The 144,179-nt window shown below is 37.5% G+C and overlaps 3 protein-coding genes and 1 long non-coding RNA gene across 10 annotated transcripts; 2 read left to right on the forward strand and 2 right to left on the reverse strand.

The window, feature by feature from the left end:
• Positions 1 to 10,393: 10,393 nt before the first annotated feature.
• Positions 10,394 to 71,655, reverse strand: rbm33a (RNA binding motif protein 33a). 6 transcript variants are annotated; one of them, XR_015940981.1, is made up of 20 exons: positions 71,490 to 71,655; positions 65,059 to 65,137; positions 57,628 to 57,676; positions 57,048 to 57,121; positions 56,185 to 56,491; positions 54,408 to 54,530; positions 52,196 to 52,364; positions 50,962 to 51,185; positions 46,901 to 47,189; positions 45,662 to 45,720; positions 42,056 to 42,176; positions 41,220 to 41,533; positions 40,165 to 40,437; positions 38,106 to 38,462; positions 35,954 to 36,646; positions 31,317 to 31,559; positions 29,654 to 29,836; positions 19,507 to 19,595; positions 16,719 to 19,350; positions 10,394 to 16,675 (listed from the first exon to the last, which is right to left on the reverse strand). XR_015940981.1 is itself a non-coding variant. In XM_088643855.1 (19 exons), the coding sequence occupies exons 1-19, from the start codon at positions 71,506 to 71,508 to the stop codon at positions 19,302 to 19,304; spliced, it is 3,711 nt and encodes a 1,236-aa protein (XP_088499981.1). In that variant the 5' UTR covers positions 71,509 to 71,655; the 3' UTR covers positions 10,394 to 19,301. The 6 variants fall into 6 exon arrangements, 5 of the variants coding, with proteins under 5 accessions (XP_088499981.1, XP_088499982.1, XP_088499984.1 ...); XM_088643855.1 differs by having other exon boundaries at positions 10,394 to 19,350; positions 46,901 to 47,186; XM_088643856.1 differs by having other exon boundaries at positions 10,394 to 19,350; positions 41,232 to 41,533.
• A 15,294-nt stretch (positions 71,656 to 86,949) lies between these two features.
• On the forward strand, positions 86,950 to 109,703 carry cnpy1 (canopy FGF signaling regulator 1). 2 transcript variants are annotated; one of them, XM_088643860.1, is made up of 7 exons: positions 86,950 to 87,161; positions 87,515 to 87,659; positions 90,482 to 90,590; positions 101,332 to 101,447; positions 106,602 to 106,814; positions 108,091 to 108,187; positions 109,507 to 109,703. In XM_088643860.1, exons 3-7 carry the CDS (start codon positions 90,491 to 90,493, stop codon positions 109,545 to 109,547), a joined length of 567 nt encoding a protein of 188 aa, XP_088499986.1. In that variant the 5' UTR covers positions 86,950 to 87,161; positions 87,515 to 87,659; positions 90,482 to 90,490; the 3' UTR covers positions 109,548 to 109,703. The 2 variants fall into 2 exon arrangements, with proteins under 2 accessions (XP_088499986.1, XP_088499985.1); XM_088643859.1 differs by lacking the exon at positions 87,515 to 87,659 and having other exon boundaries at positions 86,953 to 87,161.
• Positions 109,704 to 112,480: 2,777 nt separating this feature from the next.
• LOC148657497 (uncharacterized) lies at positions 112,481 to 118,374 on the forward strand. The gene is made up of 2 exons (XR_015940982.1): positions 112,481 to 112,619; positions 118,066 to 118,374. It is a non-coding gene; the product is annotated as an uncharacterized LOC148657497 (long non-coding RNA).
• LOC148657498 (homeobox protein engrailed-2b-like) lies at positions 118,375 to 124,415 on the reverse strand. Its single transcript, XM_088643861.1, has 2 exons — positions 123,468 to 124,415; positions 118,375 to 120,784 (listed from the first exon to the last, which is right to left on the reverse strand). The coding sequence occupies exons 1-2, from the start codon at positions 123,943 to 123,945 to the stop codon at positions 120,468 to 120,470; spliced, it is 795 nt and encodes a 264-aa protein (XP_088499987.1). The 5' UTR covers positions 123,946 to 124,415; the 3' UTR covers positions 118,375 to 120,467.
• Positions 124,416 to 144,179: the final 19,764 nt, after the last annotated feature.

Below are 144,179 nucleotides of genomic sequence, written 5' to 3' on the forward strand. Positions count from 1 at the left end.
ACGAACAATTTGTAGTGAACGCAGTAAGCAAACACAAAAGTCATTTTATGCAGGAAAAGAGCTGTGTTTTTATGACAAATGATTATTTTTGTAGCCTTAGTAGACGTAGATTATTTACAACTCCAATCACTTCACTCCCCTTTGCAACTTGAAACCCGGTTTTAGTAAAAGCAGAAAAGTAGATGTCCACATAAAAGAAACCATTGTAATTCCACATTCATAAGTGCTGGATCAATATTCAGAGATTCAGTTCTAAATTTTGTGATGCTGTTGAAGAGGTGCTTAAACATACTAAAACGGGAAATTTAGCTCTGCAAGTCACGTAACAACTTGTTAAGTGTTTGATTTTTGTAACATATGTGCTATCCCATTCTCTTCAGACCATTTGTGACTCAATTATAATACGCAGTACACTCTCAAGCAATTTCTCAGTGCTGACTCATGGCCTGTGCTGAATTCAAATGCCTCAGTGAAACTGATTTTCTTCTCTTTACGACCTAATGAAGCCTATGTGTCAGATGTTACTTCAGATCATAGCTGAAATAGATCTAACATTACATTCCCACTTTTTAAAAATGGATATCACTAGGGAAACACCCCTAGCGGAAGTTGTCTGTGAGAAATAAAAGCATACTGGCCCTCGACTGACTGAACCAGCAAGAACTACCTGCTCAGAGTGTAGGCTGGACCCTACTGTCTAGACGCCACTGGTTTATTATCATTGCGTGGGTGTGATTTAGCCAGTGTCTTTGGCTTCCCGCACAGCAGTGACACCTGCCAGGTGCCTGCAAGATTACAGCACAGACTGTGGCACCGACAGTACATCCCTCCAGCTTACGACACCTGTGCTCTCTCACAGAGGGGGAAAAAAAGAAGACAGGGGACCTGATATTCCCGAAGATGCCCCCGGGTCTTCTTCATCTCTATTGGGCTGGTTAACATGGGAGGTGGAGCAGCATGCTGAATGGGTTAAGATTTTGCATTTCAACAGCGGTGGAGGAAAACGTTTAAAAAAAAAAACACAACAATTTAGGAGTAAAACTGTAGATACATAGTGACGAAATGCTGTTAATTCTCTTGTTCGTCCTGTGTGAAGATTTCACCCCAAGCACATTAACATTTGAATGTTTTCTTATTTCTTTTCATTCCAGTGAATTACTTAATTTAATCTTGCATAACGAACCCTAAATAGGAGCCCGTACTTCTCAGCATCACTGAACATGATTTCATGTGTCTTTGGCTCCTTCTTTTAAAACCAACATATGTGTATTTGGTGGCAGTTGGCCCAACAGATGCAAAGGAAGGACTGAATCTATACATCACATGATTAAATCAATAAGTTTGTAGTAGCCTTCCATTTTTTTTTTTGCGTTTTCCTAATCTCTTCCAGCAATGGTTGTTTCTCTCATAGAGTGTGACAAATCTGAGAACACCATTCAGGCTAGACAAAATGCTAAATTAAACATTAACAATGTTAAATTCATCAGAGGTTGGAAAGCATGTACAGTACATGCACATACTGATAAGGCATTAAAATGAGCTCCAACTTAATGTTGGAATTAAAAGCATAGCATGTGCTATATATTGAATGCTTACCTGTATATATACTGTACACATATATGCAAAGGAACAAGTAATAGGTTTATTCCATGCTGAAAAAAAGAAGAAAGAAAACACAACGTTTCGGCCGTGGAGCCTTCTTCAGGTGTGAATATACACATATATGATTACAATATGCTTTTTTAAAGTGGGTGAATGTAATTCAGGAATCGTTTAAGTATCCGCAGTCCTTGAAATCCCATTTAGTCTCCTATTCCTGCCCCATCTTCTGATGTTATTGAAATATAACAGAGGACATCAGAGAATGATTGGCAATTGTCTTCTGCATTTCTTTCCATTATATAACCAAAATTCTAAATCTTTTCATTTCCCAGTCACTGACCCACTTTTTATTTAATTGCAAAAAAAACTGCCTACAAAAAGGTCAGGGGTCACAGACATGACAGAAGTTGTCTCCGTTAATAAAGTGTGTAGCCCCTTTCATCTGTGTGTACAGTACAGTTGCTTCACACAATGTAATCTTGCGGTTGTATCAGAGTTTGGGGTATAGGACTCAATACTACCCCAATTTGAAATCTAAGCTGGATATTTACGCACAATTCACATGACAGTGAAAGTAAATAGCACATCAACTTTTGAGTTTTGTAAGACACAATATTGTGCTAAGACCCGGAATGATTTCTGATGCAAAGCCTGAAAAAAGAGTTGACCATAAAATTAATCTAAAAGCACCTATGGATTTAATTCAGTTCGGCATCTAATGAAACGAATCCTGCAACTTCTGTAAAGACAGCTACCGCGACCTAGTGTTTTCTCAGTCATTCACAAGAAAAAAAAAAACATTTATGTAAGGTAAGAAAAAGCTATTGGCCAGTGTTTTGAGCTACATATTAATGATAATGTATGGAGCTGGTTCAATCAAGTACTGCAACCTCTGTGATACGATTTTTACGAATACGAACCAGTATTGGGCCGATTAAGTATACAGAAAGGTTGAAGAATATCTGGAAAAAGAGTGATACTGGTGTCCACTCTCAAATCACAGTGGTTAAAAACCATCATCTGTGCCCTGCAAACATAAATGCCATTTAAAGACAAAATAAGATGTTCACGGATTTCATTTAATTTAAAATCTAGCCATTTGCTTCTCTGTCATTTCTGCTATTTTAGGCTTGTCTTCCTGTTACTTAACCTGCCAATATGAAAACAACTTTCTTTTGGGTCGATATATGAACAGACTTTATCTCTGCATTTAGCACTTTTCATCTCTGGGTCACTTAACTTTCAATCCTGTCTTGAAATGTTTACAACTACAAATAAATATATGTTGTATGCTGTAAAAAGTGATCAAAGCAGGCTTTGTATTTCAGAAACAACTGTAATGACAGCTGAGGTGGTGCCAAACACAAAACAAAGAAATCCAACCCTTATTTTAAATACTTTGAGCGCAGTGATTAAATATAAATTTACTGATTTTACAATAGTGGAAGAATGTGACTTTCTTTTGATACAACTAATAAAACTTTGAAGTCATTTTAAAAAGTGTTGCTCAAAATGACAATAATGAATTTAATGGCTTCTTATGAGACTAAAATCTCAAATTCCCTTTTTATAGTGTCACAATATAATTATATGGTTCCATGAGACTCAAGTGCGTTTGATTTGCCTGAAAAAATTAAGATATTTAAAAACACAAAAAAATTCCATGCCACTACTCTCTTGAACAAACATGATCAATGATCCCAACATCTTGGGATTCTAAAATAAAAAAGCTGATATTAAGAAAAACAGCAAAGTCATGTCACTTTCCCGGTTGGTATTTTTCCCTGAGAATACTGTGTGTGAAAACAAACCATATTTTCACTCTTTCCATCTCTCCTCTCACTCTTGGTTTTGTGTAAAAGTATTTATACTGTGATGACTGATCCACAAAAGGGGTAACTCCACACCTTCGCTCCCAAGCTGTTTATCCAACAAATCATCCTGACTGTGAACATAAGGACACACAATTTTCAATGATTAAAGAGAAACCATTGCCTAATGACTGGGGCATTCTTGGAGAGTGTTTATTCTCTCCCAAGGTGTGGAACATTCAAGCTTTTTTCTACCAACATACCCAATTTTAATTATTTAGAAATCACAACCTCTGTCTGAGTGTGCAGCCAGCAATCACAGTGAAACCATGGGGTGTCTGATCTTCCCTGCAAACTGCCCATCTAATTCATGTACTGAGGAGGAAACAGTCACAGGTAAATTATCACCCTATTTTACGCAATGCTGTCGCTAAAGCAAACCACAAATTTAACAACATATCTAAAACGGAATCCATTGTGAGATTATCAGATGTGTGATTTCAGTCAGACTTAGTTCATTTAAACATTTTCTACGGAATGTTAAAGGAAAAAAATATTTTGCTTGCAAGACTTTCCAAAGAATGTCTTTTGAACAATATGAAATGGATAGGATACCCGCACAATAAAACTGTTGTATTCAATGGCAAATTGCAGATCAAGGCTGTTTGTTACAACTTTTTACCTCTAAGGTAGAGCTGATGACTTCATGACTTCATCATTCTGGTTTTGGGAGACTCAAGGAAGTTATTATCTTATTATCTCTTAGTAAAAATGCCACACGAACCCTATACACAGACATTTAATAGAAATGTCAACTAGTTAAACTAGTAGTTATATATTTTAGATCAAGAATATAGATTAACTGTGTCACTGTGTGTCATTATCACACATTCTCACAAACAGTAAACAAAATAATGCAATACTGGAGGTTTAAGATTAAGCATCACAAATTCAAAACATGACCTGTTCAAGGCAGTTATCCAGCAAGACATTTGAACTCGATCATTTCACTCCAAAGGACACGTTGTTCTGAAAAAAAAATTAAGAAGTGGCGGAGACAGAGAGCAGCTACGTACACAACAAAGGCGCAGAGCTCTGTCTTGGAAGAGTGACACTAAAAGCAAACTTAAAAAGACACAGTGAAATGCAAAATAAAATAGGATGCAAAAATAAAATACAATAATTGCTGGAGTGGTAATAACCCCATGTCACTTATGTTTCCGATACATTCCTAGACTTCTCATCATGCAATGCCACTAATCCATGAGCTCATAAAACATACAAACATATAACAAACACGAACATAAAACAAAGGAGAATGACCAAATATTGATGGATCATCTGGCAGGCAGGTGTACACAAACAGTGGAATGCCAAATTGCAAGCCTAAAAAAAAATGTTTTCACAAACTGAGCAGAAATAAAACCCTTCAAAATTAAAGCAAAATACCTCTAACTACTTGATGGAAAAAGAAAGGTTCTGCTGTTTTTTTGTTTTTTTAAAAAACTGTTGCAACACGAATCAAAATTCCAGTCGCATTTTTGAGCGGACTACAATCTGTTGATATTGTAGTCCCTGGAACCTGAAGGAGACAAAGCACTAAAACTCAAGCATGGCTCTGACCTTGGACTATCAAAGATACAAAAGCACTGCAACAAGAGCATTCCTGGGGACCTGTAAAATAAACTTCTTAATCCCTTTGGGCCCCAGTGTCTGCTGGATTAGAAACCAGTTTCAACAAAATGTTGACATTAGCAAACACCAACAGTCTGCTGTTTCAAAGAACTTTTCAACCGGAGGCTGGCAAAAATACGCTCCCTGAAAACAATTAAAAAGGGGCTACTTTGAGACTAAAACTACGGCAAACACAGCTACAAATTAAAAATTCCCATCCCAAAATAAATCCTCCACTTTCTCCTCCGTTTAATGAGAGATTTTAAAATTTAAAAGCCTTTTTTTATCTCACTTTGTACAACACTTTGAAATTAAACTGACACATAGTGGCCCGTTTTATCTGTTGCTTCTTTCACACAAAGCCACTAGGTGTCACCTGAAAACCAGGAGATGTCTATGACTGACTATCAGAAAACATTTTATACTGTAGAGCAGGGGGTTTTGAACCTTTTTGACATGCGCCCCCCAACCCAAAACCCATTGAGAAAACAATGCAAACAGCCTCGTCACACTCACACAATATAATTGAGATTATGGATACATGCATGCATGCATTTCAGCGCCTTTCATTAATTTGCTTTAACAGTTTCACGTTCACCGCTGTTGTTAACCTCAGCAGCAAGCCACCGGTCCATCTTTAAGTTTGTAATCGTGGCATAATGCGAAGTCTCAATTCTGCCGAAGCCTTCGCCAACGAGAATAGACGGCAGGTAACCAGCCTGCTTAGCCAGGGAAACGAACCAGATTGCAACACCCCCCTCTAGTGGACGAATAATGAATTGCTATTAACGACTGAAACAACACGTTCGCTGCAGTTTTCATTCTTTTTCATTTTACTAGTTTACGTGTTTGCGCCTAAATGTCTCGTAATCGGAGGGCGCGCCCACAGGTTGAAAACCCCTGCTGTAGAGGACCTGTACACACATTGTATGGTATTCACCATGCCCCCCGTGGATTTTTATAAAATATCCTATATTACTCTGCTGTCAGCCTTGAAAGGTGACTGAAGTATGAAACCTTCTGTCTTATAAATACCTGGTTACATATCCATAATGAGTGTTCCCATTCTTAACTGAACATTGCTGCCTGGCTCACTGAATTTTTTTTACTTTTACTGCAGTATTTTTCAGGAGCATACAGTTGTTCAGTTCTTTTTCTTTCATTATTTTTTACAACAAAACAATTGTCCAACCCCATCCCACCCTCAACTAACAACAAACAGATATTTTCCAACTGAATTAGAAACCAAATATGGGTTCCCCAAGAATCTCACACTGCAAACCATCATAGATTTGTCCAACTTTAAGTTTTTTACAATATTTATACTGATGTTTAGCAAAATACTAATGCAAAGGCCTTTGATGATAACATTAGACCATTTTCACACACAGGCTTTAACACAGACTGAAAAATGCATGCATATCCAACTTTCTTTTGTTTTTGGAGAACAGAAATAACCATGGTCTTATTTGTTTTGTTTTTTAAAAAACTAACCCAGAATTTCAAAAAATCAACTCAAATTTCAGAAAGACATTCATGGCTCTCTACTGACTTGATCCTGTAACTCAGCTTTCGAGCTGTGGAAAAGTGCTAGTGTCTGTCTGTCCTGTTCATTTTGTATTCCAGGTAACCAGTACAAATCCATCTCCATCCTCACAGAAAGAAAAACGCTTTTGAATTTAGATTCGAACTCTATTGCCACCTAGTGGTACAATAATGGAATCACTGTAAGTTCAAAGTGAAGCTCAATTAAATTACCTAAATCATAAGGCTAAATTGCAAATGACCATATCCACACAGACCTTCTGAGATGTTTACTCATAATTAAGAATCATAGTAGAAGGGGTTATTTTGATTGCAAGGATATTATTGCACTTCAGTGTTGCAACCTTGAAAAAAGGCACAGTATCCCATATAACAAAGATCTGGATGTAACCCTGGGGGTTTGAAAGAGAAGACACTGAAAGTAAAGGAAGACTGCTGTCTGCCGGGCCTTTGTATCAAAACTACCAGAGTGTGGCACCAGATATGGCATCTCATCTACCTCTTGTCTTGGGGATGAATACTGGTCTGATGCTACTTCCTTTCTTATAGGAAGCAGCAGGTATTCCTTAGTCAGTCCACAACATTTACTGCATTTCAAGGAAACCAGGGCTACACCCACAAGCTAGACAGATCTACTAAGGGCAAGCACATCAGATACCTGAATCTATCGATTGTGCAGCTCGTACCCTGCGTCATCACAGCATGTATGTCTTACAAGGAAGCATCTCTACATGAGTGATGCAACCAAGTCTTATAGAGCAAGCTGTAACCTTGGCTGGGAGACCTGGGTCACTGTGATTACAACCCAATGAGAATCTCAAAGAGGGGCAGTCAGGTGCCAAGTGTGCATCCTATCTGTTTTACACGCAACGTCCTCAAGGAGCCAAGCATACAAATCCACCTATTGTCTTCAATAGAGAAGAGAGAGGGATGAAATGACTCCACGTCTCTTCACTGGCGCATGTGGAGAGGCAAAATGACTCTGGCAACAAATGGAATGGTTCTGTTAGCCATCAGCATGTATCCAGCCGAAATACCACCTTCATGGACAGAAATCATAGCCCTTTGGAAAGCCTCAAGTTAGGAGTTTTGGGAGGAGTCCCAATACCACATCCATCCACTATTCTGAAGGAGCCTCCTCTGGCGTGACAAAGCCTTGAGCTCCCAGAGACACACAATCCACTTCAATATAACAGACAGCGATTTCTGCAAAGCAAACCTTTAACATGAGACGCTTGTTCTTCTCCAGGACGTCTTATGAACCCTGCCTGGCACAGGTCAAGGGACCACGTTATAGCATCTTACCAGACTTCAGTACCGAAAGATTGTCAATTTACCCAGAGCTGACACTTCCTAGGATAACTAGTCCCAGCTGTGCTAAACTGTGTGCCACCATTTGGAAAATCCCACTTAGAATCATGTGTGAGGGACCCGTTCTTGAACTGCAACACTTTATAAACTTACATAGTTATGTATTTTACTCATCTGGATGGTCCACATACCAACTTAATTTTCATCAAAAGCAAGTTTCAGAAATTCATTTTACATTACTTATGTTCTGGACTGATAAATTATTCATGTGTCATCACATTGGTCATATTAACATGCATTAATGGTTTCAAAATTCAGCAGTGAGTATGTTTTAGTATCTAAACTTTATTTTTGTAAAAAGAGACAAATCCTCTCTTCTCTCACTAGCAAACGAGAAATGTTTCATATTTCATGGAGTGAAAGTAATAGAAAAAAAATTATATATGGAAAAAAGTAGGTTCTCTTTAGATTAATGATTATATCAGATTAAATTGTACAGAATGAATGCACTAACAAAAAGCTCCTCAACAAAATATCTGCAAGCTCAGAGTCAAAATTATATATCACCAGGTAACCCAATTCAAATATAACCACAATAAAAAGATCTATGATGAAATATACTTTCGTACAAGTTTTTATCATCCTCTCAAAAAGGTGACGTTTTACTACACTCTAAATAAAATCATTTCTTCCTCATGCAATATAGTATATACATAATATATGCAAGTGTGACAGATAACAGAACCCGTGAATTCAGTCACACAACTGCGGAACAGTTTATCTTCAGCTCAATCCTTACACCGCCCAAAACCTTATTACTTCAATTTCTCCATTCTCTACAGGAGTACAGTTCTACAGGAAGGTAGTTCTGCCAAAACAAGTTTTAATTTCTACTGTTTTGTTTTTTTCTAACACTTCAGTATCTTGGAGTTTACTTCAAGGAAGTCTGGACTTTCCATATAGACTTCAGGTCTCCTGCAGTCAGCAAGTCCCAGAACATATTTCCCACTTTCCAATTGTCCATTATCATAAACTAAAATTCGCCTTTCTCACCTTCACTTTGAAAAAATATTCACTCTCATAAATGAGGATGCTCTCCACTTGTTCTAGGATTTGCAATCTCAATACCTTGTTCTTGTATGTCTCCATTTTGCAGTGTGTGCCCATGGTGCCCCCTGGAGGGGATGAGGTAGTCAATACACCCAGCGCATAATCTGCTGGTTTTAAGCAGCAAACCAACTGTAATAATAAAAGTAATAACTGCTTATACTTATATAGCATTTTTCTGGAAACTCCCCTCAAAGCTCTTTACAGGTAATGGGGACTCCCCTCCACCACCACCAATGTGAAGCCCCACCTGGATGATGCAACGGCAGCCATAGTGCACCAGTACTCTCCCCACAGTGGGGAGGAGAGGAGAGAAAAGGAAGCAAATTCATAGATGGGGATTATAAGGAAGCCATGATTGGTAAGGGCCAATGGGAAATTTGGCAAGGACACCAGTGTTACACCCCTACTCTATTTGAGAAACACCCTGGGATTTTTAATGACCCCATCACTATACTGGGGCATTAGAACCCATATAGACCGCAAGTTTGAGCACCCCCTGCTGGCCCCACTAACAACTCTTCAAGCAGCAACCTTAGTTTTTCCCAGGTTTCCATCCAGGTACTGACCAGGCTCACACCTGAAATGGTTCAATAATGTCATTTTGAAAAAAATCTGTTTAGTTTCTCCACTGAATAATCAGCTCAATCAGTTTAATCTCTTACTTGAACAATGCTAATACTGTTACCTCTACAGCTAGTTTTCTAAATGAAGCAGTCTAGGTCTAGTTAGGCTGTAAAAAATTATCAGGATAAATAAAAAAACCCTTCACCTGTAAGTCACCTACCTGTGGTTATTTCACTACTGTGAAAACTGGAATTACTTTGAGCAAAACATTCTGATTTTATCATTTCCCTTGCTTATATACTGGCAAATCTTTAACGTTGTACTGTGAATAATGCACAGGACTGCAAGTAAGTAAAAAAAAAAGTAAAATATAATGATCACTTACCATAACTTTCTCAAACAAGTATATTCAATGGGAGAAACTGAATAAAAAGCCATAAGTTTTGTATAGTAGAATAAGGAACTCGATAGACAAATTAATAAAAAAACTCAAAGCTTTAAATGTACATCTTTTTGATCAAAACCAAGCACTGAAGAAAATGTAAGACATACAATTCATGATGAAATGCATTAGGTTAAATTTTAAAGCTTACAGAAATCAAATGCTTATGGAAAACTGTACAGTGCTGTATACATACAATTCTCACCTGGCTGTGAATTATTTGGATTAAGGTTCCAGTTAACCTTAAGTTTTGTAAGTTCTGCATGGTGTTTACATGTTACAGGTAGTGTATGTGTGTGCAGACAAATACACATATACAAAAAATGGCAACAAATTTAATATTTGAAAAAATACAAAGTCCTTTTATTTTTTACGTTTACACATTCACACAGGATGTGATACAGAATACAAATTGTTACAGAGATATTGTTTTGTACAAAAATAGATAAACAGTGCAATTATAATTCTAAATGATTCAGTCTTTGTTGAGATCTTTGAATGCTCTGTTCAATTGTCATAGGACCTGTTAACTCATATCATCCAACTGAAGACAAGTGCAGAGTCTTTTTCCATTCAAGTTTTTTTTTTCTTTAGAGTTCCAGATTCAGCGCATCAATCCACTTTGAATGCACTGGAAGAATGTTAAGGAGACTGAACAGCTGAGACTGAGAATGGGTCAGGGCTTTTCTACACCGGTGCAGTCTGTTAATGCAAACCTCCATGATTTGGTCTAACAAACAACGGAAATCCAGGCACCTATTTAACACACAATGGTTTAGTTTATTTACGGACAGCACAAATCTGTGGCAGTTCAGACACCCCAGGTGTGATCCCCCCCTCCCAACACAATTAGCTCTGGTTAAGAAGGACCACATCGGGAACATGAAGATCTGTACATAATCCACCTGTCAAGAAAAGCTTTGCAGTTTAATTCTTCTTTCTCCTGGTAGGAGGAAAGACCTGCAAAGAGATATCAGACAACATGACTAAGTCCACTTCCCTAGGGACACTATGACCTGTAAAAGAATGAGGTGAATTTACTCAGTATCCACAACGAAGTTGGGAGGTTGACGTTAAATGTCCCCTGCATAGCAGCGGAAGTTATTTTCTCAGAAAGAAAACACGTTAACAGCATGCTCTTCCTCCACTGAAACTAAAAAAAGAAACGCATAACCGATTAATCAAGTTCTGAAACGGGATTACAGGACCTCTTCCGTACTGCACTCCACCACCTGTAGAAGTTACAAAACAACCAGATCAATTATCAAATTACGGTGAACTGCCTGATCTTTTGCCTAAAAAGAGGAAAAAAAAGAATGGGCAGATTTTAGAGTAGGACAAGAGCTGCATGTCTTATATATATATGCCTAAAAAACAACTGTTTTCATGAAAGAAAAGGATATTTTCAGAAACACAAACCAAAATACAGATCAAGACCTTATACCATATTTTAGCCAAAACATATTTAAAAATGTTTTAGAACCTATGTCCACCATTAAGAAGGTCCTAGATATCACACAGCTCTATGAGAATGTCTATAATCCCTTGATAGTCTAAGAACATGCACACTTTTTAATATTAGAGCCCAACCCATCTTGCTGTTATATTCACAAGGCAAGCTAAATGTCTAAGACACTTCTGAAGACGTATTCATGCCTGCTGTTGACAATCCTGAGTATTTTCTATACCAAAAGAGAGAAAATGAACCTCAAATATAATTGGACTTCAGGAAAATCATTTAACACTTCAACTATTGCAAGCAATTTCTAGAAATCCAGAAGCAAACAAAATACCCATTTCTGTTTCTCAGATATTTCAGGCCCATAGTCCTGTATCATTCATCATTTTGCAACGAATGTTTCCCACATACATAAATAGTACAATAATACCAATTCTTCATAACTTAAATGTGCTAAGTTGCTTTAAAACCAGCTACAGAAAGATTCAATATGAACCTGTTATAGATAAGCACCAGCTTATAATAACCTTGCGCTGTAATGTAACATTAATGTAATGCAACATTACTGTGAGACCTTTTAAAATTTATGAATGACCTTGTTTAAATTCATAGAATTGAGATTATTTCCCCCAAATAACACAAAATGTGTTTTGGAAGGTACTCTGTTTTTGGAATTATGAATACCATAACCGATTTTCTTTTCCTCATTAAGATAGGGACTTTAGAAAATGACGAAGCAGAAATAACCCATCTAGAAAAGTAACTGAGCTTTACAGTTACCCAAAGATTTATAGCTTTAAGTAAACAACTGAAAATAAAACACATATGTAAAATAATGACACCTCATGGCTTATATACAGCACACAAAACCACAACATTACAGTTTAAATGGAAGACAATGTAGACACACTAAAACGGTTACTAGTGCTGAATTTAAAGGAATGCATGAACAAACATACCTTCTTGCCACTGACCTGAGAGTGTACCGGATGCATCTCTTAAACATAATGAAACACCTTATTTGAGGAGAAACAATGCTGATGTTGACTATACGGAAAAATGTGACAAAAAGATAAAATAACCGATTTAATCTGTATTACTTCCTTCTGAAATTCATACGGTTGAATGAAGACTTAAAAGGACTTTTCCTTTGGTCATCTTCTAGGAAACAGACTGAACTAATCAAATTACACTAAGAATTTGAACTGATAAAAATAACCCATTATTACAGTATGCACAATCTCAAAATCTTATCAAAACCTTACCAAATAGAAAACGTAAAGCTCACGAAGACTTATAAAAAAAAGTTAAAAATGTCCTTTCTATTTCTAAGATACTCTTAAAGATTAAGAAAACCCTTAATGTAAGTGTTCGTAAAATATCTTAAATCCAGAATTTGTTTCAACTCTGTTTTATCAGCCATGCTTTAAACTTGGAACTTTAAGATTTTAAGATGTTTTCCTATAAACTAAATTTATATCTTATTTCATGGGTAATATAATGTGACTTGCTTATTCAAAAACAGGAGTAAATAAAAATAGTGTTTATGAAATCAATGGTTAATGGACAGAAGTGTTCTTACTGTATAAAGGAAACAGTATGACCAAGCTAAGGCTTTAGTTATCCTTATCTTTTGGAAATCGGAAAGGTGTTGTTTCTGTACTATATACATAAAGACAGAGAAGGAAACAAATGAAATGCACAATCAATGCAACTGAAACAGGCTGATCAGAATGTACCCTTCAAAAAAAACCCAAAACCACACAAACAAAAGGAATTAAAAATATAAACTGGAAAACAAAATGATGTGCACTTTAAAAATGGGGTTATCGGGCTCCACATCTTGTGATTAAACGTATTTTAAAACCTCAATTTCAATACAAATAATACACAAATAACATTTACTTATAGACACAACCTTTATAAAATGTTTTTCTTGATACATACAAGTCTAAGAAGAACTGATCCAAAACTTTAAATGTACATTGAAGTCTACTGTAGTCCAAAACAATGATCAAGAAACAAAAATAAAAACCTAAACATTAAATGTAAATGAGATGCAATTTCTTGCACTTTAACTACATGATAAAGAACAAACTGATAATGGTTGCCCAACACCTTCCACAATAAATTTTACAGTGCGTGACATTTTCCCTCAACTAAGAACAGGAGGGAATAAAGTTAGTATTACATCCCCTGAAAACCTTACAGCCCTACTTGAAAAAGGTAAAAATCTTACCCTTTTGCATTGTGTAAAACAATGAGTTCTCAAAAAATGCATTTAAAAAAGACAGTATGCTTTCACAGGATAAAAAGAGAGGTTAAGAGCATTAAACCCCTAATGCAGCTTTCTTTGTGCATTTCACCTTCAATGAGAAACCCAAATCTAGAATATGACTGAAAACAACAGCATGACATTTAAGAGGTCTTTTAAGTCACTTACATTTTTTCTGGATCTTGATAAAAAGATCATCACACACCACCAAGAAAAGGTGAGCAAAAAAAACAACAGCCTTACAACACTCAGCGAGAAAAGACTGGGGTTTCTGAAAAGGCTAAATAATGTTACTTATCTTCAGCTTTATACAGATGTTTCCATTTGAGAGAAACTAAAGTGGCAGAAAGCACAACAGCAACTTATTTTAAGACAACTGTAGCCCTTCCTGCAGTGATACACAGATATCTTACAAGCAGAAGCGTAAGAAAATGTAATTTGCTGCACAATGTGACGACAGAATCACAGATCAGACAGTTCTTTTAAGACTTTTGAATTCTAGTTATTTTGGACAGAGATAGGCAACTTCACCTCTTCAAATATTCCCTTTGGTCCTTACATGCTCCTCCCTAATGGAGGTAAATAATGATTAACGATTACATGAAAAACATTGGATGTAATGGAATAGAAGAGTGAAGTATGCCTAACCCACATGTAATAACTGCTAAGGGCTACAGCTTTAAAATACTCAAGAAGAGCATGTCTGACTCTATAACTACCTACATTACTGATCGTTTTCTCTTATAAGGGAATCAAGATAGAGTTCTTTTTAAAGTGCATAGCACCTTCATACCTTAACCCTTGGTTAAGCAGAAAATACATTGAGGAAGCATCATACAACCCTCCTTTGTGGAACTGATCAGTTTGAAATGACAATTTTAGCAAAATGATATATGAAGTAATGTTACAACTGAGCATCTGAAAGATTAGTGAATCTATTTACTTGAGTGTCTTTTCTACATTACTAGAAATGCAAACTGACTACTGCAGTAAACATTGTTTTGAAACCAAGACCATTAAAGGAATTCAAAGTACAGTCATACCACTAATCCCCCCTAATCTGAACACAGGTATTTAAATTTAGCAATTCAAGAGAAATGGACACTTTATACTAGTATCCACATCTGATATAAACCTCCAAAGTAGGGTATAATCCCCTGAGTATTTAAACTTGAATTCTGGCATCGTTCTGCAAGGATTCTGTTACATTCTGTTCCAAAACTGTCATATATACTTGTGTGACAGCAGCAGGTCATATTTCTGCCTGGAGAAGATCTTAAATGAGTTATGAGAAGGCAGAAATATAATATTGCTTACTGGCATGCAATGCACCCTGGAAATTGTATATACTGGTACTGCAGTATGTTGTTCACGATAAGAATGCATTTAGAAACCCATTAGGGAATATATCCTGGCCTTGTTCTAAAAACGTTTTTGCCAGTGTAACCACACCTAACGGTCTTCAAACCTGTGCAATACAAAAAAAACAGTTTTCAAAATTCCTTTGAGCTTTCTGCATTTTATGCCCTACATGAACTCTGCAATCTACCAGAAATAAAAGCACGATAAATTATGTTATCAAGAACTGGAAAAACTGACATTCAAATTGTTTTTGAGAATGTTTCAGCTCTTTGCTGCTGTTAGATGTTCACCAGTCTATTACAAATTCTTACACAGAGGACACTGAACTGAGCACACAAACTGGTGCTTGTGTAAAAGTTACTGATTAAGTTACACATTCATCTTCCTTTGTTGCAAATTTGAAACTGTCTTAAATGTACAAATTATGCTATAAGTCAGAATGATCAGCATAGCCTGATAATGGTAATTATGATAATTATGTTTCTACACTAAATAAAAATCACCCATCTTCAGTATAAGCATACCTTAGACACTAAAATATCAACTGATAGCTGTCTGCTTATTATATAACGCTCTGATTGGCACATTTGTACCAAAGTAAACCTGTCTTTTAGCAACTGAGGAGCAAGCACTGCTTTCCTATTCATCTATGCATGTATATTAACAAAACGAGGACCTAAACTTAGACTACAAGGTAGATACATAATCAGATATTACCAGAATTTTGAATAAAGTGGTTCAGCCTTCAATAGTGGGGAAGACTTATTTTCCCCAATATCGTACATCGCAACACACCTGCCATTGTTTCACGAGCTTATGGGTATTTATCACTAAAGTTCCTATCTCTGAGAGTTTTGTGGCTGAACAGTGCAAGAACTGGACTGAAAGGTGGCAGTGTTAAGAATTCCAACCTAGATCTTCAATGCACTGCACTGTAGCCCTCATAGTAAGACAGAGTTCACACTGTCATCCTACAGAATGACACCTGTGACGACTGTCCCGTGACGCACTGTACACATTAGTGGTTACAGTTGAGTTTGCACAAATGCAGACTATGTTGCACTTATTTGTTCAAATTTCCACATTGGACTGAGCAGATATCACTCTTCTGGTTCCAGAATACTGTCATCGCTTTCCTGACAGCTGGATTCATCAGACTTTCATCACTTTGACCAAGTGAAGGAAGCTTTCCAAGGCTGAAACTTGTGATGTGAAGATAATTATAATCATCTAAGGCAGTACAGGAACGGGTATTGACAAAAAGATTGTTTTCACTTCATGGGCATCCATAAAAATGTGAGGTGGCAGCAAAAGTGTGGATGCAGAAGCAGTCAACGCTGACAAACAAGTCTTCACACATTGTATCTGGTAAATAATCCACTTTACTGAACACTCTCTCAAATATTTACACGCACATATAGGTGCATGCACATGTTGCCTGATCCTATTTGTTTTCTACAAAAATCACTAATTTCTTATAATCTGACATTACAAGTTGAATAAATTGTCAACCGTAACTCCTTCTTGGTACCAAAAGAGATGACAAATCTAAAAGGAATCAACCCCAGGAGATCCACAGAAGCAGCACAGTAAAGGTATTCAATGAAGAAACAGGTGGGAGTCCTATAATCAAGACGTCACTGACTCATGCCTGGGCCACGTCATGAACAGACCGTGACTGCGATTCCTCAAGATGTGGAACACCACTGCTTACGCGGTTGGTTAGTCAGCCTGCATCGCCTTGGATTTTGGTACAACAGGCTCTTGGGGGTCTGAAGAGAACCTGCAAGCACCCAGCGCAGTGTGGAGCGCATGGCATATCACATGTTGAATGGGTCCCAAGGGTCAGATTGTCACAGGAGTATGTCTACAGCTTTTCATTTTCCTTGTATGACACAAGGAAGCCAATTTCCAAACTGACTTTTCCAGATATGGGGGTTTAAAATAAAATCACAAAAATTTCATACACAATTTCCAGTTCCTATCACCAACAGAACTGAGAGCTCCAAAAATGCAATTACACTAACATTAACTGAACGACTAGAAGATTTCGAAAGAGGTATGCTCATGGAGAGATTGAGCGTCATGAGCACAGCAATTGCCTCTTGGGTATTGTGTACTGCTCTGAAAATGGTGATCCTATACAGATTCGTCACAGTTTTTTGTTTTTTTTCTCATTTGTCCATAGCAAATATTTAGAACTTCTGAAAAGGTGTTATGAAAAATATGATAAATTACATATTTTTGTAATATAGTATACAATATATTTATTCTTTATGAGTGGAAATGCTCTCTGGAGAGATCATTGGCCTTAATCAGTATATGACAATGTATGTGAAAACTTGCACGGTCCTCAAAACATTTTAAATTCACCCTGGGTAAGGGTATCCTGTATGCAAATAATGTGTTTGTTACAGGTAATGATTAGACATTATCTACACAAAATACAGTATTATTTTGCCTAGGTTGTATTAACTTACACAACTTGTTACTGTATATATGAATACATACTGTACATATAAACACTATTTATGCCAACAGAAAGACTGCCTGAATTAAGGTATTTGTTGAAAATAAACATTGTAATAGGCTGCAGGAAGGAAGGCGTTGGCAAAATATTTCCATGAAGCCTAAGAGCAACCACATTAATTAGGATTTTATCCTGCAAATGAAAAATGTAAAATGAATCTCTATATGGATGCAGAGATTAAAACCACCAACTTTATTTTGATTGAATTCTAAATTTGAACTTGTCAATCCTTACGAAGACCAGACTATAACTGAGGAACTATATTTGTTCTATAGAAAGAGATGATTTAAAAAAAAAAACATGAAAACTACATATGATAACTGAAATGCAATAGGGCGTCACAGAGTCAAAGTCATTTTCTACCGAAAATGCAGCTCAGACCATGGAACAGTAGAAATTTGGAAATTTAAGTAAAAATGTCAGACTGCTCTGTTGGGAAGCAAAGAATACCTTCTCATTACTTGCTATGAGCTTATCAACCTAGTTACAGTTAAGAGAATGCCAGATAAGATATGCAGCTCTCAATTATGAGCAACTCAAAACTAGACCTTCACCTATTATGTCAAGAGAAACTTTTCATACCTTTCTTGAGAGAACTTATGTTACGAAAGGCAAAAGTATAAGTTACATATACACAGAAAGCTTATCCTGAAACTCAGTTTAGCAGTAACCGAAACAAATAAATCCTCTGCTGAGAAGGCATACTGTCTTTTTTAAAACCACACTGTCTGTCTCATGTTTCAAATGAAACAAAAGCAATTAAACTTAGTCAAATTTTAAAATGTCAGGAGAGAAAATCCGTCATTGAACACGATGGCTTACATTCACCCATTTACGTCCACAAGGTGGCGATATTGACAAAACTAAGGGGGCTTTCATCTGGAACGGTCACATACTGCAAATCAAAATGCAGAAAGTGACCGCTTCGGTTTGATTTGTACTGTCAAATGCTGCCATCTAAAGCCTCTCTACGGCACTGCATGGAAGAGAAAATTTAAACGGGCAGGCCATATTGTCTTTCCAGAGTAACAGCAGCACCTACATAAAAATCAAAACTTGTTTCTTGTACAAACACAATTAAGCTGATCAATTATCCAGAAGAAACCACCTACAGAGAGATGTCCAAGCTTTCTGACCATGAATTTTCCAGATACGTAGACTGAGTTTATATGAGACTGAGCTGAGTTTCTGAGAAAAAGTGTTTTAAAGATGAGAACAACCATTATCAAGTGTTATTCACTACTAATGTCTTTCTTATGCACAGGAAAAGCAAATCTTCACCAGCTTCCCTTGTAAAGTCATCACTGGTAAAGCGAGCACGTGCTGTGATTCTACGTCTGGAGTGAGCATTCATGGATGACCAGAAAATAGTCACAAGTTGTGAGTTAAAGCACAAAATCCTCAGGTAGCAGTGCACATCTTCCTGTGTCGCTGGGCCCGTTTCATCCCGTGAGTCTGCAGATTCCACTGTTCCACAAGGCTGTGTCAGGACTTGAAGCTAGATTTGCCCGTGCGTCTGTGTGCGCTGACATGAGTCTCACGGCGACCTCCCCATCATTCCCCCTCCACCTCTACATCGTCATGTCACCTGGCGCTCAAAGCGAACACCCAGCATCTTAGTCAGCGATCAGTGACACATTTATATGTGACAAATCTATCATGTGCCTGCAGAACGTAAAAAGAAAAGGTTTAAATGAGTGAACATACCACTACTCGATTTCAGTTTTTTTTAAATTAAAGGGGAGTCTGTTTTTAGCTACACGGTGAAATGTTTAATTGCAAGGTAGATGGCAGTAGAAATTAATAAGCAAAAAGTTGTACCTGTGGAACCTCTGCTGAAAACTTGACGCATGCTGTGGATTACAAAATTTTGCAATGGCTTTCCTTTGTTCTGGCAGCATTTCAAACATCTGGAACAAAAAATTAAAAAAAACAATCAGACTACTAGGTGTGTGAAATGGGAAGCTGTGCTGAACACTGAGAAAAGATCAAAGTCAAAAGGATTTGCATATCAGAACCACAAAGTAATGCAATACCGCACCCAATCACATCTGGTTAACTATTTAAATGTCAGAAATAAAGCTCAGAAAACAGGGCAATACTCTCATGTCACAATTTCATCTAATTCTGGCCTATCTAAACACACTAAGATGGCAACACTTCTGTTTTCATTGTTGATTTATCAGAAAATTAAAATCAGAAAATATCAAACCTATACCTGCAATAATGTTGGGCAAACCTGGATTTTATCCAGAGAACATAAACCATTTTAGAGGTTACTCTAGAAGGTGCATGCCATGCTAAGAAAGCAAATAGCACAGTCACAAAGCAAAAGCTGATCCAATAGATTCCCCAATTTTATATTTTTCTCATTATATCTGATTTATCTTTAATTGATGTAAACAATAAAGAAAGACCACAGGTCAAAAGCTCACAACCTGTTTTAGACTACAGGGAATGAAAAGTTAGGCGAGATCTGGGAAAAAACAGGGATTCCACTTTTCATTCAGCATCCCTATGTAACCCACCTTCTTAAAAATATATCACCATGCAGGCAATCCGAAACTCCTACACTGTCAAGAGATTAATGTTAATTGCACCCACTGCAAGGTAAGGGTAGTGATTTTAATTTACATTAATTGCTTGTCAGTGTGGCTAATTGAAACTGAACACAACCTTAGTGTTAATTGGAAAGATTAACAGCAATTAATTGCCACGAATTACTTCTTCAGACAATGACCTGGTTGCAAATAGGGCCCCGAATGGATTGAAACTGAAAGTTGCATTTGGCAGGTAGTAGAAGTTTTAATTAAATCCAGGCCAAGGTCTTTATATTTCTTAAACAGGTCTGAGATCAAGTATATGATCTGGACAGAAGAGAGCGGTACTCTATTTGGCAGGAGCTAAATATAGATCACATTGTGCCTGTTGACCTAAGACACTTCAAAAAATGTTCTTTAATTTAGGTTACAATAAATGACAGGACAGTTACAAAATAAACTTGACATACTACAAGTGGGTCATAAATCTGCAGGCACTGAAAATAAGAGACTGTACACGTGAAGGAGGGAAAGAATCTCTCTCTAACACGGCCACTGACAAATAGAGGTGTCACATTTATCATTTATAACGAAGGTTACAAAACCTGATATTCTGGTCATAAATAGCATCTCCTTAAGGATTTTATAGTTAGTACTTCCCATTTTCAAAGGCATTTTCATTTGAATAAAAAAACAAAGGTTAAAAAATAAGCAAAGACCACTCAACATGTATAGCTCATTTAATTGCCAACATTAATCCTAGGATTATATCCAGTCTTTTCTTGAAAAAAGGCAGGCCACCAAAATCTTCAACAAGGCTATCTGGGTAGTATCCCTGCTACGCCCATGACTCGTGAAACAAAATGCTCACTATTACTTTGTAAAAGAACTTCTCTGTAGTTTCCACTTGCTCCCTGTAGTTTTTCTTTCAATGCCGATTTGGAAAGTCCACTGGGTTGGCTTTACTTTCGCATTTCGATTTTCTATTTTGTCTGAATAATATGACATTTTAATTTAATATTGGGCACTAAAGTCGCTTCTCCAAAGTATGCTAAAGGATATGACATGAAAAATTAAAGCAGCAGTTTGCTACTTCACCCTTAAGATCAGTAACTTCAGTCATTCAGGAAGAGAAAAATCACCATATGAACATGTATTCCCATGAGAATTACCCAAGGTAATTATTCTGAGCTCCTCCGCCTTTTTACAGAATATTTCAAAAACTGAAATTCCCCGTCTCTTTTATAGCATGCAAATTGTTTGTTAGACGTGACTATATCTGTGATTTCTATCATGAAGACACTACTCAGAACAAGGTAAAATTCGGAACAGATGCTTTGAAATGCAATTTAAAAATACAACAAAAGCCGTGTGACATCCTGACACACCTTAATTCTAACACTGCCTGCTTTTCACCTTAGTTTTTTGGCTTTTGAGGTTGTCTGTCTTTATGTTTTGTACCCTTCTGGGATCCTAGGTCTGCCACGATGTTCCCCTTGTGGGGAACAATGTGCTGTCCTCTTCCTCTTGGACTGGACATCAATATGGACACCTTCTGAAGTAAGGAACCTATATCTTTACCCCTTAATGGTACACTGCCCTATAAGTACAGGAAATACTTTATGAATTATGAATTACAATAATACTTAGCATTAAAAGTAACTTGTAACTGCCACAAATATACAAGGTTATTAATGGGAAAATAACCTTTTACGAAGCAGGTGCACTATATTATATTCTCTTGAGCAGCCATAAAGGTAAATTAATTACGGCGATTAAAATTTGTCATAAACAGGGGTCATCAACAAGGACAATTGAAAGTCACAGGCATATGTAGCCAACATTAGAAGAAAACCCAGCATGATTTACAATATGTTAATATGTTAAAGATGCTGTCTTGTGGGATTCTGTCCCATTCCTTTTGTGCAACCTGAACAGGCACGTGCCTGTTTACTGGTCTCTGACTTCTAAAGGCCACACACTATTGCAACATGTTCCACAATTTTTCAGCAGGTCTGAGTAAGGAGTTCAAAGCATAACTACCCCTTTCTCACCTCACAAGAATGCCGCTGTTATACAGGCAACAATGCTGTCATCTCATGATGTGCCCACAGATAGTGCAGCTTTAGCACTTGACTAATGTTGTGCTTTTGAGTGACAATTACTCCAAGAGGAGTTCTATAATACACACTGCTGCCTGCCTGATGCACACCTAGACTTGCCCATTGATTGGTCAACAATTAGTGTATATTTCTGCATGTCTGCACTAAACTCATGGATGTGCATCAGAGTGATGCACAGTATATCTTCATTCACTGCTAAAGAGAACCTGTCTCCAGTGATGGTGACTTCACCCAAGATTGAGTTTTTTCACGACATTCTGTTACAATGGTGAACTGTTGAGCCCTGTGAGGTTATCGGCCCTGAAAACGCCTTCTCACAACTGAACATCTAATGTACAAGTGTTTCTTTTGCAGTTGAACTGGCTGCAGGAAAATTACAAATCTAGAGCTTGAAATTAAACAGGTTAAATAACTATCATATGTAAATAATCAACCCTCTCTCCAATGAAGTGATTTAGTGCTTCTACAACAAAGTCAGTGCAGCGTATCACCATGAGTCGAGAATGACTGATGCCAAATGTCACGTTTTGTAACATGCTTTTTTTGGAATGGGACGGTATAGGAATAATACAGAGAGGACAGGGAAAGACAAAAACGGTTCTCTCTCGGTAATAACAGGACACTTGCTTCCAATAGTAGAGGTAAACAGACTTTTAGCAAAAAGTGTTGAAAAAGCTGGTCTTAGAGTAACTTATATATTGCTGCAGTGTAAAAGCAATGTTCAGGCAGTCTTTTGTAGGTGCAAAGGAAACAGTATGCTGCATGCAGCACATATAAGTCTGTACTTAAATTTCAACCCAGGATGGGACCAAATGGCCTTAAGAGGTATAAATGCTGTACACTGACAAGCAGAAACAAAAGCAAACTAAGATCACATCCTAAGATCTGACGTACAATTAACATTTTGAAAATGTATCCCTGTATACATTTCGAATCATACAGCTTCTTATCATTTATAGAAATCATTGATTAAATGAAATTATCTATCATTTGTCTTGCGTATCTTATTGCATGAGGCAGTGGACACTGCTTGCTGAACATGAAGGCAGAACATGGTGATTTACCTTTCAACCTCAATATTTAGAGCACACTGCTCAAGCACCAAAAACAAAAGCTAAAGAAAGATGTACTTCATTAATGAGATCAAGGGTTGTGATTCCTAAATGATTTAGGCCAGATAATCTTTACTTAGATAATGTGTGTTTCAAATGAGACACTACAGTGAACTATAAGTTAGATTTTAGTATTTCTCAAAAATTTATTTTTCAAAAATTCACACAGGAGTGAGGTAGCCAAACATTTGATATCAACTTATAAAGCAAGAATAACAGCAGAAATGTACAACTTATGTGGTGGGATTGCAATTCAAGTTCATTAACAAAATGTTAAATAAAAGCTCTTGAAAATGCTTGCCTTCTAGAGATCATAAAAAGAAGAATATACACTATAAATGACCCTTATCTTTCACCTTACCAATGAAAGGCAAGTGCAATGACCTACAAACCTGGTATAATGCCAGTTTAAGGCTACAGGCAGCAACATGTATCAATAAGCAAAAGAAAAAATAACTACCCCTGCTGTAATCCATCTCTTTACAGAACCCTTTTTATGCAACAAACAAAATGCACAGGCCACCACTAAACATAAATGGAATCATCTTCATTAAGTACAATTTGCTCCTCTAAGAACTCTATTAGAAAACAAAAGCCAGTTTCTAAGAAAATTAAGTACATTCATTTTAAGTACCAGGAGGGAAAAAATAATACCCATTAGAAACTTGTGATTCTATGGACTGAAATAATGATAAATAATTTAAAGAAAATAACTTTTAGCATTAAAGTGCAATTTGGAAAAAGATATCTCCAAAAGGGGGAGATCTTTCAGATGGGATTATGTGCTTTAGATTTTCGAAGGCAACAGAGGTAAGTGAAACTCAGAAGGCTAACTAGAAAACAGAACAAAGGATGTGGTTCAGGGTCTCATGGCCTAACAAATAACACAATATGTTCAAATTGGAGCTTCTCTGGCACTCTTCCTTTTAATTAAAAAAGGCACATTGTCACAACTAACACAAGCAGAAAAACTCAGAAATTAAATTTCGAGACCACGGAACTTGCACAAACCCCCCTTTTTAAATTAGACCTAGAAACAGAAGGCGTCAAATTTTAAAAATGCCAAGTAATGTTAATATATGCCTGCATCGTTCTCAGAGGTGAACCGAATGTTTGCACACCTCACTTCAGACAAAAAGTCTAGTACTAGCATTAAATTTATCCTAAAACGCACAGCACAACTGATATGATACCCTTGTGAAACACTCCCTGGTGTAATACCACAGCTGAACGTTCTTACAGCACAGCTTGGGCACATAATCTGCATGGACCCAAAGTTACAGCAGTAGCTCACAGACATGGCAAGGAACAGGATTCGGTGACAAGAGAAATAAATCAGAGAAAGGTGATAATGGAACAAGGTGTATCTGATCTTCACATTGTCTTCATCTTTTGGAAAGTTATCACAATGAAGAACATACTGCACAGAGCCTATCATGCCAGGGTTCAAAAAGAGGAGAGCTGGCTGCTACTTTTCTACTGTGACAATCTTCACCGCTTGGGGTTAATAATTGATCCTCACAACAAGGTCAGGCTTCCACCTCTCAACTAGGCCAGGGGACTCTCTCCAGGTCAAAGATTCCCGACTCCTGTCACGGCCAATTCAAAAAGACTCGTTTTAGACGCGACGCAGTACCACACAAAAAGAATATGCTTATACAGTGCCTTGCAAATACTTTCACCTCCAGCCCACATCATAAAAACTTGTATTTTCACAAATGTTTATTCAAAACTGCATCAAGCTCAACAGTTACATATGAAGTAGGTTAAACCAGCAAATATTCAACCTGAATTGTGAAAGTGAATTGAATATTAAAATCACAATCGCTGACTGAATAAGTATTCAGTCCCAATGTTCAGTAGTTAGTGATTTTGGGATCAATAAGGGCTGAGTCTTTTTCAGTAGGTCTCCACGTGTTTTGCACAGCGGGAAGGTGCAATTTTTTGTCTAATGTTCCTGGGAAAATAGTGTTCGGTTAAAATGTGAATCTTTCTCTTTTAGATTCTTGGCCGACTCAAGCAAGTTTTCCTCTAGGATCCACTTATTCTCAGCACCACCTATTTTCCCCTCAACACTGACAAGCTTCCTAGTCCCTGATGACGAGGGGCATTCCCAATACATGCCATTTCCACACCACTGTAGTCTGACAGCTAGAATGGTACTGAATGGGAAATGTGCTGCATTGATCTTACTCTGCATATGACATTGTCTTTAGATGAAAATGTTCAATGCCCATCTCCTCTGAACACGCAATCGTTTATAACGTCTGTGTCATTCTTTAATTTGTCAAATATTTCAAATAATGGCATCTTTATTGCCACTCACCAATATGCATCTGTAGATGTAGAGATAACGTGGATATCATCCAGGATATGATGACTTCAGTCTCAGACACGGAACTTAGTAAACTTGGCCTCACGGTGGCACCTCTAACCAGTTTCCTGCTAGTCAGGCTGGAAAGGCGTTCTGATGCAGGTTGTGACAGGATAGTATGATGGATATTCCACTTCTTAAAGATTGTCTATGACTTTAAAATTCAGCAAAAGAAGTTCTTCTCTGCTACTTTATCCCCGATTTTTTCCAAAATAGCTTTGATCTTCGTGGTTGGTTTGTCATCTCACTATGTGAGTTGTGGCTTAATGGTCAATACCTAACAACAGGCTAGATGTGCTGAATGGCTTCTTTTTAATCTGGAATCTCTTATGTTCTTAAAAGGGGAACGAAGAGACAGATGCAATCTGAAGTCACCTTTGGTTACTCAAAGGGAGATAAATAATTTTGCGACCTTTTAAACTAATCTTTTGCACCTGAACCCAATGAAGGATTGCTATAACAGAGGGGTTCAATACAACTGAGAGACTTTGTAGTAATTTTCTACAAAATTCCGACTTCTATACATAATACATTTCTAAACAATCCGTTTGATACAGATTCACATTATAAAGTCCTATTTAAAAGTGTCCTTATAACAAGCTAAGAAGGAAATCAAATGTGGGAAAATGGGGTGAAAATTTCTGAAAGGCACTATATAGTGAACTATTTATGAACTTGCAAGATACCAAAATCAGTGATTAGAATGTATTCTCTTAATACAATTAAGTATTTCATGTAAATGTTTTGTTTCTAATAACCCATTTTATTCAAAGTTAAAGTAATTAGAGCTGCTTTATGCATCTCTCTCTTCCATTAATGAATGAATGAGAAAATCTCACTAAAATGCAAAAATACCATGAAATCTGGTGATCAACAAGGAGAACATAACATAAAAGCAGCGATCCCTTAGAGCAAAGATTCCCAAAACACCCATTCAAAACTCTGAACTGTAACAGTAACTATAGACAAGAAAAAATAACCCATAAGTGATTAGATCCCAGCGGTTTCGACAACTGTAGGCAATTTCATTGTCTCATACTGCACATCTGAATGAAATATGGGTCTTTGTACTGAAACAATTCAGAAGTTCAGGTTTTAAATCACTATTGATTTCGTATGCTAAGGTCCCCAACAGCCAGGAGGTAATCTTCCACAAAAAAGCAATAACAAAGCTTTTATCTTTGTCTTTTTAAATCTAATGTCTATGCTTTATACAAGACAGTGAGTCATTTTATGTGCCCTTAAACACTTACTTTATATGGATCTGTCCTTGCTCTCCAATAATATTGTGCTATGAGGGAAAGAGCAGACATACATGATATAGACCCCAATTTAGTCCAGAAAAAAAAACATTTAACCAAAGTATTTCTCTACCATGAACATTTCAACGCTTAAGAAATATTAGGACAGTGATTTTTATCAAGAACAAATGTGTTCACTTTTAATAAATGTGTCTGAAAAAATACATCTAGGAACTTTACCTCAATGCTTACAGAACTACGTTAAAAATTGATCATAATATTATACATTCCTAATAAAATTAATCTGTGACAAAAGGTCAGATAATTAATTCTTCAATACTATAATACTTTTCAGCAAATCTGAAAGTTTCTTTAATAATAATTTTCATTTGTATCAGTCCATTAGTCCTTTCCTGGGATGCATATCAGACTTATTAACTGACAAGACTAACTAGAATTGTATCTTTTCAATCATTTGCTGCCCACAAATTACTTTAATGAAATGATCACCTATTATTTTTTATGGGAGGGAGTCAATTGTTCCCATTTTCTGAAAATATTTAGGGGCTTATTCTCAAGAACATTTATCTATTGCCAAGACTAGGCTATACACACTTCTGACATGTTCTTGGTGTTTGCATGGATTACTGCTTGGTCTAGACAATCAGAAAAGAGACGTAAGTTTCTGAGGTACCTGCACATGAACAAGTTTCTCCTATTGGAAACTACTTACAGAAGAGCTGACATTGCTTGAAATGATCCTAGCATTTATAAGAATGTCTCCTCAGAAGCCGGTTTTTGAAAGCACGCATTTTGAAATTACACATCGTATTAGAAGTGGTTGGGCTTTTTGAATTTGCAGCTAAATTAATCAACAGTGCAGTTTTGCGGTCACTAGCTAGCTGCTATCAAAGTTTAAATTTCTTAAGATAACCTGTATTCTTTTTAAAGACTTAAGCCTTGGTTTAACCTCTGGCATCTAGGCAGCAGGTTGGTCTATGCTTCAAACATTCCAGAATAACTAAAATAGTCAAGATGTTCAGGATGCATAAGTATCTCCAAAACATGTACACATCACTGATCAGTACTTTCAGAAACAGAACATATCACCTATAAACGTCCTGAGAATGAAGTTGTTTGATAAAGTGCTTAGATGGTTTAGCTAAATTATAGGTTTCATATATACCAGATGAATTTTTAGAGCAATAAATAACAAATGCAAGGAAATTATTCACAATACAGAAAAACAATGATAATACCATTAAGCATTTGGAAATACTCGGGACCTTTTATTTGTATTTATTATTGGGATTAATTTAACACAGGGTTTTATTTTTTATTCAAATCCATTAAAATAGTTTTCTCTCTCAGGGATGATTTAAACATTCCATAATGAGAAATATGTTTGTCACACACAATCAGCAGAAATAGACAGAAAAACTATACTGCCTTTAAACCATGAAAATAAAAATATTAAGAGCCACATATACATAGAACATTACTATTAAGGCCAAACTTTTCTTTAGGTGATTCCAACAGCCCAGTCAAGATAGATCTCAATATCTATGAATTGATATGAATATATCAAGTATAATAAAAAGTACACATTTTTCATAGTTTCTGAAGCTCCTGAAGGTGCATGCTGTTCCTTATCCCCAAATCAAACAAACGGAAGTGACTATGAAACTGAAACCTCAGAATAGCAAAGATATTACCCTTCTCTTCCGTGCCACAATAATTTCAATAGTGACAATGAGCATTTAAGTTTTAACTATGAAAGTAAAGACTGAGTCCATCATTGTGGAAAGAAATGCTGTTTTATAACTCCAATACTTCTCATTTTTGAATGTGTTAATAAGGAATGTTTAGCTGAATAAACAAGTATTGGTGTTCTGATGCGCGGTTAAGGTTTTAAAGTGACTACCAATTTCAGCAAAACACGCAGCCCATGCATACTTCATAAAAACAAAAATGTTACGACCTCTCGCTTTATTTTATTTCCATCACAAAACATTCAAATATAAAACCTATGAACTTATTATTTATTTTATGGTGAAAGATTGTTTACCATAGTAAGCAAAACTGTTCCTTAGAGTTCAAGTGTGGATTAACAATGTGGTATACTGCTAATCCAAGAACTTTACTACACAATGGCCAATGCCATTCTTCCATTTCATTAAAATTGAATTTAATTTCCAATTAGCAAATTGTTGCTGAATGCAAATAGTCCTGCTTTACTAGTTTGCAACTGTGCAATACGTAAAACCATCAACCCTGTTATTTCAGATATTCAAAAAACCTCAAACATATTTGCTACTCAAGTAGCAAAGAATTAATACAACAGATCAAATGTCTTTACCCCTTCTCTGTCTCCTTACAAATGAAGCAGTTGTATAAACGTGAAGCCCAATCAGACTGCATGCACTTTCAAAAAGTTAATATTAGCAGCTCACGATGCTCATGATAAAGAGCTGCTAGAAAAGGGTTAATCAGTTTCACAGTAAATTGCACTGATAATATCAACCTTCGAGGGTGAAAAGACTTCTGACAGCGAAGAGCATAAAGAAGGGTGACCTACCTGAATGGGTCCTACTGACATCAGCAGGTTTTTCAGTTGGACATCAGTGGTTGACGAAGAAAGCCCTTCAATTGACACGATGCATGGCTGAGTCTCCACCACTCGCATGTTCTGTTTGTTTGGCATCAAGCGGCCCCGGCCCATCTGGCCTGCTCCCACTCTGCCTCGCCCCTGCATAACAACCTGCCGAGAGCACAAGGTGTGGAGTGAGCCAACCAATTTAGTTTGCCCTTCTGCCGCCTGCTGATGTTTTAATAGTTGGAATTAAAATTCAGGAAAAAATACAAAAATATCACTGTCTAAATCTACTGTTTGAGACATCTCATCCTTTCTCTAGCCATCATTCGTATTATGGCTGACACTTTAAATGCAGTATTATACTTGAGTATTATAGTTGTGATTTTGCTCTGTTTTTTTGCAAACCATTAAAATACACTTTATGACATGGATGCAGACGTAAGTTGTCTGAGACATCTGCACACACACGATTATAAAGAACTTCAACACCATCAGAGAAAGCAATCAATTAAATTAAGCAGGTGCCTTAAACTTCCAATTTTAAATATGTTCAAACACAAAAGATGCAAATACGAACATGTATGCTTAAATCTGCCCATGCGTAAACTGTAAACATCCCTTCTCACTCTTCCCGGTCTCATATAGTAAGTTCTAAGAAGCACATTTGTGTGTAATTTGTTACTTTGTTTTTAGTACAATACCAAAAACATACAAAATTCCACAGTAACCATCAGACACCATTCCAAAATGCGTCAAAATGGCAACATAAATGTTTTCCACACACCAAAAAACGAAAAATTATGAATGCAAAAAATGGTAAGAATTGCCAACTTTTAATTTATGCATCTGTCACTCTTTCAACGTCTCCATGTGATTCCTCTTCTAGGAAGCAAGTACAATACTGTAGGCCAAATGTAAGAAAGAAACTGCATGTGTCAACACCAACTAAAAAAGCCTCAGCAGCTGGGTCCAGAAACCAGTATTCACTGGCAACTTTTCATAGCTGCTTTACATGCTTATCTTTACAAGCGGATTTGTACTAAAAGAAAAATCGCTGTGGATCTTTGCTGAAACGGCAACGGACTCCAGTCTTCATCTCAAGGCTGAAACTGAATCCAACACACAAACTGCAAATCTAACAGAGTAACATTCCACATGTCTACTGAAACCAGAAACACATGAAACTCCCTAAATGTGGACCGTTGAAAGTTTTTTTGGTTTTACAAACACGCCACTTAAAATAGACAAACAAAATGTAGGTCATTTCTTCAAGCAGAACGCAAACAACTGCAAATGAGTCATGAACATCTAACCAAAACAGTCAAGTTTGAGGAATCAGATCTGTGGAGTTAAGCTGCTTTCTCCAACATCATGGAACGGGCCAAGTGGTGCTTGTCAAGTGTCCCTGCGTGGAGACCATCGCCATCTACTGTCTATGGCAAGAATCTTTATCCCCCCCCCCCGATCAAATAAAATTCACATTGTTATAAATAATTATGTGAAATAAACAGTTAAATTGTTACTTTCTTCATACACCCAGCATATATGTTCTTTTTTTAGAAAAGGTCTGATTTTCTCAGGACCCAACTAATGATCAGAGAAAGGACTACCGTACTGGGGGAGGGAGGCTGTGTGGGTAACTCACCCTGTTTTGAGACTGAATGCCAAAAGAGCCTCTCCCTCCCTGCAGGCCTGCTTGCTGCTGGTTCTGCTTTTGTTGCTGCAGGTGCTGGACTGGTGCCCTGCCCATGGTTACCTTCCGCAGAGGCACCTGCCTCTGCTGCTGCACTGGCTGCCTCTGTTGCTGAGGTGGAGGCTGGATCCTCTGTTGTTGCTGCTGCTGCTGCTGCTGCTGCACTGGATCAGTGTAGTCAGGTTCTTCTTCCCCCTGTAGATTAAACACCTTGGGACTTAACAGTCTTCCCTTGCTCTGTCATCTACCATCAGGACAATGGCACACGGTTAATTAATACAAGTCAAGAAGTAAAGCACAAAACCGTAATATCAAAGTATTAACCTCAAGTGATGATTCCTGTTGATGGAGAAACGTGTATGAATTTTGTTTTATTAATGTTAAGTACTATATTTCGTATTTGTGGTGCTTAGAAGCTTTTGCTTTGAGGCAATCAAAGTAGTCATGAAGCTATGATAACTCTCTGAATGAGTACTCTGAGTGCGATGATTTCTAAAGGTCAGAGAAGTTCAGGATTGCTTGCTTCTTCTTGGCCTGTGTAACAAGAGGTCACAAAATGCTCAGGAAAACAAGTTACACTTAGCTGATGTTCTATGGGGAGACTCTCATGGGAAGTGCTTATTAAAATCTGGACTGCGAGAACTTTAAAAATTATATTCTCTAGCACAAATGTACCCTGGTAAATACCTAGGTTACAAAACATGCAGCACCGAACCTCTAGATATACCCTTAACTTTATGCCAGTGAATTAACCTTTTTTGATTTACAACCATTTCTCTTTTTCTTTGAACGCCTATTGATAGCTCAGCAAACTATGTGAAAGTTTTGTCTACTACCTTTAAACCAGGAAAAGGTACAGTTTCACCAATCCCAGCTTAAAATATATAACACAAAATGCACCCAGATATCACTTCTTCCAGATGGAGAGAGAACATTGTTCCAATCTTGCTACTGCTACAAATATACTACTATGAATTCCACTCTGATGTATAAAATTTGTAAGATGTCTCTGTGCCTTAATTACTAAACAACAAAAAACACTGATTATTTTTTGTGCAACTTCAAACAAGTTTTAAAAGCTTTCTGATGCTAGTGGTAATGTGACTTTAAACAAAATAAATCTAAAATTGGATATACAATGGTTAAAACAGAGGAAAAATAGAGAGCTGTCATATTAAAAGACATACGTTCCAAAATATACAAACCGCCCATTTTCCAATTCGGAACAGCCAAGGTATAAATATCAACCTTCAACACGAAAATCAGGGTCATGGTTATGAATACTCAATCATGAGCTCTCTTATAGTAGTATTACCTAAGTGTTGAGACTGCTCATTTAAATATGCTAGGGCTCAGTACAGAATATAAAACAGCATTTCATTAGACCACTTGACCACTGAGAAAAACGATTGTGGCTAACCCAGCTACTCCATGTTACAGCACACTCCCTAGTTCAGATCTACACAAGACCTGCCCATAAAGTGTGCACTGATTTTTCTAATTATGTTGTGCTATTTTTGGTATGTTATTCTGAGTGCCTACTGATATTAAATGTGCAACAGCTACACTATCACTGACTAGCTGATTCTAGCACTGGAGAAGTCAGTAAACATGCTAAATGCAAGAAAGTTTTTGCTCAACATTTTTCTAGTTCTGCCAGGAATTATGTTCTCTTGATAATGAATCCAAATGCTGCACAACCTGCCTGGAAATAAAAATACTCTGAGCTGATTCCTCAATTAGGTTTTTATAATTGAGTGCAAATTCCTAAGACTTCAACAGAGCAATTTATTTATATTTTTAAACAGCCAACCAAATCTTTAATCCTACGATAACAGATAACTGTGAGGGAATCTGATTCAAAATGTTTATGACAGAATTATTGTTCAAGGTTTTTTGCAGTTTTGTGCAAAAGATGGAAGCATTTAATAAAATCAGTGAAAACTACTTTCTGCTGACACTGCTTCAAATCAAAGATGGGAAACCAAACCGAGGTATCAGTAAAAGTAAAAATCTAAATTTCTGTACTTTTACAACCAATATTCTTCAATTGCACCGTTCAGGGATCATGCCTGAAGTTAAAATGTTCCGAGAGTTTTGTAGTTGAACGAATGTAAATTCAATGTTTACAATAACTAACTATAGCAAAGGCAACAGGACATAAACTAATCAAGTTTAAATGACAGAAAATTGTTTACAGAATAGCTTATGAACACTGATCTCATCTTGTGTGTATTAAAGAAAAGCTGGGAAGCTCACCCTTAATCAAAAATAAACCAGAGCTGTTAGGATTCTAAAGCTTAATTTATAAAAAAACACCAAGAAATGTAAAATTATGTTTCTTATAGTCTTGTTTAAACCTCAACAGCAACACAAATCCACTATTTCCCAAGAAACACTGGAAACTTTTAGCAGTGCCATGCTCTCCTCGCAGTCTACCGCAACATGCTTCTGTCCTTGTGACCTTCCCAGGCTGCATATGGCCTCTCACCTTCCTACTGTGAAGCCTCCCACTGTAAAACCTTAATGAGAACCTTGTAAGCATAAACAACTTACAGGGCTCAGAATAACTAATATGATACTCCATAACAGCAGAACTATATCAACAGAGATGACAGCATAAAGGACAGGATGCTTAATTACGCTACAGGAATGGAAATTGAAGACTGCAACAATACTTTTCTAAACAATTTAGCTGTATTTCAATTACTATGATTATATATGTGGGATTCTGATGTGTTCCCTTTTGCACGGTGAAGTTTTTCTTTCTCAATAGAAGACTTCGAGTGTTAAATGAAAGCATCTGTCAGCGATACATTTTCATTTACAATTGCGTAGGAATTCATTTTGATGCCGTCTGAGAAAGAGTCTTCCCAAAGTCCTCTCGGAATCTGACAGATCAAATCTTATTTTCATTCTTCAGCCCCAGCAAGAAGCGCTATCACCAACCTGCATTCAGCAGAGTGCAAATTGATTAATCCCTCTCCATAGAAATCACAACCCTTGATTACACCTATCAAATGCTAAGCAGCATTATATTGGAGTGACAACACTTGACAAATTCCCCCATCCGTTTTCCCTCAGGCTTTGTGGTCCTGTTAGCCTGTATTATTCTTGATGAAAAATTAATTTCCCTTATCTATGGCTAAGCTCCAAAATCCAAATCCGCCAAACTGGCAACTCTTTCTTCACAGGTATTATAGAGTCTCCGTAAAAGATTAATTGCATGTCGTCGGATGACATTAATTTCTGTACACCTGAAAGATGTTTGATGCTCAAAACTGAAAGGAAAGATAACATTGTCAGGCTGCTGAGAAGGACAGCAGAACAACGTCCCAGGGCAGCATCCTGTGAATCTGCCTTTCAGCAGGGCTATTCCTCACTGTCAAAGGTGCTGCCACTGATTCCACTGCCTACAAATATTTCTGCGCAAGTTTCTATTACCACTGACACCAAGTTATCTTTATTGACAGCATAATTCTGGCTTTACAGCATTTGTGCAAGATGATTATAAAAAGGATTTTTATGACAAAAACGTATCACAATACCATCATTAAGTCTAAACAAAACTTGCCTACACCCGTCCCATTTTAATTACAAGAATTGAGGTTGTTAAAACATTCAGTACTCAAATTGCTCAATTCAATAAATCGCATTAGCATACAGGATTGTTTTCATCTCAACATGTGGATGTTCCCCGAGTTTAGCGTTTGAAGTACAGTAGATCAATCTGTGAACAGAGTGGATCTGCAATATCAAAATCTAGATTCCTGTCACCCTGCTCTTTTAAAGCAACACATGGCCTTGGCAAACAGAGACCAAGTTGAAATATACTTTTACATTTAACACAAAGTCCTACAGGTTTTCATTGAAAAGCTACATGCTTGAACCTTCAAAAAAGCACCGATTTTCAAAATTTCACCCTCCTGCTTCAGACGTGAAGAGAAGAACAGCAGCACATTATGTAATCACGAACATAAGCGTTAGAACAGACGGAAAAGTCCAATTTGCACCAGACCAAAACAAATTGAAAAAACACTCAAAGCCAAACTGATTTCACATGTCTTATGTTATTTTCTCATGTACTACAAGAATTCAAGGAAGCTTACACTGGAAAGTCTGATGAAGCATAGCACTAATCCTTCCTGCAAAATCAGCACTGTCTGAGCCACCCACCATTTTTCACACAGCTCACCTACACAACACACTGCAGGTGGAGGAACCATCAATTTGAGGACTTCCGCAGGTCCTGATACCACTGCTCTGTCACAGCAGTGACAGCAAGCCACAAGGGTCGCTATAGTGGGGAAACCCTGGCCGACTTCAGCCTACCCACACCGCTATGTGCCTGGCCCTGGCTATAAGCTTGTGGAATCTAAGCTGCCTAATTGCACAGCCCAGGTGGGCTCAGAACATTAGGGTAATAAATCAGGATTAAACACAAATTAAGATCCCAGGAGACCAGCGCATTTAACTATTCAAGTTACAAAAAAAGGCTGTACAACATCCCATGTTTTAAAATCCCTCAGCATATTACCGTTTCGAAACCTGAACACAGTGGCAACCACCTCAAATAAAAATGTACTTACCCCTCCTAATATCTTGACTACCCTGACTTTTGTGACACCATGTGGCCCATCTCTCCCCCCACTGTTGGATCTCTGCATTACAGTCCTTTTCACACCAGGCTTCAGCTCCTGCGGCCTGCCTTGTCCAAACGCCTCCCTCCCACCACTCTGCTGCTGCTGCCCGGGCACAGCTGACACGGCCGCAGGTTTGGGCTGAGCCTGCGGGGTCGGGAATTGGGGTCCTTGCCTGGCCTGATTGAACTGGTTCACATTTTTCCTGGTCGGCCACTGAGTCTGCAAGTTTAGCCCAGACTGCTGGGGCCTCACGTTCTGCTGGGGCACACCAGGCCACCCCTGTGCCGGGGGCTTTTTCAGCAGCAGGCGGTTCTTCACATTCTGTCGCGGCACGGCTCCGGGCTGGGGCGCCTGCTGAACGCCGTTAGAAGGGGGCAGCGGCGCGTTTTGGGTCTGAGATGGCTGCTGCTGTTGCAGCTGTACAGGGGGCTGAGGTTGCAGAGGTGGCTGTTGTTGCTGTTGTTGCTGCTGCTGCTGTGGCTGATACTGGCTCGTGATTCGTTCCAGCAGTTCTTTCTTTCTCATGCCAGCTTGCAGCTGCCTTCTCAGCTCTTTTTGTTTCAGGATCTCTTCTCTCAGACGCTTCTGCTCCTCTATTTTTAACCGATAGAGCCTGGTTTCTTCATCCTCGTCCGGAATCTACAATGATACGGAAAATGGATGAGACTGGAGGCCTAACAATGAGGCGAATTCAGTTCCCACTACCGGACGGTCAAAGCTCAGACTTTCATATCTGTTCCAATTCATAGTTCTATGTAAAATGAAATCTTTAATAACAGAACTGAATTTTGTTGGAAAAAAGTATAAGGTCTTCCAAACTCCTGCAATGGAAAAAAAAAATGAACAACTTCGGTATTTGACTACACCTGAATTACAGTTTGGACAGCTTATGCAATTTCAAATTTAAAACATTCACTGTAAGTATTATGATGATGTTTTGACATCATAGTTTGGCGTCTTTGTCTTCCTCGTTTCACTTTTTGATTAGAAAACCTACAGACACTCTACGTTACTTACTCTCTTAAGGCTCTGGGGGAAAGATGTATTTTAACCACTTCCTGTATTGCCTTGTAATATCTTTAGATTCCCATTTTCACATATTAGATTACTGAAAGTACATGTTCAATTATATCATTAAATATAAACTCTTCAGTTGCAGCAGTTTACCAAGGGTTAAAATTACAAAGTATAATGAACATGACAAAAAAAGACCTATTTTCATGCATACAGTGTCCACTAAATTAAAGATTTTCATATTATTGAAAGGTACAGTGGTAAACATTCATTGCAAAATGATTTTACGTTGAACAAAACGTAAATTTTCATAAATCAATATTTCAGTTATCTACACAAAAGTAGGACCACCTGCTTTAAAATGAAAAAGAAGAGATGCTTAAATGCAAATCCCATGAACATCAATGGTCCACAACAGCAGAGAAGAGAGAAACCTCTAAAAGAACTCTGACCAGAGGTATTGATTTTTCTAACTGCATTTTCAGAGATCCATCTCATTTGTGACCTAATAATTGGGTCTAATGAACAGCTCTCACTCAATCTACCTGACCTTGAACTTTATTTGTTGAGTGTAGGAGTCTCCATTACTGACAGTTAAAGAGGGTATTAAAATTCTAGAAAGACTACACTGGTAAATATCGTTCTTTTATCTTTAAGTCACCTCTATATATCCCCTATAAAACACACCCATTTCCCAAGGGATGGAACGTCTCACAAAGCTGCATTCAACAAAAAGGGAAAAATGGGCAACTGACATTTGTCATTATAAAGATTTAAAGGCTACAGGAATTTTTAAGTTGCTGCATGGACTGAACTGTAATACAAACGCATAGATGTACATAAATCATATAGTAAAAGATATACAATATTAGATGAAATTCAGTCATTTCAACAAGTGACTTACGGTATAAAATTGGACTTTTACAGTTTCTTATTCTTTACTGAATTCTGAATAAACAACCGTACACTTAATCTCAAATTAAAAATCACTTTCTAAGGCATTAACAATATGCGAGTTGCGCTTGTAACTAAAAGTACCTCCTTGTTTGCACAAACAATATAAAAGCGACAAAGCCACACTAACCTCTGCTTCACATTTCTGCGGAGGGGTAGGCTGCACAACCGGCGGCTCCTTTTTGACCTTCTGAACCGTGTTCTTCACCGCCGCTCTGAGAGCAGCCTCGGCCTTGACCGCGGGCTGGGGCCTGGCAGGGGGCTGGGGCCGGGCGGCGGGCGGCCCTCTGGCGTCGGGCTGGGGCCGGGCAGTCTGCGCCGGCCTGGCAACAGGCCTCACCTGCGCGGCAGGGGCCGACGTCGGGCGGCTGCTGTTGACGTTCACGTTGGCGGGTGCGACGGGGAGTTCGCGCAGGTTACTATTGCGCTGGGGAAGAACCTGTACTTGCTGGATAGGAGGCTTGATCACGTTTGGAGGTGGTGCATTCTGGGAAGAAAGGACAAAGATTCTTGATCTGGACAAGAGCGATCCTCAGGAGAACCTTTCCTATGACTTCACCAGTCATCAGTCATCCTGCCTAGTCTGGATGCGTATCGCCTCCAGAAGTCATTTCTTTTCGTAACACAATGAAACACTTGAAAACTTGTAAAGGTAAACCCAGACACAAGATTGAGATCAGACAGGACAAGATGAGGGTTCGGTTTTGGTTATGTGAAGAATCTAAAGTGATCCTGTGCAGTGAGATTGCCTTGGATGGCAATAAGTGCACTCCCAAAACTGCTCTAAATAGCCCAAAAGTTATGATGCACTATTACCCAGAAAGATGTTCCCTTACAGCAATTTCAACCAATATCTTAACGTCTCTCCTATAAACTCATGCGGAACCATACCACCGTTTGTCTACTTCTAGGGACTTGCCATAATACATATGACCAAAATAGCAGTGCAGCCCATGTTACTGGCTCATGATGACACAAATGTCACTATACAGCTCCAAGGAACTCAGGCATAAGAAAGTTTAACAGTACCCAACTGTGTTAACTTTACATGAGATTGACTAGGTGTAGTTTCAGGTATCCTACAAGTGAGTAGCACTACTCCTTGAGTCTAGCAATGGGGGGAAAAAAAACTGAAAGCCATGTTGCAACATAGCTGCATTAAAAAAATGAAGAATCTGTGTATTTGTGATGGATTCAAACATTACTTTTTGACATGTAAATTCAGTTCTAACTGAACTGTTAACACTATTTTATATGCAGGGGGTAAAATAGTGTAACAGTAAAACAGTTAAAAAAACTTAAAAATAAACAGAGTTTAACGACAGGAAATTGATTCCAGTTGTCAGATCACGTATACGCATACCTTAGCTTTGTGCAGCAACCTGAAACTTTCAGGTACCATAAATAATATTATTGCTAAACATATGCCATTCTAATCTGCAAGCGACCAGAATATAGAATACAAATTTTTGTATAAAAATGCATTAAGTCCTGTTCTACACCTGCATGCTTTGGAAGCACTGGCCTACCTGTATACAAAATACTTTTAAATCTAGCATTACCACACACATTATATATATATATAAAGTATTGATCTAGGATGGTAAAACAGATGAAACTTTGTGTTTGCTTTCTTCTCTTTTCAGCATGGAATAAACTTATTACTTGATCATTCTGTGCAGGCAAACCGATCACTCATGAAATTCTTACACAATTGCATAGCACTGCATAATTTAGAGTGACTTATGCATTGTGGTCCTGGAGTGTTTCTGTACATTTTCAGAATTCAGCTGAAGCTATGAAACCCAAAATAAGCAATATGATTGGTTGAACACGGTGTCTGCTGTCCAAACCATCGGGATCTAATGACAGCAGATGCCAAGATGTCTCGGAGATGCTCACAAATCTTACAACCCCTCATGTTTACAGCCACTCATGAAGTACCGAGGTCTAAATTAGACTATTTTATTAACGTGCTTCACATCGTGGTTTAATAGATTGATTGCTTCTGCTTACTTAACAGGGAACAACAATTGCTTTTCCCCATAGTGTTGCAGTATCTTTTGAAAAATTCAAGCAGTGTATCGTTAAAGTAAGGAAAAATGAAGCAAGGAGTAAAAAACAGGAGCAAACATTCAAATAACGTGCTATGCATAGTCAAGAGACCCATGGACCACCCTGCTACTTACCATTCTTGGTTTAATGGGCGCTGTACGTAACTGGGGATGTTGCATTCTGGGATTGATCTGGGGCTGTATATTGTGCATCTGTTGTCTGAAGGGAGGCTGCTGTCCGTGCAGCAGGGGGCGCTGTGCCACAGGGTGGTGCTGGGGCTGGTGCTGGTGCTGGTGCTGATGCTGGTGCTGGTGCTGATGCTGGTGCTGGAGAGACTGGTGCAGATGGTGCTGTGGCTGCTGCTCGTGGTGAGGAGGCTGGGAATGCAGTGGAGGATGCATCAACCCCTTTAATGGAAAAAGGAAGCAGAGCTGCATGACACGGGCGATTCAGTCACTCAGAAAACATCTCATTTAAAATGTACCACTTTTGATTTTGGACCCCCTGGTAAAAAGGGCTTTAATTATTAGCTTTGTTAGTATCTTCTATTCACATATCTATGATCAGAGCATGCTAAAATTCAACCAAGTAAGGATGGTAGTGATGTAAAACTGTCCAGAAAAACAGAATCCTTGAAACTCAAATACAGTAAATCACTTTGAGTCTTTGAATAAAGCAAAACAAAAAACTAAGAAGACTTCTCCATATTTTTGTAACTCTTTGAAGTTACTAATTATGCAAAATAAGCATCCATTTCAAAGATATGAGTGCTAAGAAGAGAGCTAAGAAATATTTAGAATGCTTTCGAAGACTACTTTTTAATCTGGGACAAGAACATAGTCCTCCTGTGTAAATCTGTTCTTGTGGCTTTAGGATGAATCTAATCTAAAGCAGCCTCAGCACAGTGAAACTGAAACTGACCTCTTTGGTAAATATTAAACACTAGAGGGCAGTCTAGGCTACCACTAGGTCACAAAACCTTCACAAATGAACAGAAGAAGAATATGACCTCTAGCCTTGACATACACCCCCACCAAATCTCATTGTGAATGGATTTCCGATAAAAGAAATAAGGGAAAAAACTACCAAAAAAATTCAACCGCAAATTGATTCTGAAGACAGATTAGGATAGTGGATTAAAAATACATTTAGTAACCATATTTCATAAAAAGCTAGCAGCTTCACTTACTCTCGGTCGTACCTGCATACCAAACTGATGTTGAAAAGGAGGCCCTGGTTGAGGAAACTGCTGTCGCTGAGGCATAAAAGGTCTAGGATTGGCAGGTCCAGGCTGATTTAGGTTGGACATGCCCAAGGGACCCTGAGGAAGGAGGTTTGGTCTCATGGGATCCCGCTGGAACATCGGTTGCTGTCCTTGTGGGTTAAACCCTGGCCCTGGCTGGTTGAAAGCCATGGGATTCTGGCCAGGAAGAGGGTGGTTATTATTCATGAGCGGAGCTGGGCTCTGTTGATCAAACATATGCTGTCCTGGGAACCTTGGCTCTGTGAACAAGGAAAAAAACAAAGAGGAGAATCAACGTGTGGTGCCATATTGCTGTGCATCCATTGATCAAATGTGACATCTCTACTTCTGTCACACCTTAAAACTGCAAAGCAATTTACAGTACCAGCACCTTGTACGGATCTGAACAAATGAGGTACAGAACATAACGGGTTTATTTGATTAAAAGGCTAAGAGAAGCCTGAAGAAATAAAAACATTTTCAAAGAAGTGTTTAACGGTTTTACATGTACACATTTTGAAAAGACTGAATTAACATGCACAGACGTTTATTATACATGGAGAAATGCGTAGTTTTGAAAATTTGAAAATGGATGGCAATTTCTGAAATGTGTTATAGAGTCTGATCAAATCTCCAAAATAAAAGCAAGCACAAGGCATAATTTATAGCTTAATTTCCTGTAATAATTGGATCCAAACATAACGTTCGACCAATAATTTAGTTACACAAACAATACAAGTAGAACGATGTTTCCTTGGATTTTCTTGGTTAGTCTAGCTTACCGCCAATGAAGAAAGGGTCTCTCTCCTGAGGAGGTGGGGGTCCTCTCCAGGGCTCAGGGTGGTGAGGCCTCGGAGGGTGGTTAAAATTTCCAGGGACATGCTGCTGAAACTCAGGTGGTCCCTGAGTAAAACAACAAATAAACCTCAGCTGACGTTCTGTCCCAACTGGTGGATCTTTAATTGTTACTGAATAACGGTCTTTATATATAAGAATAATTTATAAGAATAAGGAATGTTCTATGCTATTGCATCACAACATTTGACATGAAGAGGGTTACAAATCAGATGGTCTTTGATCTCATAAGGGGAGAACTTTACCAAATCATACCAAATCCGAACACAAGTACTGCAGGCCCCCTTAAATCTGAATTGCAAAATTCAGATACTGAAATTAAATTAGGAACCGAAAACATCTTAAAATCTTAAATCCAGAATCACACAGTTGTCCAATACTGTATATTTTAATTGGAAGACTACTAATAAACCACCCTTCCCTCATATTATTAAAAATCTTTAATTTTTAGAAAAGAATCTTGTGCTTTCATTATTTGTACCATTGTATGCTCTTATGATCAGATTTCTACATTACATTCACAGTTCAAAGTGTACACTCACAATCACACCTTCAAAGGTAGAAAAAGATACCTTATTCACAAATCCAGATTGAAATTTCCCCAAAAATCTAAAAATTAAGTTGAAGCAAAATAATTGGACTGCTTATTCCTGAGGGACCGACATCTACTGAATATTCCTACCCAGGCAACATTTAAAACAAACAGATGATCAGTTACCTAAAAGGACATTAAGTACATACAGCAAAGTACTTCAATACTAATGGAAACATTTTTGTAAATAGTAATGTACTCTGATGTGAAGCAGAGGTTTTTTTAGGTATAACTTTGTAAAGAGGAAATTTGTAAAGGAAGGAATTTGTAAGGAAAAAATAAAAAAATAGTTATGAACTGATCATGAATAAGAACATTTCTGCATATTTCTTTCTACAATTTAGAATGAACTGGTAAACAAAAAAAGACTGAGCATTACAGATCTACACAACGCACTCATTCTGAGGTACTTTTTTGTTTCACAGACATTTTCCTAACTTTTCCTGTGGAAGATGACAGAACATTATACTTTACAACCAAAAGACAACTGCATTTTTTGCTTCTGGCAATCGCTATTTGCTAATTTGATGCCTTACATGCATTCATTTTATAGCCTGAATGCCTTATTGGACATGATGTTCACATCCACAAGGAGCAATCCCATCTACCTCTCAAAGAAAAAAAAGATAACAATCCTCTAATCCTTTCATGGAATAAGAAGCCACTTTGCTTTCCTCTTTATCCTCTTAAATATCCCTCTCAGTTAAGAAATTAACCTTCCTTCACCATATGATCCTTACGCAAATGGTGCTCTTACTTCTTCTCACCTTTTGTTAATTACTTGATGTTATCAACCATAATCCACCTTTTCAAACAGAATTGATGACTCTTGCACAGCAATGAAATATATAGCTAAAACTTTACATAAGTTGCTTAACAGAAAGTTAATCAGCTACTTTATGTGCCAGACAAGTAAGAGGATCAAACCGCTATTGTGCATCTTATCATTCAATTCAAAAGGTCAGCTGCAATCATACAATAGACTTTAATTAAATACTACAACAATACCTCAGAAATGTTACAAATTTGATAACCAAGTCTGTCTTCTCATTACTAATCCTTCATAAAAGTAAAAATATTCAGAATGTATCTGACACTATAGCACACAAAGACGGCTCCAAGACTAAAGTCAAAAACATGGTTTCGAAGCTGGGGTTAGGGTTGGGTAATTATATACGTTTTTCAGGGGAGAAGAGAAAAACAATACGTTGACAGACTTGCTCATGTTGCTCTGTAATGACAGTAGTACATTACACAGCTGGAGAAAAGGATAGTACTTTTCTAAAGATAATGTGACCAAATATTTCCTTTCAAAGAAAAGTTGCCAGTTTAATAGCTCTAATTGTTCTGTCTCATTATTCCAGCCTCTTCTAAGCACTTTAAGAAAAAGTGGATATTATTCACACAGTAATTGATCTGGAAAAGTCTTTTAATGACCTCCTACATGCATTTATACTGATGTTGTGGATTACACCAAATGTGATTCAAGTTGGGGATAGTAGCAGATCATACAACTAATGTGTTTGTTTTTACAGGAACATGGTCTACATGTAAAATCTACCTGAGTTATGGTGTATGGGAAATGTTTTTCATAACATTAAAGCAAAGGCTCGTTTATAATGCAACAGAATCCTACAAAAGCACCGATGCTTTTAGACAAATCTGAATCCATTAGTGGACTACCAAAAAATGTAGCTGCCAAATTTCTTCTCTTCAGCACAGCAATATGTAGGGAACTATAAGTAGTACAGTTAATTTTGGTAGCTTCTATGACGACTGCAGTTGTAACACCAGTAGGACTCTGAAATTAAGCTTAAGATGATAGGTGGGATTAATATTTCAACACTTCTTCCAAGAAAATATTCACTACAGTCATACTGCAGATGGGAACCTCCTTATACGATTAAATTTGATAGTATGATAATGTATGATAATCATGATTAATCAGATGCCCACTGGCAAATGGAAGTTGCTGGGTATTTTGTCACCTGCATTTTAAATTGTATTCTCCCTATGCCAGCTTGACAGCATTTGACAGCTGGGGGATCTAATGCTACATCTGCTCTCCTCTGCCGAAAGATCTGATCAGAGAAAATGCCCGTCATTCCTTTGCTATCTGCTATCTGCAATAATTACTGGGCTTTGCAAACATGTTGTGAAAACAGAAAACATTCAAAAATGAAAGAGCAGTACTATGTACAAGGCTCAGGCTCATTTCTGCAAGGTCTATAACCTGAATAAAATGCAATTTGCTGCAGACTCCCCTTCTAACCTGATTTGCATAAATCACTATAAAAAGCTCTACCCAGGATGTGTCAATCAACACCACCTGATGCCTCGCATCATTAGCTAGTAAGAGCACTTGAAACGCATTCGGCAATCTATTTCCAATACAGTAATCACTTTACAGACCTAGTGTCACTGCAGTAATAGTTTCTCTCTCATCATTAAACTGCCATTCCTTCTAAGCCCTCCACTGATTTGTGATACTTTGCAATGAGAACTTCTATTTAATGCAATGTTCTGCCGAGAGAAAAAAGATAATTAGATGCTGCTGCAGATATTCTCTATGCTACGCCAGGGCTTAAAATTTTAAAAGCTTTTTTTTTGGCATTTGAAAGATACAATGAGAAACAAATAAGTAAAGCAAAATCTGATGTACGATATGCCCGTATTTCTTTGTTCTCCATGGTTGACTTTTTAGGTTGCTTTATGTGCCAGCCCATGACTTTAGATCCAAGCAGCAATACCTAAGCCAACCAAAACCCATCAGCGCCTAAAGCTCATATCAAACATTTCCAGTTGTGCAGGCGCATATCAATGTTTACAGATTCTCAAACAGTATTTAGCCAGGGCAGTCAATTAATTGCTATAATAATATTTCTCTACAAAGACACATGCAATCCATATCATTGTAGAAAACGAAGCAGCTGCTACTCACCGGGAATCTCTGGGGAACCACAGCAGGCCTGGGCTGGTTTTGCGCAGGCATCAAGGGCACTGCAATGAGACGAAACAGCCCATTAGATACCTTTCTGGGAAAGGGTTTTATACACACGGGGATCTTAAGTTTCACTTCACATAAATTGTTCAAGTTTAATGCAAAAGTGCAAAAGAAGGTTACTTATCCATTTAACCAGAAACACCAGCTCAGATTTCAATTATACCCGAGTATATGTTTTCAAATTAACTTGATGGGTATTTGCAGTTATAAAGAAAATGTATATTGTAAACGCTAAATGTGTAGATCAATTAAGCTATGATTTAATGCAGGATTTGTTTATTAAAACATGAACAGTGATTTTACTAAATGTAACTTATCCTGGATTTAGTTTTAAATTCATGCATGTAAGAAAAGGCCAAAGAAGATTAACCCCCCCCACCCCACTGCAAAAACAAAAAAATAAAAATTAAACCATTAATCGTGACTCGAGGCACAACGTTCTCACCATCCATAACGAGGCAGTGCCCCTCTCCCTGCCCTAAAGGGACCACCCACTCATCTCTCAGAGAGATGCATTTTCATTTCGACCTCAACAGGACACCCAAATGCACCTCCAAGCTAGTAACAAGCTCACAGAAAGAGTACAGTTCAATTTCACCTGGGCACCAGTTCTTTCAGCAATTCCTGCATTTGGTAAGCTAGGGTCTCTTAAGAAGGCAGACTAGACAAGCCATAGAGAGATGTCTGCTTTGCTTCAAGGCGTGTGAAGCAGTGATTAGGGCTCTCAAGAGTTAAAATCTCAGGTGGGATTCTACTCTTATACCCATGAGCAAGGGACTTCACTCAAAATACTCCAGTAAATGCTCTGCTGTATAAACGAGTCTCCAGGTTGTCATTGCAAATGAAAATTTGCTGTCAATTCACTCAACTGGTTGAAATAAAGGAATCAAAAGGTCTCTGTTGTTTTAGACTTATGTTTGTTGCTACTGAATTCTAATGTACACTGGCTCTCATGAGACAGGATATAATATTTATTTGACCTATTGGTAACAACAATTTACTGTGAAAGCCGAAACCTAGAATAAAAGGTCATACAGGGAAATGAAAAAGAGGAGTTACTTATTTGGACTTGATGCAACTTCAAGGAGATCATATGAATTTCATAAACCGTACATTAAACACGTGGTCAGATAAAAACCGGGTACAAAAACAGGAGAGAAAAAAAACAATGGAAACCTTGCACATGAGAGGACACCGGTCCCCTGAAGTGGGGGTTAATGTGAATGTTCTTGGGCTGCTGCGGAGAATGGGCAGGCGGGGGAGGGCTGGTCAATCTCGGCCCCTCGATCTGGGGGCGAACGGGTGTCCCCTGCGGCGGGGAGGAGCGATGAGCCTGGTGGGGAGGGAGGAGAGGCTGAGGGGCTGAGCTCCGCTGGGGACCTGGCTCCTGGAAATGACTCCGCTGGGGCGGGGGCGGCAGCTGCTGCTGCTGCTGCTGCTGGGGAGGCACCCTAGAATGCTGCTGCTACAACAAAAAAAACACAAAAAAAAATAGGGAATGGCTTTGCAAACACTCAAAAAACAGGCAAATAAAAATCACTGTGTTGCAAATCTAGAGGCACGACCGGAAAACTGTGGCGCGTGCCCTCATACCCCAGGGGTCTGCTTGGAAAGTTAGCAGGATTACATCAATTAAATCGAACAACAGAAATCTGAAATCAAGTTTCAAAACCTTTCATACCAATATTACAATTATTTAGCAATCCAATACAAACACGAGTAAATACACTGCAAATATAAAGGGTTTTGCGTCATAATACCGAGTAATTTTGTACAAACTAAAGAAAAGATTTCCCACTGAAAGCACAGAGATCCCACACTTTTTTCTGGGCATTGTTTTTTGACTGTCCCCAAACACGGCACCTTGTTGTTGACTGGAACTGAAGTCTAAAGTTGGTAAAATGAGTTCAAAAGTTATCTTGTCGTGTTCCTGCTCAAACTATGTACGGTTTTGCCAAATGACTTGCTGAAACAGAGATTTGGAACATGATGCACAACAGCCATCCATGAGTCTATGCAAATATGACTCAAGGGACCATAATACAGTTTGCTTTTACATTTTCTGTTTCTGAGAACACGTTAGAGGTGTGAGGATTAAACATGATGACAGTGACCCCATATAGCCTCTTCCATATAGCTTACGGTGATCCTTCCCAAATCCTTTCAAAGTGCTTCACAGACTCTCAGACTAGCAAGACGTCAGAAAGCAAAAATATTACTACATTAGGCTCACACCTCCCCCATCACTCAATGACCAATGACTTCTCAACCTTTTCCTTCATTTACAGATCATTGCCTTCCACACTTCCACTGGAACCTGTCACTTTCCCATCTCTACAACCACCCTTTTCCTCACTCTCCTGTTCTTGTTCTTCTCTTTATCCCAACCCCCCGCCTCTTAATCCTGCTGTCTCCCATATCCTCCAACACACCTCAAGAGGTGTGCAAGTCTTAATAAACCTGGTCAATTTTCATAGAACTGTCTGAATGCTCTTGTTAACACAGTGATTTCTAATATTTCTGGTCCTGGGCTGAACAGGACTTTCTTGTCCACTAAATCTTAGACACTATTTGTCTCTAGCTAAACAAACTACTTGATTGATACCAACTCATGATGGTCACCCCTTCAGATTCTGAGTTTTTAACTGTGCCATGTGCCATTTTAAAAGGTGGATATTTTTTAAAGGTGAGGTAGGGGGGGATAATACTATCAGGAGGCAAATAAAAATACATGTTCAGAAATGGACACAAAATCTAAAAAGTTTATACAATGCTGTTTAAGCCACAGGATCTGAACTTTCTACCAACTGGCACCATAAAAGTCTGAAATTTTAAGTGCATGGGCTCTAAAAACTTAAACATTCCATTAGATTATACATTGAATAAGGAAAGATTTCAGTACTTGTTTTCCAAGTTACTTAAACATCAAAATTTGCTATACACAGTCAGTGGGTTTTCCATCACCAATACACAAACAAAAATCAAGCCCTGCAATACATACTTTTGGAGACTTGATCTGAAAATAGGAAGCTCACATTTTAAGCACATATACATGCATACAATAACAGTAAAAGGCATTCTTCAGTACAACAGACAAATACACTTACTGTATGACTGCAAGGAAAAAAACAGTTCTTAATTTAAGAAGGGCCAGCTTTGGTTTAACCTGGAAATGACTTTTCTCTTCGCTGTCTGTGTGCATTAATATTAGACTCCAGATGAGGCCCATACACAGTGCACAAGAGGGCACATGAAAAGAGCAGTTAATAATGTCCATGACTCATCGACAGCCAGTGTCAGCTTGTCTCAAAGACCGTAAATACTGTTAGGTAAAGAAGACAAGACAAGGAGGGCAACCTACTGCATACTAATTTGTTTTATATAATGCCCTGCCAATTCATTATAACGGCCAACTAACATCTGCCATCAAGGTGATTCCTTGCCAAACTACTCATTGGTTAAAACAAAAGAACTTAAGGAAAAAGCACAGTATACTTAAACTTCCAAGTGTGCGGTTTGTATTTCGAAAGCAATGTTTCATTACATTTCATTGTTGGTCAACACCAACAACAAAGTGACATACAGATTAGTCTGCCCTCAAGTTGAAACTATTTTGGTAAAACACTATCATACTTACCTGAAAACCCTAAATACGTTATTGAAAATTGGTTCTCCTCCTAACCACATCCCAAAAAAGCAACAAACCCCAGAACATTCCATGTCAAACAAGAAAAAATGTTTTGCACTGCAGTTCACATTACCATTTCTCTAAAACACTCCACACTGGAAAAGGTGATACTCTTTTTCAGCTTCAATCATTCAAAGTAAAATTAAATACTTCTGATTAACTTTATTTGATCTTCAAATGACCTGTTAAAGCCACAAACCTGACTCAGCATTTTGTGGATTTGTCATGAACTTAAAAACTCCCTTTAAAAAATATTTTCTGAAATACAGGTATGGTTTAAGTTATTAAATAAGACTACTTTGTGGTATTATTATATTGAAACCACTTCACAAGATCTTTAAGCCATTTTTTCTGAAGTATTAGACTCAAGAGTACATTAAGTATTTTACTGGGTGCACTTTTCAAATATGCTATTGGACAGTCACTGTGAGAGCAATAATCTCTTCTTTTGTTAACAGTATACCTCTGAAATGGCTTTCCCTGTCAGTTTGCAAAAATTCTCTTCAAAAGGCATTGCTTGAGTGCATGAACAGTCTAAACGAACGGATTATATGCTCCAATAGATATTTAATAATAAAAAATGGCACAAGAAACTAAATCCTGGGCAAAGTACAAATTTAATTTCATGTAATGCTTTCTGAATGGACTACTGCCAAGTTATTTAGTATAATCCATATATCAACATGGATAAGAGGGCCAAAGAACTTGTTTAATTGACTTTTTCAAAAGCAAACGAACACTACTGTTCCAAAAGGACATGCCAAAAGAAGGACAAAAGCCAACAGATAAACATACATATTCACAAAGGGTAGCAAACATTCCAATTCTGCAGTCATACCGCAGCTAATATTAAAGGTAAATATCACAAAAGATTACCTTAGCGGTTTCTGCCTTGGTTATTAAATGGCAAAATATTAAATTCTTTCACATTTTAACAAAGGTACACATCTCAAGATACACTGCTGATTTATATACAGCTTGTAAAGGGCAACATTGCTATTCAAAATGTAACCTTTTTAAATTCTGCTTTAAAAAATAATCTGAAAACATTTCCGGGAGGAACAAACAGACCTCTTTATATTCTCAAAATCATACTTTTCACTTAGACAAATGAACAGAAACTAGACAAAGTATTTTAGCAAATAAACAAGATAAATGCAGGTTTAATGCCTAGAACAACTGTTGCAGACAACTAAGGGGTTTTAAGCATTTTGGGAAAGATACGTTTTCTTAACTAAATTATTTAATACAATGCAAAACGCCATGAGTGAAATATACATCCTCTTCTAAACAGATCCCACGATAGTCACTATTCCAGGGCATAGAATTCTTCAGGCCACCGACAGTAGAGAGGTGTATTTAAAAATGTAAACACGAGTAAGCATGATGACACATTCAGATTATGTGCAATTTTAAGAGAATGACCAATCTGCCTGTTATAGAAAACCTTGTGTCTGTCCCCCCCGCACGTATACAAACCCATGTAGACAAATTTAAATGAAGCTGACATAGAACTGTCATAAACCAGTCCATCACTGCCCTTCCTCACCTGCATGGCCATTGGCATGTGCAGGAGCGGAGGTCTTTGTTCATTCATTCTTCCTTTATCCGGACCATCATTCCTGAAGTCTCCCAGTCCGAAACCGGAAAAGTTCCCTCCTCTCCCTCTTCCTCTCCCTCGCACCCTGCCCCGGCCCCCGAAGCGGCCCATCTTCCGCTGGCGCTCCTTCTCCTCAAACTCAAAGAGGGCTGCTTTCGCTTCTTCTGAAAGCTCTGCAATCAGAACCAGTAGTGACAGGGCCCATTTTAAGATCTTTTTAAGAGCTGTTTCACGAGATGATTGAAAATGGAATGGAGTAAATGCAACCCCTTGGTCTGCCTGTAGGTGGCGTACACGCTGTGCCTGGATTATCTTTTCTCCATCTCTCAACTCAACAAGACTTTGTTCCAAAGGAGAAGATAAAATCATAAAGCTTATCACCCATCAATATTTATATCAAAAGCACAGTTTTTCAGTGACAATGAAATCTTTGAAAAAAAGAATATGTTAGGGAAATAAAACAGCCTTTTATATTCTAACCATGTCATCAAGCACTTCTCCTCACGCGCTGTTAATACTGTGAATCAGCAATTATTTTCCCGGCACTAAATGTCGAGATTAATTTTACTATCCTCAGTAACAGAATGGTTTCAGACGACATCTTTAATCAGTAAGTAAGAAGTGCTTTCTTCCAATAGAAATAAGCTGTCACATAAGGTCACCAAAATGTGACAAAATGGAAATTGCATTTGTAACTTTAGCTGAAATGTCAATTGGCTTGTTAAATGTTTTTCTTCAGCTATTTCAAGATTTCACACTTGGGAGATGTTGAACTTGAGTCGCCTTTTTTTTTTAAAACTGGATAATTCCTTCTATTCAGAATGAGTTGGAGAGGTTCTTAGGTATACAAAATAACTTAAAGGATATGTAGCTGTTAAATACTTAATGAAGAGCTGTAACAAACGTAAAAAAACACTGAATCACTGTAAGCAAATAATGCTATAACCTATTACCTTAAAAATATTTTTAGAGCTAGTAAAAAAATGTAATACTGACAGAAATGTATAAAGAGAGAATTCTAATTGACAGAGACGTAATCTTAAAATGTAACTGCTTCCTTATGTCATTAATATAAAAAGTGTGCTATGAAACATGCGGATAGCCATGTCTAAACCCTACTGTTTTCAGAAGACAAGTCAAGACACTACCCATCATTCAGGTTATAAAATGCATACAAACGTACCTAAGGTTTCTGGAATGTTTCTTCGTTTACTTGCTGCATCGGACAGGCGTATGACGGTGACGTCCTTTCGTTCAGTTTTAAAACGCTGTCGACCTGACTCTTCATCCTCCTCCTCCTCCTCATCGGACTCTTCCCTGAGCTGCTGTTCCTGCTCAGTTTCATTCTCCATCTGAGAGTAATTGTATGTTAAGATTCAAAATAAGTTTGACACATTAAGATATATACTAAGGACTAAAAGTATCTAACACCTACGAACAGAAACCCACCATATTGGCTAAAGAGAAACAAATAATGGCATGAGTACATTCTGACCACTTGCAGAAATGATTTCAGAAGCAAAAGGGCACTAACTGACTTTTATGGTGAATTAAAAGCACTTAAAACATCTTGGATGACTCAAATTTCACCTGGACACCACACACCACGCAGAAGAATTCTAGACTGTATCATTACTTTGAAGAAATGTTAAAAGGGAACATGTTTTACCTGTCTGATTTGTATTACCCAGGTGGACAACAAGTTCTCCCACCTCTTTTTAAAGTAATCTTATCCATGAAAGATATGTTTCAATTTTGTATGGTCTTAAATTGACAGGAAAAAGACTCAACGAAGTCTTCAGTACTTTTTTAAGGTTACATTCACTTAACTCCAAAAAGTTCAAAGCACACCTTAACAAATTTACTGTTTAAACAAGTTAGGGAACTAGTGCAAGAAAACATTAACATTGCTGCTTATATCATCATACATGGTCTTTCAGCAACCAGTTTATGATGTATTTCTTATGAAATTATGAAGATAATTTAAAGACTATTTCCAATAGATTTGTCTATGCCACACGTCTGAAAATGAGAAAAACATCACCACTGAAGACTATGTGCAGTGTGTTTCTTTACCAGTTATATTTGACTATAACATTTTAGTTGACTTACAACTTCTTCCTAATTCTACAAAGTGAGAGAGAACATTTTTCTGGACATCACCAAATCCTATACTCTTCTGCAGCCATACTAAGCTAAAGAAGCCATCTTCTGCCTTGCCTTCTCTCCTGGGTCCTGACACAGACAATGCAGCTCACAGTCACAGACAGGCAAAGACAAAGTAGGTCAGCAAAGCTCTGAATGCTTGACTAGAAAACAAGCCTTGCAGTTCAGGTCATTTTTTATGTGTTCATTAGGCTTGAAAACATTTAGAATTATATAAAAAGCACCAAGTACTCCACTAAGGCTATGGCTGGCATCAGTGTTTATGTGTAGGTTAGGCAGTATAAAACCATAATCAAGACTGAGCAAACAGCTAATATTTTAATCACTAAATTTTCTTTTAATTTCAAACTATATTTTAAATGCTGCATTTAAATGGAGCTCAAAATGCTTCAGAACTAAATTCAATCTGCTTGTTTTACATGAAGATACCCTTAATGGAATTGGTCCACTGAAGATGTTTAAACTAGACACTGTTGAATTTTCAGAAGCAGCAGTTGGGAACAGCTCCAGATTGACCTACACACAACTGTGTGCTATTTAAGAGCATCCACTTACTGATTTGCTCATGCAAAGGGAATTCTTTTTAAAACATCTAAAGTTGGCCATCTATGTCATTCCCATCAATGCTAAGGATAAATCAAACACGGAAAAGGTATTAAATATCTGAATGGCGATAATTTACAGTCTACTACACTTCTCCACCACATTAGATTAATAACACTCTAATGACAATCACAAATGAATTAGCTTCCTACATTTGCTGCTTATATCAATATCAATACATGAGTCTGATAAAAATGATTTCCAAAATTGGGAAATATCTTTAAAGAACAGCACTCTGTGATATGATTACCCAATTGCTATTCCCAGCTTTCCTACTTATACCTTTCAAATACAAATTTATACCGGCACTTGGTTCCTCATCACATACCCAGTCATTGTAAAATCTAAAGAAAAAAATGCCCATACAGAAACATGGCTATTTTACGTGTTAAGCACTACAATAACTACAAACATTAGTTACAGATAACAGAGATTCGGGGAAACTACACGCTTCTTATAGCCATTAAGACTTATTAAAACAAACCCAAATAATTTCAGATTCAAAAGAAACTATCAGGTCAGGCGACACTGAGGGTTACTGTATAAATGGTAATACCTATATGTCAAAGCAGCTTTGGTGAGAGAAGATCATCGATTTGTAGCGGCTCGCAGTTCTGATTTCTTACCTCTTCTGGATCAACGGCCTGCGTGCTTGGGGTGGCTTGCTCATCCTCAGCTTCGTTCGGCGTCTCCACCTGAACCTGCAGCACAGTTTGCTGACTGTGGTAATCCTGGGAGTACTCATCATCCTTCAGATGCAAACACACACAACACGCAACTGTTTTACAGACTGCACACTGACCTAATCCTTTTCTAGCATTTCCCCCCCAAGTTAAATCCTCCTCACGCGTTTCACACAGGTTTCTGTAATGTCTACAGGTAGTAGTATGAATTTCAGAGAGTAAAATATTACTGATAACATCCAAAACAAAATCCATTCAGAAAAAAAAAAGACTTCTCATAAGGTATTTTGAAGTGCATTTTTATCAGACCCTTTCTTCAACAAGCTGTATTGTAGCTTATATATGTTAAATATGTCACATATTTAAAGTTTAATTATGGAAGCAAAAACAAGGTTTTTCACAAACAGCTTCAAATGCAGTGAAGAAACATGTAAAGGGGCTAAGTGAGCCATAAATTACCATAACAGTAGCAGCCAGCCTCATTATTATTCTTTGCAGTATTTGAAATTCAATGAGATGTAAATATTTGACACGATATACAAAAATACAAGATAAACACTCTAGTTCAGTGATGTTGAAAATATCACCTACCAACTTTGCTGTGCATGTTCCTGATTTTGTATGGGACTCATTGCCAAGAATGTTGTACACAGTGAAATAATACCTTATTGCCACATCAATGGATTAAGGCAATATTATTAGCTGCATGAAAAACTACTTTAATTTCCAAGCTAAGGAACCATGTTCCTCATTACGGTTCCTAAACATTAAATGGAAAAAGAAATGTACTCCAACAGTAAACTTCAAACTTTAATTTATAAAAAGATCAAGTTTTTAAATTGCAAGGTTAGTTTAGAGAGTGTCAGGATAGAGCAAGGTGCTATCCAGAGTAATTAACTTGCTAATACTGCATTATTAAAGACAAACACTCATTAACACCACCGCAGTAGATGGACAGTGCCCCCCTAGGAAAATGACTTAATCCCTTAAACTGTTCCAGATATTACCTCCAAATACCAGCAAACAGAAATGTTAAGCCTGAGCAGTTCAGTGCCCTTGTAAACAGAGATATAACACACAACAGATACTTTTCAAAATTACTTTTAAGTAGTGTTGTGTATTGCTGGTGAAAAGGTCAAATGCTTATCTTTAAATAGCAAAGAGAGCCATACATCTTTGTCAAAAAGGAGTCATGGCATTATTTCTTTGTAAATAATGATAAATGGACCTTGCCAGATATCCCTTCAACATCTATGGGTTAATCTCTTTATTCAGCTTGTTATGAGGTTATAAAAAATGGAGAAGAGCATCAATCATTTCAACCATATTTAAACCTTATAGGTGTCTTTAAAGAGGTCAATAATCTTTTCACCTATGCGGCACTTTATCAGATCTTGTCTAAAGCCCAGATAAAAGCTTTGCATTAACCACCTCTGACAATTGGCAGCATATCTCCACCACACAAAGCAGCTTTTTTCCACAAGGATACAGCCCTCAAGGTCACAATTCCACACCGGCTCAGAGCCGACAGAAGAGTATTACCTACCGCCAAACAAGCTGTCAACACAAACTTTGTCAGAGAGCAGATAAATAAACTGGCAGAGAGTGATAATAGATCTAATTTCCCCCCCTCCCATGGGACGGAAATAGATTTCAAATCAGCCCTAAACCAAGGGAGGAAAGCAATGTTATCTTTTGAGATACAATAGAGAGGACTTACTTGAAATTCATCATCTAGTGGGTCATTGATTTCAATGTCTAACACTTCACCGTTGTAAATTTCTTCCTCAGCCTGCTCTCCTGTGTATTCTATTTGGTCCTCTGCCAGCTCAGCATCAGTGGCTTCATACTGTTCTGCATACTCTTCTTGTGAATAACCCTCCACCCCCTCTCCACCTTCGTAGTCCTCAGCTTCCAAATTTTCGTTGCCGTCTGTGTAGTCTGCATCTCCCAAGGACTGCTCGTTAAGGTCGAACGAAGAAACCAGAGTAGCTGTAGTGTTGAGGCTTACGGTCATTCCTTGGGCACTGCATGATATGAAGAGTACACTTTTAGTTTTGTCCCTTTCTTTTCAATTTCCTATGTTACAATGTTAAAGGAATGCAGGTCACGTTTTGCACAGATAACTGGTATCTTATTCGGCACATTAGATTAATGATTGATAATGATTAGATTATAAGATTACAACCATACAGAAATGTGCAGAACATTGCACTGCACACAGAAGGAATGAGGCAAAATACTCAAATCATAATAATTTTTCCATAAGAGTTTCTGCTTGGACAGTTCAAAACAATTTTCACTCTTTCTCAGAGAACAGTACACCAGCTAAAACTTTTTATATCTGCACAAAACACTCTTTTGGTGGTTACAGATGAAAGCTGCTTCTGATTTTCTCCATCACAAATACACTGAGGGTGTACCCCGAACTGATCTACACACCTGTAAGGAATCTAATTTAATAAAGTGGTTTTGAGTATATGTGGCGTAGTGAGCATAAAATATAACTAGATATGTTTCACAATATGCGGTTTTAGACCATACCACCTCACTCCCAGTACTAGCTAAAAATGACTACTATACCTAATATTTTGATCTTCTTCATCACTCTGTAGCAAGTCATCATTCAGCTCTTCATCTGACATATCAGAAGGATTCTAAAACAAATCAAAACCAGAAAGATAATTGAGTTGCCAGAAAATACTTGAAACGTCAACCAAAACAGAATACAGATTTGTTTTGCATTTATTTGCATATGTGAATCTAACAGTAAAGAAAAGAAAGTTATTTTTTCTGATATGGAAGATTTCCACCAGATCTCAGGGCTGACACCAAAAGAATAAAAAATGGACTAGATATTTATGAATGCCTACTTATTAATGTCAGCCCTGAATGGTTCACTAATGCCCCACAACAATTAAGGTATGGTATTTGGATGGAAATTGTTCCTACTTGATACACAGAGTGCTGAAACTCATAATATGAGGTAATGTAAAAGGGCTACTACATACTTATTCTATGAACACTATAGCAAAAGTAATTTGTCTCCAAATAAATCAACATTTTAATCAAATCAGTATAGTATGCTAGATATTTTGATATGTATATTTCAGACACCATCAGTGACAGGTAAAAACTATGAGCATGAGAAAGTGAGCCTTACCTTTTTGGCCGTAAGCCAATCATCATCAAGTAAGTCGTATTCCAAATCACTGTGGGTTGGGAGAGAAAGGACATATAACGGCAGCTGTAAACAGGTACTGAACTGATTAGATTAGAACTAGGTATTTCATTGTGAATTTGTATTCCATTTCAACATTTTACTTTAACAGTAAGACTATTTTCTACATTAACAACCAGGTTTGAAAAGAAGCATAGTAGTGAGAACCTGTATTTTATCTCATCCTCTTAAGGAAAATAATGGGTTTATGTTACTGTTTAGTGTTTATGTAAATAAAGTCTAATTTTTAAAACCTATATAAAATTCTGTAGATGTTATTTCAGAACAGGTGCACATTGTACAAAATGCATGCAAGTTATTAAAACTATCAAGGAAATTGGCTCAAGTACTCTCAGAATGCTGATCTTTAATTGTTTTTACACTGAACATGGTCACAAATCTGATACAGATGGTAACAAAAATACATTAACATCTACCCAGTACTTAAGTTCAGTGGCAGATGATTCAGTTGCAAAAAAAAAATGAAAATGAAAAGGCTAATGTAGCAAATTGGAAATGTACGCATCTTAAAGGGTTTCAAGTTTATTTGTTGGAATATACTTCAGTTAATGCAGAATGTCAGTCACAGAGGCACCTGCAAACTATAAACATGACATCCACCTATGTCTTTCACAGAATGTCCTATAGATTGAGGTATGGAATCCAGAAGTGAGCCTTCCCTGCCCAGTCATTAAATAAGGCTTGGGTTCAAAACACTGACAGCTAAATAATACTGCACACGCCTGCCAGCACTGCTAGACAGCGTGTTATCTAGTGTAAAGTACTGTTTAATTTTCTACCCCAGAAGCTCCAGAGATGTTTTTGCATTTTAATTACTTGCAGGGTACAGTTGGCAGTCAGATAGGAAGACACCGGTGTGACACACCAATCGGGGAGCTCACATCAGAATTTTGCTACAGACTGGGTGACAGTTGCTGGCAACACAACACATTTCACCCTGGTTTTCATATTCCATCTTGACACATCATGAAAATACAAATTTTCAAGGTTTTTCCTGACTTTTGCATTGCATTGTGGCTTACTTGTGATAAAACTGGATGCCTAGTCATACTCCTATTCCATTATCAAACGCCATGTGTTCGCCAACACATTTCAAACAATAAAAGTTAACTGGCATTGCTAATACAGCACTGTATTAACCTCTGGCTCAACCTGTAAACTGAGCACAGGCCGAACTCAAGAATCATGGGCTTGTGTCTGGGTTATGTCACTAGCCGACTTTGACCAGGATTGCTCAAGTGGTGGCTCAGGGACCCAGCCACCTCTTTGCGCCTTCTGTTAATACTTCTATTAAACTCCACAGAGCCTCACGAATTAAAAAAACTGTCCACGTGACAGATACATCTCAAAGATCACAAAATTCTATTGCTGACATTTAACTAAACAAATATTTCTCTGTGAACGCTGAAATCTACAGATCACTTTCAGTTTACGACAGCCAGTCAGTCATATTCTATCTTTACTTGTTTCACCAATTTTTTTTTGCAGCAGTCCCAAAAGTACTTAGAACATGTACAGATGGTCACCACACTAATTTGTGTTGAATCAAAAGCAGATTTTTAATACTATTACTTTAAGTGATCACTGACAGCTGATTTTGCTTTTATGCTCTGACGCAACACGGCATGAACTACAGAACAGTGCCCTTCCGGAGAACAGTTTGCTCAACATTTTGTATCTTTAACGTTACTGAGCACTTTTTCAAGAAATTCAAAAATCTCACTTAAAATGTTCTCATCATAATTTTAATTCCCTTTTTATTAATAATCAAGTATTAAAGAGAGCAAACAGAGTGGAGATCCCTACACAACTGAACTTACATAGAGAGTTGGTACATGCTACAGCTTTGGGAAGACGGTGCAGTCAGTCATGAGCAATATTACAGCCCTTGGGTGAATACATAACATCACTTTATTAGCCCTATACAATTTCTTGCATTAGGAATTCGTCTTTTCGCATACCCCAGCTTGCTCTCCATGAGACACAGGCACACAGACAGGGAGAGAGAAGCTTGGGGTCAGAGCGCAGGGTCAGCCATTGTACAGCGCCCCTGGAGCAGTTGGGGTTAAGGGCCTTGCTCAGGGGCCCAACAGAGTAGGATTCCTCTGCCGGCTGCAGGATTCAAACCGGCAACCTTCCAGCCACAGGCGCAGATCCTTAGCCACAGAGCCACCGCTCCGCTCCGAATACGGACAGCGCAGGGACAAGGTAGCACTTCTATCGCAGCTAGAGGCATTACAGACTAAACTGCAGCCACAGTCCTCGCAGATACAGATGTCTCAGCAGAATTCCCAACCAGTGCAGTGACCGTACAACCAGTTTACTCCGTCTCAAGACAGGGTAAGTGATCACGATTACCGAACCCGGGACTAGATTGCAGTATCTGTTGCCCTGCTGCCAGTCCGATGTAAGCACAATAACTTTCACCATCAACCAGCGTCCTCCCACAAGATGTGTCACTAAAGAGGCACATTGCAGACAGAACCCGAGCAGGATCAGAAAGTGGCCAACCATGTTTTAATTTACTATGGGGCAAAAAAAAAAAAGATGTACAATAAAGAAATAATTAGAATATGGCAGGTGCTCTTTGGTGAGCCTGGGGCTTTATTACAACGGTTACCTCAGTCCTCCTTTAGTTTGCTACGCTGAATGTTTAGACTGTACATTTCGGCTTTTCGGTCAGCTTCTCCTGAAGGTGTCCGTTTCTCAAAAGCACTGCAAAGGCACCCTCACGTTTTCTCCATCAGTGCTCATGTAGCACAGCCAGAGGCTACCTAATTAACACGCACAGTCATCTGCTCAACCAAGTTACTGTCTTATTCAGCCAAACCAGTAAATAAAAAGTTGGGGGGAAAAAACGGCAGCATGATGTTCTTCTTTTCGGCCCTGAGACGCAGAGACAATACCAACTGAATGTCATGGACTGTACAATACACCTTAATACCTGTAGTTTGCAACAAATGGCTGCTGTGAAACCCAGGAGAGACAGGAATCCAGATCTCCAGGACACCAGCACTGCTCTGCCAAGACAGCTGGTTTGTCTAGAACACCTAATGATAAATGCTTATGCCGAATTCTAATCACAAGCTGAATGCAAAGCCTTTTATTTCACATGTCTATAAAGATTTGGACATAATTCGTCCATCTATTAGGTTAACAATAATGCAGAAATGTCAGTATAAAATACATATATCCCAATAATGCACTTTTTTCCTAGTCTGATCACATTGTTAATATGTATGTTCACACAGTTTTGCTCCTTTTGTTATTTTGATTCATCATCCCATTAATCAATGAATGATGACTGAATTTTGCAACACACTTCCATAGCAAACAAATTTAAAATGTATATGTACAGAAACCAATGTACTACGTACACAATGTACAGAAACAAAGCAACTGTACACAGCAGCTCATGATTCAGTTGCTGAGAGCATCATCCCCTGTTGAAGTCAGACCAAGCAAGCAGGCAGATCATGCTAGGATCACAAAACCAATTTTAGAACATGAACCCAACCACAGAGTATCGTCCACTGGGCCATAATTCTCTTCACAGCTATCTGTAAAGAGGAAAACAGTGCTAATGTAAGTATCCCCAAGGATGCCAAAGCACTTCATACACAGGAGGGGAACAACCTCATCTACCACTGAAGTACAGCAGCTGCTTGGTTGACATGTGGCAGCATATTATGGTGCCAGCATATGAGAGAGGATCAAAGAAAGAAGACTCCTGCAAGTAGTCTCATAGCTGTCATGTTCACAACCTGTTGAAAACCTCCCCTGGAACAAGTGAATGTACTAAGAGAGCAAGTACTAGTTAATCATTGTTATAAATGGCTAGTTTTATCCACACAAATCTAAAGTTGTTAAAAGCAACAGGGCTAGTTTCATAACTCATTAAGTCATTCTGAAAAATGAAACGACAAAATAAAAAATAAAAATTGCAAAAGGAGCACTAAAACAAAATCACTAAGAAAAGATTGTGATTTTGACAGACACAGAGTGGACTATAGCATTAAGGATTATAATTAGAAGTGATAAAAGGGTTCAGTTGGGACAGCCAAAATACTGTAATTTAACACTATACCATTTGTTAATAAACCGAAGGATGCTTAGCTTGACTGGTATTTTAATTTATTTTCCTCAGGCCAGCTCAAATTTAATTCTCATATGGTACCACCTAGCTTGTTCATTGACTATTATTTCATCTGCCTAGGGGTTTCGCCTTCACAGAGATTTTAAAGGACAAAATATTAAAGATCTTAGTTTGGACAGCATACTCAAATTATACTGCATAGTTAGACTTACTTAGATTCCTAATTTTATTTACTTTTTTTTTTAAATCTAAAGCTAATTCACTGTCAAAGCTCCAAAACTAAAGAAAAGAATTCTACAGCCGACACCAGTCACTACTTTCAGAGTTGATGCTTTACTTTCAGAGTTCAATGCTGACCTTCACATGAGCAAAGATATTTTCATTTTAGGTTGACTAACTTTAAAATTTACTTTGTACTGTTCTCATAGTTACATAGTTAAAAGCCTGAAATCTTGGTGACTCTTTTGGAGTAATAAAACTATCACTGAGTATAAATACTCTGTGTATATAGTGAATACTTAGTGAACTACCACTGGCTTTATCACAGACAGATCTAACCTCTCCATCTCCAGCCCACGGCTGCACCACAGGGGTGTGCTGCAGTCTGGCAGATCCTCATGGAATCTATCATTCTTTGGGGTCACAGCTGCTGCAGTGGGCAGGGCCTCAGACTGACAGATTAAAGTCACCACTTTCCCTTTAAATGTTTCTCAAAAGCTTGTTCCCACATTTCCGCGTCAAGTGTTTGATCTCGACTGCTATAATTTAAAACAAACTTTTTACTGTGATCGTATCCAGGATTGGCACCAGAGACAAACCATCTTTTTGATGGCCTGAACTAAGTTCCCTGCATGCTATTCGGCAGATTGACATTGTATGTGACTGAGAAAATTGAATTTTCACAGCAATTTGAATTGTTGTATAAAGATATAATTTAGGGTCTTTTTAAATGCAGGAGAATTTTAACATTTTCCACTGTTTGGAAAAAATCATAGTGTTTTGTGCTATATACACACTAAGCAGAATATATGCGTAATAACACAAAAAGCCATTGATTCGGACTTCTAGGTCTGCAACCAAGGAACTAACCATGGTTAGAGTCCCTAAAGACTATTTGTGTCAAGTTATAGAGTCCTGGAAACTAGATGGAAAACTAAGTTACTTTTAATGGCAAGGGGTTTCAACAAAATGCATTTGTTACATTCAGGACCTTTCTGTCATTCAAGGATTTATTTTAGTAGCTCAGTCAAACTACAAAAAGGCAGATGAGAAGGTTTTTTTGTGATAATTTTATTTAAAGATATTAAGTTGGATTTTGTATACCTAATAAATATGTAAAGGATCTCACTCTGATTTAATTGTAAGCACTGCTTTGCATTTCAGAAGGGAAGACACCTAAATTATTTTTCACATTCACAGACACTAAAAGTAATTTGATTTGAAGTACAAACCTACAGGTGCTCCTGACTCAAGTCCAATATTAAAGAATGGCTGAAGTCGAGATATGAGAAGATAGCAGAAATGTAAAAATACTGTCATTATACTGGGTGTTGTTGGCCATATGCTCCTTACACAGTTAAAAGCCAGGATCCAGCTGTTTCCTTGCTTTTCTCAAGTGGCATTTTTAAATTAAAAATTGAAAGTTGAAGTGCCTCGATTGTTAATGGCACACTTAAACTTACTAATCCTATGTAATACAGGGCACACCTGACATGCATAAGTCTCCTCTACTCCCTTGCATTTGTAATAAGTCTAACAAGTGAAAAAATTGGTGGCCTGCAGCTTGTGAAGGTATGACCTAGAGCAGTGTTTCCAAACCTTTGTGCTATCAGAAATGAATATGTGATGGTGAGCTTTGGAAAAAGCACACTGAAGAAGGATGAACAGATAAGAAATAGTCATTTCCAGGGCAGCAGGAACCAGTAAAACTGATACCATGGTCAGTACCACTTTGTTTTTTTTAGTTTCGAGACCCAGTCTTTAACATCTGTCCAACCTCTTCATTGCCACTAATCATTTACGGTTAACCCTTTCTATTAACCTATTTACCTGTCCAGCAGACTGCAACTACTTTGGAAATGAGTGAGTGAATAAATCTGAGATTTTATAATCCCTTTTTATTAGCAAAACACTTAAGCAGTGCATGCAATTCAACAAACTGATCAATGCATGTATTTTTTTCTCCTTAACATTATCAGCAACAAATGGAAGAACTTGTATATTACGAATCTGACACTTCAATAATTTTATTGGACATCAGCAGATGCCTTGTGAATGGAACCTAAGAACACACTGGTGGTTTCTGTCTGTAACCTGTCACCACAAGTCTGTGAAAGTCCAGAATGTGAACATCTGCTGCAGATCCTCCTACATGGCACCTAAAACTCAAGAATCAAAGAAAAGGTTGAAGGGTCAGCCATGAAAATGGTTCAGTCAGGGCCTGCTTGATCTGTCTGACTTCTCTCTCAATGTTAAACTCAAGTAGTTCAATCTGACAAATGTACAGATACTCTAACAGTTTAAATGAGGAAAAAGGGGGACAAGGTCTCGTCCTAACTTTTGTAATACGAGAATACATAAGTTTCCTAAATATGCAACACCCAAGCCATGAACCAGAAAACAAAAAACTAACATACGCTGCTCTTATCTGTAAGCAACGTTCTGTACACAGTCCAAATACGCAGTGAAATACAAATTCACTGTCACAATCAAACATAAGGACAAAACATAAATGAGTTCCAGAAAACAGGCTCAATCAGCAATGAAGTGGCTGTAATAGCTCACTGGCTCTATTGACAATGTGGTTCTGCCCATTTTATTAACGCATCAGGCTGTGTGGATCCATTTAACAGAGAGGAATCTCAAGCAAGAGGTATACTCTATTACTGCAGTGTTAGGGTCAGACACCTCCTTGGGTGGAAAATGGATGGAGTTACCAAACGTGGAGCACTTTCTTGACCTTCCACACGCAGTATAAAAACATCTTCCCTCTTTATTATTCACTCATACCATATGAGAGGATAAACAGAGTAAAACAATTACTTCAGAATCAACACAAGCTAAGAAACTGGACAAAAAACCCTCCAGAGCAATTAAGTTAAACTAACATCGGTAATCCCTCAACTATAATTTAAACTCTATATCTGAAGCAGTGGCAAAGGTTAATCCCGATTGCCTGAAGTAAAATTAATGTGCCAGTCATAATAATGCACACGTTCCCGTGATGGCTATTTTGAACAAGGAATCTGCAGACATACCTGTCCAAGTCATCATCTCCAGTTCTTCTTCTTCTTGACCTCTCGGCGCCTGGCTTGTCAAACTGATCAAACTCGTCATCTGGAAACATAAAAACAGCAATGACATTAAGATGTTGTGCTGCACACCACCGTGATGTGGAAAACCTAATGACAATACACAAGCCAGGTACATTACAGTTGTCCTACTGAAAAGGTCTTAGCTCAAAGTAAATAAGACAATCACTTTAGACTTTTCAAAGTACATAGGTACTGAGAATTAGGTAACACAAAAAACAGTACAACATGAAATACGTAATAAAACTTGTTCATATGCAGTTCATATAGTTTTTTTCTGCTACAAAAAGACTTTTCAAGGAAGTCTGTGGACCATTTTACCAGGACTCAACTCAGGGTATATGATTTAATCTCTAATGTGCAGTAAACTACCACTGTGACCAGACGATCCAGAATTCCACCTGTATCTCAGGCATTTGTTAACAAGCTATTTCACAAAGTTCCAGGATTCGTGCATGTTTAAACTTTGTACTTTCATGTTGTTTAATTTTTTCCAAAGTTTTTTTTTATACCAAGATAAACAAAGAGCATGGTTAATATCTGAATAACACACTGGTTTCATTATGAATAACATGAGTCTGCTCCGTTTGTGGAATTAAATCCCAAACACATAATGTAGCAGGTGGCCTGGTGTACCGCTTTACACTTAAAAAAAAAGCTTCATGTTAAGGTTTCCCCATGAACGTACAAGGTTGTATTTTTAAATGTTTTCTTCAGTGCAGATAACCCTGCTGAAGTATTTTCTCCCCTTTCGCTACTCCTTGTGGTTTACCAGTTTTGTTCCATATCAATGCAGAGTATGTCAAAATACTGTTCTCCTTCATTTTATACAACTTCAAATGCGTCACAAACCTTAAAATTCTGCTACTGTAAAACCTAAATTAAAGCCCGATTAGCATTCATAATAGTATGACTGGTATAGTATAAGAAGAACAGAACTAACAAAAAAAAAATCACATAACTCTTCAAAATGGTATCCTTTAAAGGTAGCAGGTTCTCTTCTATAATGGCATTGTGACCTGTTGAATGGTTCCGTGACCATGGTAGTTAGCAGTGCTTCCTCCCAGCTCAAAGATGGAGTCCCAAGTACAATTCCAGCCTTCCATTCCAGAGGGCACTTTCTGTTATCCCTCATGTCCCACATAGCCAAGATCTACAGACCTTACTTCATTGGCCAACCTGATGACTCATGCCTTTGTGTCTCATTACCACAGCCTAGTATGACGAGGGCAAACCATTCACAAAAGGAAAACTGCCACATAACCACATCAAAGAATGTAGACTGCCTAAGACATGGAGATAACTGTGGCCATCGTGACAATTCCACCACCCGCATGCTAACATTCTCCCACGTCTAGTGTATCTTTCACAGACCAGAGCTTGAAGATGACAATACTTCGCTCATCGGACAACTGCAACATTGCTGAACTAAAAGGACAAAAACCCAATTGTTCAAAGGTGTGGACAGCACATCACTCATGACTCCTATAACTGCCTTGACTGAATACATCTTGTGGTTGAACAATCCAATACACAGATGTTTTGGAGCACACAGTAGTGATCTGCTGCTGCTGTTGTCCTACAGCTCGAGAATCCAAAATCATATGGGATGAAGCTCAGGGGTCAATCTCTCTCAACGTTGAATAGTGTTAATTCCGTCAGTTTTCCAATGAATATCAAATCTTTTGTAGAATCGTCCACCGTGGACTTTTTTCAATGAACCTTTGATCAGACTGAATGATTGTAGAACTACAAGGTCACATTCTTAGAAACAATTTTACATTTCAATCTGTAGTTCATTTCTATTGCTAGAATTACAATACGCTTTAATGTAGCCTTGTAATTACTACATTATATTAGCATTTCCCTTACAACAGCTTTCTGAAATTTATGCTCATCATTAATCTCTTTGCTGATCACATCAAGCGTGACAGAAATGCAGAATTTTGCTGCACTCCTCTACAGCTCCTGCACATTTCAGCGTGTCAATACCCAATTACAACAGAAAATAAAAGTTGCTGGGGGTGGGCAAGGCAAAGTTGAATGTTTCCAATGATCATTTTGACTGAAAGTTATGCAATAACTGATTGGTTTACAGGGCTGACTATGTCCCACAGATTCTGATGACCTACACATTCTGAGATGTATTCTGAGCCTTTTTTTTATTTCACAATTGGTTCACCCGAAATGTCAGTTGGTTTTGTAACATTCTTCCAGACTAGACTAACCCAATGACCATCCATGAGAATACTTAGAAGTTTCTTAAATATTTCCAGACAATAAGATGTTAAGACAAAAAAGGAATTAAAGAGTAAAGAAATAAAGGAATAAAGGAATTTTAATTGAATTGAATAATAAAAATTAAAGTTCCAAGCATGATGACTTACTGTGATTGCAAGGATATTTCTTTTTTTAGCTTTTAAAGAATTAGATTGTCTTCTTCCATCTTGAGAACTGCTGTACCACCTAAACTGCAGACCTTCAAAAACAACTTTGTCATTTATAATTGATTAGAAATTAGAACTAATACATTTATAATTTGCTTATTTGGGGGAATCTGAAAATGATCATAAATTCTTAGGCTTCAGAAATCCCAGGGCCATGTACATTCTGATAACACTCTCAAAACAGCTCAGAACAAGAACACTTTTTATTTAGTCATCATATAACTACAGTGGCAAAATAAGGGCCACTACTTTAGTCTTCAAGAAGCTAGATACAATGGTTAACACCTGGATAGGGTATACGTCTGAAGTTCACAAAAAGAAAAAAACAACAGTGTTTAGTTGTGCTGGGTGTGAAATTGATCAAAGGAATCCTCTGGTTTACCTTGGTTAATTTAAGTTCTGTGTAAATGATGAAGTGTTAATCAACAGTTCAGAAACACAGCATAAAACAGGCAGATAGAGACTAAAGAGAGAGAAAACGGAAACGGACAAAGACGGAACATGATACTTAACATCATGTAACATTCTTTTACTGTATAAGAAAAAAATACATACACTAATTTTCCTGGTTATTATGTAACCGTGACCTGTCCATGACCATGACTTTTATGTACAGGTATTATGAACAACCATGCCCACATTACAGCCCCATACATGACAGAGGAGCAGGAGATCTCTTGCTTTTCTCACAACCCTTCAACTGGCAAGCAAGGACTCCGTACAGAAGTCCATTTCAGATAGTGATGTAGTGATCACTTACACCATCTGCAGAAAAATTTACCCCAAAAACAGAGCGAGCCAGTTGCTGTAAAACGTCATGCAAGACATGCTGGAACTCCACATTCTAAATGCCGCAGTCGCTGTAAGATCAGCTCAGAGGTCTGCTCTATGTGCTCAAGTGTCAATCGTTCACAGCTTCGACATCTCAGCAACAGGATTTCCTAGACGTATTTGTGTCTGCTGCTCGCATTTGAGGAGAATATTAGAGCTGCGTACACCGATCAAGCATCAATATCATTCCCTCAGCACTTGCTGTTAAAGGATATTATAGCACTGTTATATAGTGTTACAAATACTCTTCTGAATACCGAAAGGAGCTTTAGCAATCTGTACATCCTGGCCCTGTACATATGAAAATATAGGAAGGATCACAAAAACATGAGGAGTCATTTGCCCTGTAAAGCACATTTGACTGCTAGACGCTAACTGAACCAAGGATCTATTATTGGCGATACGAAACCATCGTGCAAAGTCCAGATTCAAGACATACAATGTCAAATGGAACAAGTAAAGGTTTATTCCATGTTGAAAAGAGAAGAAAAAACACTTTGGCTGTGGAGCCTTCTTCAGATGAGTATGCACTCAATTGTAAGAACAGTAAGACAGAACTACAATGTGGGCTATAGAGATGGGGAAAAACAGCCTAATGGACATGAAAGTATGTTAGGACAAAGCTTGTCTTTAAACAGTCCACATAGAATTTAATTACAGCATGTAGTTACAACAAAAGAACAAGCCCTTAACAGAAACCATGCTTTCCCAATGACAGAACAACAGGCAGATCCACCACTCTAGTGGTCTCAAGAGTGATGCTGATTAACCTTGTTAACCCTATAAAACTATTAAAAAAGTATATGTAGTATACCTTCCTTGATTCTTGTACTGCAAACACTTATTTATAGTAGTTGCTGGCATCAACACAAACAGAAATCAACCAAGCCCACAATATTTAGATAAACTATCCTTTCTACAACACAGCTTGCTCAAAGTTTATGCTGACATTTTAAATTTACAAAATCAAAGTTTATGTATGTTGCCAGAGTCTTCATAGAACTCATGAAGAAGCTTATTGTTATGTTTCTTTCATTAGCATCCTGGTAAATTAACGGCCAGTCTGGTGATTTTTACAGTGCTGATTTACTGTCCCAGTCAACACACATGTTTTGGCACAATCCTAGAACTTCATGCAGAAGAACCATTTTAAACATTTAAGCAAAATGAATATTCAACTTATTGTTTTCTGACATTTAATACTGGTCTGGCATCAGTCAGAATGTGTTTACACAATTCATGTACAGATATCAAATGAAAACCAAACACTATTCAATTATTAATTTACAGAGATTTACATATTGATTTGCATTTGATGTCTGGATTCTTTGACTTGAAGACGAAAAAACCTTTTCATATTTTTTCCTCTCACACAAGTATTTGTTTGTTTTACAGCATGGAACCAGAGACTCGTGCCAGAAGATACACATCATAACACATTACTGCACTACTGGCAATAAGTGATGGCTTTACCCAAGGTGACATTTAAGGATGAGTGCTACACTTAAAAATATATTGTGATGTTTTTAGCTATTACATATTTATACAATACTGTACCATGTTGCTCACGTTTATTGTGTGCATGGTACAGAGAATGAACTTGTTCCATGGAGTTAATCAGCAGTTTGTGAGGATACAATATGTCTGAATATTCCTAAGGAAATGTGGATTCATTAGGTCTCTTTCAGTACTCTAACAAGCTGGAGTAGTATTATGAAGAGGGAAGTACTGAAAGGGACACCTACGTATCAGAGCAAAACCATAACAATGGAAAGACTGGCATTTTAGGCAGACTAAGGCTTAGTTTCTAAGTCTTGACATCAAGCTACAAAGTCATGCAGATGCTGCAATTAAGATTTTACCAGGAGGTACTAGAATAACAACATAGTAGTTCAGGTGGGTAGCTGCGTCAGCATGCATAGGCTGCAAAGGAACAAGTAAGAGGTTTATTCCATGCTGAAAAGAGAAGAAAGAAAACACAACGTTTCAGCTGTGGAGCCTTCTTCTTCAAACCCGAAAAGTTGTGTTTTCTTTCTTCTCTTTTCAGCATGGAATAAACCTTTCACTTTTTCCTAGAAAAACAAATAGGTCCTCGCAAAGACAAAACAAACTCAACTTTACATGGGGCCTTGTCAGGTACAAATTCACACCGCAAAGGCGCCTCAGAAAGAAGAAAAACATGGATGCGCAATTTAATAACGATAAACTGAACAGAAGAAAAGGCTTGTATAAACCAATTCTAAGAGGAATTAAAAGTGCTGACGTGCAAGGTCTAATATGAGCTGGGAGTTCATTCCATACAGCCTGCGAGCAACAACAGACGCCATGGGTCTCCCGGGGTTTGTAAGAAACATTTGACAAAAACCTACACACATGCAAAAAAAAAGCAGACAAGGACGCTTAGAAAGAAAACGTGCTTTTGCTCTATTGCCACCAGTTACTGCAGTAACTTACCGCCTCAAACCAGTGGTAATCGCTTTTCTTTGTATCAGAATATATTACAATAAACTACAATCTTTAAAACACTTAAACCGTCAGTAATGAGTCACTGAGTGATACCAGGAGATTATAAAGTTAAACGTAACGCACGCAACACAAATACTGTTTTTCAACACAGCATGACGTTACTGTATTCACCATTACGATACCTTTTTTTTCTTAAATCCGATTTCAATGCTCCACTGCACTGGTACTAATGCACAAAGAATATTGCTCTAATATGCGCAACAACAGGCCTAAACGCCGGAATGCAGACTAACTTTCTAAAATTAATTTATCGTTCACTGCAATGGGAATCTCAAACGCTATATACATATATAACCTTGAAGGATTTTCTTATATTTTCAGGATACCTTCACAAGACCTCACTTTAGGCAACAGATCCTCGATTTAGAGAAAACACCTTTAACTGCATAAATGTGCACATCAAATGAAAGATAAGGTGCTCTTAAACGGTAAATTAGAGAGAATTAGCGTCAAGACGTTGCCTGCTTACTGTGAGTTAGGCCCAAGACCTACAGGAAAATACATCTCCTCACAATATTGCACACAATAAACTAACTTGTTATTGCTTATTACCGCACTGGATAATCGACTCACCTCGGGCGTTCGCAGCCATTGTACAGAAATATTTCTTAAAAGTGGGAAAACATGAATGTAGTTTTCAAACACACTGATATGCTCAGAAAAACAATTCTACCGAAAGGCTTTTGTGTATGTTTTTCTCCAGCAGTTTCTGCAGATAATCTCAACATGGCCGCCTGTGTCTAGTGCATTCTGGGATAAAGGGAAGTACACAGGAGTACAGTGAGAGTGCGCAGCCGCAGACTGGAGGAGGTAAAGCCCTGTTCAGATTATGTTTTGATCTAATGATTTCTTGAGACAAATGAAACATGAACGAAAAAAGACAAAACAATGAAAACGCGATGCAGAGACGTCCTATTTCTGTATGTCGAACATCTATATGTATATAAAACCCTTTTGGTTTGTAATACTCTTCATTATTCTCAGTTCAGTAATTATTTTGAATGTATTGTCACCTAGGATAACATAATATAAAACAGGAATACCAGAAAATAATAATAATAAAAACCAGAAAACCTCAGAAACAACCAAAGTAAGAAGATCACCATGTTTTTCCTAACGTTTTTTTAAATTAAAATAAAGTTCAAAACAGGAGCCTACTGCAGGTGTAAAATATTCCAGTTCCAAATACTGGGTTTATAATTGGGGGGTAACTTGATCTTAACTTTGACTTTCATTTTCATTTTAACCAGTATAAATAAACAGATCTGTACTTATCAGTGGGCAGATTAAGTACTCAGTCTCTATAATCCCAAAAGCAGGATATCATACAGTGCTTTAATTGTCACTAATCATGGAATTCTGTTAATTTGGGAAAGTAAGTCTGAGAATATTGTTAAGCAGGGTCTGTAAAGCTACATCAATCCATGAGTGCTTTTTATTCAATTACTCAAAATCCTGATTCAGCTCAACCAAGGAAGTAATAATACCAAAAATGAAACAACAATACATGGCATATGAGAACATTTTATGCAGGACAAGAAACACTTATTTTCACAGAAAGTCATAGACATTTTTAACTTAACGTAATTGCTCATACTGATGAAGCAGATCCCTTCAGGCACTGACTAGATTGTTGTTCTTAATGCCTAATCATGCTATCACTCATATGTAACTTTTCTTATGTTCCTAAAATCTACTAAAAGGAACAAGTAAAGTTTTATTCCATGCTGAAAAGAGAAGAACAGAAACACAACATTTTGGGGCGTCACACCTGAAGAAGGCTGCACAGCCGAAAGGTTGTGTCGCTCTTCTTCTGTTTTCAGCACGGAATATACTTTTACTTGTTCCTTTGCTACCTACTTGAACTACTACTAAAATCTTCAGACATTTTCAGTGGAAAACATGTGAGATCATTAAAAAAAACATCCTATTTTAAGATTTAGTGAGGTGTGTTCACTACCAGTGCACCAAGAATACTTCTGAAAAGGAATAGTACATGAAGTTGATGTTGCCCTGAAAAAAAACATCCAGCACAAGTGTTATTTACATATTCTTCAAGCGCCCAGAATGGTCAGAGACCTTCTGATGAGTCCTCTTTCAAATCTAATACAAATTCATTACTCATTACAGAGCCCTTTTAATGCTTTGGTGGGGAAGGCTTTATAAATAATCAATGTTGGTAGTATTAATGTTTTATAAGTGAGGCCCTGCCTTAAATTTGTTCCTGTTAAAAGTGCAAAATCTACAAATGTTCAAATAATTTTACTTGAGTGCAGCAACAGCTTATTTCTGATGGTTTTTGAATAAAGGTCACCTGATAAAGATGGCAATAAACTGAGCTGAATGAGGTGATATCAGAAAACAACATTAGCTGAGAACCGCCTACTGAATGTATCCTGGCATGCAGGTGTATGTTTTATATAGATACAGCATATACGAATGCATGTGTATTATATATGCACCTACACAGCAGAGTGTTTCATATAAAAATTAAAGCAAGTAAAGGAACAAATTCAGTGCACATGTATTATTTTAGCAGGAAAAACATTTCAAGCTTTAGTGGCTAAAATTGGACATGGAACTATTTGACGTCTGGCCAAGGAGTTCTCCAGCAACGTGTCCTTATCCTCACAGGATATCGTTTTGGGGTGTAAAGGTCATTAAGTCTACCAAGTCATATGGAGCCATACAATATAGAGGTTCAGCACTGATTGGAGGAGACATACCTCACCGATAGCACCTCCATGATTGCAAGCACAGGGCTCAGCGTGAGACGAGAGAGCCCTGGTCAGTTAAACCTGCCCCATCCCCAGTGGCTTCTAGCCAATCGTCCACCTTCACTGAGGGAAGCTCTGTCACAGAGAGTTTGTGACTTGGCCTAGTCCTGCACCTGAAAACACAGAGCTCAACGGACACTCAAGCAAGCACCTCGGCCAGGTAAGCCACTCGCACCCCCCCCCCTCCCGAGAGCTCGGATGAGGCCCGGGCCATTTCACATTGTGAGCCCCCTTAACAGTTTGGGAAGAGAGGTCAAAAATATTCTAATGAAAAGAATGGCATGATGGGAAGATTAAGGCGGGCATTTTGAAACTCCTGAAGATTCAGCACCGAAAGGGGGACGCTTTTCCACAGCCGTGGACTTTAGTCGAGAATCACAGTATTCTCAAGTCGACTCAAGTCGAGAAACATAGCCAAAGGTTAAAGTGGAGGACCCTGCACCTTTGGCTGAGGTGAGGCCCCGCTGTGAGGTGAGGCCCTGCTGGCCCCCCTCTCGTAGGGCCTGAAGCCACTCCACTCAGGAGACTTTATTGTCAAACACATTGATGGTAAAAATAATTATACTGTACTTAATCCAATGTCATTCTTGACGGTGATAAAAAGCAGTCTTATTTTTATTCTCTATACGTTTTCAAGGTGACTCCAACAAAAAGAGAAGTAAGATATTTAGTCACGGAAAAATAACATTTTTAAACATTCGCAGACAGGTACAGATTGCAATTAGGCACAATAAAATACTTTGGAGCCCTCAAATGTAAACTGAATCTTTATTACAACACCATGACGAGAGTTTGGCCACACTGGTTGTGCTGCAATGCTTCTGTCGTCCTTAGTTAATTTGCTTCATTTGTAATTTGAAAAAATCTAGTAAAAGCTACGTGGCCACTTGAAGCAAGAAAATATGCGGAGTAAATTAAACCCAAGTTACTAATTAGGCACCAAAGACCTCTTGCCACTGATATTTTTTCTTTTTTTTTTCCTACAGTCTCACAGCCAAAGTGACAGATCACTTTGAGCCACTCAGACTGCAGTTTTTGTAAACTCTTTGAATCTTGTGAATGTGTCAGATTGCTCTTTTGATTGTGTCGTACAAGATGTGGAAATCCACATCAGGCACGGCTGAAGACATTAAGTCTACCATACCAGCACGCATCACACGGTAGACATGATTAATTTCTAAGTGAGAAAATGGGTTGGACTTTGCAATACACACTGGGATCAGCCTTATTTTGTATGGCATCAGAAGTGTATTCAAATTAGCTTTGACAAATAAATCTGCTTGTCATATAAGATAAGCCACTTCTATACGTTTGTTTATAATGAATCTGTCCTCTGATTTATTCATATGCTGGCACCTTTTAGGAGCTAAGATATAAAGGGAGTGTCTTCTGGTACAAAATCCGTTCTTAATCTCAAATTTGTATTATCTGATATTGTGTTGTTTTATGTCTTTGAGGGGCAGAATTGCTCAAAGAACTATACTGCCTTGATGGACTATGCCCTGGTATGAGCTATACTGCCATGATAGAAGTGGAATCTAGTTTCCGCTCCATACCTGCTAAATTTGCTACTGTATGTTCTTTGAATGAGGATCCTTGCACATTAAATACATTGGGGTTCATTAATTGTTTGACTTCATTGATTAGTATAATTAGCTCAAATTAACACTAGATTAGATTATTCTCTATTGCCACACAAATTTGGTTTCGGTACAGCACAGAACACAGATGAGACATACTGTACATACAACATATAGGGTACAAATCTAAATAGGACAGACGACAAACAAACATCGTCACATACACATGTAGACAAATATCCATGTAGCAGCATAATTCTACAATTTAATTCAGAGTTCAACGTGAATTCAGAGCTCGGATGGCAGTGGGAATGAAGCTGAGGTTGAAGTGGGCAGTCCTTGAGAGGAGGGATTTCCAGAAGGGAGTGTAAGGTACTAGAAGTCTCAGCAAAGGGGACTGGTCCCTATGCTGTGCTTAGTAAAGTACTTAGCCAAGTCACGTAGCCAATATTCGTGGTCAAGAGGAAGCGTGGGTCTAGTATCCGGGATTGCTCAAGACGAAGGGTTTGTCAGGCGAAGAAGGTTAGCGAAGGGAGCTCTGTGAGGATTAACTCAATACTGAGCATGGAGGTGCAGGTGAGGATTCCTTAAGTAGTGGGTTGCCTGGAGGTGTGGTGCGGGACGAGGGACGTGGTTGGGAAATTAGGATGTGCATTGGCGTTTGTGGGAAGTAGCAGGGGCTTGTGTCTGATGCGTGCATTTGCGTGAAGCAGCAGGGGCTCGTATCTGATCAGTGGAGGCCGTGACACTACCTTCCCCCCCACATTGGGCAGCTCCTGAGGCCTTTACTGGGTGATCTGGGAAAGCGCGATGAAAGTCCTGGATGAGGCTGGGGTCCAGAAGTTTTGGGGACCCAAGATCGTTCCTCGTAGCCGTATCCTTCCCAGTCGACTAGATGTTGTAGGGAGCTTCTGTGCCAGCGAGCGTCCACAATCTTATTGACGGTGACGGCTGGGAGGCCAGCAACAAGCCAGGAGAGGAGGAGGGGGACGTGGTTGTGGTCTGGAGAGTGAGGATCTGTGGAAGAGCTTGAGGAGAGAGACATGGAAAGTGGGGTGAATGTTCAGGGTCGAAGGGAGTGCAAGGCGATTGGAGACGGGCGTAACCTGGGTGAGTACTTGAAATGGGCCTATATAGCGAGGTCCCAACCTGTGTGAGGGTAGCCGCAGGGGTACGCTCCTAGTGGACAGCCAGACGAATTGTCCCCGTCTGAGCCTGGGAAATGGTCACCCGTGCCGATCGCCTGCTGTCTTCTGTTGTTGTGCCGTTTTCTGAAGTGCTAGTCTGGCCGGTTTTCCAAAGTTTCTGGAGGGAGGTGATGTATTCTTGAACACATGGGACCTCGGTATCTATATATATATCATCACATAACTTTATCCTAAACAGTACTTACTGGACAATTTATGACAAATTCCAATAATAGTCCTCTTAAAAATGAAAGCTATAACAAAAACAAAAACTACACAGGTGAACAGCATGCCGTCAATCTTTTGGTTGTTGAAAAATTATCTCTCTCAAGATAAGTTTTCTGGTATAAAAGTGCCTAACAACTGTCAAGCAGAAATAAAATCCTGATTTAGAGTTACATATTAAGAAAATTACAAGTCAAGTATTGTCAAAACACCCAAAATGACATTTACCTTTTATTATTATTCCTATCATTATTTAGGATTATTATTCTCATCCAAGTATGACAGTGGTACATGATTTTGTAAAGAAAAGGCTGAAACGTTTAGCTGTACACTTACAGATGTCATCTGAACCTATATTTATTCCCAGCCTTTATCCTGGATTATGCTGATTGAGATGCAAATGTCTTATTTCTAAAGGAGTCCTGCAGAGCAGCTTAGAATTCATAGAGAGGCTATAAGGTTGATGCATAATTTTATTCACTTGATTTTAATGCAGGGAAAGAAATAATAAAACGGATCAGTAAAATAATATATTTTCTTCAAGATTATGAAATAATATGCATGTGTAGTTTTCCATCAGTTGCGATTTTATTTTACATAGAATTTCAATAATTACATGTATTTTTAGGAGGAATCTATGTATCAGAAAATAGAAATAGAAAGATATTAAAATGTTCACTGTCTTGCCTGCTGACAAGTTTTGTTTTTTAGGACAAGGAGTACATCGTTAAATCTGAATCAGATTTCTAGGTCTTTTTTCTAATTCCCATTTAACAAAACTATTCTGGAATTAATTAATTAACACTCAGAAAACCCAGGCAACCGCTTGGAGGATACACAGAAAACATTTATCACAGGCTGGAGTCAAAACCTAGACTGAAGAGCTGTGAGTTTCAACTCTTTACATTGCAACATTTAAAATGCAACAAATTGTTTTAGAAAGAACTTTACTAAAGGGGAATAAAGCATATGCATTTATATTCCAGGTAAAACACAGGTGGGCAGCTCACAATGCTGGGGCATTGATTGCCATATACTAAACACACGCAATCCAATGTGTCCCAGAACTGTTCTGCTGGGTTCGTGGCCAACACATAAATATTGTGTCCCACTAGGAAAGTTTGACAACACAGAGCCGACCATCGGCATGCATACATTTTGAGGTCGCCAAATGGTATAGTATTTCTTGGGTGAGGATATTGTCTGTGTAGCATTATTCCCACCTCCATCGGTACATCATTGCAGCCATATCATCACACCTCCTCCCTGTCTGAGCCAGTTCACTTCTGCAACCTAACCAGGACCGCATCGCTGCCCGCGTCGGCGATAAACTGCCTACTGCAGTTCACGAACAGACAGAAGCGTGACTTGTCACTCAGGACAGACAGTGTTGTTGAGGAGTTTGGCAATTTGGCCCCAAGGTTTGGCTACACTGTGTCGCGGTGTCTCTGAGGCATTGCCATGTGGCTGTTCATTAGCACCCAACCAGAAGCCTGTGGTACATTTTACTCGCGTGACGCAGTCTTACTGTACTCGAACTGATCTCGCCAGTACAATTTCCGGGTGTCTCTGCGGGTGTTTGGGATGCTAAACAACGTTAAACCTGAAGATACATCTATGGGCAATAGAGGTCTTATGCAGTGGTGGTGAAGTATAGCTGTAGGTTAATAGTTAAACCCTTTTGAGTGTATCGCGACTGCAGAAATGATCATGACGACGTGTGAGCATCGGTCTGGACCTCCTGGACATGGATTTTTCTGAACTCATGATTTCTATTTTGTTTCAATCGTTTTATTGTTGTTCTACCTTGAGTAACGTCCGGACATCTAATGTCAATGTACTGTGCCTCGTCATCCTAAACTTTTGCACAATATTGTAATTGTAAAAGTAAAAAAACAAGACACGCTTCCCCTAGCTTTTTCAAATATTTTTTATAGGTGCTTCATCACGACAACACCCACCTTTGCATGGCAGCATAATATGTGTACCACATATTGGGTGTGACTAACACCCAGGTAACTTTTGAATAACTGGTTGTTTAGAAATTGAATTGAGTTATACATACTAATAATGTGATTACATATATTATTTTTAGTTTATGTCATCTATAACAACTATGAAACAGGTGATTCCTTCTGACTAATGTCACCCTCACTTAACCAATTGTGTAACATTTCTTGGGGTCCTCGGTTACAATTAGCTAATGATATAATCCAGGCTAAAATGCATTACAGTTTAGCTCAATCTAATCTCAGGTACCAACTGAGCCACTCGAGAAACCCATAACTTTTTAATTTTAGTACCATTTCTGCATGTGAGTAAAGTCATTCAGATTCACGAGACAACGTGAACTGAGTAAACAGTCATTTTCAGTTTTTTTTCTCTTGAACAAAACCTGCTTCTCATTTGGAGTTAATTGTTAAAATGCAGAAGTGTTTATATCGCAAGACAAATGAAGACGTGATAAACACAAAAGTAATTAATTTGAAGTGTATTTTATCAATAGAGGGTTGTCAGCTTTGTACCTGGGTGCGCTGTTAATTTACCACAAATAGGTTTAAAAAAAAAAGTGGAACAATTTTCCAACATAACAACCTTGAAAATTAATTGTAAAACTGTAAGGGTGACTCTTAATCAATCCCAGGATTTATTCCAGACCATTCTATAATTTCATTGTTTTGTTTTCCTTTTGAGAAAATTGTGAGATTAGCATTGCGGAACAGTACGATATGAGACACAACACCAAATGGAGCATACACAAAAAGCTTGGTCAAGAGTATCATAATCACCTGAAACAGATGAAAAAGGCTGCTCACCCAGAAGAGAGAGTGTTGTTGAGGAGTTTGACAATAGCACAATTGGTGTTCGGTGGCACTCATTTTAAAATAGCAGCATTCCCAAATATTGAATAAAGACACAACAAAAACAACGTAAACAGTGTTACCCAGCTAACACACAGTATAATAATCATACATTAGTAAAATGAGTCTAATATCGAATGGAGAACAATCTATAAAAAGAGACATCTTGGATAAAAAAGGTCAGCCAGGCAAAGATGTATGACAAAAACCTCTTAATCAAACAAGACACTACGGGAACTAACTTGACCCCTTGTCATTACAAAGAGGTAAAAGATTATGTGTTGTAAAATAAACCGGTACTTCATCTGTAATTCATTTAATTCTGAAGCAATTGCCTGTTCTGAAACTCCACTGTGTTTAAAAGACAGAGGATTCCATGTGCGATCTCTAGCTTTCTGGAGCATTCTGTCCAATTGTGTAAAGCTGCAGACTAGTGACAGTTGCATAAAAGCTTTTAATACATATAGTAAGACAAGAAGGGGCCATGTTGTATGCCAAGAATATAACTCTTTATCTGGAGCTTCATTTTTAGACGATACCAGTAAATAACAGATTTTTTTATAGACAAGAGATTGTGCAAATAAGTCTTTCTGTGGCCTCTGAGTCACTCATGACTCTTTCATTTTTTTTAATGCTGCACACTAGGCTAATCGTATAATACACTCTTGTACCAAGATAAATGCTTAAAATATTTAAAATAACAGCCTAAGAGTTTATCAATAACATAGTAAAGGGGAAAGATATCCCCATCAACCACATTTAAAACTTAAGGTGATGTTTACAAAGAGACTAAGACTATTTAAATGAGATTAGTGTCAAAATCTCTAGTGTAAAAACAGACTTGCCGTCTTCTAACGTTACCTGAAATATTCTTTACACTGCTTCAAAGTTAATTCCCATTTGTTTACAGACCTATAGCTTATCTTTGAAACTCCCTAAGTGGTATTGACTGCTCTTCAGGAAGCCAGTAATTTGAAAATAAAGCCTGCCGAAACCTTAAAAAACAGTTGCCATACTGAAGCACAAAGGTACCGTCAAGTCTGATGCTTAATGCCAGATCTTCTCCTCCTGGATGCTCGTTTTGTGGTTTCTGGGTCAAAGCCAAAGATGGCTCCAGGTAACGTTTAGGAAGACAGTGAAGGTTATTGTGTTGAAATGTTGATTGCTGGAGTCCAGCAAACTCCAGCCAGGGAGCTGAGAGTTGGCAAGACTGCATAAAACCAGTGAAGTGAGACAAGAAAGTCCTCTGGGCCTGACAAACATCAACAAGGACTTCAGGAAGAACCAAAAAATAGCTGAGCAGTAATCTGGAGTCTCGTTATATCACCTCATTATGTGATCTGTGGCCTGGAAGAGGCCATCGTGCTAACCATTCAAGGTCAATACCTGAAAGCCAAAAGGATAAAGAGGATCAGATGTAAGACTTTTAATTTAAGAAAGTATATAGGGACTTTACTGGCACAAGACAACCGGTGAATCCTGATTGACTTGAGAGATTCATTTCTTCAAATACAGAGTGTGCTTACCTGACCATTTCTACCCACACTTGTAGCTGATCTCTTTGTAAGAAGGCCTATAGAATGTTTAAAAAGTGTAATCTATTTTCACTTATGCAGGTAAAGAAAATAATCTTAGAATTTCAATTTGTTTTTTTTGTTTTTTTTATTTTCTTTAAAACTGTTAAGTGAAATAAAATGCCACGATAAAAATACATCACACATTCAATTTTCGTCTGATGACACAACCAGTCTGCATCATTACCTCCTTTGATCTGTGCAATGTCAGCAATAATAGAGCTCACCATTTAACATAGATAAAGCATCTTAAACTTCAGCTGACATCCCCTTTGTTTTCAATAAACAGCCTGATCTCCAATGCAAAGAGGGATTCTACATGAAACCAAATAGCACATAATCCCAAATTCTCACAGATATTGTGAAAGAAACAACAAATGTTATAAAACATTTAAAGAAACATAAGTAACAACAGGAATTGAACCTTTGATGACTTGAACATTGGTTTGGTCAAAGAATTTCCCATGGGGGAAAGAATCATTTGTGCAGGGAAACTATCACTCATGCACAAATTGTCTTCTTTGTTTTTTAACGGGAACTCCTAAACAGAGGTGCACAACTGGCCTAAATTATTTCAATGTCCATGTTGCATGAGCATGCAGTCTACGTACTGCAGTGCATTGTTATTATCGCATCTCAGGAATTTTGCCAATCCTTTAAAACATTATTGTTACGTGCTAATGTGTTTTTACTTAATATATATGTATACACACAGTATATAAATGTATTGCTGCTTGGTGAACTGCCCAATAATCACCATTGCGACAAGAAGTGTTTTGTTTAAAAAGGGTCTTCTTGTGGGTCTACAGCAGAGAACACAAGGTGAGGAAGTGAGTATGTGGTAAATACCACAGAGACCAAACCATTTAACAACAGCATTTAGTTCCCAGCACTTTGTGTGGCACACTTGTTTACTTACATAAGGTAAAAGGATCAAATACCTGAATGGCGAGCTTGATTTGTCCGAAATATATCAGCTTGCGATAAGAGGAGGGGTAAAAGATAAAAAATAATATGGCAGAACAGGGGTTGGATGCACATCTGTAACTTTATTTTGATTTGACAAAAAATAATATTGTGCTATTGCTGTTCGGCCCTGTGTATCTCCTTAATAATACATAATAAAAGTAATAAGGAATTGTTTCTGCAGTCAAGGGGAAATGAAAGAATTCTAGGTGTAGATAATATTACACCAAACATGCTGAATTCCTATTGTTTGGTTGCATGCCTGACTCTCTGTGTGATGGGGAAGGTTGGACCGCTTCCTTTGATGTCATTGAAAATGCACAGATGGCTCCCTAAAGCATTGAAACTCCCCGAAAAAAACACACTCGACTCTTTCCAGGCCTTTATTTAGCCTTATTCCAAAGAAGGGAATGCAAAATTGAAACCTGCCACATTCTTTATCCAATACAGTGTCATTCGCTAGTTTAAACTAGAACTCAGCAGCAATAGTTTAGTTTTTTTTTTTAACATATTTTAGAAAAACATAAGTTCTGCATTTATAATTATAAATTACAAGTCAAGTCCTACTGTCTTTAATGGTTTCCCGGACCTACAGAAGGCTGGTTCTCTTTACTGCTATTTCTAAGGTAATATAATTTTGTAAGTTAAAGTGTAGGATCAGTAGAAATCAAAATAAAAATGTGTAACCTTTCGTTGCTCCTGCTGAAATATTTTAGACTTTCACAAAAATGACAGAACGACTAGCAGACATGGGCAGTGACTGTATTTTTTCTTTTATATTTAAATACCTTTACACTTGTGTGTATCAAGAACAAAACGGAGTCTCCTGTATATGTCTAATGCACAGCTGATGCAATTTTTCATCAAAGTTGTAGCAACACACGAGTGTGTGTTTCTCCCCATACAGAAAGGCAAAATACTGAAATGGAAACAAATTTAGAATGAAGCAAATCTAAGAAATATATTTCTTTATACTTAAAAATGGTGTAAGGACAAAGTAACATACATTTCAAAGAAACGTACATATTTGTATAAAAGTATATATTTCCAAAAATGCAATGAGGTGTAAGAAGTAGCATGTTATTTTGGAATGTACTATTAAAGGTATTTCATGTATAATGAAATATGAATTGCATTACATGGATAAACTATGATGTTGGAAGTTATTTATTTAAATATACGTCTTTTCTCTTTCAGTTCAGAGAAATGTTTGCTGAAGTAAGTGGTTAAAGGTATGAAGAATGTAACAGGGTGTTTGTAACAAATATATCGCTTAAGAATGCAGTCCACTACCTATAACCCCGTATGCAACATTAAATCAGTTTGTTACTGTTTTAAATCATGAGGTCAGACTAAAAAAAACACTGTGGTGATAGTGACAACATCGAACAACTTAAGAATACAATGAGTCGCTCGTGTATTGCCCTGTTAAGATCCAAACCCTACTTATTCTATATTATTTAACAAAAAATGGTTTTCTGAATTCTCAATGTGTTTTTACTACAGCTACATCAATAATTCCTTTACTGTATATCGCAATTTATTTGTCGATTTGTTATATTTCAGGTATTGTGCTTGTTTCTTGTGGTTAATGTACAATTATGATTCATGTGGACACAACATAACATGCTGCAAATGGGTTTAGATTATCTTTTTGAACTATAGCCTGCAGAACCCAGTTGTTGGACAGCATCATTTACATCCTGGGGACATCCAAATCTGTCATCCGGATAACACATTTCATTGAATGTTATTTTGTATTTTTGGTGTATTTTATTTTAAAAAAAAACCTTTGACTAAAACGGTGTTTATTTTCCAATTATTGAAGTCAGGATAGTGCTGAAATAAAACGTGTGGTATCAAAAGACACTTTAAGATACACATTCCAATAGTCTGGGAAAATCCAAAGGTTTGTCAGCAAACGTTCCTTAAATAGATCAGGTAAGCAGGCTTGGTCTCTGTTCCCCAGTAAATTTATAAGATTAAATATAAACAGACATAATTAAGAAGGATATCATATTTCAGAACTACATACAGTGAAATGAAGTTGACAACAACAGCAAATAGGTTTGATTATAGTGTATACCATTGTGTGCTCTATAAATTAAAATATAAAATGTAGATAGTTGGCAAAACCTGAATAACATCAGGAAAATCAATACGCACATCCACATATGCAAGCAATGATGCAGGAATATAATGGCAGGGAAAGCAGACAGCACAGGCAGCCCTTTCAATCAAAGGTCATCACGCCTTGTGTGATTAATAACCATTATAAGGGCCAGTGCGTGTTTGGAAACTGTTTCTATTTTCTAAAAGCTGCCAGCACATGGAAGTGGTCTTCAAACCACAAACATCACAAACAGCTTTAAAAACGTCAAAAATGATAAGGGACAACTTAAAGGCAGACATACAGTTTTCATTTCATTTCTTATGACTCAATTAGTTTATCTACACATTGATGTCTTCTTACTGTGTACCAGCTGTAACTTTCCTGTGACAGAAGAGCTGTTTACATGCCTTACTACAGTATTCTGGGGATACCTATTAACATAATGCTTATTAATATTCATTAAGATAAAAGACAGGAGAAAAGATTGGGTTATAAAATATTAACAACTTAACAGCTGGTTCTTTAGTAGAATTTGCAGTTAGCAGCTGGAAGGCAGTTTTTTTTTTCTTTTAAATCCAAGCCTGCATGGAACGGGCTCGTTTTACTTCCAAGAACTCGTGGAGAGGAATGCGGCACAATTTCCGGAAGAGGCTACCGATTCCTCAAATGAAATAATGATTTGGGGGCAACGCCGATGAAAATGGTGGATCTTTTAGGGCATTTGTAGAATCCTTTTTTTTGTTGTTTAACCTGTGCCAGCCGGTGTTGCAGTGAGAATGCAGAAGACATGAATGAGTAGAACAGCTCCATCGACGTATAATTTGACATGACATGATCAAAACATTTTCTGCTTGTAATTGCATGGGCCTTTGTCACAAGATGTTACGCATTTTTCCAAATACTGTGCTGTTCATGAAGGAAAGTATTTTTCTCCTATCTTTGATGTGGCATTCACTTCTACTTTTTACTGTCTTTTCTGTGACTCTTTGAAAATGTATTATTTAAACACTGATATTGCCAAATATTGTTGCAACAGTAGCAAATCTTTGAAAACAACGTCTTAGAATACAACAATCCCTGTCTAATGCTCTTATTATCACAAACTATCACGCATCATTCAAGGATGGATGGTGATCAAACACACTGTAGCATTGTTATAAATCAATATCATACAGATGCCACTGCAGTTCAGCTTTAATGGGTTTTTCAGGTGTCTAAATGAGGTGAAGTTTGCATTCCTGCTGCAAAAGTAACCTCGAACTTTCAGGTGCTTTAATCTTCTCATTGATTTCCTGCCGGTGAACAAAAGGGAGATCAAATGCTTGAACAAACAGACCCTGATCTCAGACAAGTAGATACCCTCCACGATCCTTATCTCCACACCTAAAAGAAGCTAGCCCATGGAAACATGCACTGCGTGTTACCACACAAACAAAACACCAAAGTTTGATTTCTTTTTCATTTAATTTCATCATTACAGGAATTAAGGAGAAACCTAGACACAAAGTATTTGTGGAAAAGAAAGTTGTGCATCTAAATAACTTTAGATCCTAGACTAGAGACAGAGGTACAGCAACAGCACTAGGAATGCAATCGAGGTGACAATGAAAGACAGCTGTGCATTGTCCGCCCTTAAGTTCTTGGCCTTGAAGAAGCAGCAGTTTAAAGGCCTTCTCATTTGCTAGACCTCACTGTTCAAAATAACTATTTCCCAATTACACTGCCTGGCTATACCTGAGATGGTTATTCAGCAAAATTGAGGGAAATATTAAGGGGATTTTTCCTCAATTAAAATAATGAAAAAGTGATCCTCCCGTATTCCCAAAATGGGTATTTAAAATAATGTTGCTTGTGGACACTGAATTAAATCTATAATTAGTTAATAGATTAATATTAGTGAAGACATCAATTTTCTTACAGATTCTGCTAAAAAGGTTTCAACATAGTGTGGGTTCAATCTCATAGATGTCTAGCTCTATCTGCAAAAGAATTGAGAAAATTGTATAAATATGCTTATTTATTCTGCTCACATGAATTAAATATGAACTATGAATTAAAACTATTTCTTTTTCCAGTACTGAACTAGCAAACATCATTACGCCACTCCATACCGTTAAGGCAGGAAGTTATCTTCGGCTTGAGAACAGCAAGGCCAGGGTTCACGTTTTTCATACATATCCGGCACCTTTTCTTGTATAAGCGGTTGTAAATCAAAGTCACGTTTAAGAAACTGTATGGAAAAAAATGTTTGCTCTTTAGCCCAATGTAGATAATAAAGCAATTCAATCCACTGTAACATGATTACGTGTGTATCATATTGTACAATTGTGGATACACAACGCGGGGTACATTAGTACACGTTACCGACTTTTTAACAATTAAATTACACAACCTTATGCATGTCTTTGCTCTTTGGTTTTGCACAACAGGGGGGGGACAAAACGCTTTGCGCCACAGACGTGCATATTTCCCTTCATGACTTCCAACACGAACGAAGCGATCACGACTGCGCTCGATCTCTAACCTGCAGCGCCAGTAGGAATTGAAGTCGCTCACTGCCGCATCCGGGCCTTCGGCGTGCTCGGCTGCTCCCGGTCATTGGTCCGCTGCCCCCCCGCTCTTACAGTCCTATTGGCTCAGGGGGCTGTCAGTCTCGCCTGCCACTGGCTTCCTCGCGCATCGTGGCAACGCGACAGCCAAGCACGTAGTGGTCACTGTCTCTCTGTTGAGTGATATGCCACTGATGCAAGAGTTAATATCTCCCTCCAAACATATAAAAAGGAAGGAGGCGGAAAAGAAACACTGTTCGCCTCTCTCTCTCTCTGTGTGGTGTGTCTGAAAAACAAAAAAAAAAAACTGCCTTTGTTTATCCTGTTCGCAAACATTTTTTTTTCCACGCAGTGAAAAGTTTTTGTGTCCTTATTCTTCTTGTTCAGACTCAAGACAGTTGTTCATAAGACAGGTAAGATGAACACCTGTGTGCTCACAGAATCCACGTTTCTTTGGAGGGGGGGTACAGCAAATACCATCCGAATCATGTGTAGCTACTGCAGGATTATGCTCAGAACTAGTGTCCGAAGTGGGCTCTTGTTGAACAGCAAAAGATAATTCAGTAACATTACATATAAAATGGCAACCCAGGTTTAGACGGACACTTACAATTATTTGGCAGCTCTAACCCACTGTACAGTATAAAATTACTTCCACTGCGTTGTTCTTTAATAGGGATTGTTGAATGAAGTGTCAAGTTTAGATCAGGTAGTGGCTTTTCTAGGTGCCAGCTAATCGCCTTTCTACACGCATTCATACCCGCAGAACAAGACGAGCAGGTGTAGTTGCCTTTTTTTACACCCAGTCACTTTCTAGAAGAAGCCTCTCCGTTTTCACACGGAACTGGAGTGCGGCAGTGTTAGGCTGATATCCTCGATAAGCGTAAATTCACACAAACGGCATTTTCCGGGTAAGTACAGAGAAGCTTGCTTTCTAACAAAATGCAAGTAGGTAAATGCGCGCATATGCCAGGGGAGCTGTTCAGTGAACCGAAAAACACCTTTTCTTGAAGAGCTCTAGACTGGGGGGTGGCTTTCATGAAGTTTCTTTAGCACAAAGTGATTATAGGGATATTCGTCTTTAAAAAAAAAACGGATAAGAAGAATATAGTTTGAGAAACCATGTTATTTCCGCATCAGATACTACTGGAAGCCAGGTGTAATGGAATCCGAACGCGATGGCTGGAACGTGCCATTGTTTGGGATCTCGAACTTCTGCTGGTGTTGGTTCACGCGGCGGTGTCGCTGGCGTACCTAGGAATCCCGCTCAGTACAGTGCCTCCAGCCCGTATTAACTCTGACAGTAATGAGACGAGACCTACAAGGTGATTTGGAAACTTACACGAGGGGAGGAGGGGGTGTGTGTGGGAAAGCAGCAGCAGCCGGCGCTTAATTAGCAGGCAAGAAAGGAACGACCTCCACTCCCGGAGACGGCAGATCTGGCGTGCTTGTGTTGTGTGCGCTCAATTGGTGGCGCCAGTGTATCCGTCTGTGCTAATGGGGAGGCTGGCGTGCGGTGCACCTGTGGACCCTTGCCCTAAAACGACTGCTAAGTCAGCCCGGTGTCAGATTTGTCTGAACTTGAATCAACCAGCTGCCTCCCCAGCAGACACATACCAAATACTCTGATACTTGGTAATTGCGAAGGGCATCAGGGCTATAGTGACACCTGACTGTTGAAGGTCTCGCATTTTAAAACATCCCGTAAAATAACTTTTTTTTTTCATTCGTCAGATTTTAGGTGGGTATTATATGGATTTTTTTTTGCACAATTTTACTCCAGCCAAGTGTAAGGATATCCTTGATATGGAAATGTTATACACTGAAGTTTTTGGTAGATGGCAGGAAACTTGAGGTCTCAGTTTCCTCAGGAAGAGAGCAAAGATGCTGTTGATAATGGAGGCATTGGGGCTGAGAGGTGGCAGAGATCGAGCAACATGGTTGTCATACTCTGTCTTAGTTCTGAGATACAAATCAAAGTATCAAAAGAAATGTTTGCTGACGCTAGACAGACATTTTGGAAAGTGCAATGTGAGGCATTGTTGTAGGTTATGAAAGCTCAAAACAAGATTTGTTGAATAGTCCGTTTATAAAATTGACATAAGTTGTTTTTCTTTTTTTATTTGTGGTCTCCGTCTCTGCTAACAATTTCTGTTTCTAGGGTTTAACTAAACTCTCCCTAACCTTTAAATTACCCATATACATTTCACACGCAGAAGCCCTAGAGCATGACTGACCATTTCAGTGTGCCCAAATTTAGTTTGAATGTACCCTGTCAGTGCAAATCATTTTCACTTGGTTGCACTGATGTATTTATCTGTATGTCTATCAATGACTAGCCTTAACAGTTCACTTCATACTTTATTTGAATATTTTATTTTTCCTTCACCTGTTTTTTTCTTGTTCTCTAATTCTTCTCTTCCGTGGCTGAGAATGACCCTGTTGGGGATGGCTCATTTTTAAAAGAAATGTCAAGAAAAACTTGATAACTATAAATAAAATAAATGCTGTATTATTAAACCTTGTCCTGTACTGTAGCAGGAATTCCAGTAGAACAGAATTTGAAACGGGGAATATATACTGTTACAAAATGCTTACTTCTCTTCATTTAAATGGATATTGGGACTGTGGAGGTTACATTGCCTTTTCTATGAGTTAGGAGGTGTTCAGGATTTCCGTCCAGGTTGCCGGTGATGCAATTTAATTTGTCGTTTTAAAAGCCTGCATCAGTGTTCTTGCATTTGTTCCAAAAAAACGAATGCCAAATGTGGATTGGATATTATTTGTTTTTTTTTGTTTATTTACATGTAAAAAATTAAACTTATGCACCACGATGCCTATGGGGTCTAGTTTTTCTGTTGGCTAACCCCTTGATCCTATGTGCTTTTTGCATTGCACTGCTTTGTACATTGCAGTTTGTATCATGAAAGCTCCAGTTAGCTTGCAGTTTAAAATGGCTTTTTTTGACCTTCTGTTTGAAGATGGGCGGGGGGGATGAAAATCAAAGCCTCACTGTGAGGAACACTCCCAACAACATAATAGCAGTCTCAGCCGTGGGCTTGAAATGTGCACTTGTCAAGACTGTAAGGCCTTCGCCTTTCGTGGGAATCTATTAATTATGAGTGGTCAAAAGTGTAAAAAAATAAGGCGTTATTGACTCATTAAAAAAAATTACCCCTCTTAATTACAGAGCTCTGCTGTATTAAAATGAGTGACGCACAAAGTGGTCACACTCTCCAGTCATTTTTCTGTGAGTAGTTCTGTGTCTGTGTGGTATCTCCTTCCTGCAACTGATCTGTATGAGGCCCTGTGTGATGTTCAAGACCAAGTTAGTACTGGAGTTGGTGGTATGCTTGATTTTGAGCTTGGTGGTTTTTTTTTTTTCATTTTAACGTGGATCTGCACTTCACTTAACGTTTCCAAAGCAACCGTGGAGTTCCAGAACAGGTGGCATCACCTATGTTTGATTTCTCCCTCATTTCTGTTGTGAATAAAGTGGAATTTAATATGAAATTGTATTCCCCGCCTTTGAGCTAATCAGAAGGAAAAGATGCTTGTCAGATTTGTGTTTCTGGATGTGTGAAACCACATAATTAGCACAAAGTGGATCACATTAAACAAACTCCGTTCTTTATAGCTGTAAATGCAGCTTCATTTTTAGTAGAAACTGGGTGTATGCTAAATGATTAGAAGTGGTTTTTCTGCTAAGCTGTGCAACTCTTATTGTCCACAGGAAACCGTTATGGCATTGTCTCTTATTCGGCGTAGCATTCTGCTTGCATTGATATCCGTGGTCTCGGAGACAATAGAAGGGAAAAAAGATGAAGTGCTGTATTGTTCAGGTAAGTTAAAATGTTCATTTGTCAGTGAAGCACATTTGGGCATGTTGAGGTGGGGGGGGAATGCAAGGAATGTTTAAAGAAGTTGGAAAGCCTGAATGTGAAGGCCTCTGGGAGAAAAATGTGCACCGCAGGGTCTGCTGTTAACAGCAGTAAGTTGCATTGTAGAAGCTGACAGAATTGCTTTGGGAGATGGTGAGTTTTGACAGCTCTCAGACCAGCCGTTTGCTGCAATCACATTTCATAAAAGCTTATTTCAGATCGCTGTGTCAACCAGTTAAGTCTGAGGGGGAGAAAAAAAAAGCTCTTTATGACTTTAATTCCCTGTTTGCATTTCATGTTTGCAGTCTTCATTTTTTTTTTTCTGCTGTTGTGGATTTGCTAAGGTTTGAATTTAGTGCAGCGCAATATTGTCAGGGTATTTGCTCTGAGCAGAGAAGCCTGTTTTGAAATTCTGATCACTGATGTTTATTCTAAAACACTACCGTAACAGGATGTCAAAATACCTGGCCTATTCAGTCTTCTACAGCTTGATGTCTGCAAAGGTTATTTTCCTTGTGTTCATACAAAACTGCTATATGTGCGACAGACTGCTGTGTATTAGGAAAGGAACAGCAGAGTAGTAGGGTTAGAAAATAGCTCCTTTTCTGCCTCTTGGAACCTCTGATTTGGCCTTCTGACAATTCAGTAAGAAACTGTAAGGAAATCTGTAGTTTACTCTTTTTTTTTCCCAGTAAAACAGTCTTTGTCCCAGCTTTCATCTGTGCAAAACCTACCCCTCAACCCAAGAAGATAAATTGCCGAAAAGAGTGTTGTCATTTGCTGCTGGATGCTTTGATTTCCTCCCACCTCTCAAATGCATTGGCATCTGTGACTTGTCCTTGTGTCTGTGCTGTACTGGGATCCTGATATTCTGGTACCCCATCCAGGCCATGGTCCTGCCTGCGCCCCATGTTTTCGGGATCAGTGCTGGGTTGCTGGGACCCTTCTCAGGAATAGGAAGATTTCTGACCATGGGATAGATAGATCTCCTGATGACGGTAAAAACCGTTACAGTGTTACAATATTGTACCCAGCAATGTAAAAATCTCATCAGATTAGTATGTCTTACTTGACAGGTATTCAGGTATTGGGTTCCTTCAGCTTAAGTCAGTGCATGTCTTCAGAGAACATGACACAGCTGGTCAGTAAGAAATAACATGGGAGAGAAGGCATCTGGCCTTTACTGCTGTCCTTTGTCCAGTGGTAAAACGATTTACACCCATCACATCCATTCTAAGTCACAGTAGCTACAGTACGTGGCTGTGAGGCCTTTTTGATGACTAATTGTGACACTAGTGTAATGGGTACATACTGACTTGTATTCTAAATTTTCACGAAAATTGTGTTAGAAGGATAATGCGCTATATCAATCCATGAGGAGCCTCTACTTTCCGTCTTGCCTAGGGCTCTCATGATTTATGAAGTCTTTTTGTTGGGGAGTAAATTTATCCCCCAGGACTCCATTAGGTAATATGAATATGCATTTCTCTTCCCTTGTAATACATTAATTTCTTTAATGATTTTTATCTGATTTATATTGAGTTAGCAGCACAAGAAATTTAAAGAAATGTAGTTTGTTACTTTTGTCTGCAGCATAAACAAAGGTGGAAAAAATTTTAAGAGCTGTTTTGCTCTTATCTGCAAAATAGAAATAAAGGTGCGAAATGATGTGTTCTGCAGGTGGCTGTATGGAAATAGTCCATAAATATGACACTATTTTAGCACTTGATCAGCCCTTCAGAATTGGTCCCTATATCGGTTACTTTAATGCAAGATGTATTTAATTAAACCAGAGTTTAATTGGATTGTAAACTGATACCATCATTATTAACAGGATTAGTTAAAAGGAAAAATGCTAAAACAACTGTTATGATCAGGTACAGATCTGTGAATATTCACTGTTGCATATGCTTATGAAGAGACGTGATTAAGAATTTAACTTTACATCAGAAATAGTTTCTTAAAGCTAAAGTAGACATCAGGAATTCTGTTTTTGTAACAAATATGGGCTAAATATATTATGTCCTGAATATTTATTGTATCTGGACCAATTTAAGCATAACTAAAGAATAGCTGGCTATGTCTGCATAACGGATAAATTGGAAAATCCCATAATATAATTTTCTTAATAAAAGTAAAATCTGTAAGATCGTGCATTGTATCTTTTTTTTTTACAAAATGAGTAAATGGAATGTCTAAAACTTTGAATATTAGCCATGGCTAAAAACTGTTTAAATGATGTAAAAACATATCTCCCACTTTGATCAAATGGAGTTAAAATTATTTTGTGCAAGACCAACCTTTTTTTATTTTTGCTCAACATTGGAAGCTACTTACTTTCTGGTTATAAAGAGTATTTGGAAAAACGGAAAACAAAGAAATACAAGCGTATTACCCGGTTACAAAATTATTCACGCATAGGCATTATTAATATTAAACTTTTTTTCTTTTCAGTAGACAAGTTTTTTTTTTTTGGCATTGTCAGTTGTCAATTCCCGGGCCAAATGACATCTTAATGATATTCTCTATTTGGCCGTTTTTTCCCTTTGTAGTGTACAACAGCGACACCACAACTGCAGTTTATCCAACCACAGGCTGTTGCAGGAGTCGCACGCTGACATTGATGTGGCAGACTGTGGATTTCGATTGCAATGACATTTTAAGAAAGCCACTGGCAGCCTTCCAAGAGTGCAGACTGGCATTCCTGACGGTTGTGTAATTGCACACCGTTCTGCATACAGCTGTATCCACAGCAGGCCTATGATGTCAATCCAACAGGGCGGTACCCTCCATTTTGAAGTAGTCAAAACCTACCCGTGAAAGTTCGCTCCCTGCATCGTTGCCAATTAACAAAAAAAAAAAAGACAAGGAAGAAAACCGAACCTGCAGTTTTTGAAGGCCTCTCATTATCATTCATGATTTCCTCAGCAGGCACCCCTGAGCGATGCATCAGATTGCTTGATTCCGGTCCGAACATAATTAAAGCCATCCCCAACCTTTTATGCATGTCAGAATTTTCAGATGACATTCCAGTACGATTCCAAAGCCAAGGCACTCGGTTATTGGAAATGCGCTCGATGATGATTAAAAAAAATAAATCTTGAGAGGAACTTAACTTCCATTCGTTCAGAAGGCAGCCCTGGCAGCTAAGCTGCTTGCTTGTTGAGGTACGTTCAATGAGGCAGCTCTATGAAAATGAATGTGCTGCTCCCAATTTACGAAAAGACTGGTATTGAATTTTTTAGCCAGCGCTTTTACTGAGCAGGTAGTGGGTTTTGCACTCGAAAGGTAGGAGTGCATGCGGTGTATTGATTCAGTATTTCACGATGAATATTTTCTATTTTTCTCACAAATACTAGACAACTGAAGCTCCCATTTTGTATATCCAGTAACAGCAAAAGATACCAACTCCAAAGTGTTGTGTTTTTCTATCCATGAGAGGCAGGTGCTGATATTGTTTTGTGTGAACTTTGTACTACGTCAACCTGAAGCTCTGAAATCACATCGGTTTTTAAATCGGTTTTATGTTCACAAAGGTTTTTCAATTGGCAAGATACCTCTGTGTTTATCCTTTGTGTGGATGAAACTATTAAAATTCTAATCTGTGTGAAAGTGCTGAAGGAGTAATTCTATCAACCTGATTTGAATATTAGTTCCATAATTGTTTTTTTTTTTACAAATCTAGTGAAATCATTCCTAGGATTTGATACTTTCCATGGTGATGCAGTGTAATCTTTCATAGAGATTAAAACGGGTGGGAACAGGTTAATATAAACCATGTTAAAACATTTTTTATCTTTTTTTTTTCTGATCCCTAAAAACAGTTGCAAGCTCATCAATGTTCAATTACACAACCTAAATAGAATAAGAAATATATGTTAATAATAAGAAGCTCCAATAGTTCTTATATCATCATGCGTCATAGAAGAAAGGCTCGTAACCTAAAAAATCTTATTTAACATGCAAATTGGTAGTGAAAAAATATTACCCATCAATATTTGCAATGCTTAGTCAAGTTAAAGTGGTAAAATGTAACTATAAAATGAAAGTGTTGTACCAGTACTTCATTCTTATAATGCAGTCATAGATTACAAAATGCTGGCCTAATTATTCCATTCTCACCCTTAAGGTTCTGTGGATTCAAGTGATCCTCTGATGCTTTTTTTTTTAAATGTCCTGCTGTTATATTTGACTTGTGGAACATCTTCAACATTGGAACACTCAACTTGTTGCATATAAGCTGGCTATATTGTAGCAAAGTAAGAAAACAAAAATGTTTGGACTTCCTTCTCTTAATTATAGAACAGTTCTCAGTTACAGATTACGACACGGTGTATTCGGGGGAAATATGAAAACAAAATGACAAATAGATTTTTAGTGTGAATAAAGGGTTTGGTTTACCATGTTTTGAGTTTTGCATCTTTAAGACAAATGGATGAAATCAAACCATGTTGTATCTGTACTTCCGGTTTACTGATTGCTCCTTTTTTTTTACCCATTTGCTCTGTGTCCCTGTTCCCAGATTCCAGTTGATTCCCATTTCCCAGTCAGTTCCTGTTTCATAGTGAAAGCAAACCTAATTGCAGATCATTTGGCCATGATTGTGTGCTTTTTTTTTCTAGAAAGCTGTTTGACACCCAAAAAAATGACTAACATGCAAAAAATAGCCTTTTATCTATGCATTAATTGAAGGGGCATTAATTAAAAAAAATAAAGAAAACAATTCCTACTGCAGATAAAACTCTTCAGCATTCAGAAATATTTCGCTCATGTACGAAAATTAATTACATGTAAGTCAAAAAGCTAGCATTTGGTTCAAATTGATTTCTGTCACATTGGAATGTCACAACAGCGGGGAAAAAATATTTTTTTCATTTTGGATCAGGTAATGATATTTCCCAATTTGTGCGCTGGCTGTAAATTTAAATAGAGGAAGCTCAGTTTGTCCTTGCTAGTGAAATAGGTACAATTCTTTGTGTAAAGAGTGGTGATTTTAAAATGAAAAGGTATGTTTATACCATGAAACTTATCAGTTGCTGTGCTTGTTGATTTTCATAAATGTCTCCGGTAGTAGGCTTTTGGTGGTTTAATAGTGAACACGTTGCAACTTTGGGTTTTGTTTCGTAGATTACTAGTCTTGACAGTAAGTATATCTAACTTCAAATAAGTCGGTTAGCTTCAGTCCGAGGAGTTTAAAATGAGTTTTCAGTCCGCTGCTCTCACTTTCTGCTCATCTGGGGTCTAACACAAGTAATATTTAAGAAATTGAGAAAACATCCGCTGTACTCCTGTCCTTAAGGGTCAGGTTTGTTCGCTATACCTTAAAGCTGAATAAGGGATGCAGCCTGCTGGTCTCGTATCCTCTCTTAGACACTCCTGTACTTTACTGCTCCCTCTCAGGCCAGACCTCGCTGACCACATGATAGCTCCATCTATGCAATCTCCCAGCTCAGCTTCTTCTGTGATTAATATATTAAGGGTCAGTCCATTTTGATCAGTTTGACATTTCTTTTCCATAATTTTCACCCTCAAGAAATCTGAGACCTCAAAAAAATGTCTATACAGTCGGAGTGCTTTTTTTAAATCCACGTTCCTGCTTTTAAAATAAAACCAGTTATTACAATATGTTAACTGTAAACGTTTGTCCTTTTATTAGCTCCTGGACCGTCTAAGGCCATAAATTGAAATGTGACCATTCCTGTGAATGTCCACTCCTCTATTGTCCAACATTTTGAAATTTGAAGTTTGAAATTTCCATGATGGCTAATTTGTCATTTGTTTCCACCACATTTGTCACTTGTTGAATCCTTACATTAGGCAAGTAAGATCAGTCAAAACACAGATGATAATACAATAAAACATTTCAGTGGGAGACCAAATGTCTTCCTGGCATGAAGTGAAACAACTAACTTATATTTCTCACGTGGCTCCTGTGCTTTTGGTGGGGGAAAAAACTCATGGGAACCCCTTTACCAGGGAAGCTGTGTGTTCCTATCGCGTGTATCCCTGACACATCATGCCATTCAAAGAAAAGGCACCAGAACGATAAAGCTGTGGAAGGCTGATTAGGCACCCAAGACCAAAAGATCCACACAAGAGGACAGACTGGCTGACACTCATCCTTGGATATTTGAAGGATGTAGACCTAAACATGGAATATCTTCCTATAGGGATGAGAGGTTTGGACCCACGAACTGAGGGCTTCATAGTTACTGTGGTTACATCCTGGAAGAAACTCATTTTATACAAAGTGCCCATACAGTAAATCCTATATCTTCAATACTGTATGTATTGACAAAACCATTGATGGTGCGAAGTAAGCGGTTGCCCTTAAATGACTAGTAAACATTAACTTGTATTTATTTGAGAAGGAGCACTATTCCGAATAGCAATAGCTGTTCAACACGTGGATCTCGTCGTCTGTGGGGGGAAAATATACGCGATTGAACAGAGTATCTATTAATGAATTGCAAGCCAAATTACATTTTCAGCAGTTGGTAACGTTTTTCTTCCAACATGGATTAACATTTGTAAAATATTTTGAATTCTTTTTTTTTTTGGGGGGGGGAACTAGTTTTCTTTTGTACACAGGTGCACATGCATTGTGTTGGACTGGCATCCTATCCAGGTTGTGGTCTGCTTTGTGCCTTGTGTCTGATGGGCTAGGCTCCAGCTTACCACAACACTGTATTGGTCTCCATAGTTGTTTTCTTTTAACAATTATTTTATTTAAAACCCAACCAGGGGTGGGGGGTGGAAACAGAGGCAATTACAGAACAAAGCGCCAGATATGCTTCTTCCAGAGAAAGGAGGGAGAAACCTACTTCAACAATATCTACAGTAAGCTGCTTTGTTAATTGCAGTGTACTGGAGGCCGAGAGCAGAGAAGCCCTGTGTCTTTCGAGAAGCAAAATATCATGTAAATATCCTAACCAAACAAGAGTGAAGGAGATAGCGGGCAGTGTGGATTAAATTGTATCTGAAAATGGATAGATGATGGACAAACTTTGTTTGTACTCATTTAAAAGCATTCCAAACAGGAGTCTGGGTGACTTTAGATTAGACTAGTAAATGACTGCCACAATGCTTACAAATTAGTATTCGCTGAAGCACTGTTAAAAACGAGTCATCAGTTTTTACCTGTGAATTGATTAGCCACAGTGTCTCAGACAAAAGTAATGGAGAAATACCTTACCAGTTCTATTGCTAATATTGTAACTTGCAAGGCATTGTCTGTGTCTGTGTACAGCGCTCTGTGGCGTGATGTCTTAATGATGGGTAGCGTTCAACCACAAAGCACAGCAAGTGTCCTTCTTGTTTCCAGTGATTTTACAGTAAATAGGGAGTTCTTTCATTTAGAGCCCACAGAGGGCCTGGCCCTGTAATCCAGGGATCGCTCGTTGGAGTGTGGCCGATGTTGAGGCCAGGAATCCCCTTGTGGTGGTCGGTAGACCAGGGTTGTGCTGGTTTTTCGGGTAGCTGCTGCGTCATAATCTGACACAAGGGTGCATAAAATAAATTGGCGATTGACAAGTGCAAGTTTAAAACAGAAAAGCGGAAGAGGGGAGAAAAGGAGAGGAGGGATCAGTATCTTGTCCATTTGAATATTCACAGACGTGATTATTATATTAAATATAAGCTACAACTGAAAATGTATGCATAATGCTTAGGGTTTTGATTGTGTATGTTAGTTTTTCGTGCTCTTCTATTTTAGTAGACAAGTTATGGGTTCAGAGTGTTTATTGATAATGATTCCTTTTGAATATTCACATAATTTTATACGCCCCACGTACTGGTGGTCAGCATATTCAAACGAATCGCAAATTGTTGTGGAAAATGCTGACAGAAGGGCTTTCAAATAAGCCTTCTGCTTTGTCATTATGCGGGTTTGTCAGGCCTAGCAACAGTAACTATGTGGGTGGAGCTCCGGTTCAGTGAGCACAAGAGTTATTTGCTACAGACTTAAAAAGTTTCCAGTTTTAGAGAGTCGCGTTCCGTTGAATTTGACAAACCATAGTTGAACACAAGATGGATGCAAAATAAGTTATTATTAGTTTTTTTTTTAATACACTAACTCCTGAATACTTTGTGTTAATCTGGATTCGAGGTTCCCTGCTCTTTATCGTAACTTTGCATGTTACTCCTTCACCAACACAGTTGTTGTACGGGTCTGAATATCATGGTAGCAGCACCAATCAGTGGAGAGGACTGTCTGGACGTTTTTCCACCCAATGTATTTCCTCAAAACTTCTCAGGAAACGTAAGGGTTGGGTTTTATGAGCTCAGTGGAGTTTCTATAAGCGTTAAAATGCAGTGAAGGGACTCCAGCTACTTCTTAGTTAACCTTAAATAACATGATTAGACAGGCTATGTAGTATGTCTCCAAGACCCCACCACCATCTCAATCCCTCAGATTTAAGTTTTCTTTGCACCCCATTGGATCTGATGGAAAAATTTTAACCAGTTTTATTTATTCCTCCCCCCGCAAATCCAATTTTGTTTTCACCTTCCTTTCCCACTGGTGCACAGTTTTTAAAACTGTCCAAATGCCTTTCACAGCCATGGTATTTTAGAGGGCGAAAGTGAAGACTGAAATAAGTGACAGGCTCGCCTACTGGGCTTTCAGGACCTGCCGGAGATCACAGAGAAGAACGTCGTTTTAGAAGGGAGGTGACAAAATCCCTCGAATGTTTAGACTGTAAGCATTGATTCTGTGTATATTAAATGTTTTGTGTTTCGGCCCTTCAAAACTGTTTTGTTTTTTTTAAATGAAATTTGAAGTTGCATGCTCTGTTTTTCACATCCAAACAAATTGTTGGCTCATTGGCCTTTTGAAGAAACGCATTTGTCACAGTAGTTATGTATCTTACGCCTTGACAGGGGTCTTTTTAATGAAGAATTCTTGTCTCTACTCTGTGGGGATTGTTTCTGACTACTGATGTAGTTTCCCAAAACATCCGGAAGGTTCAGAAGTGATTGATTAGACTTGCCTGCTGTGCTGCAGTTACCAATGTGCTAAGTGTGACCAAGCTTTAACTTAATGTCCTCTTCTGTTCAGGACATCGCAGCAGTTTTAATTGAGCTCTTTAGACCAAGAGCTCCTTTACAGAATACCTGTTCAATTAAATAGTTCCGACTGTCCTTTGCTATATGGATGGCCGGCTCACGGTTAAGAGTAAAAAAGGATGGAAAAACTCTATAAGGAATCTAAAATACAATAGACGGTCAGTTCACTATGGGCTTCTTTGGTGAGTAAGATGCACACCTCATGTTTCACTAGATTTAAGATGTTTATCATACCAGAATGAGCTATGAACCAATGTCCGCTTTGCATGAATCGACAGAGTGTACCATCGTCTTGGCTGTCCAGACTCGTCAACAAAATAAACAATCCTGGAGGTTCATCCTTGGAATTTATCCGACATGCAGAGAACCAATGTCAAAAGAAGCGGATCTGGATATTTAGGTGTCATCCTCACGACACTTCTTTGCCTTCCAGTCAATGGAAAGGCACGGGACTGGGAAAAGAGCATTATTGTTACTTTTGTTTGTGCTGGGGGTGATGAAGGCAAGGCTGTGCTTTCTTCTTGGATTTCACTCTGTATGACTGAGAGAAACTTGTATGAAAACCAATGGTTCTGTCATCGTAGTACAGTGAACATAAAGGGAATGGAACACTGCAGATTCGGCGTTCAGGAGGAGATGGTAAAATAAAATGAGAGTCCAGCAATTCACAGATTACCGTTTGCTGTTGTAGCCTGTGGTAATTTTGGCCTTAAACTTTATTTGCCTTTATTTGTAGCAATCGAAGCTTGATTGGTAAATTGTTTTTAAATCAAAGAGAAACCTCCAACACCTGAAAACTTTGTTTTTCACAAAGAAAATGGTGGGCCTTTACTTTGTGAAGCCATTTCTTTGTGAAGCCAATTGTACACTCTTCCGGAAAAAAAAAAATTATCCTTGGTTGCCTGTGAATGCGAAGGATGACAAGTTATTTACTTGTTCATACATTGGTGTTTTAATGCCAGTCTTTTCATCATGAGTGTAAGAATAGTCCTCTCAAGGTGCCTTGTAATTACTTATGATATGGAAGAATGTTCTGGCAACTTTCTTGCAAAACATTTGACAGTGTTGAAGTTTTTCCTGTCTAGAGTGTGAATCGTTGTTTGCACCTCATTCCCTCTCAAATACTTTAAAAAAAAAAAGTCTGAATTCTTGCTTTTACAGAAAAGATCAAAATTAAAGTACACAAATTATATCTTGTTAGAAATATGAGTGATTAAAAAAAACTGTATTCTGCAAAATATCTTAGGAGTATAAATTGGACATTTGAATGGTAGTATACGCTTTTTCTAAATGTACTCACTTTTTCTAAAAGGTTCTAAATGTATGTGCTCAACTATATAAAACAAACCAGCTGTTTCTACTCGCTGATTAAATTTCCATCAAGGCCCTTTGTATTGAATTCTCGGCAACTGCTTCTCGAGACTTGCATTGCATCCGTTTTCTCACTGTTTTGTCTAAATGGATTTAGAACTTTTTTAATTTTGAAGCAATTCTCAGACCCAGGAGTACATAAACGCATTCATGTTGGTATCTAAAAGTTTTAATGACAAATATGAAGGTGATGGAGTTCCTGTACTTTTCCACTTCTTAGGCTCTACAGAACAAGGTACTGTAATAGTTTTTTTTTTTCTTTTAGCTTGCAGGGCAGTTGTTGACGAGCTGAACTATTCAATCAAGAAAGTGGACCCAAAGAGGACCATCCATGTAGGAAGTTTCAGACTTAATCCTGATGGAAGCTTGAAAGATAAAAAGGTACAGTTTTCCCATATAGACTCATAACCTGTAGTGTTGCCTTGCAAAGCTTTTTACTAAAATCTTATGTGCTTTGATGTACGCATGCTTTAGTCTGTATAGAGACTCTGCTTCAATGCAGACTGCATCTGTTGAATACAGTTTTGTGTACATTCTAGAATGTGTGTGTGTGTATATATATAAAAAAAATAACCAAAAGTTTATTTTAAACTTGGATTGATATGCACTTTAAAAAGTCTAGTTTAACTTGAATTAACAGGTTGCAGTCACAAAATGATTTTGGACATGTTTCTTGTGTTCTCTTCCCTATTTAATTTTCAAAGTATACTATAAAAATGTGTAGTTAACTGCTGGTATTTTTACCATTTAAGTTCTTAAAGTGAAAGTGAAGAAAATCTGGAGATAGTCTTGGCGGAATTTATTTATGCATCCAAAATGGTCATAAGAAATTGCAGCAGATAAGCAAATGAGTCATCTAATTTTGTACATTGGTTTTAAATATTGCTTTGCTTCAGAAACTTTAGTATAAACTTTGCATTTTTAATGCAGTATTATGTTACAGGTTAAAACTGATTATTTCTAAGCTGCTTTATATACTTCACTTTTAAGATGTTAATGAATTTATGATGTATTGTGTGTTAGCACAGATCTTAAAAATCAAGTTGCTTTGGGTAATTTTTCATTGCTTTAAAAACTTCTTACATGAATGTTGTATCCCAGTAATGGTGTTAAACTTTTAAATTTTTTTTGTTTAAAATCTATTTGCCCAATTACTGAGTTTGCTAATATCATGTACGCATCTATTATACAAATGGAAAGCTACAGCATTAAAAATAAGTGTGAACTTCAACTGCAGTTGGTGAGGTAGTGTGCTCAACCTAAACTGGTATTGCACTTTATTGAATTGAGGTTTCTGCTGACCATATACCATGCAAAATTGTTAGCTTCTGGCCAACATACTGTTAAAGGTATCTTATAGGATACCACTTGTGTAAAACTTTTTTTTTTAATACTGTGTAAATTTGTTAACAGTTTTGTGTAATCCACAGTATTTCGATCCCGGGTCTCCTTTGTAATGTACTAAAATGGGTTCTCATTTGTAGTGCTGTGTATGCTTCATCATTTAAGCATTTATAGCAGGTATGTGTAATAACTGACCATTTTGCAGCATTCTTAATTGCAAAGGACATGAATTTTTAGGCATCCATTGTGTACAGTAGTTGTTTGTACGTACTGCATTTAAGAGTTATCACTGAAGAACACTGCAATTGATTTGCTCTACTTTTGTGACACGCTGTGGAGGAAATGTATTTAAAGTGACCCCCCTAGCCCATAAAACACATATACTAAACAAAATGTATTATATCTCAGGAATTTTTAATCCGATAACGTTTCATGTTCTAGTGGGAAGTGGATTTCAGAAATTAGCGTTTAGCGTTGGGGAGGAGAGTGATTGGTGGTGGAACAACAATGTGTTTCGGAGCACATTTAAGATTTTGAGTGTTGTCACCTGGTGAAGGGTAATCGTATTTCTTCTCTGCTGAGAAGATGCAAGGGCAAAATTCACATCAAGATCTTAACACGTTTGCCCTGGCTTGCAGCAAAATAAATGCTGGCTATATTAACTAGAAGCTCGATTTGCTCTTAATCAAACCATTCGATGGTCTCAAAGGGTCAGGGCAGATAAAGTAAGAAGCATGACCCCTGATATCCTGTGAATGTAGTAAAGCATTGCTCTTTTCTGTCAGCTTTGGGGGTTAATCCTTTTTTGATTCTAATTGATAGATGATAACATGGTATTCACTCAGTCTGCGGGAGTTCATTGTTTAATAGTACAAGGAGAGCATCTGAAGTAGTTCAAAAGACCGTTTAAAATAGGTTTTTTTTAAATATACCTTTCCTTTTACTTCAGTTTCACCTTTCTCACACTTACATGAATGTTTTAGGCAAACAATGTATAGGCTTTACCAGACTTAAAGATATTTACAGGGTTAATTTTTCAGTCTAGAGTACTGCATGTTTCTAATGAATGCAATGTTTTTACTATGCCATTGTGTACTGCAGTTAAAAATGTGTTTGACATTTTTACTTTGCAAAAATGTTTTTCCTGTTTTGAAAACTTAAGAAGAAACCCATCCTCGATGCCCGATTTATGTTTAAAGCATTATAATATACCTATTTTATGAAGACAAAGATGTGGAAGTCACTACATTAAAACTGGCTATTTCATGTAATGGAAAGATACTTTTTTTTTGTACTGTTTGCAGTATTCTCCACAGGATTTTGTTTTTCACACTTTGTTTAAAAAGACTTCAGGGGGTTTCATTAAATAAGGGCTGGAGGCAGTGACTGACACTTTAGAAACCACAGGCAATATGTTCTGATTTGCTTGGGACTACATTGCTATTTACATTACCAAACGCTGACAAAATTGTTTGCCAGAATAGAACACCTCCTCTTATGCTTTATTATTTGAATATCCGATTGTCCCTTTCTGCTGACCTTTTTATGTTGCATGTTGATTTTTCTACTAATTAAATGCTTGGCACATGGAATGGAAACAGAACATTAGTTTTAGGTCCTGACATACAGCAGTGTTCTCCTATTCTATAGAGGTATTGGTTTAAAAAAAATCTTGTTTCGACCTAACAATGAAATTTAAATACATTCATTATTTATCTCTGCCACAGACACAATTAAGTTACATATTGTATCAATGTGTGCCGTGTGGTAGGTATAAACACATTTTGCTCTGTAGCACCAGGTGTTATGTCAGTTCTTGTTCATTTCACATACTGATTTAAATCTCTTTAAGTGTTACTTTAGGTCTCTTCGGAGTTAAATGTTATTTTCTGTTCCAGTCATTTTGTCCAATAAAATAAAACTTGAGATCTGATTTGCATATTATATGAAGAAATCTTATACGCAGTTCCTCAGAGTGGATTCATTTAAAATAAATGCAAATTATAGTTCCCTAAACCCCATAGTGAGACTCTGTATTCATATATTCCACATGGCTTGCCCTAAAGCAAAGTAGTTGTGCTTCAGCAATGCATCCCTAAATATCCTCATTGTTAACAAATGTGGTAAATATTCTTTCTATATTGCATGTATGATTAAAATATAAATATTAATGCTTTGTACATGTTTAATGAAAGTGTTTTGAATATTTTTCAGCTTTGTTGAAGTTTTTAAACACTGTGCCCAAACTCCCAGGATGTATTTTGTTTGTGCTACAAAAAACAATTGAACTGGAAAACAGCCACGTGAGAAGATGTTTCTTTACAAATAGTGTGTAAAAATAGACTTCTTCTCTCACCATTCGGGTTAAAATTAACCAAATTAAAATATGTAACAAACTGCAGTTTAGTTCTGTTTTACACGGTATAAAGCCACTTAAATGATAATCATAATACGTTATATAGTGGGTCAAATGTACCGGAGAAACAGAACATTTGGACATTTAGACGTATTGTAGTTTTTCTCTGTTCAGACATGAAGTATCTACTTTTCAAATGGTATACAAAATAAATGGAGAATTCTTTCATTAAGTTTCAATGATGGCTGTCTTTCCAATGGGAATTCAATTGAGGATGGTATCCCTGAGAAGTCTTTTCTGTGGAAGGGCAGCCTAACCCTTTTTTTATTCCTCTGGAAATTCTTTATTGACAGGTCCTATTCAAAACCTTCAGACTGTTAAGGAAAGGAATTTAATTCTCAACCATTTTTCAGGATTGCATGATAACAATTCAGCTGAGGATGCCCTATTAAAGCCTCAAAAAGAGATCTGAAGGAAAGATTTTGTATTTTACTCTAAGCTTGTAATTAAACTATTGTTTTCCGTTTAGAACCTTTTCCCCTATCAAATACAAAAGGTGTCCTTTTGTGCACAGTTGAAAAATGAACAAAAGACTTCAGCAGGATGGTGTTAAAAAAAAAACAACAACACTTTATGGACTGGATGATATTTTGTAATGTTTGGTTCCAACTTCAGCTACCGCTGGTTTTGCATAAATCCCATTCTCAACTTGGAGGGAAGCGCTTTTGTTTCTGCATTACAAAGTCGGCAACATTTCCACCTCTTCGGTTTGTGCTGGGAGGGGGGAACGGGCGTTTTGTCGTCGCGCCCCGTAGGAACAGTTTTGTTCGGGGGGGGGGAGGGAATTAGAATTGGCGTTTTCAAGGTTGGTTTTGTTGCCGGGAGAACCTTTTATCCGAATCGTGACCAGATGGCAGCGATGCACGGCGCTGGCCCTCTTTGTGTCAAGGAAGCACACATGTGAAAATGGCTCCCATAATGTAAGCACTGAGACCGGAAGGGACCATACTGTGTCTAAAAGAAGACAATAGAGTCTGGATATATCTACATTGCCGAAATAGAGTTCATCTGCAATTCATCCCCTTTGACCACGGTTGACACGAAAACTTCCTACTTTGATCAGTGGAGGGTGGAGGAGAAGGAGCCCCTCAAAGGCCAGAGGATGCCTCTCTGCTGTTTACCCTGCACTTGGCTGTGGTTCACACCTCCTTCCGGAGGAAGCTGTAGGGGCAGGAGCATCTTGCACCTTGACCCGTCTAGACGCCAGAGCATTTTTTGTCCTGTTACCAAGGGGAAGGGGCGCACTTTGACCTTTCATGCAGTTGGTTCAGAGAGCCACAAAGATGGTATAGGGGATTTTTTTTTTTTTTTTTTTTTAGGGTGGAAAAAAGAAAGGAGGTGGTGGAGGCATAGTGGTGGCCCAGATGCTTTGCAGTCCGACAGAACCAGTAACTAAGAGAACCTCTTTTTTGTTTTGTTTTTTTGTTGGCGGGATACCTTTGGGAGAGATGACACCACTTCGAGTTACATTGTAAAAATTCTTCTTTTTTTTTTTTTGCTTCGTTAGAATATCTGCATCATTTTACTACAGTGATTAGGCAAGCATTTGCTCTCATTGGCTCACTTACAGAAAAGCTCACCGATCCAGAGCAATACTCCCACCCCCCCCAACACCACCCCCCCAACACACACACATTTTAATTTATTAAAATTTATTTATTAAAATTTCTCCGGGACAAAATAATAGTTTTGGTTGTTTGTTTGTTTTTTTTTGCATAATACGCAATAATTTCTAGAACTTTTTGTTCATTTTTATTTATTTTTAAATTTGTTAGGTTCCACTCGCTAGATCAGAGACTCATTTAACTGAGCTGCTGGAAGATGTCTGCAACAACATGAGTGATTATGCTCTCTATGTGGACCCAGACACTAAAGAAAAGCGTTACAAAAGGTTTGCTCCAAGGGATGATGACAAAAGTGGTTTTGGAGATTTTCAGAATTTTCAGTTCGGTGAGGGTCCTGAGGCTTCAAATTCCTTAAAATTTGCTGTAAGTATGTTTTTATGTATTTCTTTCTTCCTTATCGGACAGAGATGTATATTCTCAGTTCTTTTTTTTTATTAAATGCTGCTTTCTCAATTTTTATTTTTCAAATGAATTTGGCATACTGCTAATTGACTTGTGTAGAAAAAGATTTATGGAGAAGTGTTCGGGCCTTCAAGGCCAAATCTTATTTTAGATATTTATAAAATAAACAAAAACATCCAGAGTCCAGTTTATGTATGCAGTCTTAAATGTTATTGCATTTGTGTATTAACTACTTGTTTTATGTGGAAAATTTGAAAAATATTTAATATTATAAGGTGAATTTATTTTAGCTGTACTCAAGTTAAACATAAATGTTCAAGATCAAAATGTTTTTTAGGAATTGGGCTTATTTGTGAGTTGTCACAATTGGTTATGAAAATTATGCAAGTATAACAACTTTAGTGAGCTGAGACCATCTTCTATGATAATGAAATTAAAACACCAGCCTGTCATCGTGAAGTGGTATTAAAATGTCCTGTGATTGAGGATTTATCAGTGTCCCTTTCAAAGATGTATATTTTTAATTGAACATGTCAGTAATCCATTTGGGCCAGTCTAATAACACTTTAAAAAATCTTTCAGTAAAGTTTTTTTTTTCACCCAGTCTAGCTCCATAGAGCATAAATGATAGAAGTCCTGGCTTTTAAATGATTCATATTGTAGGTCAAGTTGTCTATCCAGTAAGTGTTATGAGCTGGTAATTTCTGGAATTTTCAAATATAAAATATTATGTAAGAATTATGGAGCATTAAACTAGTCTTGGTGGACATTACGCTTTAACTAAATAATTCAAGTTAAATGTTTACATAGAATAATCTGTTCTGTTTTATTTTTTTCTTTATATAGCTGAGATGATATATTAAACATAGATTGTCAGAATACTAGTCATGCTGAAAAAAACGATAAAATACAGTGCTATGTTAAAAAAGGATGCATTCATTAACGTTGTAGGCTACGTTTTCAACTCTTTACGTGTTGTCTGAAAAAGAGCTTCTTGTGTAATATCAAGGTCATTTTTGTGTAACTGAACAAAAGGAATCCCAACAAGGATATGATGCAGACGGTGCTTTCTGCATAATGATGCTCCAGAATGGTTCAGCTGTAACGCAAAAATAAAATGGCACCGACATGCCCACTGTTCTGTGCAATGGCGCACTTCAGATCAGCCCTGTGAAGATGATTCACTTCCAGGGCTTCGCAGTGTGTAAATCTGTCTATTTTCATTCTCCCCTCGCAGTGTGAAAGCGTGGTAGAAGAGTATGAAGATGATATAATTTCGCTGTTCGCCCAAGAGGCAGACCATGTGGCCGACAAGCTCTGCAGCGAAGTATCAGGTACTGTTTCAGATGTGATGTGGCTGTGCCTTCACTGAGCTCTGCAGTGCTTCCATGCTGTGGAACTGCTTATGAATAAAACTAGCAATTCTTTAACAGGGAACCCCATAATCTGTTTTTATCCTATATATATTCTTTTGTCTTTTGTGTTTAAGAAAATCAGTCACTTTTGATCTCCGTTTACATGGCCAAGTGAAATAAATATAGGACTGAATGCCCCTTATGTTTGGAGTATGAATTATGAGTGCCACATCATGAATAAAACAAAATAGACCTTGATGAGATTTAGAAATTGAATCCAGGATGTGAAACCTTTTAATTTAATTGGAGCATTTATTAAGGTCACTGTTTTCAATACAACCAAAGCCTTTGTCGCAGATATTTGTTTTCTGTCCGGCTACTATGTCAGGCAGAGTAAAGGTTCAATAAAATGTAGTAAAACCTTATGTTTCAGACTCCAAATCGGTCTTAAAGTGCATTTGTAAAGCAGTGGAATTGCTAGATCTTTTTGTTTATCCCAACATGTATAGAGATGTTTTAGCTCTGAAACTACATGTATGTCTTAGTTATGTTTCTGAGGGTCAGAATCTCATTCAGAGCTTTCATTTCTAGAATCCGTGAACTGCACACAGTCTTAATCGGAATGGTTACTGTTTGTGCAAAGGTGTCATAAGGATGTTTGCATCCTTTAGTGGAAAGCTGAATAAATGTTTGTAGATTTTGTAGGAGTGTATGCCTAAGTATCCCTTATTCACATAACACATTTTCTCGCATTACAGTAAACGGTCAAAGAATACGCAGCATTTTAGCAAGTGTACTATTTTACAAATGCTTATGACCCCATATTTAGATTAATTTCTAGACACAATGGATGCTTCCATAGCATGGTTTATTTTTCCACGATCTAGGAAATTGTAACTTTAAACAAAGAATATTCATCATTTAGATACCTGACAGGCAAATGTAAAGTTAATTATTTACAATACCTAAGCTCAACAGCATGGGTTTCTGTAGATTTTTAACAGCCATATTAATTTAATAAATATCCCATTTGCATTTTTAATGCAACTATTATGTAGCTTGTTGACATTCCCTTATTGGATTTAGTTTGTTCAAAGTCATAAATGACTTGATTTAACTTTAGATTACACGTGCATTCAATACATTAGAATATGTATATTAAATAACTGTATAGCCTATCCTGAAATGCATGCCATTCTCAAACTTCTGTACAGATTTAAATTTTATAGATCAAGGTTTAAGAGAAAGGAGGTATTTTTGTCAGTGTTTTTCCAATAATACTTTTTTTTCTTATTCAGGTCTCTGTAAAGGTGTCCCTGTCTCCCGTGGTGAACTATAATATGGTTTGGAGCTGAAGGAGATCAAGAACAAAGAAAAAAGGGGAGAAAAAGCACCATAATGGGGCAAATGCGTGTTGCATTATTGGCCAGAACAAACGGAGAGCTTTGTGTTTTAAATGTTTTTAACTGTTAATAAAGTTTGTTTTAATATTAAAGTTTTATCATTTTCTAATCATAAACTCCTTAAATGTAAATGTACTGTACCTGTTGGTCAAATGGGTTTGCGCAAATTGTCACTTATAATACATAGCTCACAATCATTTTACAATGGCTAAAAGTAGAGCCTTTAAATATCAACTGATTTTCAGTGACACTTCATAACAAACACTGTTACTGTACATTCAGATTAAACTGGTAGTTTTGAATTTTTGACCTCTTTGAAAAGTAATTCCTCCTGTCATCTTCAGTAAATTCAAAGTTGATTTGAATTGCTTTTCTATACCACTAAAATCTACTGTACATTCTGATGTTTTTTTTTAAACTCTCGTGATAATGTGTAAACGAATAACTGCATACACGATTTCATGCTATACAGGTTGCGGTTTAAACTTCACTTTAAAACTGCGTGCTTGATTCGATGTCATGAAAAAGAATTTTAGTTTGCACAGTACATGACAAATTTGTGCTAAAAGTGTGCTTAAAAATCCATCACTTTAGTTTTAAAATGAAATCCCGTTTTATATTTTAAGATGTGCCTTCATAAAACTGTATCATGTATCCAAAGACATAAAAGGGGTAAAAATATTTGCTACCATCATCACAAGAGACTTTTTATGAAGAACAAAATGGAGGGCTGAACAAGCATAAAAATAGGATTTTCTCTGGTGCTATACTAATTTTACTAAATGGACCAGATATGAAAAAGAAAATCATTGCAAACAAGCCAACATCTTAAATGCTCGGTGTGTATTAATCTTAATAAAAATATTCTTAAGATCAATCCAGAATGAACATATTTCATTCTTATACTCCTGGATGTTCCTTTCAAACTCAAAATGTCACTTTAATGAATGTTTTCCATCCTAATTATGCCTAGGAAAATACAGTAAATATTATAAACAATGTATTACATTTTTTCCAAAGGAATCTGAAAACAAATGTACTTAAAGGGTATTGCTGATGTGTAATGGAATGGTAAGTTTGATGGGTGTAGGTCATAATTATCATATTATTTTTGAACTTGACACAGTTTTGACTCATAAGGTCATACTCAAGTAAGAAAGGTCAAAATGGAAGAGATGTGAAGAATAATTACAATATAAAGGTTAACTTGCTCACTGCTTTGTTTGTAGAACTGCCGTTTTTCCAATGACTTATAACTTTTGGAGACTTGGAATCGAAGCACATGGGTTGCAGAAAGCTAATGAACACTGATAAGCGCTGGTTCGTGCAATAATTAATTTTAACGATTTATAATTAACAACTGCGGTTTCGCTCAATTGCAGTCATTGTGACAGCAGGTGAGCATTTTCATTCTTTGCTGCATATGTCGTATATGTATCTGTTCCTGGAATAAAAAGAACAATTATGCAGAAGTGAGCTTAATTATTAACATAAAGAGTATAAGGAACATGTTTAATTAAGCTTAACTATTTTTTTGGTAAAATATTCCATTTGCTTTAAGCAAATGGGTCAAAACTATACCTCTTTTTATTAAAATATATTTGCAGTGAAAAATAGTTTATGAAGTAGGAAGGATATTTAGTACATGCTTCTTAAACATTTTTATTACATTTCCATTTAAAATAGTTTTCAGAATTTAAATGCAATGTTATGCTCTCTGAATACAAAGCTGAATCCAAATACTGTAGTATATAGATTTATTCTATATGATTATTTTTAAATTTTCCTTTGAAATGTAGATGTTTTATGTTAAGTATATGTTATATTTTCTTTAATAACCACAGTCTAATCATAAATCTGTTACTGCTCATTTTTAAAATTGTACATAAACAGGCTACGTGAGAGTTGTTTTTTTGTTATTAAACTTGTAGGAGTTTTCAAAGGGATTTTGCTCTAATAAAAAAATCAGTTTAGTCTTGCATTATGTATAATGGAACTAAAATGAAAAATAATGTGCAAAACAAATTTCACACCAGATGTCCACTGTTAGCATTTTCTAATCTCACAAAAAATGACTACGTATTTGAAAATCACTTCATAGATCTTAAGATGTGTTTTGGTGAAAAATCACTCACTTTTAAGTTATAGGAACATGTAAATATCCTATAGCTTTTATTCGATAAATGACCGTCAGAAATTTTACTGAACATTTGTTATACAATAAATGTTACAAGTAAAATATTACAATGGATATTTTCCATAGTATTGTCCCTACCTAATGTAGTTTAAAGTCTTCTGGTACTTTGCAAACTAAACAAAAACCATCAGGGGTAAATAAAGTGCATTGGTCTGATATTCTTATTGTAAAAATATCCTGGAAATGAGTTTTCTTTTATCTGCCAAATGATTTGGCAACATTTTTGATTGATTTCACCAGTATTTTGTCAAAGCAACTTAAAACTGGTTTATTCAGTTGGAAAGCAAGTAATCACTTGATTTGAATTTATTCTTGCAGAGTAAAAATTTATATATCAAGCATATACTCTTAAACATACACATAACACAAATAATGAACTGTGTGTTTTAAGCATCAATTTAGCGTAATACTGACAATGTAACAGAGGCATTAGAGTACGTAACTAAAAGATATTAGCTTTGACTTGTTCTTTATTGTGGAATACAATTAAAGTTTGATATTCTGACAATATCAGCAAAGTTTGGTCAATGTATTTGAATATTGTATATTTAATAGCAGATTATGCTAAAAGTGCTTACAATGTACTTGTTTTTGAGTTTGGCAAATACGTTTAAAGTTACTTCAGAACTAAAATACAAAATATACTGCTTTACAAAAGTTAGTTGAGAACATGACTAAGTTAAAAAAGCTGTGTTTAAAGTCAAATATGACAGCTTTTTGAACACTGACAGGATTTTGTTGACTTTATTATCCTTTTTCAGAAAGGAACTGAGATCTAAGTGATATACAACCTCGGACTACAAGTCAGACTGTGAGTATGTCGCATTTTCATAAATAAACATTTCAGTATGCTGTATTGGACATCTTCCTCCAATTGACTCTTTCCAAAATACTCATAATATTGCATAGTGACCAAATCCATATAACATACAAAATTATACTAATTCACCAAACCTGGTTGGTCCCTAGGCCTTTCTAAATAAGATTTTCCTTCCTTAAATTTTCTGTAAATTGATTTTTTTGCTAAATGTGTTTGTCTCCTCTCAGACAAATAGATTCAGATAATGTCTTGTAATGTGAAACATGTTAGGTTGTAGCGCTGAACTCCAGTTTCTCAGAAAACACTCCACAAAAATTAAGCAGTGATTCTAATTTTGCAGCCGTGCCAAAACCGATTAAATCAGATGTCACGTCAGAGCCTACCTTTCTTTGTAAAGTATTTTAGGCGTTCACAGTTAGATGTTTCAAGTATTTAAACACACTTTCACTCAAGGTGAAATTAAAAGCACAGAGTGATCTGTAAAAGCTGAGTGGTGCACATGAGACAGTGCACAAAATATTCCTGTGGTGTCTGCTGTGTGCAAAGCCTTTCTCTAATAGTTCCTGGTGCAAGGAACATTAATTTTATTTTTCTGTAAACATTTGCTAAATTCAGGAGTTTTGCTTCTGGCTTCAGGATCGTAGTAATTAGAAGTAATTCTCTGTGTGCACAGCCGTCCCTCAAAGTCCAGGATTTGGCGATAATACATGACGGATCAAGGGTTACCAAGGTGCTGTTGGTAAGGAATCAATGTGACGCTACAAACTGGACCACTAAATACTCATTTCCTATGCATGTTAGGTGCCCTAGCGGGGTTTCAGGCAAGGTCACTGACTTTGACTGCTGGAGTTTCTAATGAAATGAATTCTTTTAAAAAGGGGGTATGTGGACTGGATGGTCGACTATTTTGTAAAAGGACCCAAATTCAATCTGAATGAACCAGGAGGTCCACCTCGTTCAGAACTGTAGGAAAATGGATCTCTCTTCTCTGACAAAGTTCAGCCACTGAGCTGCAGCATTAACTTGTCTTCTAACAAGATTAAAATATATTTGTCCTGGGGATTAGCATACTTAAGTCCCCTTTGCCTTTTGGTAGTGGCAATGTGCTTTGATCTGTGTTGCGTGGCAAGAGCCTAGCTTGGGCCCGGCCATCCGAGTGCCAAGTGTGAAATTGGCCTGATGTCATCCCTATTCTTCACCTTTTACATCTTTCACCACTTTAATTATATTTCCGCCACAAAGCTCTGGCGCTTCATTGCATATTCAAGTTTGACTAGGAAGCATTTAAAAACTATGGATAAATAACTCAGTGGGGGAGGGGGACAGGACGGCTTTTTGTGTGGAAGACAGACAGGGCCCGTCAATACTTTTCCTGATATTCTCTGATTGGACTGCTTCTCACCTCCAGAAACGTTTGCAGGAGTGAAACTTCGGCCCACGGGCCCCGGGTTTCTGAAATTTGGCCCATGTGTTCGACGCCCGGACGTGTGAGGAATTTTTAAAACCTTAAAAGTCAAGAGGGGTTGAAAGAGAAGATTTCATTACAAGAAGTTTCAAAAGTGTTTCAAGCGAGACACGGGTTGTACACTTTTCTTTCCAGACAGCCTGTTAAAGGTAGACAAGCCGCTGTCCGTTGTTGTTCTGAAACAGTCAACAACTTCTAGATTAAAACCTCTTCAGAAAAAGTCATTTAAAAGCCTCTAAAGATATAACTGAGTGCCAAGATAGTTTTCCTTTTTCCTCTTGAAAGTTAAGTGATGAATGCCAAAGCAACTGAATTGCTGAAGCTTTCAAAGGGTTAAGTGCTTAAATGTTTTGTGGCAATTTATTTGTTTTGTGACAAAATAGTTTGCCTACAGACGGCAACTCCCCACCAGGAAGAGGGGACTGAAAATGGGGTGGATATGTATTGAACTGAGCAGGTTATGAACACTGGGTTATTGCTTGCTCCTGGTGTGGGAAAGAAAGACACAAAAATGGTTTTGGAGATGAAAACACGAAAACCACCGAGTTAATGAGATTCCTTAAAGGGATGTCTTGAATTCAGAGGTGTAGAAGTGCTGGGGGGAGAGGAAATGAACCACCTGCAGCTGTGACAGAAGGCTTTGACCTTCATCAGGGTCTCCTGGCCACAGACTCCATTCATAGCCAGTGTAGAGTGTCTGAGAAGCATGGGCCTTTTTCTGCACCGAGCTCATCAAGTCAGTGACCGTTGGGCGTTACTTCCACATACAAGCAGGGCAAGAATAGAAATGCAGATCAGTTCTTTAGCATTGAAGAGCAGGTCAATGCTGGGAAATGGTCCTCACAGACAGCTTCTTTTGTGCCAGATCTTTTCTGTGTTTGCAACTTTTTCTAAGCAAAATTTAGAAGCCTCAGGTAACACTGGTGTAGAGTGTGTTAACAATATGGAGCATAATAATGTGGCTTTGCGCAGTGCTTATATTCATGTAAGGGGGTGACACATTCGATAAACAACGATGAGAAAAATGCACGATTCGATGATAGTTCGGCATGCGTGTATAGGGGGTAAATATAGCCACTCACAGTGTGTGTAGCACCTTGTCATGACCAGTTAACTGAGATGACCAGTGTACTTGGAAGTTAAGAAAGCAAGTTCGGAGTTTTAAAAAACTGGTAGGGTAGTTTGGTGTTCAAAGTGTTTTGACGTTGAATGATGTGTCAGCAAATTTGATCAATCCTTAAAAATAACGGAACGACAACTTAAGTGTAAGAAATATGTCATTCTTATTGTCCTGTTATTTGCCTTTTTTTAGTGTTTTACGTGTACCGCCTTCGAGATATCTTAAAGAAGCTTAACGGTTTCGCCGAGGCTAAAGGAGCCTGTTACACATGCGACTAACCGAAATAGAAAAAGAGCTTACGTGAACCTATACGAAATATTAATAAGAGCGATTGAAACAAACATGAGATATTTAAAAAGAACCGAAAAAACTAAACGTGAGCTTTATGCACTTTGCTTTTCTACAAATGAAGTGTTTCGCACTTTAAAAATTGTCATCTAGGAGAGACGCGTTTGACTTGAGAACCATTTTTATCTTTTCTATTGAATTTTTCCTGTTTGCTGTAAGAAATAATTGTAAATGTAGCAAGAAGGTTGACTATTTTTAATATAGATTTCAGTCTGTACTTAGCTTCCATTCTGGATTTCCGAAGCCACTGAATATCATGAACGCGAAATAAAACTTGATTTTGATTTATTTCAGTTTATTTCTCAAAACGTTAAATGTTCTCAAACTAAAAGAAAAACAGCTTAAAGTATAAGTCATAACATGATCTGATTTTGAGTTGGTTGCGAACTATTTAAGAATGTTAACAGTGTGTACTTACTGTTTTCGACGTGTTGACAACGTAGATTCTGAGTTAGAGACAAATAAGTCAGATTTATAAAGAATATGTGTCATTGAAGTGTTCTAAGTATATCCAGAGCCCTTAGACATTCCCGAACTTCACAATTTGCATGCAATTACAAGGCAACAGAAATATGAAAATAATGGCCGCTTTCCCAGTATCCTGAAGTTTTCCAATATTTCTTTCAGTACCGATTACTTTCAATACATCCAAACTTTTTTAAAGCCTTTCCTTCTATAATTCATGTATTCCCGTGTACTTCCGTGCGTATAATATAATACAATCAAGAGCAGGCAACGTAGGGTTACTTGAGTGTAAATCAGGTCAATATTATTTTCTCTCTATAATGCTTTGTAGTGTTGGCTTTAATTCTCATTTATTAAAAAAAAACATCTCAGATTTGACACCACATCACATAATTAACGATGGTATGCTATAATTAACCTGTCATAAAACATAAACCATCATAACTGGCTTTTAGTGTTTAAATAACTTAGTTTACCAGACGTTGTCAGTTCCATGACAATTAGGTATTGATTCATCTCGTCATAGGTGCGCTCATGAGATACATCAAGTCAATTCTCATAACTCCCAACATTTCCAGCAGCTATTTTTCAATTCGTTGCTGCTTATGAATGAAAAAAAAACATAAAGGAAAATATGTGGATTGTTTTTGAATTATTTGAAACGGTAAACCCATTCATGGTTTCTATTTTTATACTGTAGCTTATATATTTTCGCATTTTATTTACTTCGACCGTGCAAATATAGTGCAGCGCTCTCAGATGAAAAAGGAGACATTTTCAGTGGGCTGACTCCATTAAATGAGATTGTACGTTTGCTCATATAAACATATTCTATATAATGTGTGGATGGGTGATTTAAAATATACTAGGTAACACAGTGACCTCTGGACATAAGCAATATTTTATTTAAGCGATGTATTTCTCTGTTTCCTTAACTAAAATGGATTAGATGGTTAGAGTTTTTTTAAGTGTTTTGGAAATACTATAATTTCTCGGAGTGAGCGATCCACGGTTTAAGAATACATTAAATGATATCTGAAAAAAAATCATTTGAAAAACGTGGGCCGCATATATTTTTCCCTAGTAATGCCAATTGTCTACCTTTGTCATTTTCTGAAACTTCAAAAATGAAATTATGGATCGTATACACTGCGTTGGAAACAATTATCAATATAATTTGTTACCCTTAAGATGTATTACACATTTGTTCTTTTTCGGAGTACTAGCCATATTTAAGCAGTTTTTAAGAATTATTTCGGCAGTTTTTTCTTGATTTTTTTTCCGGTAACTTGTTTTCTTATTTTGAGTCACCAATGAATGCTTAGTAACGATGCAAAACATACTATACACTATAGTATATACACTACCCCGTCGACCTTTAGATAATCATGTTGAAACTTCTAAAGAAAATGGTTCCTTTTAAAATGGTACATATATACCGTGTAGTTGTTAAGAACACATCAGTTGCGTGAAATTTTACCTGTTAAATTCTTGTTTCCTTGATTTAAAATATAGTAAAAATAGACGTATTTCGGAGGCAGTTATCACTGTTTTGAGTAAGGGAACACAACTTTGTAGCATAGATCTGGGCTACTTGTTTTGTGATTTTTTTTCTTAGCAAGTTAACGTTTTCAAGGTTGTGGAAACTCAAATCTTGTGGACTTCTCCACCCATAATAAAAAGCAGGGCAATATAACATTCACCAGGAATTTTATATCCAGTTATAACTTATTGGGAAGATAACTGAAAAGAAGGCTGAAATGTTTCAAACGTTATTAATTTGATCCAGATATTTTTTTAATGTAATTACCAAGAGAAAGCAAGTATTTCAAGCCAACTTTACAAAGGTACGTACAGGCCTACACTGCAAAGAAAATCACAAGACCTGACAAGCAATGTCTTCTCTCCCTTTTCTGTGCACAACTACGGTGATGGGTCTTGAAAAAGCTCCTTATGAACTAGTTCTTTTCAGATTCGAATAAATGAATCTACTTTGCATTTTATCCGAGTTTGCGATTTGTGTTTGTGTGTTTTTACAGACGAAGACAAAGATGGACTGCATCTTACTCTCGAGATGTGCTGCCCAGTCCTCTAAAGTGGATCATAATTAGACAACAGTGACGTCATTTCCGTCGAAAGGCGTAAATGCGTTTCTTTGCTTGCAAAGAAATATTTTCAAAATTGTAGTGTGTTGTGTACAGGTTAAAACATTCAACGCATAAACGTTTGAGATTTAAACCACGACCACGAAGTCAAACAGCTACAATGGCGCCCTTCAGTCAGTTTGAGGACTTGACCCCGCTACTTAAACTTGAATTCCAAAATAAAGAAAGATGTGCAACAAAGAATATTATCTTCGAGGTTTATTTGCTTTTCCAGTTCTGAGGAGGCAGTTAATTACACAATTAAACATAAATGATACAAAGTATTTACATTATATTTTTATACCAAAGAATACTTTAAAACAAACACATAAAATAAAAATCCATCGCGTTGTACTCAACGCAAATATTATTTTTTACATATTTCTCTATAGACTTTTTAGCTGTTCGAAGTGTGTCGTCCCAGCTATTAAAATAAAAGGCATTTTTGACACGACTAGAATGCATTTAATGTAATACTTTTTTTTGTTTTCAGCACAGTTCTGTTTCATAAAGAGATGTAAAAAGTTCACATTTGAACTTTTAAGGCAAAGTGTGTTTAGTTTGGTGGATTCAAATTCATACACACTTTTCAGATATACACTTAAACACAAATCACACAAAAAAAATCCACAATTTGGTATGGATACAGTCTAAAACGTAAAAACCTCATTTTAATGTCGTCGCCTAGGTTCCAGGTTTATACAGGTAACTTTTGCCCAGATACATCAAATTGCAGCTCTCGTGCACGGGCCCCAAAAACGTCTTCATTCACCAAAAGAAAAACGTTATTGCATGATAAATAAGTAGTGTAAACACCCCAGAATCTACTCTCGAAAAAGCAAAATGGGTCATTGGATAGATTTTCAATATAATCTATATAAATACAAAGTCAACAAATACTCAGTTCATTGCAAACAACAACAAAGCGGTATCCTTTATCTATTTTAATACACGAGGGAGAAACTTATTTGAATCCTTATCAGATATATTCGAACGTGCATAAACGTCCTTTGTTTGGGCACTGACATTATGTATGTCCAAGTACCAAGAGTTTAGCGTAAGAATATTAAATCATTGTCTTTATGCTAACAGGTCGTCTTCTTTCGGTCTTAGGCAGTGTTATATCAATGCGAACTTTTCGCACTACAAAAAATGTCAAATCATTGTATTGCTCTTTAATATAATAAACGTTTTTCCTGTTAAAAAGAAAAAAAATCTGAAAATGTATAGTTCTTGAAATACGATAAAACGGGTCACATGAAATCGGAGATTCGTCATTTATTGAATCTTTATTGAATTTGTGCGTTTTTAAAGCGTGTAAATGTTAAAATCGCGCCGATTGTTTTAGTCACATCTCAGAATTTAGAAAATGATTGCAAATATATTTTACAGCAATATACGTACTGAAACATTCGACTCGAAAACGTCCGAAGAGCATGTTTTCGATCGGGGAACACTCAGTTGACATGGTGACACAGTTACCTAGTTTTGATCACGCCAGTCTATGTTATAAAAACGTTACTGTGTTAGAAAAATACTTTTATTATTTCTTATTCCAACGTTACCCTGTTTGAACGCACATTGATTTCAGTGCCGAACGGATTGTGTATGACGAAATGGGCTTGCTTATTTTGAATTATTTCAGTTTTTGTCATCGTAAAAAGTTTTTTAAAAAAATTCTGGCACGCATTACTAATCGGTGATGTTTTTTTCCCCATAGTACACGCATAAGCATTGAAAACTCTTTCAAACAAATACGTATGGGCCTACATCAAATGTGTAACTGAGTCTCTTCATAAAATCACAACTTTTGCTTATGTCCTCGTAACACAATACAAAAATCAACAAAATCAAAACAACCAGCCAAATAGAACAATAAAACAATACGAAAATCAAACAAAAAATAAAATATCGCACAACAATCAGCAATTTATTTAAATTCACAGTTGCCTGAATGCAGCAGAAAAAATCTTTGGACTTCAGCAAGTTGGTTTTTCATTTTTCACCGTCAAACGTGTTTAGACGTCAAGTGGCCATCAAAAGCGCTTGGTATAAAATGTAATGAAAACACTCTTTTTTAAAAGAAGCATCTAAAATTTCAGAAAACAAACGACAAAAGTGATCATAGATTGAAAAACGTAAGTTTTTACAACACCTTACTTGTAAATAATATATACAGAATATTGCAGAATTATATCTGATACATATTTTTAAACCATTAATGCTGGTATATTTTATACACTGGCCCTTATTCTATGAAATTATTGCATTGTATATTTTCTCTGTTTTCTTTTAAGTTAATCGCTGTCTGATTTGTCATCTTTCGGTGTCGTGGCGTGATTGTACAGTCCCTGCGCCATTAAGTGCAAAGCCAGCGAGTTCTTACTTCCACTGGCTTTCTTAATTTTGGCTCGTTTGTTTTGAAACCAGATTTTGATTTGAGATTCATTTAGACTGAGTTCCTGCGCCAGGCTTTGCCTCCGTTGCTCGGTCAGGTACCGGTTTGTCTGAAACTCAGCTTTTAGTCTCTGGAGCTGTTCAGCTGTGAAGGCTGTCCTTGGTCGCTTATCCTCTTTGCTGGCGGTTTTCTTCTTTGGTTTACGAGAGCGGGGTCCTGTGGTTTATGAGAGACAAGAAACGTATAATTAGGCTTTCGGCTTTCAAGAAACACACATGGCTAACGGCGGGCCTGCTCGGCGACTCCCTTACAACTGAACATCGTCAAATTCAATTGGGAATCGGTTTAATGTTGCGAGTCCTTCACCAGCCCCTCCTTTCCTTACAATCCCCCCCTTTAAAACAACAACAACAACAACAACAACAACAACAATTTTTCACATGTACAGACATGTACTCTTGTATTCGGGGGCTATTCACACATATGAAATGTGTTTCGACTGGTATTGATGATGAAGAAGAAGGTGGTGGTGATGATGATTACGACTGTGATTATTATTAGTAGTAGTAGGAGTTGTGGAGTAGTAATGATGGCGATGATGATGATGATGATGATGATGAGGCAAATGTATATTCAAGCTAAAACACAAACCGCTTCCGTGGAGAGGGAGAGCTGGGGAGAAGGAGGGTGCTGAGAGTGGACGTGGTGTGTGCGTGCGCGCATACTGAGCGAAGGAAAGGAGGTGCGCGATTGCTCCCTGTAGCCATTGAACTGCGAAGTTCATTCGACAAGGTAAAAAAACAAAAAAAAAACAAAACAGCCGACCCGTTTTTATCTCCTGTAACATCTAAATCACAAAATCAAAAAAAAAAAGTTCTGAATATAGGCTGCTGATTTTGCAACCAGACGGATTCTACAGAGAGTCCGAGAACACGTCCGCTGTCCGTACTAATGCCTGAAACGCGTCGAGACGGGTTTAAAATAACATATTTGCCCCACTCGTGGATTTCTCCCATATATAGGCCAAACATAGGCGTGTTCCGTAGAAATGTCAAGCACCGGAGCCTGACATTTGATTGTGAAGCACATCATGATGCCGTACCGAGTAAGCGCTCGTATTACAGCAGGCCCTTAAGTTTGATCGTATCGAAATCTTAATTTTCACATTTTGTTTTGGTGAGGGACGACGACGACGTTATCGATCCTAAGGTTGAAACTGTTATTAAATAAACAGTACAGTCAAATTCTGTCAGTGACGAAAAGAAGTTGGGTTTATCATAACTGTACAAAACAGAAAAACTTATAAATAGTACAGTTTTGATTTATTTCTAGTTTAAACCAATTCAACCCGTTAAATATTTGAAATCTTTTTTTTTATTTCAAGGGAACTATGCGGGTTTTGACCTAAAATAAGTGTAATGTCTGAATAGAAATAATCAAGGCGGAAAGCGGCGAATTAATTGATGAAAAGTCTTGGAAGGGAGATGAAGGGTTTTCTTTGCTTTTCCGTACTAATACTCTTAAAAAGCGTTTAATATATTCAGGGCAAACGAAAAGTTCAAGTTTCGAGATGAAGGAGGTAAACGCACCCACGCTCAACTAAAAAAAAGTTATACATTGTTGTTTTTTACCATAGAAAATAAAAACAATATCTTGAATCGTGGATTGTAGTTAATAATTTGCGAGTGCGTCAATTTATGTAGCCTAAGAATATATGCATATACGCCTGTTAGCATCTGTGTTCCTATTGCAATTCATAATTTGTACGAAAATACGCTTGGTATAGAAGGCCTACGCCTTTGTCACAAAATATGCTAATTAAATATTAACAAAGGCTACGAGGGAACAATGGCGCAAAACTACATTTTCATTCCTTGAAAAACTCCCCGCTACTCATTTTATTTTTTAAAAAATACCTCGGTTGATGTAACTGTCTCTTTAAACCCAAAAATCGTATTATCCACCACACTATCGTATTCGTGATGAATAATTACTGAATTTACAGCCTTTAATGTTTATCGTATTTATTTTCTATAAATAGGCTAAAATGAGTTTTGCAATTCCAACCTTTTTTTGACTGAAAAATGTTAATTTAAATAATACATTTAAAGTAATTTAACTACTTCAAATGTGAAAGCAGTTATTAATGAAATTGCATCTTAAATTGCTCAGATTTTCTTTTTAATCTAGTCAAGTGTTATTTTCAGATTTAAAAACACTGCGAATAATAACTTAATGTTTTTTTCGGATATAAAAAAAACAAAACAACACAACGAGTGCCTTTAAAAAATGGGGAAAAATGCATTCTAAATAAAACAAAATAAATGTATGCGCTTATATTTAGGCCACTTAGAATACTTTCAAATGTTATGTAGTAATTTTGATTTATTTTATGATCTGATATTTTCTAGCACTATAGATGTTTTAAAGAAAATGGATCATTCTACATAGAACTCGGCATCTTCAGTATTATGACTCGTTTAATAATATCCCTAATGGAATAATATTTTTTTTCTGCGGTTTCACAGGCCAAAAATGCGAATAATTACGACAAGTGATGCATTTGCCTACAGAAATCGTAAAGGGGAAAAAAAAATTGGAGCTCGACGTGCTGTGTCTTTAACAGGATTCGAGGTTTCTGTGTTAACAAGCCCTCCTTTCCAGTGCACTGGGTCAGCCAACCAGATAATTTCCAAACTATCATGTGAAAAAAAAATCAACACAAGTTTCCAGGAAATCACTGGTTGGCTGGTTATTTATTTATTTTATTTGGTGGTGGTGGTGGGGGGGTGTCTTTTTTTTTTGTTTTGTTTTTAAAGAAATAGATATGGAAATCCTCAGAGACAATGAAGTCCGTGGTGTATCGAGTAAGTATCTGGACGCGATCGCAGATTCTTACCTGACGAGGGCCTATCCGAATATCTAGTACAATAGACCCAGGCCGGCCAAAGCATAGGCTGTGAAGGTGTTGTCGAGCTGGCTTGGGAGCTATCCGAGTCCGAGCTTAGACACTGTTCACCACTTTCTCCCCGGGAATTCAAAGGTTCCTCGATGGCAATATCGCCTTTCTTTGCCCCGTTGACAGGGTGCGGGTTGGAGCTCCCTTCTCCTGCCACAGTCCCTCCAACCTGCCCCGTCCCCGGTGCCGAGGGGGTGAGGTTTTCCCTGCGAGAGGCATGACTCTGATCGCGACTGAAGGTTACCTCTTTCCTCCGCCCGAAGTCCGGTCGCAAGATGTTATCGATGAAAAAGTTAGTAATGCGGTGCGGCAGCTGAAGGTTCCCCGGCGCTTGTAAAAGTGGGATAATTGCTCTGTTGGACTCGTCTCCCGACTCTTGTGGGTCCGCTTCTCTGTTACTATGATCGTTTTCTTCCATAGTGATACACTTTCCAATTCTCTGTCTTTAACCCCTTTCTTGCTCTCCGGCACTCAAGTGTACAATCAAATTCCAGTTTCAAGGGAGATTTCGTCTTACTTTTCCACCTTTTTTTTATTTATTTTTTTAACAGAAGGAAAAAAAAATCTTTTAGATATCAACTCTTGTTTGTTTGGTTTTTTTTTTTAAACACCGAGCACCCCTTTCTTATCGTTTTCACAAAGAAAAAGCATAGTTTTTTTTTGTTCGTTAATTCCCAAACTGGACTGTCCTTTTAATTTCTTTCCTTTTAAAAAAACACACACATTTTCACGTCAGCCAAGTCAACGCGATCCGTTTTCCGAGTGAATCCAATAGTTGTGCTTCAATATCTAAACTAAGGTTAAATAAAGAGGTGCTAACTGATCCTGAAATACTTTCACTCTGGATTTTTGTTCTTATTTTTAATACGAGTCCCCCGGGTGACGTTGCAGTCCGGTATCCTAGACACGTGCCTTGGACCAATGGGGTGCGAGGAATTTCACCACGTGACACCGTGACTCTCCGCTAAATGACAGCACTCCAGTCCTCGTCTTTACTCCCTTTTTAAAGCTATAGCGTTCTCATAAAAAAAAAACCCCAGAAATGAGCAAAAAAAAAAAGTCCCCGTGCTGCTTAGCAGCTGAAGACGCTTCTGGTCCACTACAGATAGCAGAGTCCTTCTTTACCATGCCGTGATATGACACCACGTTAACAGACTGCTGAAATGGACATATACAATGGAATATACCCATAATTCATTGCTCATATATTGCATAAATATAATTTAATGAGATGGGGAAAATCCCGAGATTGGAGGAAGGGGGGAGGGGGGTCGCTACTTGTTTACTGGCTTGTCCCCCTTCATGTTTTAAACACTTCTAAATGCGAAATGCCTGTTTCCCGATGAGAAGGATTGTCTCCGAGTCCCAACACGGGCACCCCAACAGCAACAGCAACAACAGCAGCCACATCAAAATACTAGAATTGCAAAGAGGTAGGAGAACACAGTGAATTCACAGCAGAGTAACTCCCTAAGGAAGCCACTGGACAGGACTCTTTGATCGCTCATTCTTTCAATAAAAAAAAAGCATTCCAGCTTTTGCCGGCTGGACTCTATTGAAACACCACCCGTGTGAAGATTTTTTTTTACCCAAAAAAATTAAGGCAGCTGATTTTTGTCAGCGTTAAATTCTGTGTGTTTGTGTACCAGCAGATGATGGCATTAGCTCTCTAAACGTGCTCGCCAGAGATTGTAGCAAACGGGGCACTGCACGGGTTTCACCAAACAATGCTGTCGCTTAAAGCTACATCTATTGTCACATTTGCAAATTTCGAATCCAGCCAACCGTAGATTCTGTCGTTTTTTTTCCCCCTTTGGCTTGCTGCGTGCTACCCCAAAAAATTCACCTTCAGTGCAGAGGAAAGCGCTGCTTGGCTGATCTTGACTCTGATAAAGTGACGAAGGGGGTCAGTCCAGGAAAAGAGGCCAGTGCAGCTTTAAAAGAAATCAGTGATGCAAACAAACTGTTGTGATATTGGCGCACATGATGCAGAGCCGCGCCAAAGACAAAACAAACGGCAACTTGTAAGGGGATGAGGGTCTTGTTTACATATCGGGATGGCTTGAGTCTTAGCATCGAGTGCGCAGCTAACGAAATAAAACAAGAAGGAGTCCTGCAAAACAACAACAACTACAACAACAGCAACGCACGTTTAGTCAAAACAGCCTGTTCGGTACGTTTCCAGTTCGAGCGAATGTGTTTGTTTTATCCATTCACTATGCATAGACCCCGAAGATGGACAGTCGTGCGATACCTAATTGGAAAGGAGGGGATCTTTAATGGACAGATGAGTTCTTTTGTTTTTACATCTCAGCGGGCAGCGTCACCTATTTCCCATTATTCGGGAAGAGACCGCCGCCGAATGAAGCGGATTTTGGGGGGCGATTGTGGCAGTTTTAGACTGAGACCCCTCGGGACCAGACGCGCCAGTATTCTCCGTCAGTAGTACATGGTGACCGCAGATGATGATGATGATGATGATGATGATGATGAGACCGTCTCAGGATTTCACCGGGTTGCAACGTGTAAACGTTTTTGGCGTAGGCTAACCTTTCTTTAACCAGCAAAATTGAAATGCAGTATGTTCAAATTTCACAAAGCTGCTATAATATCGTTGACGAGCGGCGCTCTTGTTTGTCTTGTGATTAGTTATCAACTTGGGAGTCTCGGGATTTTTACAACGAAATGTCTACTCAACATGCATATGAAATCCGCCCCAGCATCACTTTAACGCCAAATTATTCTCGCAGTGTTAGATGAATGAAAATAAGATAGTCTTAATGCAGTTGTTGATAAACGCAGAATTGGGATTGTCAAATGTCAGTATTAAGAGCGACTCGAACGGCATATTCTGTAATAAGGATATGACGTTGAAATGATTAATATGTAAGTGATTTGGGGTGAAATCTTTCAGATTCAAAGCAATGAGTGATGTTTGTGACATTTTGTAAAACTTTGATCCATTAGAAAAGACGCCCAGCAACAGCAAACTACAATTCAAGGAACGTTGATGAAAACGATTAAGGTGACCCCGAAGTGGCATTTTCTAATTACTTGGCTGCTCTAGCGTACTAAAACCCTATAATTAAACCTCCTCAAGTAGATGCGGAGTGTTCACACATCAGGTATTTTCCTTGCGGGACTTTGTTTCTCAGCAGTGAGTTAATATATTTCCGAACAAAGAATGTTACTGTTCGTCCCATCCGCTCCATACAAGTGATTTTCAGTTGTATTCTATAATTCTCCGTTGACGTATCACACATTGGATTGTACCTTTAAACATTGAGTGCAATGTTAACATAGATAACATTATCATAATGTTATCAATGCTGAAATAGCTGATTGTATGCTTATCAGTCACGAAGAATCCTCTGGTCGAAATTAAATGCTACTGGCATTATTTTTAGTAGTAGTAGTCGTGGGACACCTAAACATCCAGGCTTATATGAATGACACACGGATCCGATAGTGGCAAAACTTGAATTACTGTTGCATTTTAATGAGACGAAGTCGGGTGCCTGGACATGTTACACATGCGTTTGTGTGCAAGAGAAAGAGATAGAGAACGCCTGTGTTTCCCTTTATTACTCGCTTCCCCGTGATGGACTTTCTGGGCAATATTTTCCCATTAAAGGGAGGAGTTTCTTAAAATATTTATTTCTTACATTCTGGATCGTGCTACGGTGGCAGTCACTTTCGTCTTTACTTCTGAAATATGGAGACCGGAAACTGGAAGGCAGGAAGATATTTAGCCTCACCTTGAGGCAGCGATCGTTTTATCTCTGGGTGATGAGGTGAAAGTAGGAAGTAATGAAAGTAATTAGAGAGGCCACTATCACGCTGTGATTGTTGCTCACTTGCTGGAGATGCCCTGATAATCTTGAACACTAAATCAGCAGTAAACAATGGCAGCCGAGACAAGCAGCTCCCGTCCGAGCCTTGCCCTCTCACCCTATCCGCCATCCGCCTCAACCCCTGTGCTCTGCTCCAGGGGAAAAAAATGTTGGAGATATGGTATTCCTGAAAAACAAAATGCTGGATGTTCACTCAAAAATGTACCTAGTTCCTGGAAGAAATTGCATTTTATTATTATTATTATTATTATTATTATTATTATTATTATTATTATTATTATTATTATCTGTTGTTGTTGATACCCAACGGCACTAACTGTAGATTTGGTTTCCCCCTCGGTTTTATAGATAGGAGCCAACATATAGTCTAACTCCCCTTTTCTTTAATCTGTTTTCTGGATGTTTGCTTTTGGTTTGCTCTGCGGTGTCCTTTCAAAAATGGCCTGATTGTCTTCGGTATTCTGAGGTCTATCCTGAGACGTCTAGGGCGATTCCAGAGGTAACGTTTTTGCACACGCTTATGTTTTCCGATTACTAAGGTCTCATTTAAAGAGTTATCGAAGATACAGTACGTTCAATATTTTGTTAGGGAAATTAAAGTAGTTATAACAGTTTAAGTAAAACGCTTTAATTGTTACAGTTTGTACGGAAAGACGAATAAACTCCAAACGTCATTTTAAACATTTGAAATATCCAGCACTATTAACTGGAGTTGTATCAGCGATTTATAGAAACTGGGAGAGTTGTGTTTTTGTGTCTTTCTTCAACGTTATTTAAATAACACGTGTTAAAGACGTATAGGTAAATTATACACTAAACCACATTCACTCCTTGTTGTCAGTTTGTAAGTATTGAAAGCTACGGCATTTTCGACGGAACATTTTCTTTTCAATAATAAACACGAAGCTCTGAAATAAGATTATATCCTGTACAAAGTTTTATAAAGTTCCTAGAACTAGTTTCTCAATCTTTTACGTGACATGTCTTGGACATGACAAGTGTCTAAATGCTTTTAGGCATTATTTCGTTCATTTACAGCAGTGAGTTGTGTATATTAGCCGAATCTATTTTAAAAGTATTTCAACATGAAAGCAAATAAATGTGTGAAATTAAGGAAATGGCTATTCTAACTTAAAAGTAAACTTAATATTGTTTGTCAGAGTAATAACGAGAAATTGCAGAATGTTGTTTTTTTTTCTTGAAATTCCTCCCAATCGAGCAATTACGTTTTTCGTAAATGCTGAACTTCGAAAGAAGGAGCGCACAATTCAATGTTAAAATCAATCAATATCATCACAACGTGTTTTTTTTAATGCACGTATTTGTTAACAACCTCCGCCCTTACAAGAAGTGTAAGTGAGTCGTGCTGCCCCTACATTCTGTTCGTAGTTTTTCAAAGACCAACAAATGTATTTGAACTACAGTAGGTACTGAGGTACCGTAGCAGTAGTAATCTTCAATGTTTGTCTCCCTCTGGGCTTTAGTTGAGCACGGATATTTCCATGAACAGTGTGTGCGTCTGCCTGCACCTCTTTTTAAGTCAATTTCTTTAATCATTTAATGCGTTACTAAAGTTTGTTGCATCTAGTTCATATACAAGCCTGTAGGTTACAGGAGTGTGCAGCCGCAAAACTACACTCATTGAATTTTAGATGTTGCTGGCATCTTCAGCTTCTTATATCACTCGTCACAAGGAAATTCAACACAATGCACGTTTATCCTATCCAAAATGTCATTCTTAGATTGGGTCACTACTATCTTCTAATATTTTGGAGTTAGATCTTCAGCTAAAATCATTCATAATTAAGTAGTCACCATTTCCAAGTGGTTGTGACGACATGTTGAAGCTTAAGAAATTATTTCCCCTTTGCTTCTTTTCACAAAGGATTTATTACGTTTGCTTTGCTCACTTTTTTTTGGTGGGGGGGTATTATTTTTGCTCTGTCTGAATCATTTGATAGTTTTCTCAACCCTACCAAGCACAGCAGTCAGTTCCACCGGACTCCCTTAGCTTGTTATGTATGAACCCTTAGGTATGAAACCAAGTGTTTCTCGGGGCCTTTTCAGTCTAGAACTTGCCTGAGATCTGGCTAAGTATGTTAAAATCTCAATTTCATACCCCTTCCTCAGAACTATTATTTCTGGTGGTGTTATCTGGGGTTTAAATCTAGGCGTCTTTATCCTTTTTTTTTCTTCTAATCGCTAAAAAACGCTCCCATGATTTAAAATGGTGGCTGCCATTTTGCGAAATTCAGTGACGGTCTTCGTCGCCAGGGTCCTCTTGTCATCCTTCTGTGATATCAAACCGTCTTCCAAAACGTGGACACAAAAACCCATTTGCACTACAACCGGCACAGCTCGTGACAAAACGTGAGAGATTTCTAGTTAAATAGTTGGCTTTCGAAATCCACGTAGGTTGCTTTACAAAAGGTGATGTATAAAGGTACAGACAGAAGCCTATTTTGTGCTTTATCTTATACAATCTAATATGATTCTTAAAATGTTTTTGAAAAACATCGTAAATCCGTCTTCAGTTGCACGCATACACCTACAACTTCAAAAACTGAAGCTGTCAGATTTGAAAGCCATTGGGGGGAAGACAGTGATTGCATGGCTGAGTCTTTGTTGTTATAATAGTTTTCGCTTAAACAAAAAAGAAGACGCATTTCTGCATTTCAGAGCAACTGACAAATTTCGTAATACTAAATTGTAGATCTAGACGTCTATATCTACGAGCAAACTTTCGAAATAATGCAAGATCCGTAGTTTCCGACTACATCTTTTGTGGCTGAAGGATCATTTCTGAGGTGCGTGGAGCACCTTAAAGTGAATTGCAAACTTAAGTAGCAACCTCAAGTGTTATTTACGGTGTTTTGTGTATGCTGCGCTTTAGTGTATTTGTATATTTTGTGAATGAGCGCACTGATAACTTAAAACCTCCAGTAACCCGCAGGTGCCAGTCAATAGGGTGACACAGTGTAGTTTTACCAGAGAATCTTGTTTTGATTAACTTGAGTTACCAAAGATTTTCTTCGTTTTTCGAACTTCCGAACTTTTTAATCCTCGCAGACATAACAATGTAACCCGTGACTTCAAACTTAGCAACTCTATACCTTTCTAGGTGTTGACACCGTATATACACGAAGGAAATCAGATCTTCACCCAAAAGGCAGCTCATTCCCTCGAATTCCAAGGGATTTACACCTTTGAATCGCTTACCTCTAACAAGCAAAACCTACCATTTAATTAACTCTCTAAAGTCAGCTAACTCAACTTCTCTGACGCTTTTAATTATTTAAGAATGCCCCAAGTACATGACTTGCGTTTATTTAAGGCTCTCAAATTGATAAGAAAATGCCAAGTATTTCCGTAACACGAGGTAGAAAAAAACACCAGAAAACAAATTAGGCTTGCTTCTGACTTTCCCACAGTATTCACACGATGACGTGTCTCTTGTTATCATTTCACTGAAATTCAACTTCTAAGAATTCTATTGATTATTGTATCCCTTTTAAAGATAAAGCCTCAATACAAAGATAACCTTTGTGTAAGAAAACTCAAAATTCGTGTTTCTGTAAACAGGGTAGTGTATCCAATGTCCGGGCTTTTCAAAATATTTATTTCTACTCATTTAACAGTAGTATATGCATTAAATATAATCTTGTCACCTTAAAACTGGCACCTTAAAAATCAGAAAATGTAGTGTACTCTGAAGTCTCAATTTAACTTCTGAATAACTCAAAATGGTAAGTCCTGAATAATTCAAAATAAATGAAAAGTAAGAGTAACAAGTATCAAAAGAAACGTAAAAGTTATTGCAGTAACCAAATAGTACACCAGCCCGTGTTATACAAACAGAAAACGAAAATGAAACTGCTTTGAACAATTCTAAGTAGAATTACAAGTAGGAATCAATTTTATTTATATTAATTTGGTGATATACACGTTTCCGAACCGTCTGACAACGGAGATATAATCATTAGCTACTGCACATCATGCAATGAAGTCTATTGACACCACGCACGTCCTCAGATATTGTATAACTTTAAGGTGCATCAGTTTGGTTAGGATGTCCATGTAATATCGTCAGTATGTACATACACGGATACATAACCTTTCAAGAAAACTGAAATTGTAATAACACTTTAACGTCCCACCCATTTTCGTAAAGATAAATATTTTACGTTTATATTTCGTATACCTTCAGGGGAAACAGAAATATTTATCTTCCTTCAGGCAATGCATGCATACAGATGAAGCCTGTCAAATGTGTTTCTAAAGAGAAGGTCAATAACTCACATATACTGGCTAATATTAGGTGAGCTATACTGGGATATGAATAGAAGTATAGATCACCAGGATACCGGTGTGTAGGATGAAAACACAGTATATGCTAGTGTTAATGATTGTTATTATGAATGTGGGTTTTTTTTTTGTAACTTAAACACATGTTTTCATTTATATTAAATAAAACGTCATTTCAAATTAAATTAATTGTCTCGTAATTTAATATTTTCTCCACCCTTTAACGGGTGCCCTACATAGGTTCGTATCAGGTTTAGTCATAAGTGAAGTTTATTGCAATCAGCATGTGCACCAGAAGACATTGGTTCCTGCCGAGAAAGCAGGACGCAGTTCGCCTTGAAATTGGCATTATTCTTGCTTGGCAAACATTCAATATTGGTGTGGCGCTCAGGTTAAGAACAAGATGCGTTTCTGCAGCTAGAAATCGTGTTTGCGCCTTGTGAAGTTATATTCGACTCTTACGTGAACATCGCTTGTCGCTTGTCTGTCATGAATATTGTGTACTTAAAACTAAGTAATTATGCATAAAGTAATCTAAGACCAATTAGAGACCTATTGGAACCGGACAAACATAAAGATTTGTGGTGGACTCGATTTTCTTTACTACTGTACCTCTTTCCACAGGACTCAGTGATTTCTATGTGACATCTAAACCAAATCCGTCGAATTACTCTATTTACTGCGGTTCATATTGTCATACGCAAGTGCTTAGTACCAGCACTGCGTCCAAAATCACAATAATGCTGTTGGTACTGTATGTCAGTTTGTTTTCGACGTCACGTGTGGGCCTATTAAAACACTAGACAGTGGATAGATTTTAGCTGAGGCTTCCCTTAAATTAGTTCACGAAGCGTCCGTAATAATTATGGAGAAATGTGAATGCAGGCTGCGAGTGTCTTTCTGCAGCTTCACATCTGCTCCTCTACATAGCCAGCATTGCTCAAATGAATATACAGAACGTCACAGGCGAGTCAGGACTTTTTAGGTTTAGAGGTTCCGCGATGGCAGGTTACGCACTGAAGAGGATTTTGTGAATGAACGCGGTCGCTTTTACCAGCTGACAGATCATAGGGCTGAGATCACTACACGGATGTGGTCCAATGAATAGCTGTACTATCAGCTATATTACAATGCAGGGGTCATTTAAAACCTGCCAACTTCACATGTAGGCCTTTGAGAAAAGCCAGGAACTTCAAAGAAGGACGGACTTTACGTTTAGAGGTTACGATTTCCAGAATGTTTTAACGTCCGCAGATCTGTCGTGCGAACATCTGTGACTCGTATATCCCAAGGTGCTGTGCTTCAGAACGTTTTTGTTTTTTAATATTCTGGTCCGCAGACGAAACTATTGACCCATATATATTAACTTATCTATTGGTGTCCTCGTTTGATTATTTTCTACAACCCCCCCAACTCAAAAAAAAGAGAAAACTTCTCCGCCTGAGAAATGCAGACCGCGAATGTACCGGGTAAACCATTGCCTATGATAACAAAGGGTGTATTGAACCATTTTAAATGAAACATGTTACATGCAGTCCTAAGCGTTTGCTGAGGAAGGCTTCCTTTTATTTTTATTCTTTCAATTTAGTACGAAGGCACGTTATACAGAGTAACATTTTACTTTCAGAGATGCGTGAGCCAAATCACATACATTCATTCCTATTTAAACCAATTGTGTATGTATATGTGGAGTATTCAAAAGGCACCGTATTTATATTTACTGTATATCTATATAGCGGCTTTGCCTTCTCGCATGCAGGCCTCGATGCTTTGCATAACCTCTTAATGAAATGTTAATTATGACAGTATCGGTTTCCAGTTCTTAAAACCCGTCCTTTTGTTTGATCCAATTTTCTTTGAAAAGGCAAATGAAGCGTCGGAGACTTCTCTTCACCAGAGTGGACACTTTGAAAAATGTTAGGGGAAGATAATTTATAGGTTTTAATTACTCTTTAATCCCCCTGATCGCCCTGGCGTAGATAAATCCCCTCTGAATGGAACTGTTCTCAAAGGCTCCGACAGGATCCAACCGTACAACCTCTAATCGAGCCTTTTGCAGCCCTGTTTTACACGCTGATGTGTGCTGCGAACGCAATTAAGGCCCTGTAGATAAACCTAATTGAATGCTGCCCCTGTCTTTGGAGACTCTGTTTAGTAAAATGGCTTTATTGACAGCCAAAAACCCTGGTCATTTATCCAGCCTTCAAGTTTTTGTAAGGACTCGATCGCAAGAACAATAAGGTGATAAACAATTTAGAATGAGTTTTTTTTTTACCTTACGTGATATTTTCATTAGCTCTCGAACTTTGAATAAAGAACAAAAAAACATTTTTTTCCCCCTAAAGATTACCGACTGCTTCAAATTTCAGGAGCGAGCACACAAAAAGGCCGATTTTATGCGAGGCTGCAGTCAGATTTGTGGGAATAAACCGCGATGCAGGGGGCACATGAATGCAAACTATTGGCAGGATACATACGCCAAGTCTGGTTTTACTCTCAACCAAGAATTTACTCCATTACCAACTTTTACGAACTTGCATCACACACACTTTTTCTTTTAAGAACGGATTAAGAAAAGAAGAATAAATAGTACAATGTCACAATGAAAAAAGCACGCAACAAAGTTTTAATTAACATAATACAGTTTCTTATTGTATTTGAAAAAGCAACAACAACAACAACAAAAACAACAACAACAACAACAACAACAACAAAATGAAAACATTCGAAATTGCATAGGCGTTTCAAAGCCTAAAATTACTTCAAGACAGCTTGCCTTGATGACACCCCCAAATATGTTCTTATTCTCCATTTGTCGCACATTATGCAAACCACAAAGAAATGTATAACATGTTTGCAGTCCATTATCCTTAAGTGGATAAAAACGTAGCCTCAAATTAAAATAAATTTTAATACACCATGTTTATATCGATACTCTATCATAACCTATTGCAAGTTATACAATAAATTCTTTATGATTCCTGTAAAAAGGCAATTTTGTTCCTGCTGATTTTACTAGGCTACTACTACTATCAACAACACAGACAAACAAACAAGACGATTACATCAAACTACATAATACAACGTTTTACTAAAAGCTCATGTAAATGAGCTCCTTTAATTTAAGTACTTTGTCCAGGATTGCTCAGTGGCTCAGAGATGTACAGTAGTTTCCGTAACATACTGCGTTCATTATTACAGCAACTAATGTTTAAACTTCATAGAGGTTACTTTTCCCTCATTCGCATCTAATCAAAATAATTTAAACATTAAATTATTTAAAAGAATCAGGAGAAATCTCATGGATTTGCACATTTCATTAAAAAGGGTTAAATGTCCAAGTGTGACTTACCCAAAATTCCAGACCTAACATTTCCCTACCATGAAATAATACTTATAGGGTTGTGTCTCGGCGTAGTTGCCTGTAATTACATTTCATTCGCATCCCACATCAAACGCATTTTTCTTTAATTGATGTGCGTGTGTCTAACTGTCAATCACTTGTCAAATAAAAGACAACATGCTTGTACTGCTAATTGTCCATCTAACCAATGGATGTGATTTCTGGTTTCACTTGATCATTATAAGATTACAGTTTTATGCAGAATGAAGATATCCTGGCATGTCAAAAATGTGACTCAATATGTATCTCAGAGCACACATTTTAAAAATTAAGTAAATAAAACAAATTGCTTCAGATAGCTTAATATGGCCAAATCTTGTAAATTCCATCCAATAATAACAATTGTCTCTACTGAAGATTCTACAATATTAAAGTCTTAAAGTGGTTAAGGCTTATTTAAATGAATAACTGAATGTATTTGAATGAATAACTGAATGGATTTTAGACACGTCATCATTCCTTAGGGGTAAGTTAAGTTTGAATGGTATATTTTGCTCTTAATTTTCATTGTTGGTGCAAAACAATACATGAATAAATCGATCTGCCTTTCAGGTTTCAGAATCTGAGACGTAACATAAATTATTTTCCATAAGTATTTTCCCTTCCATCATCCTTCAAAACTACTAGAAAGATCTGCAGCTTCAACCGAGAAGTTTCCCGTTTACCATTAAAGCAAATACCTCTATGAAAGTCCCACTAGACCCTCTATTTTATTATTATTTTATAAATGTTCAGTGAAGCCATAACTAATTATTCCCAAATTTGAAGTCTATCACATGAATACAAACCGAAAAGCTCAGACGTGTTACGAAATGGTTTAAAGGAACTTTAAGTCTCATTAGAAACAATTGAAAAAGAAATCAAGACAAATCTTGACGCTTCGCTAATAAAACCCACAATATAGTAGCTCTAATCATCAAACAAAATACAATGGGGATTGGATGTTGAATTCGAAAGCTCCGTTACAATATTTACTAAAATTAAACAGAATAAGATACCTAAAGTATAATACCGTGTTTGCTGTCTAATGAATTACAAAGTAATTTATTCTTAAAATATGTTTTTTTTACTGTTACTATTTACTATTCTTGGGAGATCTATTGTATTTCTGCCTTTACTAGTCTGCTTTTGAAGCAGGTCACTTCACCAACTTCGTCCGGTATGAGGCAAATATTCTTATGCTCTGGTACCACCGATTCAGAAAATGAAATCTTATCCTGCTATAATTAGATTACGCGTGGAACTATCATATCCCTACGTACACTGTTTTGACGTCTGTGGGGCATCTTCTCTATATGGGCTACTTAAGCTGAATATAACCTGTATCTTTCATATTTGGAAGAAAGGTTTCTTACCAAAAAGGCATGGATACTCAAGAGATTTTGGCGTCCTATGAGATCAATTAAGCATGTTCTACCTTTATTTTAAGAGTAAGCTTACTTATCCTGTCAATAATCAATATTTGTTTGTGATGAGCGAAAGCTAAAAATGACATGAATGGTTTGCATCTTTCGTAAAAGTAAGTGGTAAGGCAATCTTTATTTGTAAGATAATTTCCAAGTTTTCAAACCGTCTTTAATACATAACACGTAAAAGAAAATGTATATAGGAGTATTACAATGAATCCGTTAAACAAAGCAGTTTCTCTTCTTGTTTTCTGGGTTTAGTCCTAGGTGGCACTTAAGAGAGGCCGAAAACAAACTTTTTGTTATCTCTTCGAACTTTGGGGAAGCGTTGTTTTTTCCCTAAAATGCTATAAATAAATATGCTATAAGTTTCATCCCCCCAAAAAAACAGAACAGTGAAAAGGGTGTTCGAACAGAAGTGAATTTCTTTTAACATTTCAATTGAGCGTATCCGAAAAAATAAAATTATTGCAGTGGTGCACTCCTTATGTGTCTAATTACTGCAATTAGACATATGTGTCTAATTAGACATAAGGGAGAGTTTTTTTTAGTTGAGTTTGGGTAAAAAATCGGCAAGGGGGAAAAAATCGATAATATTATTCATATCCATTTTCTATTCTTACAGCATGTTGAATATATATTAGTCATTTTATAACTTTCAAAGGCGAATACCTTTCCACTTGCCTTTCTTTTTATGAGGTTATTATTCATTCTATTCTGTTAGGGCTCCACTTACGTGCTCTGTGTAATTTAGTGATGTTGCCTCTCTACTTTAATATCTGACATTCTAATGACGTTTTCCAGAGGAAACAAAAAAAAACAGAGCACTGAAGCCGCAGTGAATTCAAATGCAATCCCATTCTTGCACCGCACTATCTTAAATGGTCAATTACTTCTCTTCTGGCTTTTAAACCAGTGACACCGATATCCTTTCCCCTACACTTCTTTCTCACAAAGAGAACCAACTTTTAAGACTAGTTCTGCTGAAATGTTTACCAAGTGTCTGAGATAGTAATCCGTTCAGAAAAAAAAAACCCTCACAGAATTGAAATCACATGAAAAAGAAACAACTTTGATTACAATAATAGTAGATGAGTCTACAAGCCCTTCCTTTAAATCTGGGTAACGGTATTACTGTCTAATTTTTTAGTTTGGAACCACAAATATAGTTCTGTTCATAGTTTCTGCCTGGGTAGTTTTCATTGCCCAACTATATCCAAGAGAGCTTTAAATGGGCACCTGTGGAGAATGCTTTTATTGATTTTTTTTTTAATTACAACAAAACATTTAATTGGGCAATATAAATTAGCATAATTATGATATGTAAAAAGAAAAAGTCAGGTAATCACAATGCATTAAGCAAGAAGACAGCAGGGCAGAAAAGAGAATAATTTTAGGAATAAAAAGGAACACACAAGGGATAGCACGTTACTGACGACTACCTGGTTCTGTTGCCAAACTGAAAAGAAATAGGAAAATGCCATTGAAGAAATATGATGATTATTACAGCACGCCTGTTAAGAGAAACTGAGTTTCTTTTACAGTTCTTCAGTGGTTTTAGCAGATAAATTGATTTGGCAATCCCAGTCTTGAAATGTACAATGGGCGTAGCCTGTTTCACCTTCTATATGCACCAACATGGCTGTTTTATCGAGCCCTTCCACACATGAATACATCTACACCCTGGTAAGTCCGCAGTTCCCTATGTCCTTACCTCAGGATGCCGAGTTGGTGTGACATAAACAACAATTCATTTCTGGAAGACATGACTCCTGCTTACACAGTACAAAATAATCAAGTACATAACAATTAAGTTCTGGTTAAAGGTTAATGAAGAGCATCTAATGTAAGAAGTGTCCTTTATTGAGCTAGTAGCTTGTTTTCATTTAGAGAAAGTTGATGAGACCAGAGACCAGCTTCCCAACCTTTTGGTTTCTTGTTTAGAAAAAAAATCACGAGTGTCTGAAGTAGAAAAGGCCCCAGTTCAGAGTGCAGTTTAGCCTCTGTTGTTTATACATGGCTCCTGGAGTCTGGACTGTATCATTAGCCGGCTGTGACTTGGATCGCCCAAGAGGTGAAGAGTGATTTGTTGAGTTGGGATTTCTTATCGTACGTGTGGGGTTCAAAATGTTAGAATATTCTCATCGTGCTGCATTATAGGGACCTCTGTGCTCTACCAGGTGCTAGGCAGCTTTGCCGTATTCACACTGCGATCCGCTTCTCTCTTCTGCTAGACCTTGTAGACGATTTAGAACGTGCACTGTGAAGGAAAGGGTACGCTTCTGAAGAGTAAGACATGGACACATACGGTATAATGCCACTGTGTTTTGGGTACACATAGATCTCATGTCAAGCATTTCTATCAAGAAGACATGTAAACAGTATATCCGTTAGAATTCCTTAGAATCCTTACCTGCATTACACAAGAGAGTTCGTTTTCTTAACCTCCGATGTAGTTTCTGATACCATGTATAATGTATAATATAGTATAATTTTAGAGCTGCTCCCATACGCCTGTTTGTAGTGTGTTTTAAATACATTTTAGAGTGTTTGGATAGTACTACGTCTGATCGGGGCATATTTGGGGGTTCTCCATGGCTATGTTCTAGGTCCTCTTTCATTTCAGTTTAAAAGCCCTGAGATTATGAAGGTTAAAAGTTGAGTGTCACTTTTAAAAAATGCACACTAAATCAGATTTTGCATTTTCTCTACCAAATTCTAATGTTCTCTAATGACAAATTCTAACACGTTCATCACAACTTGGATCAAGGTTCATTTCAAGTGAATATTTAGTATACTGGGTGTTATTGATTAGTTTACGTTTAGTTAACTTGATTTCGTGATCCAATGTTTATTCAAGAAAGCTATTCTGAATTGGTTTATAGCAATGTCTCTTCCAAATCATTGGTGATCCCCAGAAATAATCAGAAATTGCTACCTCATTGTCAGAAAAGAAATAAGCAAGGATTATGGTATCTTGATTTAACAAGAAATCAGAAATCATCTTAGCATGAAACTAAGCTGGCTTTACTTTATGTTTCATGCTGTGCTGTCATTTCTGTAAGCATAATTGTTGGATTTGTATTCAACAAGAATTCTGTTTTAATAATGTTTTCATAAAATACTCTTGTCCTACTTAAAATCAGCATGAATGGAGAGTTTCTACAAAACTAATGCATTCACAACCTGTTTTCCCAGAAAGCATTTCTAGTCAAGCATGTTGGTGTTCTTGGATTATGATCTAGGATATTCTTAGACTCTTAAAACTATGCACCGTAGACAGATTTCACTGACTTATTTTAGGTGTGCTGCCTGCACCCTTTGCAATCTTGTGGTTATGAAAGTGTGTCTAAGCTGTGGGGCATTAAAATAATGCTTTACAAAAAAGTTATAATTTGCGTTCTGAGAGTATTCAAATATGCTTTGTCTGTATGCTGATTTACCACCTTCTGTCTTTCTGAACTAATTTCTATATCGTTTTAGCAAGAATTTAAAAACACAGCTACATTAGGTTTTCACAACTTTGAGGAATTTGAAAATTTGTTTTTTTTTTCCTTAAGTTGAAAATTGACTTAATTTGTTTTTAGAACTTTACTGACTCCGACGGCTTCAGGCAGTTAAATGCGAGACGGCAAATTATTGTCTTACAGGTGTGGTCATATTCTGTATCTGGCAGATCGTTCTATTAAAAAGCGTAAGAAAAATTAGCATTATAAGTAAGAAGGTAGCATTATAAGTAAACTATATGGATAATTATTAACTTACATTACAACCTGCCATTATATAGATGCTTAATGATCTAATACGTATGATACGTAACCAAAGAAGATTAAAAACAAAGATATAGTATGATTACTGTAGAATACTGGGAGTATTTCATACTAACAGTACCTAGAAATAACATGTAATAAAATATACATATTTTAAATGTTGTAAAACCTTACGATTGTGAGGCATATGAACGACAAATACATAAGTTAATTGTAAATGAAAAATGCAGAAGTAATTCTCTGATATCTCCTTAAAAGTACAATTGATTTTTTTTTTACTTTTGAATACTTTAATACAGCAATGGGTCTGATTATTTTTCCAATCTGCTACTATTTTTCCAATCTGTCTTCAACAGTTTATCAATGTCAGTGTTAAATTCAGTTACGTAATCGGTTTGAAGTGTTTGTCCTTCTTTATATACATGAACACGTAATGGTATTTCATGGTAATTATGAAACACAAATGTACTACAGGAGATAGGGATTAAAATTGAGCCTGCATCTCTCTTTTCCATGCCTTCAAACAAGACGTTGCGATATCAGTAAATTCTTGAGTAAAAAATGTTCGACTTATAAGATTTTATCTGATTTTAGATATTGACATTTAACTGTCAACATTTTAAAATCATATTTTATTTAGATGTAATTATGGTCTGCGTGATTAATACGTACATTGACATCTGTAATAGCCTACTCACTTTTACGTTAGAAATCGAACGTCACGTCAGACGTGTTTTCCTCAGTGAGATTAATTAGTTTATAGAGCTTTCTGTCACATTAAACAAAATACACGTGTGCTGAAAATCAACTTACTCCAGTGCTCCAGTCTATTCAGCAAACGTTCACATCGTGGGTGCACCAATGTGGTAGTTTAATAATGAACATACAGGGTCACAAATTAATCTTGTCCATTTGTACCTGTTCATCCATTCTCTTTTAGCCACGTGTCAAGGGTTAAAGTAACCATTACGTAGTTCTCGTCTAATTTCATGCATTTTCTATTGTTGGGCCATTTTAAGATTACTGGGATAATTTTGACACCTGTCAAATAAGGTTTGCACAGTTGCTTATACAGATTGCGACAAGTGGACATTGAGACAGGCGGGAGAACAGCACTTGTCCTTTTAAACTGTGGAACCCTTTCATTTTTGCCGACCAGAACACAGCAGTTCAATCAGCTGCAGGACTCCAGCCATTATCAGGAAGCCTCTTGTCCCTGGTAACTGCCGTGGAGCAGCCCAGAGACAATCCCGGAAGCACCGGAAACAAGGCAGAGCCGCGCTCGGGACCGGACGCCAGTCCACCCCGCAGGACGCGCGTGCGCACACGCGTGGGTTAGACACCCCTGAACCTCGCGAGCGGTGAGACACGAACCCAGAACCGGGCGAGGAGCCCAGGACCCGGGACAAGACGAACCTCCGCGCTGTCCATCTGTGGACTCATTACTCGAATCAAAATACCCTACATTTGAAGAAGATTAGTTTGCGCGAAATCGCGAGCACACTTGAGCCATGGACGTTTTTAATATGCCTCTTTTTCAGATTTATTTCAAGCAAGGGCACTACCCTTTTTTTGAAAGGCACTGACACACTAACGTCTTCTTAAGAATCACAAAACGTCTTCCGTGCGGTCATTTCCATGTTCATATTTGTGTCAGCTTTTTGTGCACACCTGGAACTGAACTTAGAATCATGCATGCAACTTTTCGGTATTAAAACAAATTGTTGTCCAAACTGATGTATAAACAGTTCAATTGTGCATTTATGTTTTGAACGAAGATGTGTACCTCTCGCTAACGCTATTTAATACATTCCACCTAAATGTGGACTCTAAAATGTATTTTAAATTAATGCAACGTGTTTTCTGCTTATCGTCAATAAAAAAACGGATGTTCCTTTAACAATAGTTCTACATGTTCTGATTATCTAATGTGAGTGTAATATTTAAAGAAATGGAAAGTTATCCTTTAGTTCAGAAATGTCACAAAATAAAAGCATAATTTAATGTTATATATCCATACTTATCGTACTTAAAATAGGCTATTTTCTGGCTCGCTCAGTTTGCTGCAAGCACAGTTTAAACTGCATATACTAGATCTTACATTTTATCATAATGTTTGTTTAAATCGGGTGTGTATTTAAACGGCATTTAAAAAGGTACTACATGCTTTACGGTTATGCCCTCACATGTAAAAAATGTATTCTTAGTTACAACAAAGTATTTATCTATTATTGTTGTTGGTTCCATTTATTTTCTTCACTTTCAAAACCATGTGAGATGAAGCCTTATTTTGTACATACTCTGTATACGTCAGTCAGTGTTAATACGTAGCAGCCCAGGAAAACGTGTGTGACACAAACCCTATTACATTCTTAAAATGAGAGAATAAGACACCACAGATTAGGAGATATAATTGACTCAGATTGTTAAACCTTTAGAAAGACATGCCCATATGGTATGTAACTTTCTACAAATGAGTCTTTGATGTTTTTCTAACCTTTGCTGAAGCAATGTAATATCAACAGGTCTTCCAGAGCCCTAAGCTGTTGTCTGTTCGATTCAGTTACTTTTTACCAAAACAGCCTTTAGTAAAACGTTTTGAATTTATTCCTTGGGCATCCTTTTCAGGAAAGAGAATGGTATGTCTTCACCTAAAACACAAATATGTAAACTCATATTTGTCGTTACTTCTGAAACAGTCGTGAAATATTTCAGGGGCAGTCCTGGTTTTTAAAATGCTAGGGCACTACTGTATTCAAATCGTTGCCTTTTTTGTTGTGTGAAAGTGGAAGTTGCCTTTTGTATATCTGAGGTCAGGCATAACAGTTTTGTTCACAATAGCTGTAACGCTTTGTGACCACATAAAAAAGCTGAGCCACAGTCATTCAAAATAGTTTTCCCCTCCTTTGTGTTTCTAACCGGGCTTGTTCAAGTTTAAAGTCATCAAGTCGGTGACATTTTCGAAAACCTTTATCACAGATGCAAATATCAGAAAGCATGCTCATAAGAACTTTTTTTTTATCCTTTTGGAATTACATTTTTCTTACATGCACAATGTATAAATCAAGGTAGAAAACGAATTCCTGGTATTTTCATTCATGGGTTCAAGATACTTTGAACTCCCAAACCGAAAATGAACATTTCAGCCCTCTTGCTATGTTTGACCAGATGCAGTTTAGAAGAAAAAAATAGGATTTACGCAAAACCCTTTCAATTTCAACCTGCCCTGTGATCTTTTCTACACACAATCACGTCTCTGTAGATGTGCCACTGTTCTGTAGGGCGACTGTAAATGCAGAAATACTCGTGATCTCAGTGGTGCTGAGACTTCCGTAGATTTGTATGAGTGAAATCATTCACATTAATCAATATTCAATAAAACACGTGAGGAAGGAAGGAACTGTTCGCCGTTCCCTTGTGCATTTTTTTCTTAAGTTTCCCTTGAGTGGTTTCGTTTTGTCCCTGTCTAGACTTCCAGCATGTATAACTCAGCTGGTAATGATATCAATGCAGAGAGAGTCTCTAGGCTTTAACCTCTGGCGACAGAAATGACAGACTCGCTGCTTCCTACTGGCGTATATAAACCATTTAGCAGACCTCGAAGAAGCGAAAACTCTCTTGAAAAGGGTATGACGACAGGAAAGACGTGTAACCTGCCGATCTGGTAAGTTTTAAAAATGTTTATTTGAACATTAATAGTCAAACCGTCCGAATAAATGAGTGATTTGGGTACCTAAATACCCAGGTGTAACCTAAAAACACAATTAAAAAGTGTAGTTTAAAAAATATAGACAAAAGCTGTCAGCCTGTCTTTCAAGTTATGTTTCCCAAATGACTCTGAAACAAATTTTCTGACCATAAGATAAATTATAGCACTTTCTGCCAGATTTCTCTCGGGTAAACTCCACACTGCC

Source organism: Lepisosteus platostomus, chromosome 8 (genome assembly GCF_059453375.1).
Source record: "Lepisosteus platostomus isolate fLepPlt1 chromosome 8, fLepPlt1.hap1, whole genome shotgun sequence".
NCBI lineage: Eukaryota > Metazoa > Chordata > Actinopteri > Semionotiformes > Lepisosteidae > Lepisosteus > Lepisosteus platostomus.

Excerpts from the sequence above, each read along its gene's own strand:
- cnpy1 (XM_088643860.1), top strand. The coding sequence starts at position 90,491 with ATGGCATTGTCTCTTATTCGGCGTAGCATTCTGCTTGCATTGATATCC. Across the intron at positions 106,815-108,090 it reads CAAATTCCTTAAAATTTGCT|TGTGAAAGCGTGGTAGAAGA; the intron begins GTAAGTATGTTT and ends CTCCCCTCGCAG. Across the intron at positions 108,188-109,506 it reads GCTCTGCAGCGAAGTATCAG|GTCTCTGTAAAGGTGTCCCT; the intron begins GTACTGTTTCAG and ends TTTCTTATTCAG.
- LOC148657498 (XM_088643861.1), bottom strand. The coding sequence starts at position 123,945 with ATGGAAGAAAACGATCATAGTAACAGAGAAGCGGACCCACAAGAGTCG. Across the intron at positions 120,785-123,467 it reads TTCGGATAGGCCCTCGTCAG|GACCCCGCTCTCGTAAACCA; the intron begins GTAAGAATCTGC and ends CATAAACCACAG.
- rbm33a (XM_088643853.1), bottom strand. Across the intron at positions 56,492-57,047 it reads GAAGAAGATCAAAATATTAG|TGCCCAAGGAATGACCGTAA; the intron begins GTATAGTAGTCA and ends CATATCATGCAG. Across the intron at positions 54,531-56,184 it reads CACTAGATGATGAATTTCAA|GATGATGAGTACTCCCAGGA; the intron begins GTAAGTCCTCTC and ends TTGCATCTGAAG.